Raw genomic sequence first — 143464 nt, 5'->3', positions numbered from 1 at the left:
GTAAAGCCATTAGGAGCCTTCTCCTCCCTTTCATCATTTGCAGGCGAGGCGGCCTCACATCGCCTGCTGCAGACGAGACGGTGATCAGCAGCTCGAATTTGGGGCCACAGATAATGTATGTGGTTAATTTACAGCTCGGAGGTTTCTTAACCTTGTCCTGTGCCGGGTCTTGAAGTGAGGAGCGACGCGGCATTCAAAAACTCTGAGGTGTAATCAGCAATCAGAAAAAGGAAGCTGGATGTCAGGCTTTTATAAATGGTTTCCTCAGAGGAGTTTGATTTACTGTCCTGTGTGTGCAGGGGCTGCTTAAAGGGCTTAAAGGGCTGGACGTGCACAGAACTACACTCTACAATTAAACAAAAATAAGATAATTCAATTGTTGAGGCATTTACTAAAAACCATCAAAAGATAATAAGGTTCTTGAACTTTGACCGCAATATTTCCTCAGGACACGACAGCGGACTATTATGGGAAATTGCTGGTGTGATGTTTGAGAGCTGAAGTTCTTGTTAAGATTTATGATTAAAGAAGTGTTTGTTTCTATATTTAGCTGTCACTTTAAACTTTAAACTTTTAACTTTGCACGACACGTGCAAAGTTTCAATTCAATGTGAATCCTGGTGAAAATTGGTACCGATCCAGGTATTTTATCACAATTTGTGTCTCCAACTAGTCTGGAGTTAAACCCAGTGAGAAAGGCTATAAGCAGAAGTCACATTGCCAACAGTACAAGGATGCTTCAATACTGTTTATGCTCTGTCTGTCCATGCAGTGATTTAAAAAAAAAAAAAAAAAAAAGCTATTACTATTTTTCTTAACCTGCATTGTGCAAAAAGAATAGAGGAGATAAGTTGATTACAGTCATCAACAAAACAAACTATGACCCCAGGATTTGAATTCAGTCTGTTTTATTCCTGTAGAAAAACAAGTCCTGAAAGAAAAGGGACAATTTGTAGCATAACGGAGATTTGATGAAGTGAAATATTACATATGACCACATTTTGTTTTTTGATGTTATAAAAAACAGCTTATTTAGTGAAAGCAAATGGTGCTCCTGCCCAGAATAATACCATCTACAAGGTCATGACCTTCTGTGCAAGCTATCTTGTATCCAAGGTACCTCATACATTGCACTCATCGGGTCATTTTCATACATATTGTCTTTCAAAATGTGTTTTATCTTCATATATATACTGTTATCAGCCAGGCTGACATATCCCATGTTAATAATTAGATCTTGTTTTCTTTTTTTTTTTTGTTATTTAGTTTTTTTAGCAATAAACAAATTTCTGCAAGTCCAGAAACACATTTGTGGATAACTTATTGGTCTGTGGATGTCATAACGTATGCATTTATCCCGTCACCCTCCCTTAGGGACCTTCACCAAAGTGGTAAAGACTCACATTATTCATATTTATGGTAATGATCTAGGAGGGTTTAGCCCATGTGCTCGGGCCTCTCAGCGGGTGCCATGCAAACACAGACGATGATCCCTCAAGCAGCTGCCGAACCAGGACAGACCTGGGTTTCCCATCAAAAGGCCATGGCGGGGTTTCCATAACAAAACGGAGCAAACATAGTTTGATCGCCCCTGCTAGATGTGGTGTTGATGTGACTTAATTGAGGGATATGCTGATGAGTTTTTCCTCTGTAGCAGCACTGTGGGGCTAAAACATGCCCAGAGACTGTATATTATGCACAAGCAGGAGTTAAAGTTATCAAGCCCTGACCTCATTTCAATGTGGTCAAACATTCAACTTTTTAGGTTTCTGATTGTAAAATGTATTCATACATAGGTAGTTTTACACGTCAGAAGCATATTGACAAATAATTACTTGTTAACGTTTGTTCAATTTCTTTTGTTTCACATGGAAAAATTTATTTTTTTCTCCAAAATCTAATTTCAAGCCGCACTCTGCACTAAAATACTTACAAGAACTTAAAAGCACAATAAATGAACTTTTACAATGACGTTTTGAATTGTCTAACTACAAAGACAAACGTGAAAGATTTGTTTTTGATCCTCAAATCATATTTAGTAGATCTTGTTGTGTCTGACCTGAGACTTTTTCTTCATTTTAGTGTTTAATGTTTCAGTTTACAGTTATTTTAACAAGCGGTGTTATGATTAAAGAAAAAGACTCAATGTATACGGATAGCAAAGTCCTTCACTGGAATTAATATAAGTAAGAATGTATCCGTTTCTAGATTAGAGAAATAACTAGTGAAAATGAATTTCTTATCTTTATCTATATCATTCTTTATATCAGCTAAATCTGACATTTTGGATTTGAATAAACACAAGTTTAAACACAGATACTTTTGTAAACGAAGTTGAACAAAATTAATAGAACAAGAAAAAGGCTCACATAGACCGTGCACATCATCCTTCCCTCTGGAAAAGTCATACTGTGATACAAAAACCATAAGACAAGAGCCAAAAAGAATATTTATACAAAGGCAGTGAATCACCATTTGGTGTGGGTTTGCAGAGGGCAGACTCTCTTATTGTGCTTAAATCAAAAAGCATCCGCAGCAAAATATATATCCACTCGGTGACATTTTAACTATCTGACACGGAGCAAGCCAACTGCAAGCATCTCACCAGAGATGACCTCCGTCTGTACTCGTGGTCACACCTGAAAATGAAGCGAGCTGCATTTGCATTGGTTACGACGGATCGTTGTTGCTTGCCCACAGGAGCGAATCCTGTTTTCCAAAAGTGGACCGACTCAGCTTTTTGCGTATTTTTGATGGCCCTCTATGTGAGAGAGCGTATATCAGCCGTTTCACCTTTTTCTGCCTTGGCCCGGACAGCAGGCGCCGATGGAAATGCAGGGTGGGTACCACTGACCGTCGGTGCCATAGCACTCTGGCCTCTCTCCTTCAGACAGGAAGGGTAAAAATCTCGGCTCACTAATCCGGACAAGCACCGTTTTAGTGTGTGTAACCTGAGTGCCAGGCGGCAAAAAACGAAGTATGAATGACAAACTCTTCACTGCTGTACGCGTCTATTAATCAAAAGCTCAGCAAAACCTTCACTTCACGCCGATTCATGCTGTTTTTTTTTTTTCTTCTTCTTTTTAAACCAAATACATAAAAACCTCTTGGAAGAAGTACTCCTAAGCAGAACTTTAGAGGAATCTGAGCAGTAATTTAAGAAAACTATCAAACAAGGGAAGGGGATTCGGCTCCTCTTGGCACTTTAGTGTAGCGCAATGGCTTCATGATGATTTTGGCAGGTTGTAGAGTTGTGCTAGTTTTTTAACTATGTTTTCTCTATAATCAGAATCTGGCAACCACAAACTCTCTCTCTCTCTCTCTCTCTCTCTCTCTCTCTCTCTCTCTCTCTCTCTCTCTCTCTCTCTCTCTCTCTCTCTCTCTCTCTCTCGGATATCCTCAGAAATATTTCTCCTAATGTCCATCAAAAGGCAGGCGAGTGAGACACAAATCAGACCAGGCACCACACCTTTCTTAGAATGAAACAATACAACTTGTGTACTTCTTCAAGACAGGACGTCACAGCAAATACGACCGTTTAAAACGGGCCAGCTGGTAAAAATGTGTATTTGTGAGCGATAATACAGCTTCTATACCCAATTTAGCCTACTTGCATTTACTCATTTATAAAAAAGGAATCAAATATATTCTCAATAAGGAAGCTGCTACTGTAGCTTTACTATGTTCAATGGAACATTTAGTTTTTACACTTCATCCACCATTTTTATTCACATTAAGCTTTAGTTTCTTTCCTCTGAATTCTAATTTTGGATAATGATTTGCTTTTAGTGTGGAGGTGAAATGACTGGAACACTATCAAACTGTATCAAGTGATTTTAATCTTTCTGATCCTTATCAAGTTGCTCCCTCTAGTGGAACAAGAAACGTTTGTTTAATCACAGTCGAGAGGTTTAATATTGTCAAATGAGTCCAGAATCAGTCATAAACGCCTAACTTTGATTGAGGAAATAAGCACAACAGAAGTTAAGCTTTCTTTCTAAGCACTTTAAAGAGAACATGAAAATTAAAAACTAATCCCTTCCAGTTGTTCTTTTTCATTCTCTATGAAACTGTGTTTGTACGTTTTAATATGTGTACATGACCAATGAAAGCCTGACTGGCGCATTCTACCATCTGAGGCCTATTAAGTCAATTTCAATGTTGCTGTTGCATCTGGGGAATCATTAATTAGCCAATCAATCGCCTGTTGCTGTGACAGGGCGCCTGGTCTGCAGGGTGCAATGGAAACCACAGCTGGTCGTATGTAAATGGGAATTAATTAACAAGATTACGTTTCAGCACCCGTATTTAGAGTGAAAACAGTCTCAGGAGCCCAAGGCAGGGCAGCGGAGGCTCCACTGGCCCACTGTGGTCACATCCCATCTCGGTCCGACAGAATAATTTCACCTCATTACCTCTGCCATGTATAAATAGAACTCTTTCCACCCACCAGTTCTTTAACAACATGTGCTCTTTAAACACCTACAATTAACCCCTTGTGACTATGGCCTTGTGTCTCCCCCCATGTAGCCTGGCACGCATACGCTCCAACCTCCAAGTCCCCGGAGAGTACGCCCCACTCTCGTTGAACCCCATTCAGGCTCAGTCCAGACTACTACACCTCTACCTTGGCTCAGGTTCATTAAACAGTCGTATATCTTGTGTTGTGTTTTCACTCCAGCAGGATTTATTGGATGACTGATAGAATTTACAATGTGTCTCGAACAGCATGAAACCTGTCGTGGCAATTCATACGCGCATCCAGCTCACTTGGTCCATATCTACGATGCCACATGACTCTCGGCCCACCCTCGCGCCGTCCGCACAGAAAGATAACACATGTCGCGTGTGAGATTTTAAGCGTGAGCTTGCTACTGTAGGTCATTAGACAGTTTGCCAGAGAGAAGGAGTAAAACCCACCTCCCGAGAGGCTTCTTGACCTTGGGGGGGTTTTTGTGGCAGGTATCCAACTGATGGACTGTAACATGCATGACATTATGGCTCTTCACATAGAAATATATAGTTTTTCCAAACACACACGAGCTCAGCAGCTTAAACCCGTGCAGTGTTGTAAAGATGGTCTCCACAGTGTGGACTGTGTGCTTTCTTTTTTTTTTTTTTTTTTTTTTTTTTTACCTGCAAACATTTCCTAGCATTGAAGCAAAATGAATGATCTGGACTGTAACTCGCCTCATATCATCCCATTCCCGTCTCAACAAATAAACAGAGTGTGAAAATGTCTAACACATCTGTGAACGTACATGTCAAACACCCAGGAATATGCATGCTTCAGTGTGACTGAGCTATTGCTCCTGGTCACAGACTGGGGACTGACTTGCTTCCTCCTTGTTGCTAATAATTCAGTCTGTTGCTACCTCAGAAAAGGTGAAGCTCACAATGGATTTCTCAGATATTCAGCATGAAACCGCAGCTTTCCTCACCCAGGAGCACCACCTATAATCACTGTGTCAGACTCTGGCTCTGCAGTGACCTCAGACAAGTTGTTCTTGGACAGGTACCACACCAGTGACGGGAGTCACCGTGCTAAAACTGGCAGTATAAAATACTTTTTTCTTCTTTTTTTTTTTTTTTCAGAAATGATGTGAAACAAAACTACAAAGTATTGCTTTCCCTTCCTATCAATTCCAACTGGTTATAATGACTGCTATGGTCACATTGGTCAATTTGTCGAGTTTCCTCTTCTTAAATGACATTGGTTTGCGAATGACAAGGTAACTATAAACCTTAATAATATGTGGTAAAGATCTAATATGACAGGGGTATTTGAGGCAAAAGCCTGACGAGTGTAGGCTGTGATTTCTTCGTTTCACCTGATTTAAGAAAAGACGATCTATAGCACGGTGTTTTTTCACTTCTTTGTCCTTCAGACAAAAAACTATTGAGACACTTAATCTCCTTCTATTAATATTATTTCTCTAATTCTATCCTTTGACCCTTTATGTCGTGGAAGAATCGTTCTTCTTTCGATTCCAGCTGATAATGACATTACCATGCTCCACATCTTTATTTGTTTGAACCTGCACTTTAGGTTAAATCAAGGGAAGAGCTGTTCAGTGAAATATTTTATACTGTCAAACTTGCTATAAATGAATGTCATTAAGTTTTTTTTTTTTTTTACCCCAGCCAGCTATGCTGAACTGTGATGATATATCTTTATTTACATTGCGTCTGTTCACTGATTCTACAATAAATCCCAACAAGCTGCAGTAGAGAGTGAGGTCAATCTGTTCATAACCTTTACTCGCACAATCCAAAGACGTGCTGCAAAGGTAAATTGAGCTCATTGCATGTGTCTTTCACTATCTTTCTATCTTTCTTTCTTGAGATGAACTGGTGATATGTCCCGAATATACCCTGTCATTTTCAAGCCGAGAGCCCAGATTGGGACCCTGCAGTCTTTGTCTAGATAAAGTGAGTAAAATTAATGTAAAGACATCATCAGCATCACCAACTACAAGGCTCATGCATCCTCTAGAACTCAAGTACTTCATTCAATAAATCACTCATAATTCTGTTGACCAGATTTGTTAAGGCATCATTCCAATAGCCACAACTACCTGTATGCTTTAAGAAACTCACAATGGAATAAATGAGATATTTAAATTAATAAAGTCTTGAATCATGGTGTGGTCTATGATATAATTAAAAAGAATAATAAATTACTAAAGGGAAATATAAATACTCAACCTACTGAAACCAGCACAGATAGATAAAAGAAAATACTGATGTGGTTCTTGAGCACTTCCTCCGTTTGCATATTTGCTGATGAAGCTGTGATCTAAGCTTTTGTTTGTCGGCCTGAACCGTTCTCAGGACAACTGAATCTTTGTACAGGTTTTCTTTTTGTGTGTGTGTGTTGACCTTTAAGTCACCAACTGCCTGACTTTCAACCAGAAAGCCAGTGTCCTGGCATTAGCATTTACACCTGTGTCTGTATTTGTACATTCAAATGTGAGCTACGTATTGTACCTGTCCGTTTATTTGATCTAAAGTGTACTGGTAAACTAAACTGTCTCTGGACTCGCAGCAGTGAATACTCTTGCAAGACGCTGTTGCACTTCTAGAAACAAACCTTGAAGTTTCACTTATCAGATTATAGATATTCTTGTTGATTGTTTATTTTGAAGTAAAACTTGACGCTCGAGGTGTTCTCACTGAAGGCTCATCAGGCTTTAACTTCTCATTCTCAACAAGGAACAGGTGCAAGAGTGATGCTTCTACTTTGATAATTCCAAATCCTTTTTCCCATAAAACAAATCCAACTTGAGCAATACACAACCTTTGACTACTGTGCTGTTGTTCTAAGCAGCTCTCCCATTGTATTTATGTATTACCACATACAGTCCATACGGAGCTTCTCTCATTGATTTACACATCATATGTTCATTATATCTGGTGATTTTAACATATGTGTGGAACGGCTCTCTGGCTCAGCTGTATGGATTTTACTCAACCTGTCTCACAAACGACACACTCTGGATCTGAATTGGTTGTGTCTGGACCATTATTGGGACTGTGGTGAAGAGGGAGCTGTTGACCAGTCAGATACTGACCCTTACCTATGGTCATGAACTTTGGGACATGACCACAAACACAAAAATCATGGAAACTAGTAGCCAAAATGATTTTTTTCTGCAGGGTGGCCAGCGTCACTCTTCTTGATAAAGTGATGAGCCCAGCCATCCGGGAGAGACTCAAAGTCAAACTGCTACTCCTTCACGTTGAGGTGGTTCAGGCATCTGATTAAGATGTCCCCTGGTCGCGTCCTTTAGAGGTTTATTAGTAACATCCAACTGGGAGGAATCTCCAAAATGAGCACAAGACTCACTGGAGAAAAGATTATCACTGGTTTGGTCTGGTAGCAGCTTGAGGAAGCTGCAGGTGACAGAACTGTCTGGACTTTATTGGTCAACATGATCCCAAACGGACGAATGGACTGACAGACGGCCGGATGGATGAAGTATAGTTTATTATGACCAGTCCAGGTTTTTAATCACAATTTCCTCTGCATGCGACTTTGTGATACAACCATTTATTTTGCTCAGTGTTAGTAGGCTTGGATTATTCTTTAGGTCAGACCTGGTGACACTTGCACATAGATTGGACATCAGTGCTAGAGCAGCATGTTCTATGTTCACACATAGCTGCCTATTGTCTCACATCACATATGATTTCTTAAATGTTTCTTTCATAGTTTTGCTTGCATTTCTCTTAGTGACTCAAAGTCTCTGGTTTAAAACTGGAGCGAGATGAAAAGTTACTAGTATACCGAGCAGGAAACCTCATGTGAAGAAGTAAGCTCATGCATATCATGCCATTTTCTTTAAATTAGAGACTTGAATAGAAACGAAAGTTCATTGTGACTATTGTATGAGGTAATACTTTGGCTATGGTTTGTCAAATGCAAGACTTTCAAAAAAAAACATTGTTTTTCTTTTTGGTTTCCAGAGTCTCATATCCTGCCCGCCTGTTGGTTTTCATGTCAGACTTTGGAGAGATGATATTAGCTCAGTGCCTCCACTCAGAAAGATGTGGTTGATTTAAAACGTTTAAAAGAAGCATGTAACCGTTGCAGCTTTTGGCCGTGCCTTGGTTAAATAAAAGGATATGGTTTCTGCAGTGGTGACAGTCTCACGTTATGTGTACTTTAAATGTGTCATTGTGATAGTTTACCTGAACTGATGGAAATTAATGGCGATGTGTCACTGTATCCAAGAGCATTTGAGTTTATATATTTTGACTCCTGATTATGGCCCACGTAATCACAACGTTTTTTAAGTTCTCTCCCGGCCCTACCACGCGTTCATGTTGACTTTGTGGTTTTCCTAAATTGGACTCTGGCTCCAGGTGGCTGAGTTTCCATAGCAACCTTTAGCCTTATCTGCTAGTAAGTCTAACAATAACGTCTTTCACTTTGCGAGCCTTTTCTTAGCTTTTTCCAGAAAGAACAACTTTCAGTGAAAAGGCCTTTTATGTGGATATGAACCGTGTTTTAAAGTAGGTAAACAATAATGTTTCATTTGTTACATATAGCTGACAACTTAAATGAACATAGTGTTTGAGTTAAAAATCATAAAATCTTCTATAAATGTCTGAGTATATTAGTTATTTTGGGTCTTTATTGCATTTGTGAAGTTTTATTACTGAGGGCATGCAGAGCAAAAAGTGATGTTGGTGTGCATTTAACAAAGAATTACATAAATGAAGCCTGTTTATTTAAGTGAATACTGCTGAACTGCAGAATAAATATGCAAAACAGGAAGTTAATTGTTCAGTTTTGCTCAATATGACACATTTATGAAAAATCCTTTTCAAATCTTTAGAAACTTTCTTTTTTAGTATTTATCAGCGTTTCATTAAAATCTGTTCACTGAAAAAGACATTTAAGTTCTATTTTGGAATGAAACAGCCTGGTACAAGTTAGTTATACATCCACCAAACACAGAGAAACAGACAAGCACACACAAATTCACGAGCGTTTGGACTCTGAGATGAAACCCAAGAAAACACTGAACATGTAAAATCAGCACAGAAAACCACCAGCCCGGACTCAAACTCAAATCTTAGCAACTGTTTTTTTCTTAAATAACAACTAGTGGCCCTCTACTAAACCCTCTGTCTCAGATTCTGTAAGAAACTCAGAAAACACATAGGACGAGGAAATGTGGGGTCTATTCATCATACTCTTAATAATAGAAATATCTCCCAAAGCACAATTTTGAATAAACGATTACACGCTGTTTTCACTCTTTACACAAATCTGATGAGAAATTTTTGATCATTGTGAGTGCTGCAAAAACGTCATTCTGAGGTGCATTCTCACGGAATCCTTTATTATGCACCTCGGTGACAACAGCAACCACGGAGATGTCCAGCTTATTACCGCTGAAATAATATTCAATGTGTGTCAGCTCAGCAGTGTGAAAACAAATTAAGACTGTGATTAATGAAGACCTTGAACAACTCCTGGACTGACCATGGTGATGGGACTCCCAGTAAAGACTGCCTCATGCTCTCGGAGCTGACATTAACCCTTTTACCATCAATAGTGATGCTCCCCTGGCTCTCATCAATCTGGTGTTGACAACTGTACGATTTATTCTCCCTATCAGCACTTTATAGGCTCCCCTTTCCAGTGTGCCTGTTTGCCGTAAAGTCCCACATGTTATTCTTTTCTTTTTTTTTTCCTTTAAAAAAAGGGTCCTTTCACTTCTTTTGAAACGCTCGCGGGAAGTGTTGATTTCTTTTTACACTCGGTTTGAGGATGTTATTGATACAAGGTGTACCCTCCAGATCATTTTACTTTGTTGTAAACTGACAGGGCATCCTTACCTCAACACGGGAACATGCTAACACATAAATAATCAGTATCCACACAAAAACATCCTCCAGCAGGATCCACGTGTACCAACATGCGGCCTTTATTCCATTTATTTTTCTGGTGGTGATGACCCTTCAGCGCTTTACCTAAATGCAACCAAATGGAGTGCGTATCAGGATCAACTAAAAGAAATCTTTGTCTGCCCTCCACTTCCCCGCCCCTACGGCCCTCCCCCGCTGATACTGTACAATACGGGCAAGCGGCGGGAGAGAACTGGTTGGCATGAGCGCTGTGCTCTGCGCTGACAGCGTTGCAGGAGTTGATAGACATTGCATGTCAGCACTCACAGTGCCCTCAGAGAGCAATGCCGGTGGCCTCTACAAGAATGTCTTTCTGCAAATCACTCACTGGGCAAATATACAAAAAGTGTCTCCGGCCTGGCAAGCAGGTTGTCCGTCAGTGCTTCGGGTCCCCAGGTGCCAGTCTGGATAATTACCGAGCGTAAAAGGTCCATTTGATTTCAAAGTGACATCCTCTTTTTCTTTTTCTTTTTTTTCTGCAGATCCCTCATCACACTAGCATCCATATAGAGAGGGAACCAAGTTGAATTCCGAGCAGTCTGGGGTAAACAGCTGCCGCACACCTGCTGTTTGCATGAAGTCTCTAAAATAAAATTCCTACATTGAGTAACTGGGGTTAATCAATAACCATACGTTCTCAAACATGCAGTCAAAACTGCAAAAAGCACAAATTGCAATAAATTTCAAGACTGTTTTACTGTTAGTGAGTGAGTGGGAAATCCAATGAGCTGGAGTGTGAAGCTTTAGGGGGTGAAGTATATTGCTTACAATACAAGGTAATTACTCACATTCATCACTCTGGTTATTAATGGAAAGCTTTCCCCTCCTCAAGGCAAGCTGTAAAATAATATAAACATTTACCCATAACCCAGCTACTTTATTAGTATAAAACAGTGTATTTGCACAACCTGCAGCGCTTTTCCAGGCATGCATTATGCTGTAATCTGTCCATTTTACAGTAATAGGTTTTACGTGTAATAAAGAAACACCAAATGGTACATTTTGCTGCATGGGAAAACCCATAAATCACAGTGTGTCTTGTGTGAGTGACAAATTACTGATGTCATCAACACGGCACGCCAAAGGCAGAATCTCAGTGCTGGCTGGTGCACAACGACTGGTACTAAAGAACACGAGGAAAAGTGAGCACTCATCCACAAGTTAAGTTTCTTATTAAGTTACATTATACCTGAAAAATATAGTGCCGCAAGAGTATCAAAACGTACCGTTTTGCAGTATTAATGACAGAAGTGTAAGAACTGAGAGCAATGCACAGACGTGCTCTGACACGTTGTTATTAATAGCCTGTAAAAACTTGCAAATGCACCAGAAGAAGCAGAGATCTTGGCCAGTGGAATATTAAAATGAGCGATCCCACTTGGGTGGCTGGTTACAAATGACAAAGAACCACAAGAGAGTTTTCCACTCAGCACTCTACCTGCATAAGTGCGACTACTGTACAGGCCAGAAATTATGCGGACAAAAGTAAACATTTCGAAGCAGTATTTGCTTAACAGCACACCTCATTCACCAATAATTTTTTTTTATTTTTATTTTTTCAGGAAAATTAAGAAAAGATTTGAACTGGGGGGTAGCTGCACCGGACAAAAAGCTCAAGGACACAGAGTCAAGAGGAGACACTGATAATTATGTGCGTTAACATAAACCTGTCTTTTTCTCAGATTTATTTGGGAAAGTGTGTGTTCTGAGCAGCATCCTACATCATTTATACGGGTGTGACATCTTCATTTTTGTGATTCATGCTCACCTTCAGTCCTGCTCTGCCACAACATTAAGACATGTTTATTTGGACATATGCCATAAATCCAGAGCTTTTGGGGAGGCCAGGGTGGGATTGGTTATGGGGCAGGAGGCTTGTCCTGCTCCAATGATAATTTGTGGTTTGGTGCATGTTCGAGTGCCTACAAAGAGGGTTCAGACTACCACTGGCTGGCTGCACCTATGGCCACATCCATTACAAATAAGCCAGGGATCCTTATTCTGGAGAAGGAAATATTTACATAATATAAAGTTATTTTCCTGGATGTAGTTTTGGGTGTGTTGAGAAACTGCCGTTAATTTTTCAAAAATAAAATTGTATATACACATTTTGAGGAAGAGGGAAATTCGCGTTGCGGGAGGTGCATGGCAGTAAGTAAAAGAATCGGAAAACCAAACAAACACACAAATGACAGTTTGTTGAAATTATAACTGTATGCAAGAAAGAAAAAGAAAAAAAACCTACACAGGCAATCATAATTTCAACAGACTAAACAAGAAACTTGTACTAAAATAATCTGCCACAAGACTTTATTTTGACGGTGATTATGTGGGGACCACTGAATCATGTTTCTCAATAAATCCCGTCGGTGAATTATTCCCATTTAATGGGGAAACCCATACATCCTAATCCTCCTTTGTGCTCTGTGCCTCTTAACCTCTGCTCTCCTCCCACACTTTGGATAAAGTCACTTTCCTACCAACACTCCCTCATCCACTTGCAATGTTTATAAACCTCCCTATGTCGAAAAGGGCAGCTAATTTAGAGCTATGCTCATGTCATCTGGTGAACCTCATGCCCTGGGACCCCGATCGGAACTGCTATGGGTCAGAGGTTACTGTCTGGCCCCTGGCTTATCAAAGCTGTGTTTATTTAAAGTCTATGCACAGCAATGGGCGACAACAAACAGAAGGACCACAGGCAATGGAGCAATTTGCAGGCAAATCCTCTTGAAGAGTACAGATCAGGCATTTGTGTTTCAGAGTGTACTGCCAGTGAAATGCCAGTACTGTTTCTCTCAGCTTTGCTCTGGATTACTGTAAGGGGAATGACTCTGGGCATCTCGTGACATAACAAAGAAGCTGCAGACTGACTGGCCCTGGGTGCTGTTTGTAACTTTCTATAATCTGTCTGGATTGGTTCCTTCTAGTTTCTCTAAGATGTCTGACTTTGATCTGATCTATAGAATCTCTTCTGATGCATTTAATCCCGGACCCTAGAATAACATGTTTGTTTTCCATTGACCAGAGTTGATTGTAGTTTACAAAAGCCCACGTACTGTGTGACAACTCAGTAGAGTACTGGTTTGCACTCTTGCTTCATAGTGAGAATATCCCCTGTGCAAGTCCAGGTTGGGCTTCTGGACTTTTCTTCGTTTGAGTCCCAAAACATGCATTTAATGATAATTGGTGACCCCAAAATTCCCATAGGTGTCAATGTGACTGTGTGTGAGGGTTTGTCGCTCTGTGTTTACCTGTCCAAGATATATTCTGCCTTCACCCATAGTCAGCTGGTTTGGCTCCAGCGCCCCATTACCCTAAGTTGGATAAAGCAGATGAATCAATGGTTTGTGATTTGTGTCAATGAAATCCAGAATCTCAGACTCGTTGGTCTCATTTAGGATATTGCTTTTAAAGTTTTGGGTAGACCTCTTCTGAGGGATGTCAGAAATTTCAGTCTGAGTTCAGCAGAAACTTTGTGTGGGGTCATGGGGATGACTTTTCTCAAAATAATATCGAATTAAATTTTTCATTTTTGGCTAGAACGTTGAGAGGGGGTTCATCTTCCTACATTCAGAAAATCCATGATTTCGGATACAGCCACACATCCACCTGGTAGCAGAGGAGAATACTAAATCACTGTATATGATCATTAGAAATATACTTCCCTATAATTGGTCAAACTATTTTATCAATATTATTATGCTGAAGTTTCACTATGACCTCACAGGGCTGCGGTGTGATTTTGGAACTATCACGTGCAACCCGAGAAAAAGGTGAGGTGGTAGCCATGCTTGACCCAGCTTTGTTTTCCTTCCAGTCTGCACTGTACGTATACACACATGGTGTCAGGGATGGCTCGAGCCGAGTTTATTTACTCTCATCGCTGGATCTCTGCGAGCTGTGTGTGGCCCCCGTCCTCCTGCGCTGTAAAGACCTTGCAAGAGGAAACGTAACGTTTTACAGTATTCTCTACTGGTGACAGATCCAGCACACATGGCCGGTGGACCTCAGACACAATGAGAGGGATGGATTTCATTCTTCAGATGTCAGTGCATGCCTGAGATGAGAAAGGTCACCAGATGTCTTAGATATATGTGAAACCGTGGATTTCTTATACCTTACGGACTTCTAACCTAAAGTTCCTTATCAAAAATGAAATGATATAATTATACAAAAAGCATATTCCGATTTATTTTAACAATGAGAATATTCATGCAAAGCTCTTACTGGGCATGTTCCCCAACGGCCACGTACATTTGTACGCCTTATCTTTGCTTTTGTCAAAGCTAACTATTGTACCCCCCAAAAAACTTACATCTAAGCACTTATTTATTGTAATCAGTTAAATGAATTGAATAATGTTGAGCAGAATTGGGTTAAAAGTTCAAGCTCAGCCCTCAGCGGTGCTATAACTTATGTGTCTATAATTTACAATAAAATCGTGCCCAGTTCAGTCCTGATGGGATACACTTCCTGGTCTGCGTTGGTTGTTTAGCGGCGCAATCAGGTTTTTACGACGCAACAGCGGGACCTGGCTCTGTCTCATTATCAAGCTGTGTAGGGACAGTGGGGCTCGAGGGGAGTGAGAGAGTGTGGGATTCAGATAAAACCCCTTTTGTGTACACACACGGAGGTGAGGAGCGAGCCGGGTGGGATAGAAAGTGGATCACTGGAGTGGTTCCACGGGTCCGGAGGTCTTCCTCAGGGGAGCATGCTCGACCTCTCATGGACTCGCATGCAACTGCACATACGGGCAATTATTAGGAGAAGTCCGAGCTGCTGTTAAATAACAAAATTAAGTATTTGACATGGTATTATGTATTATGACCTGCTATTTAATTGCCATTCGTCAAAATTGAACACAAGTTCTAAAAAACGTTTACAGTGAAATTATAAAAAGACTTGCATTTTAAATTTATTTTAAACTCCACCAAATGGAAAATTGTTGAATCTATAAGAATAACTTCACAAAAGACTGCATTTATGTTCCCTGCTAATAACTGCAGTATAGTATATATATTCACCTATTCCTATTCAAGACAGCATATGGGCACATGTGGTCTGAATTATGTTACGTGATGTGAAAACACTGTGGCACAGGAAATCAATGAGATATGAAGCATTGCCATGTCTACTTTTAAGTCCCATCATTCATTCAGCAAAAAAAAAAAAAACAGCAGAATGTAATTTTTGATCCATAATTTTTTGCATGGGACAATAACTGTTACACGCTAATCATGATAGTTGATTTAATCGTCTGAATTGAGAAATATGGCACACAGAGGTGTGATTGAGTGCAGGAACCTTCATCGTGGAGCAACATGCAGCAGCGTTCAGTAACTGATCTGACCCCACAGGAGAGATCACTCGCAGTGGCTTGCCTTACCTTTGTCTGTGGGGTTTGGTCCATGACGCCCAGCATGATAGTGGCGCTCCACACAGGCCTGCCACCCTCACCCTGCCTTTCAGCACCTTCTGGCCCACAGAAAGAGGCTCTTTGTTCAACCTTGTGCTTGTGACGTCCACTCAAGTCCACGCTTCCATTAGCAACAGCCGACAAAATAACCAGGGATGTGATGGAGCCTAATACCCGCTGCATATGTAGTATTTACTTAAGAAGACATTTTGTTTTATTTTTTTAAGCCTCCCATACCATATAGACACAAAACTGCTTTCATAACTGGATGAAGGTGCACTTACACGTTGTTACTGGACTGATTGATTGATTGATTGATTGATTGATTGATTGATTGATTGATTGATTGATTGATTGATTGATTGATTGATTGATTGATTGATTGATTGATTGATTGATTGATTGATTGATTGATTGATTGATTGATTTTCCTTTTACAGAAATTGTTAGACGACTTCTAAGTTTTTGACATAAATATGTAGAGTTGAAGTAGTTTTCCGTTTTGACTGAGAACGGAGTGTCCTAATTGCATTTTCACTTCAAAAAATACTTTTCTGTACATATTTCTGATACCACACTTATTACTGAATGAGCAGCCAAGCAATTGCAGAAATTGCTTTGAAAACAGGCTTCGGGGGGGCTACATGTTCTCCTTTGTGCATACGGGTGTTCACTGAGTAGTCCTCCCACAGTTCAAAAACATTCAACTAAGACACTTACTTGTAGTCATCGCTTTTTGTAAAATCATTAGAACTGCTGGTTTTCCTGAAATACATCAAACATCTTTAACCAGTTTATCGAATTGTAATTATTGTCACTTTGCTATGATTTCTGTACTTGAATAATTTATTTGGTAGGTGATGGTAGATTTGTTAGGTTTTTTTTAATTAAATAAGCAGAAGTTTGGGTTTATATTTTTGGTCCAACCACAGTACAATCTTGCACTCAGACAGGATTTTATATGAGCCAGCCAACATTGCAACACACATTCAAGTGATTCAAAGGTGTTTTATTGCACATGAAACACAATCCTGTGCAAACAAAATGAAAAGTATACTGAAATTTGCCAACGCTTCGACAAGTACTGAATTAGTGACACCCTCTGTTTGATTTTACCTGTGGTATTTTTCCACTGGGCAGGCTTTATATTCCACGGTCATGTTCACAAATAAAGCATGGCCGGCTTTCGCTTATTTTACTTGGATTGGGTGACACAGATTCTCTTATCACGGCTGTCTTTTAATCACATTGTCCCAGTATAGATTCCTACAGTATTCAAATTGAATCCAGGCTCCTGATTCAAACATGTCTCTGAGGCAGACTAACCTGCTGAGCCAAGTCTGCAAGTATATGGAAATAAAACAATATTCAAACATCACTTTTAAAATAAACATTTGCACTTGGTTGACATAGCTGGCAAATGCTCTCTATGCTGTCTCTATTTAAGGAAATCTAATACACATGTCTCTTCATATTTTCGTGGATTATAATGCTGGCCATGTGACATCAAGTCATTGTGTTATAAGAAATGATAAACTATGAACCTGCTGGTTTTTATTCAGAATCAAAAACAATCGAAAAAACTGTCTTTTTAACCCCCGATCTTCTGCCCTCACAGCTACAGAGCAACCTCACAACACTTCATGCTTTTGGCCGCTGATGTTCAGTTAGATTCGATTGTGAAAACAAATCTGGAAAAAAACATAGGAATTTAATGATGGTGCAGAAAATAACATTATATTATGCGTTCTGAAAACTTCCTTATTGCTGGAAGAGGGTCAGTGACACAGAGCCAGAAGCACTTGCTAAATGTAGCAGTCAAACATTAAAAAACATCTCATTTCTCAACAGACGCTTTCACTCATTAAAATCAAATGTACAGGCAGAACGAGGGAAAAGGATCAGAGACAGTAAAGAACAAGTTCACATCAGACAGCAAATCTTCACTTGTGAACTACTGTGAGGAAACTGCTTCAGCATCATCCTATCAGACGAGCAGGATTAGCTGCGGTTGATGTCACTAAAATTAGACAAATTATGGAGCCAAACGTGTATTTAGTTATTCATGATTTTAATTTACAGAAAACCAGTCGACATTAAAGTTATTAAGCATGATACATATTTAATTCCAAAGTTTTGCAGTCATAGTTTAGTGCTTTGTATTGAACGGCGTTTGTGATATTTGAGCCAACCTAATATTAGAGCTGCATCTCAATATAAGGAGCACATATACTGTAGTTATAGCAAGTCAAACTTCTGTGTGTTTCTGGTTAAACATGAACTGTGTTATTCAAGTCTGAACATTCCACTCATGTAGAATTCTGGTTTATTTTCAAGAATGTAGTTAAGGAAGAAAGAAAGAAGTTAAAGAAAAGGGGTGCGCTTGTTTATTGGAGGTGACCAACTGTCAGATGGTGAAACTAAGCCTTGGTTGACATGCCTTTTTTTTTTTAAAAACCTCCAACCACTGTGGCGTCTCCAACATACTTGGTTATAAATCTCGCAGGTAGAGAGTTGCCGTGCATGCATTAATTATTCAGGGCCCACCGCACACCTTTCCACAGGCCTGCACCAAAAAAACTGGGAGAGTGGTCAGTTTTTCCAGTCTGACCTAATTAAGAGCGATGAATATGAAACACGTGTCCTGTGCTCACAAAGGGCCGTGGCAACCAAATGCATCACCAAGATCAACACATATTTTTAACAAGCAACAGCCATGTCATTGTCTGAACACGGGAGGACATTTAGAAGGTGAAAGGACAGTCAGCCACTCAACTGAAGAAGACATGCTGATCCAAAGAAATTGGTTCACGTGAGTCCAGAGTTTTCGTATCAGTCCAATTCATAACGTTGATGTAAGATGTTCAGTTGAAAAGAAGATCAATTGATAAATAAATGAATCAATTGATAGATTAAAAAACTGAATGAATGAACTGAACATTTTCAACAAATGTTAGGAATTTTAGTCAGAAAACACTTAATCTGGTTCATTAAATTATGAAACAATCAGGTTTTTTTTTTTTTTTTTAAGTCTGCATGTAATCCAAGTGTGTTATATGCAAAACCTAGAACTTAAATAAAAATGTTAATCATCTCCCTGAATTATGTCCCTCACTTTCTCCAATAAGATGAAAGTTTCTTACATGAAGTCACTTACTTCAATTAACGTAAGAATATTCAAAACAGACATAACAGAGCATTATGCGTGAGCTACCCATCTGAAAACCAACTGTAGATGTCTCGTAATGAAGCTTTTATACATTTACTGCACGGACTAATGCTTAAAACTCACCCTTCTATATGTTGCTGTAATCAGAATTTAGCAGTTTAAAAGATTCAAACGATTCAAAGAATCAATGGTATAATTGTATTGTAGCCAAAAGTTTCATTTCTGCATGAGCTTCAATATATTTGGTGGTCCTTTTAACCATAAAAGGTCTAGTCACAATAATTCTGCAGGGTAATACCTTGGATAAACTGTTCGAAATTTACTAAAATAATCGAGTGGTAGCGGTAAATTCCTGCCTCTCCACATGCAATTAGGAACAGAGGTGCTCAGTGAGGGTTTGGGTAGCATCTGCCAGCAGACCCATCAGTACCTGGAAACCAGACTGCTCTCTGTCACCGAGAAGAAGAAAAAAAAGTGTGGAGGAATGACTTGTAGGAATATGTGGCAAGACCTTTCTGCCTCACTTCTTCTTGAATTCGTTAGCCAGCAACACCTTGATGAACGTCTATAAATTGCTGGTCTCAACCTCTCTGGTCCAGGTACTGTATAACGTTGTGTGTAAGTGTAAGAAATATCACATTTAAAAAAAATAAATACATTTTTAAAGATGAGTTATGTTGGATGTGCCATGCTTGTGTTTCCTGAATAAAGTTTCTGTAAAGACGGATGAATCGCGCTGGAGCCGCGCGGTGAATTAAGCAGTATAGTGATGAATGAGGCTCCTAGCGGGATAGTGGCAGGGAGGACAGCTGCAGTGTTATCTCACAGCACCGTGACCCACTACACTTCTGAAGGCCTGCTCACCTGGGAGCGTCCGCCCCATTAGAACCTTCATCAATCACACCTACATTACCTAACACAAGCAATATAGCTCAAACTGGCTTGGCAGCAGTAATTAGCTGCCCGTTCCCAAATTACAATAAGAAACAATAACCTGCATTAGATATGATGCTATGAGAAAAACACACATTCACTGACATTTAGTTTGTGCTAAAGCAAAGAGACTTATGTTCCGCTTATATGTGCAATAAGCAAACATTGTCGGAAATAGAAAATAAACACCTGCTTGTGCTACAAATATAGATCTTTAATAGAAATCATAACTCAAATGGGACTTCTCATAACTCAAATTAGAGAAATGTGGATTCTATACAAAGCTCATTAAACCTTTACAAACCTACTTGTCTCTGCCATAACTGGCCCCGAGGGACTTGCTATGCCATTTCATGGAGTCATATTATCCCTGCAATGGCCGGACGCTTTCAAAATCCACAGCAATCAATGCAGAGTTAATGAACCCAGTCTTAGGGCTCCTGTAGCCCACTGGAAGCACACGTCGAGAGGCCCCAGTACCTCAGCGATCCATTTAAGGGTGACATATTCCTAATGGAAAAGCCCATAGGTAGCCAGACCACAGTTTACAAGGGGTCAGAACAATTGGGCAAAAAGCACACCTAATCTTTCAGGGGTCCACGTGCGCTGTAACCCTGTCAGCACACAAGGGAGAGCGAGACCCCCAGAGGGTCAGTCTTGGGGCAGCGCCCATGCCAGAGCCTCTCACCTTTGCTCATAAATCCTTACGATCTGAACTCTCACTGAATGTTGTGAGAAGGTCAGGTGTTTGGTGATCCCTCTGCAAAGGTCAGCAGTGTCCTGTGGGCCTGTGATACTGGGAGAAAAAGCACTTTACACTTCACCTGCACGCTACTGGTTCTATTTGAAACTCTAACATTGCTCCTGAATACAATGATAAGGTGACCATTATGACGCTTTTCATCTTTTCAACCAGTGGTGAATAACATCTATTTATCTATTTATTTATTTATTTATTTATTTATTTATTTATTTATTTATTTATTTATTTATTTGTTTATTTATTTATTTATTTATTTTAAAGCTAAATCTATTAATGCATTTGCTTACGTTCTATTGTTTTACTGTTATGAGAAAGAAATAGGGGAAAAAATTATCAAGTAGTGAACTGAGGCCTAGTTTGACCACATCCACCATTTTAAGTGAAAACTGAGAAGGTGATGAGAACATAAATCCACCAAGGATGAGAGAAGGACAGTAAACAGAAGACAAGCATGAAAAATCCACTTTAAAAAATGATATAGAGATTCAAAATTAAAACAGGACAAAGACAAAAAAAGAAATGGATTTCGTCTTGAAGAATAGAGATCAAATTTTGATGTTTTAAACGGGATGAAGTTAAGTTGAGGTGTCTGTGGCTCAGTTGTTTTAGCGGGTTGTTTGCTGGTTCCACCCTCCTCTATTTGCTCTATCCATGTGTATGTTCAAGAAAACACAAGTGCATTTCTAGTTATTATTCTAAATCAAAATATATAATTTGCCTCCCTGTATCTTAAAAGATTACACTATGTAGAGCCAAAAGATTAAACACAGCATCTACTTTTTTAAATTAAAAGTCATGTTGAACAGGAACGTCGAAAATGATTCGAGCGCAGCACTGCATGCACATGAAATGTCTTTTGTTTTCACTCTTCTGTTTGTGTTTCTGTCTGAAAATGGTCCCAGTCTTACAAAAAAAAACTGCAGCAGCAATGTTTCCAGCTCCCATTTGGACTGCCCATGGTTAAAACCCAAACACAAAAGTGCCTGCATGTTATTCTTGTTTTTAAATACAACCTTTCACCAAATGGCCAAAGTACTCCGGTAAGGCTTCCAGCACACTGCGGTACATTGTGGTACATTGTGGTACAGAAATATGGACTGTGAGCAAGGTGTGCTAATGTATCTGGCCCCTGTTTCTCCTAAGAGGTGGAGTGTGCCTGTCTGCCGTGGGCAGATCCAGCTCTGAGGCTGTGGGAGAATAGAGGAGTAAGTTGCTATTTGGCTCCGCCAGAACAAGACTTGTGCTACAGCTTGTGGGTGATGTGGATGTGGGCACTGCAAGCTGGCATGGCAAATGCAAATTCATTATGACAAGCACGCACATGTCCGCACAGGCCACGCCACACACAGACAGACGCTCACACACTCGCACAGCACCTCTGGTGGATCCATTCCCAGAGTGTCTTGGATCGGGCCCAGCTGCATGTACTGTGCAGACTATATGCAGGTTGGCCGTTTGGTTTGGCATTGCCAGCAGACTGGAAACAAGTCATGTGACTTCTGGAAAACGTGGTTCCCACCAGCTTTGTGTCGGCATGCCAAACATGAGCGATAGCATGCGGTACACGCAGTCTGTGTTCATTACAAGCCCCTTCTGACAACTCAAGGTAGGTCATCTCAGATATCTACATACCGTAGACAGGCACAGTAATATGTCACTAAATGTTTTTGGACAGTGTGGCTTCTTCCCACCATGCAAGAATAACTGATGCCTCGGAACTAATGATTGGTGTGATTGTGTCTGTCTGTGATTTATTGGCAACCTGTTGTGGATCAGCCTGATGACTCTGGTCTGAATGAAGCAGGTTTAGAAACGGGCGCACAGCAGCACTGACTGTACAACAAAATGCGACAAACCATTTGAACCCAGAATAATTTTACGAGTACAATCTAAAATAGTACAGAAACGTCAGTACCTGATTTCTTGAAGCACTTTTGAGGTCGACCACCTTCTGTAAGATGAATCCCACATTGATTTTAAATTCTATCTCACTGTGAGAAAAACATTTTTTTCAAAGTTTTATATGTTTATTCTTTGATTTTATGGGCATAGTCTGTTTATTTATATTGAGTTTTAGATACAACTGATCTAAATTCGGTGGAATATATTCAAGTGAAAACATCTTGTGGGACGATAAAAGCCACTGGCGTGTCATGTGAATCTATGTTTCAACAGAAGAGTCAACACAGCCAAAGCCACTTATTAGATTTGACACTGATGACACTGAAAAATGAATAAACAAATATTTCCTAATTTGTTGTTGTAACATTTTGTGCATTTGACATAGTCAAACATCCACAAATACCCTGATTTTATATATATAAAAAAAATAAAATAGAAGTCTGAAAGTATGCATTTCATAAAGTCGAGCCAAAATAATCAACACGCGACATCACATTTGTTGTTGTTCATCACATTTCAGTTTCCTTGTCTGTTGCTGTTGCGTATCTGAACTTTTTTTTCCATACTAAAGCTACAATTTGTGCTCGTGTGGGTTTATAGAGGTCAGAGAACCACAAAGAAACATGAGTCTGAAGTGCTTTGGTGACCTGGCCAGGTGGCAGTTCACCTGAGCTGGTAAACATGTCCACAGAAACACAGCTCTGTTGCCTTTGGAGGGATTTAAACCAGCAGACTTGCTGGGGCCTGAAGTGACACTGGCAGTTTGAGAGAAACAGTAAAAGCAACATACATCCAGGGAAATAATGATTCTATGGGTAATATGGTAAGTTTGTTTGTGTGTGTTAGTGTTTGCACGTGTGAATCAGAGTCACAATTTGGCGCAGGAGCGCACACATTTCCATGGCTGCATACGTGCTTGTTCTCTGTTCTTTCAGTGTGAATTGAGCGAGCAAATAAAGAACTTCATGTTCTCTGAAGTATGTTTTTTAAGTCTAATAAGAGGGCGTGTCAGTGAGAGGGAATGTCATGCTTACTTCACAAACACAATACCGCCTCACCCGTTTGGAAGTGAGCTCAGAGCGCGGCAAACCTATAGGTGACTCCCGTGATTCCATGTGACACCTGGAGCTAAAATCAAGACTCCGCAGCTAAACGGGCAAAGAGGCATGCGCATACAAGCATGCATGAAAACACAGGAGTGTATGTAAATGATATGAGCGTTACCCACATGCTTGGCCTGACACCTTCTGGGTGACACCTCGCTGTTTGCGGGTCAGGGCCGCAGCGTTACAGAGCCGTGGTACCACAGCCACAGAGGACAAAGACAGCCTTCATGTGGTGTTCACTCAGCCCTGGAGACTACTTCTGGTTTTGTGTGTCTGGAAATGAGAATGTGAGGTGGCAGTAAGACGCCATCGACCCAAAGTCGTGCACAGGAGTTCTTCACACACTTGACATTTACTGGAGCCACACATTCCCACCCAAGTGTACGCCGCATATATACATTTCCTATCTTCTCCCCTTCGAGAGGGAAATAATTGTAAACCAAAAAAGATACAGTGCCAGTCCTCCAGCGTGTAAATACTGATTTTCCCTCAGTGGGATGTGGTTTCACTTTTCGGTAAACTCTGAAATGACAAAGACAAGGCCATCGCCAAGGTAACGCTTAATTTAAACAGTTTCAATTTGTGCAATACAAAACCTTTCCCCATCTTGAACACCACTAAGAAGGAAATATTAGTTCCTTAATAAAACACAAGTTTGCCAGCAGGGTGAACCTAGAGGCCCTGCAAAAACAGATGTTGTCTTGTCATGTTAGGAATAGGGTGCGTGAGCCTAGGATCTATTTCATTGTGTTTACATAAAGAGAGTATTTCTCCCCGTCTGTCCGCTGTCTCTCACCTCGGTTTGTGTTGAAACTGAGCTGCATTCCGCACACACTGTCTTCTTAATTTACCAGCCTGATTTGAGGCCTGCTCTTGAGATGACAATATTAATTAAGGCCTAATTAAAGTTGTGCAAACAAAGGCTCATATTCTTATTTTCTCAGCAAGAAAATACTCGCATTAATTGAAGGCGTGGGACGTGAGGCACACAGGAGTTGAAGCCGCGTGTTACTGGGACACTTCTCAGCGCCTTTCGCTTACAATGAGCGAACCATCTACAACACGAAGCACATTCCAACACATATGTAGGTTTGTGTGTTTTGGAGTCAGCCCTTTAGCTATTGATGAAGCACAGCCAGTCCATCGGAGTAGTAAAGGAAACAAAAGATGAATAACACGATTGACTGACAAGACACATTCTCCAATTAAGCAAGCGTAGAATGGATTTATTTTGATCAAATGTTATTGTGTTTAATCTATATTGATATGTGAATGTGTAACTGTCAAACATGATTAACTCATCATGATTGGCTGAATTGAAATAGACAGTTTATCTGTCCATTCAGGAAAATCTCTAGAATTTAAAAATGACTGTGGGTCTTGATTGTTATTGGCCAAAGTACTAACTGGGTCACAGGTTCGAGCTCCAATGTGGTCCTGTGATTTCCCCAAATTTGACCACACAAGCTCCACAAGGAATCAAAGATGCTGCTGCCCTTGGTTGAATTTTCAGACTGAAAGGCCATCTCTGAATAGTTGATCTACCAAGCAGCTTTAGGCCACATCCACACGAGCCAAAACAATCTTTTTCAAAAAAACGTTCCGTCCACACGTCACTATGAACACGTATTATATAATGGTGATAATTGTAAATGGATGAGAGTGCTGAATAACCCATTATTTAAGATTTGCAACATTTTAACATCAGAATTTATTGTTCTCTCTGTAAAAACAGTCAATAATATTCGCAAAAGAATGATGCAGGAAAACAACAAGATAACACTGAAGTCAAAGACCCAAATCAAACGGTTTTAAGTCATCTGTTTTTGGGGACACTGAGGCAGAGAAATGCCTCGACTTGGCCGAAGGGGTTTTTGCTTTCTGCAGCTATCTTACAGGTCTTCCTTTGAAGTGATTCCACATGAGCAAGTTCGGGGCCTCTCGCCACTCTTCCGCTTCTCTTTTCCTCTTGTTTTGATCTCAGCCCAGATGAGACATCTCTCTTTCTCTCTCTGGAAGTGATAGAGGAAGAGGTGGGCGGAGACTGGCTCCACGGTGTTGAAATGCAGTCTGAGCGAGTGCAGGGTTAACCTCTGGAGAACACCAAGCGTACTAAATAAAGAAAGGTGCAGGTTTCTGGCTGTCCACCCACACACCGTGGTACAAGCTGTACAAATGATGGTCAACAGGTTCAAGTGATAAGAGACCCGACGGATCCCGCTGCCTTTATTGGTAAAATTGGTCGAACGTTATCAGTAGACACAGAGCCAGAGCCAGACACTACTTCACATTATTACATTATTTCGCAACATTATTGTCCTAAATCAAGAGATATCGATTAGATGTAGAGTACTCGTGCATATTGGCAGCGCCACATTGATGTATACTCCTGCCAAGGGAAAAAAGTGGCCACACAAAGCATAAACTTTTGTCATGGAATGATAATCACAGCGCAACAAAATCATGAATGAATGAATTAATTAATCAATCAATGAAAAGTTTGTTTTAGACATGTGAGAATATCAACAACAACACAGAAAAAATAACAGACAACAAATAAAAACACAACAAATCGGACATATAGATCAGAGCAAACCAAAGCAGAACAAAATAAGTAATAAAATAAATAAATACTGACCCATCATGTCCCTCTTCCAAACAGTTCCCCAATCTCACTCCACATATTGAAAGACAAAATGATTTTAGTGTTGTGGGCAATCTACCGTGTTTCGACTTTAAATCCCCTCCCCAGTTATAACTCCCAGCTCTGTTAAAAACATAAGGTTTGAATATTTGTAGGACGTTGGTTGTTTATTGCTTTATACATCATTTGTGTTGTTTGAAATTGTACCTGGTCAGTGAATTGAATTTTTTTGTATCCCCACAAGCAACGTCCAAGCACAATGATGAATACTGTCCCAGCTTCACAACTGCTTTCCTGCCCATTAAATAACCTTTAATCCGGTGTAATACCACGCCCCTGATCCCATACTCTTCTAACTTAGTGATCAGATTGATAAATGCTCCTACTGCAAACCTTTTTTGATCGAGCATTTGTAATTTCCTCAATTGATTCTGTCAATGCCAGTGAAGTTGAACTGTTTGACCTGAATCCATATTGACTGTCAGAAATTATTTTATGTCCATCTAAGAATTTATCTGATCCATAAATGAATAATTTTTTCTAATATTTTGGAGAACTGTGGACGCATAAAAACAGGCCTTTAATTGGTGAGCAATCTTCCCACAAAAAACATCAAGTTGCACCACATGCTTGTTCCCAAAACAAAAAGTAAGTGGAAAAGTGAGGCTTTTGAACAGAAGTGAAAGCAGTGAGTGTGATGGGCAAGAGGGTATGATGGGCGGGGTTTGGCAGCTCTGTAGCCCTGTGGGTTTGGAGGTCCCATGTGTTTATGCTTTAGACAGACACTGTGTTGGCCCCCGGGCTAAGCCCCAAGGGGACCCCCCCCCCCCCTCCTGGCAGCAGCACTTACTCCTGCCTTCTTCATAATAAATAAGCAGCTGTGGAGCTGGGCCTGCATCCTGCATATTCTCACTCAATCTACTGTAAATGAGAGGCGCAACGGCCCCAACCCCAGCGCTTCACATACATGCAACCCGCCACACTAACTGTGTTACACGAGACTTGCATCACGGTCGTCATATTGTGTGAATCATATTATCAAGAGAGTTAATTTACCCTTTCTTCGTAGTACGGCTTTCACTGGTAGTTATTTGGGTATTGTTGGGGGGGGTTTTTGGTGGAAAGAAATTTTAAACCTCAGGTCACTTAAACTTGCACAAACATGCAACAAAAAGCCCTCATATCGTCATTCCCCTGGACCCCATCAGGGAAAGCTGGCTAGAGGGTACTTTAATGCTTCAGAGAAGTATCAAAACTTTTACCTCAGCAGAGGAGCCACAGTCACGGTGCTGAGTCTGGCCTTTTCCTGACAGGCATAAACACACAGATATAAGTCAGCTCCTCACAGTCGGGGGCTCATTTTCAGGCAAGGCCCACAGTTGGATGGAACCACAAAGCGGTCATATAATGCACGTAGAGCGTAAAAAGCCAGCCAAATGAGCCCTGGAAGGCACCTTGGGTATGATTTCTTTCAGCAAAAGCTTAAAAAGCTCATTCAAGTCTGGACTCTGGTGATCAGACTGTCTTTTGGCCTAACCTAGTTTTATAAGAGGTCTTGATGACAGACCTTTAACTGCTCACACAGGGCCCTGTGTGGCCACACTCCGACCTATGTAATCAACACATTACTGCACTGTGATTAAAAACAACGAGATACAACTGTCATCTTGTCCGTGTGGGGGAAATTTCACGTATAGATTTGAAGAGAAATTGTCCCCAGCAATATAGTTGGTTAGTGTCAACATGAGTTTTGCCACCAAACTTGTGTCTTTCTACTGTTTCTGTGGCTGCCCACTCTCCTGTTTGTGGCACTTTTTGCAGATGATGCTGTCCTTTTGTTCTCCAGCGTGCACACTTGTTGAACTCTAAAACACTAAAACATTTAAAGACAGTGATGTCAGTCAAGCGTTTTTTTAGTAACGCGTTACTTTCATGTTCTTCAGTAACGTAGCAATCTGTGTGTAAACTTGTTACCATTTCCAAACCAGTAATCAGATTAAAGTTACTTCTCCAAGTCACTGTGCGTTACTATTGTAGCGTCTCGCAGGACGTTGGAACGGAAGACGCGTTTCTTGTCTGTAAAGCCGCTTTATTACTGAAGAGAACCGGGCTGCTCCTTCACTGCCCTCCAAATCAGTGACACTATTTCAAGGTAACTGTGGCAACACTGGTCGTAATCCAGTACAAACATCCAAACTCCATTTCATTTGGGAATCGTTTTTCACAGCGCTTTTGAGAGGCGACTAAAAAGCGAGCTGATTGGATAGAATCGGCCAATCAGAACGACCCCGAGCAAGTCTGCGATTGGGTGGACTTTTGGTGCATTTGTAGCGCCGTGAAAAGTCAAGCGAGCACGAAGGCAGAGTTGAGCGCGAACAGAGTGTGGATGTTGAGCAAGAGCAAGAAAAGACATAGTGAGAGCGGAGATCTGCGGGAGAGTAAATAACAAAAACCCAGGGAAAAACACTGAAGTTTTTCTTGGAAGAAGTTTTTTTTTTTTTTTGTGCTCAAAATGTCACGCTGCTCGCTCAGGATTGTGGCACAAAAATAATTCCCTTTATTAATGAGAGAAAAAGTCTTCTTACAAAGGCCGAATTAGAGTTAACAGTGAGTCTAACAAACATGTCCCTGGTATGCAGGAGGAAACTGGAACATGAAACATGCAGCTCCTTATCGGAAGGTTTGACTTTGAAACATTTTTGTTGTGACGTGACGGTACCAAACTATGAACTGTGAGCTACTGATAATGTATATCAAGGAAATAATTGCTTTGCCTCTGTGTTTTGTATGCAGCTCTTAGGTTGCTATCGGGATTTCCAGAAAACCTTATCATTCGTTAAAGAGTTGGACCATGGTGCAATTGCTACAATTGCGAAATACAACAAACATTCTTTTTGCCCTTTAAGTCAATAATTTGATAAATCAATCAAATTTGACAATGAAAACAAAATATAGAAGACCAGATGATAAAGGGAACTCATAGTGCCGTTGGTTTGTATATTGTTTGTATTGTTTTATTTGCATGGCATGCAATTTTACTGTAAATGGTTCTCAAAAAATTAATTACTTATGTATCGATCACAATCAGAAAACACCTCAAATTAATAAGATCTTTTTTGTTGTTTTTTTACAAATACCAAAAACACCAATAACTTTGAATGCATGTTTTGTTGGTCTGTGGAAGGAAACCCGATGTTCCCAGAGAAAGCACACACATACACACACAGAGAAAACATGAAAAACTCCACAATAGAAAGTGCCCCGAGTCCAGGCTCGAACCGCTGTGTGAACAATTATATCACCTCACACACTTAATGGGAAACAACACGACACATACCCAGAAATTGAAATCAAAGTGTGTCGATTATACTGCATGTCTGATCAGCAGTTTCAAGAACTTAGTTAAGATCACAGCCGCCAACAGAGGTTCCAACATTTATTGAATCCTGGATACCACCGATTTTTAAAGCAGATCGGTGAATGTTTGAAAAATAGTCTAATAACAGAATTTAACAAGGTTAATATACTTTTTCTTGCCATTCTAAATCATTCAAATTTGATCATTTGAGAGCCAATTACTTCCTAGTTCTAGTCCGGCATAGAGACGCTGCAACACAACATCTGGTGTTTAATACGGCAGGGATATGGATAATTGCATGTGTTTTTGTTCCTGCGTGTGTCTGTGTTTGCATGAATGCTTGTGGCCTGTGAGTATTTACATGTGTACACTGGAGGAAGCGAGGGCCAAGGAATGCGATACGCCATCCCACTCAGGAAGAGAGTCCGAGTCACACCAGATAACGCCCCTGGAGTCGGGGAGTGGATGTTTGCTTAAGGCTGGATGCATTATGCATGTCCTCTAACTGTAAAAGTACACACGTGTCAAAAGGCTCCCATCATCTTCACTCCACTCAGCATATCTGCTACCAGGGTACACGGGACTCTCGGGGAGACCTGCGCTCAATACTGGAGAGGAAATCAGCCGTGACACTAATGAGGCCCCACAAAAATGCTCCGAGATGCAGTTAAATTCTCCTCATTCATGATCGTCAAAAGGGTTTTTATTTCAGATTGAGTTCATCTGTCACATAATATATTCAGGGAACAAGCTATTTGAAATACAGGGTGTACTGTTCATCCAATATTAGTCCTTGTATATTTCATATTGCATGCAATAATTCCATATAAGTTCAATTAAACCGAAAGACTCGCTGCTTGTGTACCAGATTGTTTTAACGAGCCCAGCTCTCTTTGTATTGACCCATGCAAAATGTTATCTTAGGAATTCTGTTCGTGTGCTCGTCACCGGCTTTCCTTCATGCAGGTTTTGCCGAGACTCAAAGACAGCTGCGCAGCCAAAGGCCTCTACTGCCGGCCCTCGCCTTTGACCTGCACAAAGCAGGAAGAAGCTGAGCTTTGACCCACAGGAGGCCATTCCCAGACCGAGGGCTCCGGGAACATGTGTGGTTTTGATATCCGCTGTGCTGCCGAACAGGAAACGGAGGTGCGTGGCACGGGGAGTCATCTGTTGATCATCTGGGGGCATTGTTTGTCGAAAGAACAGCACCTGTACCCCACAGGAACCCGCTTTTACACTGTGTGAAAGAAAAACTTTGGGCTGTCTCTTTTGGCAGAAGAGCATTTAAACATGTTGATCCTCGGGGAGCAGCGAAATACACACATTTTTGTTATCGCGCTCAAGTAGATTTTTTTTTTCTCAAGTATTTCTACTTTTTGCTTTCACTTCCCGCATTTGAAAACAAAGTGCTGTATTTTCTTGCTATTTGTTTCATTCTCAAAACCTTTACAGATCAATATTCTGTATAGGAAATATTTATTTAAATGAATTAATAGATTTACATTAAAGCCTATACACATATAAGCTTTACATTTATTATATTACATTTTACAGACAACGCTTAAACCTGCTTTGTTAATATGAAATCATTTTTTAATACTTTTCTTATTACTCAACATTCACGACCTCATTGTGACAAAAAGTGTTTTGCAAACCGTAGTTACGTCCACGTTCATGATTACGGTCAAAGATACATTTCTCTGTCGATTTTTTTTCATGCTTGAATACAATTTGAGAACAGTACTTACTGTTGCTTCAATAAATGAGTTAAATCAGTATTTTTAATTGAATAGGTCGTGTTTACACTTCTCACTAGAGAATGTCAGTAATTTTGCCTGCTCTGTACATAATACCACCTTTATATACTGAAAGAGAAGTGAACTAACAGAAAAGTCTCGAAAATCATTGTATCTGTCCATTTGTTAATTGCTACGAGTCTTAAATCACACAGCAAATGATGGATTCGCCGCAGACCCCTTTGAATATTTAGATTTTCATACGTTAGTTGTGGAGCGGCGTCTTGGTGTGAGGTTGCCTCTATTTTAGTAACAGGCGGGGAGGCTCGGGGGCTGCAGCAGACAGTGTGGCGCTGCAAGTCCCGAGCAATGTTAGCCCCTGCATTGCTGGCTGAAGCGGTTTTACACCTGAATGTGAGAAGGCCTGGGGACGTAGGCCTTGTAAGTCAAAGGACCCCCTACAGCGCCCGTACCAGCCTCCACGATGCCTGTCAAAACATAGATTTCTTTTGGAGAAGTAGCCTGAAATGAGCCGCGGCTCTGACAGTGATAAATGGCCTCGTTCGTTTGAATATGAATTTTCTCCCACAGAAATTACAAACCAGGGTGACTTTATTTGTTTAGCGGGAGCTCATGATAAATTCAAATCCAACACCTGATGATTTGGCACATACCGTAAGTAATCTTGGTGATCCTTTGGGGGATAAAAGTAAATAAAAGTAACTGTGTGATTTTATAAGTACTCTTTTTTTTTTTTGTTTTGCTTTCGTTTGCTTCATGTGACAACAAAACAGGGTCTGTCAGCCAGAACAGAAGCATGCAACAGTTATGTCACATGATCTGTTGCACCGGTGGGCTGTGAACAGCAGCTTTATTGATTTTCAGAAGCCATTGGATATCGTCACATTTAGAGCAGCGCGCCGTATCTGTTTTGAAGGCGGCGCGTGCCAAAGTAAACAAACCGAGCGAGAGGGGTGTGCTCCAGTTTGCAGGGGGTGAGATCATGTTCGGGATGGTGACACATGCAGATCTTGTCAGGATCGAGAGCGGCATGTTGGGCTGATGACAAGGCGGAGGAGGTCAGGAAAACGGATCTTTTCTTTTAGGGAGGCCCGGTGAACTGCGGCTTCCAGTTTGGGGACAAAGCCACAGTGTATGTTAAGATGCTGTATCACCTTTTACCGTCCCGTGTCAAGCCACATCACCTCCCGCTCCACTCCATCCCACCCCACCTCCACTCGCACTTTGATTGCTTGCCAAAGCCAACAGCAATCTACAGCCAGCCGCGGCACGTGTTCCCATGGCGACAGGCGCACAGCACCGGCCTTGATGATTTGAATCTGCAGGGGAAGACAAAGAGGCCAATTCAAAGTGGGCCGCAAGGTTTGGATGCAGCCTGCGCTTGCTGCTGGACACTGGGCCTGAATACACAAAAAGTGCGAGACTTATCGCATCCAATCAACCAAATGATATTAACACATCCTGTCACTCGGAGGAGGCTTACTGAACAAAGAGGCCACTTGTCGGAGCTGGATCGGTTTGATAGGGGTGAAATGTAGAAGGATACAACTTCAGCAAGTGTAATTAATTCTGTGTACTGTTGAGAGAGTCACGCTGCGTCTGGTCAGCGTGTGGCCGTACAGACAGCAAGCACTTGTGCAGGGCACCGAGCCTAATCTATTTCTTAACGTTTGATTGTTATTTTCCGTTGAAAGAAATTCACCCATGTTTTAAAGTTAAATGAAATATCACTTGTGAGCCATAAAAGTAGGCAAAATCCAAGGTATGATACTGGAAACAAGTAGAAGAGTAACTCCTGAAAAGAAATAAAGAGAAAAAAAATAATTGTCAAAAGTTTGGGTGAGAATGATTTAGAAACTACGATCGTCAAACAAAATTGCACTTTATCATGTACTACTTATCATTCCTACAATGAATAGGCTCCCAACGTTTTCTACTTATTTTCAGTGCTGTGTATTAAATGGTAAAACTCATAGGAAGTTGTTGCATTTACATTCTCTATTATTCCTCATAATGAACAGCAGTACCGTCACTTTGAAGATATGTGGGTGTTATTTTCTTCTTCGGTGATAAGATTAAAAGTGTAAAGAAGTTAAATCAACATGAAAGATGTTTAAATCCTTTTTGAAGCATCGCTCAAAACAATGTTTCCCTAACTTCTATTATGAGTTATTTGGGCCTGTTAAAGCTCTCAAAACTCAATATTCGTCATTTCGAAGAAGAAAAAAAAAATAGGCTGCAGAGGCCAAAAGCAGACAGTGATGGCTGAGGTGCTCCTGTGACATCAACCTTCTTTTGCAATTAAGCACAACTCGAAGCACTTTCTATTAATGCCTGGGGGGGAAACGGCTGAGGTATGTGATCTGTAACTCAGACAATTTGTGCCAAATAAAACCAGAATAAATCAGAGCCATATTTCAGTGGTGCCTTGCAGAGATGTAAATCTGGGGCCCTGAAAAGCACTGCAGCCTCGCCCTGGGACTGGATGTAGTGTGTTATTGTTGATTAAAATGGATTATGGGTGAGATTACAGTCTGTCTCCTCCCAAAGTCCACTCTAAACTGGCTGCACCAGCAGCCCGGGTCACTCCTGAGGAGAAATAGAGTTATTGAGAGAGACTCTTTCAAACGGGCTCCCCAGTCTGTCTGGCTGGACGGGCTTTCAGCGACACAGTGGCCTGTTTTCATTCTCTGGTACCACCGAGGAAAGAGCGTTTGATTGAGAGAGGGGTTGGGGAAACAGTGATAGGGTGAGCTTGTGGGAGGCAATGAAGTAGAATGTACTAGAGTGGTATACTTCAAGCATTGCCTGTCAGCATCAACCTATGAACTGAGCATCCCACCAGTCCTGTCTGCCGGGTGGGCGGAGCAGACCTCTCAGACCTGGAAGATCTGCTGCACAAACACTAAAGATGACAAGTGGTTCATAGCCACACTGGTGGTGTCGCTAAATTAAAGATCTGTGTTAAATTTTAAAACGGTTCACAATGAGGAGCATGAAAAATACTTTTTTTTTTCTTTTTTTTTTTGTTAATGCTGTCACGGGTTGTTTTAAATGTAAAAGAGCAACAAGACTGCCGGCAAAATCGTAATGTCAATGTTTGGGGGGAATTTGAAAAGAAAATGTTATCAAGCTTCACTTTTCCAGAGTTGGATTACTCTTTGAAGAGCCATCAATCTTAGCCTGGAGGCGGGTTTAACATATTAAACTCTGATCAGTTATATCACAAGACTTATCTTGTTTGCCTAAAGTTCAACTACATTCTTGCTTTTGCTTGCTCTGACGTTAAACTGCACTTGCAACAATTCTCTAAATGTGACTTAATGGATTGGTACCTCTACTGAACATTAAAAAAAACACAATATTTCATATAAAAGTATGTGTAGGGCTGCAAGCATCTATCACCCACCTGATCACCTCGTGATGCATGACTGTAATATAATACTAACTGAATATGAGATTTGTTGCTTGTAATTCTCATTAAAGGTAGCAAGGTCAAATTAAGATTAAGTCATGAAAACGAGACGCTCTGCAATTGACTTGATTGCCCCTGGCTGAGCTCGAAAAATCTTGACGAGGTGTCTGAAGTGTAACGACCAGAGTGGTTGTGTTGTCACAAGGCCGTATTTATTTCTGTTTTTAATTAAGGAAAATGATTCCCATCTGTTAAGAGGTTATTGTTGTGCTCGTTATAAAAGGCTTCAGGAGAACAGTTGATTAATTGAGCATGTCTTCGGTGCTGAAGCTGACCAACCAATTATCATAATCCAGGGCTGTTTATTTTCTCTCCACTGCCAGTCATGACACTCCGGCGGGAGCCAGTGCTGGTTTAGCCGAGCGCCGCCTGCGACGGGAGATGCCCAGTCGCCAGCGAGACTGAGCGAACAGGCAGGACAAGGTCTGTTCAGTCTGTCAGTCATCTAAAATGCTGTAATGACTGAAAGCTGATCTGTCTGGGTTGGCTGAACTTGCTGTACGCCGCCGACATGGGATGAAGAAAACACTGACACATTCAGATCAACTCGGTTCGGAGCTGATTTACTGTATCAGCTCTGATTTGTGTTTCTTAGTTCACCTTCATTATTCTGAGACCACACAGTGAGTTTTATTTAAAACCATTCTAGTTTCCGGGTCCTGCTTCTTTCTCCTCTTTTTCTTTGAGAGAACACAGGAGGCTACATTGCCCATGTAAAGATGGTCATGCATTCTTTATTCATGAGTGAATTACAGCTGGCTCCGGTGAGCCTAAATAATACCATCTTGCACGAACATCCCGGTTTCAACAAAGCTCTTTCTTCGCCATCATTTTGTAAGTTTCTATGTTTGAGTGCCACATTCACTGTTTCCCCTGCCAAACAAGTGAGCTTAGAGACTAATGTAGCCGTGGCGCGTCGACGGACGACTGGTGCATAAATCAATTTGCCCTCAATTGTTTTATTTTCCATCAAAACGAAACGTTTACTGTGTGTCTTCTATTTACATTTTTGGCACGAGGGAGTAAATGTCACAGTTAATAAGAGGTTATCGGGAGGGGAAAAAGTAATTAAACTCCTTCCCCTTAGAATGAGTCCTTTTACAGTACATGCTGGCGGATATTTCTCCCTTTTCCTCTGTCTAGACACGCAGGGCAGGACCGCAGCTCACATACTGGACAAAAGAGCCATACAGGTCTCAGGAGAACTGCCCGCGGTTCTCCAGGCGAAAAGGAACTGGAAGAAGCGTCATGTTTGCCGCTGGTTCGTCAGTCTCGAGTAATGTGGGAGAAGAGAGGTCCCAGCTAAAAGGGGTTTGTGCAACGGCAGCCACGCACTCATTTGTCTTCAATGCGCAGCGGTAAAGTTGCATCACTTTAGGCAGGCCCTGATGAGGTGGCAGTTTCGCAGCTACTGTTCAAGAAGCCAACAGCGTTCAGTTTAATTGTGGCCAAGAAGGAAATTCTGCTTCCTTTTCCTGCTTTAAATGTTGAGAATTGGCCTTTTCCAGAAGCCTTCCCCTTCCTGACCTTTGCTTCCACCTGTTATTGTCACGATCTGCTTCATGTCACTCACCTTGTAACAGTGACAACTCCACTCTGCTGGGCGTTAATTGCTACGCAGTCAAAATCCTTCAGCTGCGTGCATTTGCTTTAAAATACTACCTGTGCTGTTAACAGATGTAATTAGTTTTATTTTATTATTTATTTATTTTTTGCCTCACAGGGTTGCACCAATGTCCTGAACACCTCTTTTCTATTTAACGGAAAAAAAAAAAAAATTGCCAATTTAGCTTAGCAGAAATAATTACTATTGCTTGTAAAAGAAAATTCTCAAGAGGAAAGAAACAATATATTACTTGTTTTGTCTCGCTCTGGGACAGGTTGGTGGAGAATGAGAAAATTGTGAATGCAGCCATTGTGCAAATACTATAGAAAGCAGCTCCATTTGATCAAAATGTCAGAATGTATTATTCTAACAAAAGTCTAAGACACACCAATGATTTGGAGGCTGGTATAGCTTGGCTTTTTTTTTGTTGTTGTTGTTTCATATTATAACTTTTAGTAATCACATTTATTTTCCTGCAGTCTGAGCAGGATTTTTTTTTTTTTTTAATTCAGATGATTGTGGCTTCTCAAAGCGACCTATGAGACTAACCCAGTAAAATTTAGTTTGAAAATAGAATCTGCAATTTTAAATTCATAGAAATCTTTTTTGAATTCACCTTTTGTTGTTTGTCATCCAGCCCACAAATCGTCAATATATTTGCAATACTTTGCCAATTCTCTGATCACAGATATCTCAGAAAGACACAGCGCACCCCAAAATTGACAGAAGTGAGCCTGCCAGCGTTCTCCCAGGGCAAATAAAACCTCTTTTACAGGCAGATCTTCAAATATCATTAAGGGACTAATTAAAATATTAAATATTAATATAGCTTCACACATACTCTCCAACCTGTGCACTTTTGACTCTCTAAATGAAGTTTTTACTGATGTGCCATACACAATCTTTCTGAGATAGAAGGTTAAAAATTAAAATATCTGTTAAAGTGCAGCTGTCATTAGCTCATGAATTCAAAAAAACTCTGCGCTCTCGTATTGTTTTTCTTATCTTGAGAATGCCTTGCCGGGGCCGCAGCAGCCACCGCCGCTGCTGTCTGTGGAGAACATTAGAGTGAAATACATCTCCCTAACTGACGCTTGCACTTCACATGACCATAAAACCTCTCTTGGTGATTGTCATCTTTACAGCCGACATATGTTGCTGTAAACATGATCATTCATGTGGCTGAATAAATCAGGGCCTAAATGTTTGAGGTATGCTTCGTGTAAATCATCAGAAGCAGAACACAGTATTTATGGGTACTGGATAAAGTTGAACTGTGGGTAAACAAAGGCAAGATTAAATGGGATTAGCTCTTAACTTGGAAAAGAAAACTTTGTTACAGGATCTGTGAAAATGTTGAACTTGCGTTTCTTAAGTGTTTGTGCGTGGCGCTCTACTTGTTAAGGCAAGCCCCGTGGCGACAATGAATGGAGCTTTTCTTCCATGACAGAATGAATCAGAAGCATAATTTGGTGAAAGTTGCTGACAGAAAATCAGTAAGGAAAATATTTGAATGTCCATACTCTCCTGCAAACACATCACATGTTAAAAATACAGGCGGCTCCGCACATGCATGCGAGAGAGACGGGAGTCTGGTTGCGTGGCCACCCTCTGGGCTCACTCCATCAACCCCATACACTCTGTAAACATCACAGACTCTGTCAGTGGCAAAGACACTAGTTAATGTCTAAAACTACCGGCTAAACTTAGTCTGCCACATCAACTTACAGTCCCACAATCCCCCAGTGAGCAGTACTACAGTCACCACTTCAACTGGTGTCAATACAAGTATAGAGTTTTGAATGATCAGCTATTGACTGACGGTTAGAACCGTTTCAACACAGGACAAAGTTACTGGATTAAAACTGCAGTAAACTGTGGGTGGGGGTAGGCTGTGGGGGGGTCTTGATTGGGGTGGATGGATCGATTGAGTGTTGATAGATGGTGGAGGTTGGTATTTGACACTAACAAATCTGTCCGTCAAATATTACTGCAAATACTGTAATAACAAAGTCACAAAACAAATACGTTTTCACTCAATGGTGCCGACATTTTAAGCTTCTAGTCTATAATACATACATAATCTGTTAGTTTTTTTAAACCTCAATGAATTAAACTAAAATCCTCTTCATATAATTTTCTTTACATGCATATATTAGATATTTAGCCCAAAATCATAGTTGAGGTTAAGAAAAAACCCCACAGAAAAGGGTTTGTAATTCGCGGCATTGAATGTGAATGGCTGGTGTAATAATGCCAAGAAGGGCGTTTCATTTTGAAGATTATAAATGACACCTTTGTGTTTCACACCAAGATCTTTGGAAGTTTTTTTGGTTTCCTGTGCTGAAAGGAGCAGAATGAAATGACTGAAGCCAGATACACAAACATTTGCATTTGCACAAGTCTGTTTTTTACTGATGCAGTGGGACTGTATACAGTAAGGCTGCCATGCTCCATAAATGTAAATCAACGTGGCTTTTCTGAGAAGGAAATATACGATCCGGTCGTAGCCCGGGCCTCTGAGGATTAGCCTCGTGCTCGCAGCACAGTTCAAGATGATGCAACAGCTCTGCCGGCTACTCAGGGCCGAGCTGAGATAAAGGTCAGACATTATCAGAAATGCAATTTTTTCATCATTTCAAGTGAAACCGTTTAATACCTACAGCAAACAGCATTTAAGGGCCAAACCTTCAGTAGCTCATTGGTTGCTCGGCCTCATGGGAGATCCCGTAAAAGACTATATCACAACCATCTTTAATGCTCAAAATGCTCTCAGGAAAAAGAAAAGTGTTCGCAGTGGACCTACCACTGAATGAAATGAACCAGAAACCCATGTGTGCTTGTGTGTGCATACACCCCCACAGACATGCTTGAACATATTTACTTGCATGTTTGGTAAATAAATATAATCTCAATATTGACATCTGCCAGAAATCCCTAAATTAGAGCAGAAGAATAGCCTGCATGTGCTACATATGTTGAGCTCCTTCCATTCTGGGTTTAAAGTCCTAATGGCCTGAGTTGAAGTCGCTCAAGTATTTGAAATTGAAGATCAGATCTAGTATAGCTGGTGACACACTTACTGGCAAGGTAGGACCCCTTGCGTTTGAGAGAACAATGTTTAACAACTCTGAATGTGTAACCACTGTAACTTTTGACAAATGGAGTGCAAACTTTCGCGATAGACATCGCAAGGATAATGAACAAATTTGCCGATCTGTGGACGAAATAGTCAGTTGGGCTATTAAGAAAACAGGGTACATTTATGTGCTATTAGGGCCATTTATGTTCAAAGAGATGGAAACAACAAGCTGATTGGGCTGACATAACGCCGCCCTCGTTTCAATCTGCAGTAAGAGGCAGTCTGTGTGTTCGGCCAAACTGAGAGGAAAATTCTCCTGCTTCAGATTAGATAATAACATTGAAATCTGATAATTTCCATCTTACTCACGGCTTATTAGATCTGCTGAATTTAACACTGAATAATGGTCATTTAGTTTTGACCAAGAGTTTGGGGTGCATTCAAAGGTTATACACTTATTTTTTTTCCCAATACATAGACTGTGTTTTTCAAGCTTGTTGAAGTTTTTAATAAATGAAAATGCTATATATATATTTTTTTTTTTAAATGTACGAAATGGTTAGTAGCATGATACAGTTACATAAAATTTGAAATCCAAGCTGTGTAAAATAGTTGTGTCGCCACTGAATGTGTGTTAATTTGTGACCTATGTGTGTTTCTGTGTTCATACAAATTCCTGAGGGATAATCCCATAATTAGTGCAGATAGCACAGGAAGTTTATTCAGGTGGGCTTTTTAAACAGGACTGTCGACTTTCTCTACAGTATGAGAGACAGCAAACACAAAAGCCTCAAAATCAGACACTGTTTAGGTACTTTCCACTGACAAAAAAAAACTGTGAGACTGTGCACAAAATCCTATCAGCAAAAACTTTCTTTTTTTTTTTCTATTGTAAACTGACTGGAAGGGCCAAGACAAACAACCGTCTCATGAACGCACCTTTTTTTTTTTTTTTTTCTTAGTACAATACTTTGAGATCTATTAAGTTATTTTTCCCTGCAAAGAAACAAATCTGCTACATCGGAAATGCCGCCGGGGATGGTCGCAGAAGAAAGGAAAACTTAAAAAGTAAAAACAAAATATGTCTGGCGTGAACTCATCAACACAACTGCTGAATATGAAATGTACTGTCCGAATTTAGAAAAAAAATAAATACAAAAAACATCTGGTTTGAACTCAATCTGCAACAGAAATCAAGGCAGCACTTTGAACACCCAAAACAAACTCCCGGGTCAGGAGACAGGAAGCAGATGGCCTTCCTTCAACCTCCATGTGGGAACATATACACTCCATAAGCTCATTAACACCTACGATACAGTAGCCACGCCGCATCATGTGCATAAAACCGCCGCTGCATCTTGAAATCGCTCGTCGCTGTTGTCTTCCACCTTGAATACAAACGCAGTCACAGCGAGGCTGGATGAAGCCATTTAGCTGTAAACCCATGGTGTAAAAAAGCCCGTTGAAACCATGTGGTTTTAAACTGCCTCCTGTGCACCATGTTTTTGGAATCACTTCCAGCTGCTCCGCGGCCACTAATGGCAGCTTGGGCCTACGTTGCCGTTTTAACACGGGCCAAGTATCAGCCCCTCCTGCCTTCGCCGAGCTATGGAGGTTTTCAACTACTGTTGAACAAATGATTTCAGACCATATATATATATATATATATGAAAAAAAGACGTCCCACTGAGTGTCCTGATGGTGAACTGGAGTAACTCGTTGAGCAGGCCAGCAGTCATTTTATTAATTCATTTTTCTTCTTTTCAAAGTGTGCACCTTGTGTGCTTTTATAGAAAATCTACTAAGATGTGCAGCAGAAGCCTTTTATAGCACTTTTGGAAATAATCTTGAAATGCACTTTAATGCTGAAATGAGTTAATGGGTACAGTAATGATTGTGTGATTTGAGGTATCTTGAATTTTAAAGTCAGCAGAGGCATTTGGATCAGGCTACAGCAGGATGGACAAGGGAAAAAAGGAATTCTTAAACAAACCAAACTAGCAAATGCACTATATTAATAGTTTCATTTAAACGTTCCAATAATGGTACTGGTAATAGAATAAGAGAAAAATGGAATGTCATAATATTTGAACATGTTACTTTAATTCTGTTGTATTATTACTGTGTGTGTGTGAGTCGATGGCACAGCAGTAAGCAGAGTTACATCAGAACAGCTCAATCAAATCCAGGCCAAGATGTTTGAGTTTAGATTCCGAGTGTTTTCCATGATCCTCCCCCTGTGGAACCACCCATGATAGACTAGTGAGCCCGGATCTAATCAAGACCCCCACAGCTCTGACTTGGATAAACGGGACAGAATATGGATGAAAGTTTCCTTGATTCCATTTTTAATCTTCAATACTTGGTTTCTTAAACCACTGAGTCAGCCGATCAGCTGAACCCGATCGGCTTCAGTGGTTCAAAAACAAGAACAACGACTATGTCAATCATCACATAATGTAACTTTATTTAATTTGTCTCATTTTAAAAACATAAAAATATATATCCTTAAAGTGATATCAAGAACATAAATAGTCTATTCATGCACCTCCTGTTCAAATTACTCTCAGGTCTGATTTTTACTTCCTTTATAACACATTGCCCTGCGATAGCTCCAAACATTAAAAGATGTCAGTTCGAACCAGTTGCACCATGCAAGCTCTGCACTTGCATTACACCCTGACACAGAACTGTTCTCCAACTAAAGCGTTTTCATCTCTCACGTGTCTCATTTATTAACTGATAATGAAACTTTTATGGCCTTCGCTGTGTGAAGCATGTGCCTGTGCTCATTACAGACTGACACAGTTGTTGTTTTTCCTACTTGACATCCACCTATGCACACCGATTCTTTAGTTGGTTCCAGATATTTGTATTATCACTACCTGATCTCTCTGTTTATTAAATACACCACTCTCTTCAAAAGACTAGTCACATTTAATGATCAGGCAACATCAGTTCACTTCATAAGTTTTTTTTCGCCTCGTCTTTGCTATTCCCACGTGACGTCATGTTTTCGCCTCTCTCTCTGTCTCTCGCTGTAAAGACTGCTCATGTTGTTCATATGACTGCTTTTTGTTTGCTGCCGTCATGTTTATGTCACTCTCAGTTGTAACTGTATTATTTGTCTGGGTATTTACGACATTGATAGGAATGTTGAGATGGTTACTGTGTGTTTTTCTGTGTCCCTCCCTTTTCAACACATTTGCATAGTTTTGCATACAGCATTGCTGAACGTCAGTCAGTAACCAAATAAGCCATTCAAAACAATTCCATGTAAAAAAAAAAAAACCAAAAGAACATCTCCTTCTATATTTGTATGAAATGTAAAAGGAAACAATAAAGTCTCCTTGTTAAACTCTCTATGTAGCGTTTCTCTTGTCTTCTACCCGTGACACCGCCAGATATCTGTGACACTATTGTGTCAGTAACAGAGGATGGGTCAATCTGGATAAAAAGAATTTCCCCCAAGGGAATTGATAAAGTGTTAGTTAGTTTAGTAAAAAGTGAAAGGAGCTTACACCATCAGCATACTGTACATTATACAGTCAGAAGTTGAAACACTTTTTAACTTTGTCTACTAACAAACAGTCCATGATCAAATGTCCCACTGGAATTGGTTTCCCTTGCAATCTTTTGCATTTGAGTGTAAGTTAGTGGGGCAGGAGACTGCTCTGCTCTCCAGTCTGAAGCTGAGGAGAAGGTGGAAGGTGGAGGCTATGGCTGCTTGGATGGAGCAAGATTGCCATCACAAGATCAGCGGAAGTACTGCAGAGTAGAAGCCAACGTTTCTTTTTTTTCTGTAGTGAGCGTTTTGGGAATTTCATGGAAAATTGAGACCTTGTTTTGAAGAAGGAAAACAGCAGATAACACTTTTGGAACATCTAAACTGAGAACGCAACAAAGCACGAGCAAAACAGCAGATAGTTCTGTAAAAGCTTCGTCAGACTGTGGAAGCTGCCTCTGGTACTAATTGTATCAAAGATAAAATACAAATATTATAGTACATAAAAAGTAGCCAGTATCTCAAAACCTGCTGTTAGAGGCTTCAGATGCTGTTCCTGGGATCTGCTGCAGCCACTTTCCTAGTCTCAGGGTCACCACCCCGACTGCTCCTGCTACTACAGGAACCACATCAGCTTTAATTCTCCACATCTGTTCCAGCTGTTCCTTCAACCCTCAACACATCTCAACCTTTCCGTGTTCTCTCGTTCTGATGTTGCTGTCAGCTGGTTCTGCCACATCTGTCACTGTTTCCCTCCGTCACTGTGATGCACTGGCAACCCGTCCAGGGTATTTACTGCTTCTTATCAATAATAGAATTGTGTTTCCAAATCAATTAAGTAAAGGGTGAGTTGTCACTTGACACTATGTAAACTTGCTGACTTATATATATATATATATATATATACGTACAGAGGACTGTAGGTTATTTGTCTTGATATTCTGTCGTGGGTATTAGTGAATGGTAAACTTAATGCATATGAATTCCATGAAGTCAAACAAAATGCTGATTAGCGTTTGGTGCAACAATATCTACTGTTATGTAATCCTGTCTAATGGTTAATGGGCCCAGCTGCTTGGAGTCATTAATTTAGCCATTAGTTCCTTTTTGGCATGAAACCTGCAACACCGGCTGTGTGATCAGCCGAGCCAAGTGTCTCATGGTCCTAGAATACTAATGCTCAGCTGTGAAGACGAACCTCCTGCCCTTATAAACTCCTTCTCTCTCTCTCTCTCTCTCTCTCTCTCTCTCTCTCTCTCTCTCTCTCTCTCTCTCTCTCTCTCTATCTATCTCTCTGTGAAAAGGTAGAACCTCATCCTTATCAGCCACAGTGCAAAAATATTACTGACTCTGAGAAGAAATCGAGCAGGCAGACACTGCCCCCATCAGGCCAGTGAACTCTACAACGTGTGCTCAGAAGGAAAGGTGGATCTGATTTACTTGATACTGAGTGCTTTAAAAACACTCATTTTAGTCAGTGCACTCATTAATAACATCTGATTGCATGTGACCTTCCTGTTATCACCAGCTAAGAACCATGTAATTCAAGATACCTTGTAATTAGAGAGTACTGGTTGTGTAAGCTTTATGTATACAGTTTGGAAATCCATCCTGTGGTCTGTAACAAGGTAGAGTAAACAGGCTATTCTTCAAAGCCAGGAGCACTTCTGGAGAATATTTATAAGTGGTCTGATTCAGGCATTTCATACATTTCGTTTCAAACTCAACCGTCTTGATTTGCCTGGAAATATTGCTGCAGTCGACAAAAGAAAAATATACATGCTTCATTTTGGAAATGAGACACAGAACATGAACAGGCTGCCAGTGAGCAGCAGCAATAACTGAGCGACTGACTCTGGCAGGAAATGACACGCATGTCGTTCCTGGGCATCACACGGTGGTGCTGACTTGCCCAAAAAGTACTTTGCCAATAACAACAGTATAACACACAGATCTCTCTATGAGTCTGCACTTTAGGGGGAAAAAAAGGAGGACCTGGCAGCTATTCCCTTCCCCTCATTATTTCCATTTACTTCCCCTACTAGAAATACTCTGATGCCATCCCTAATAGCCAAGACAACCAACAAATCACAGGCTGATCCTGAATAACGGCAGCAGATTGTAATACTGGTTAACCAGAGAGGAGATGGATGATCTGAGGATATGCCATTGCGCCCCAAATTGAGGAAATAAGTTCTGTATGTAATTAATGTATGTACTGTTAGACTGGCCAAATTATATATTGCTCTCGATATATAGACATCGACTTTTCACACACACACACACACCCAAAAACACCATCCTTAGATTGTCCTTCACAATGTCCAAATGTAGAAGAAAGGTGTTGCTGAGAAGGCTTTGCCAAACTCACAAAATTACGATAGCAGTTCCCCTCAGTTACATCGTTATAATGACATTTGTAGTTCATGTATTATTATATTTTTAGATCCCAGATATAGCTTGCTTGTTCTTAAGTAAATAAGATGGCAGCCACTGTTAAAGACGTACAGAAGTACGTAGCAACGTTCCTCCCGTATTTAGCTGGTGCCACACAGGATCAAAAGTTCATTTATTTACACAGTAAAATACCTCTCTTTGCTATGTCTAAATCATGATTAATGCCGAGTTTTACCTCAGGAATATGCAAATGTAATTTTGTAGAGACGTTTAACAACAACAGCAGATTTCCTCGTATCGATGGACGTGCTTGATCACCTTCAAGGCATTCTGCTCTGCTGTGCCCTGATCTACTGAAACCACGAATACACACGTCTCTGACATTACCTGGTTTGGGTGGTTACTGCAGACAAGGCTGCGGCAAAGAAAAAGCCCAGTTGATTTATTTAAACTATGACCGGTCCTCACATGTGACACCAGTGTGTATTCTAGGCGGTGTCACGTTTCACTATAGCGCCACATGCACTCATCGCGAGGACAAATATACAGCGCAGTGATTCTGCGTTACACCGGAGCTCTTAATGGATACCTTGCTTATTTTGCCCCTCTGCTGAGAGAACTTGAATTGTCTCGGGTTCGTAAAGGAGCCCACATCAGCAAGGCCTGGCAGTGGGCTCAAGGTCACTCGGCTTTGTCTGCTGCCACTGTACTCCACTCAAGAATCCATATCTGTGGGACTATAATTGAGGACAAATATTATCTAATGCAATCGGAGAGGGTTTTGTGTGTTTGTGCTGGGGCCAAGAAGGGAGGCGCTGTGAAACTGAACACCAGCTCGAGCCTCCGCCACAGGAGAGACGAGTTGGGAGCTGAGGAACTATCTCACTTCTTGGACTACCGCAGATACTGGGAATACTGAATCAGAAACACTGAGATATATATATATATATATATATATAAAAAGAAAAAACACTGCAACAACATACACTAGTCAGTTATTGTACTTTTTCCATTTCAGGTGAAATAAGCCGTGGCATTTTGATATTCAGTCTTTTCTTGGATTCTCTCATCACCTGGTGGATAGAAATAAAATAACCCACAATCCCACTTCTCTACTCTTGTACAGGACAACTGTCAGCGCCTCTATACGTTGGGAAATGCTTTCCTAGCCCTTGCTTTCTAGAAAAAGCCAGAAAAAATAAGAGAGAAGCGTGTGAGGGAACACAAGCAGCGATGCAGGGAACAAAGAAGAGAGAGAGAAGAGAACAGTGCTTTGCTGTATTATATAACAGTCTCTGTGGTATGCCAGGAAGCAACAGTTTTCTCTCTTTCAGAAGAGTTTTGTGTTGTAAAAGGTTCATGGGTTTCTCATCTTTAATGTAAACGGATACTGTGGGGTTTTTTTTCTTTTATGCAACACAATCCAAACTCTCCCAAGACCAAAAACTACTCACCGTTAAATTTCAGTAAATTGTACATCATAACAACTCTGTAACATTTATGACTAAACCCTTGACTTGTACTTGATGGCAAGCATTTTGTCTTTTAAAGAAGAAGCTGTCCATCACTGCCTTTTAGGGACAAAATCATGCACATACGGTCAGATCCTGGACTGGAATCCAAAATGTTCCGCTCAATCCTATACAGTCAGATATTGACATGCCCATTTCCCAAGGAAAGAAAAGCACACGGCTTAAAACACCACCTCTACTCTATTACTCGTAGTGATGAATGGCAAAATGAAGTGCTGGGAATCTCGAGAGCTTCAACTGAGACTTCCACAATGAGAAGCAGAACCACTGCACCCTTTCTCACAATCTCATAAGCTTCTGCAACAAAGTTGATCTGTTGGATCAGACCACACAGGCCAGCCGTCACTCCTCCCGTCGTCATCTCATTTCTTTTCCTTCCTTTGACCACTTTTGATAGACACAGAAGTCTTCCGACTGGTAAAACCCCACGAAAGGTGTCGTTTTGGAGACGCGCTGATCCAGTCATTAAGTCATTACAAAGCTGGCTCTCATCAAACTCAAGTGAAATATTTCAGTTTTTATCACATCAACTCTGAAGACCAAACGTTCACTTGATGCCTCGTACATCCCATCCACCAAAAGTTGCCTTGGTGAAAGAGAATCCATGCTGTTCACATCACACCGCAGCCTTTTTTTTAATAAACAGGTTCATATTTCCAGATTAGGGACACAGGCGGTTTACCGCAGGGTTTGACAAAGAAAGGCAGACAATCACACAGACTCATCCATGTTACCAATTTAGAGACACTGATTAGGACACGTTGCAGCATCGTGAGAGGAGGAGAAACTCATGGAAACACATAGACCTGCACATGGCGAATAAGCAAACTAAACAAAAGAAAAGCTTCGGGCTGAGAGTTTCTCCACATTGTGAGTGTTGACCGCTATGTCGCGATGCAGCACAGTAGTTGTTCATTTCCTAAATAAAAACCCACTCGTGTCAGTAATTCACACAAACCAATCAAAAAAAAATCAAAAGAATATTAGGTAGTAGAAAGATAGAAACAGCATGTTCGAAATAAGCAAGCAAAAAGTTACAAGTCGTAAATCTGCTTTGGCATTCTGTTAAAAAAAAGAAATGTTAAAACGCTGTGCTTCCCATAATCCCATGAGGTATGTTCCCACTTAACTTGGAATTGTATTTTCTCTTCACATATTGAATAGAACAACATGGCAGCAGCGCTCTTAATTTCTTCCTTGTGTCCGAAGGACAACCTAAGTGTTGAGTGCAGGGAGAAGTGCACACAATTAGCTAATATAATTCACAGATGTGCTCACTGACATTTCTTTTTTTTCCCCTCCCCTCTGTTCTTCATCTCAGCAAGGCCTTACAAGCTGGGCAACCTGAGAGTGTGGACTTGGCCTCGGCTCTGACCCCAAAATGACCTACTGGCACATACATTTCCTATGACGTAGTAATTAAAATACACTAATTTGATAATAATGCAATAACAGCGGCACCCTGGAGGGATAATTTAAAGAAAACACTTCCCCAGACCACCTCTAAAGCATAATGCCTCATAGAATATACAGTAGCCTGTTGGTGTGCTTTCCGGGGTCTCCAGGGAGTTTCAAGGTACTGATTTCATACCACATTCATTAAAATCTTGGTTCCCTTTAGGCTGCGAGCGTCTGCCTGGCGTCAGGGCTTGAGAACGATATTGGATCTGCGAAGGTGTAAACTTGATGACTATCTGAGGTTGTTTTGCAAAGCTTTAGGTTTGAAGCCCCTCCACAGATCAAGGCACAGCGGTGACCTAAACCCAGAAGTGATATTTTAACTGGATCGTGAAGTTCATAGGGCATCTCAGAAAGGCATGCAAAGAATTAAGTCGAAGAGAAGAGCGGATTTAAATAGTGAACATAACCAAAAAGAAAGAGAGTTGTATATTTAACCCACGTTAAAATCAGGTGCGTATTCAAACACCAGGAAAGAATGCACTCCGCTATAGACAGCTACTCTTTGCATTTAACAGAACTCATGTTTACTCGAGGAAACCTGAACCAACTAGAAACATATTAGCCCATTACCACTTTGTGATTCACAACATTTCTGAGTGCTGGCATAATACCCAGTCTTTTTTCTCCCCTTTTATATTTTGGCATTAATTCTTAAGTAACTAATGAAATAAATATGTATAATGTGAGTTAAGTGCAATTTCAGGTAACACGTAAAAAAAAACTGCTTAAAATATAATTTGAAGAAAGCATTTGGCTTTCGTTTGCAGCATTTAGTTAAGTAAGTTACTGTATGATCATTTTTGGGGGGGAAACAACCAAATACAAACCATACTCCTTCCATTTGAAAGGTTTTTGAGTTTTGAAAACACTTTGCCATTACTTCAGGTGTCTTTCAAGCCTCTGCAAGCAGTCACTTTACTTTTTTTTTTTAATAATGTATACTGTTCATGTCTCAAAAGGACTTTTATCACTGCAATCTCTGAGTAGCCATGGTTGCAATTGTCCACAATAATAAGTAAATAAATATAATAGGGGGTGCAGCCTCGACATTGTCTTTCTTTTGTTAATAAGAAGGAAAATTTCTGAAGAGCTGATCCCACATGTCCGCCAACCATCAAGTTCAAACCACGATGGACAGCAATTTTGCCCCCAATCCGTCCTCATCAAGCAACAAGGACAGAAAAACAAACAGGGAGAGAGGAAAATAATTTGGTCACTTTGTGTTCTTCTCTTTGTATCTCTGCCATGACGGCTTTGAAGCTTACAGAAGTGGAAGCGAAACCGATTGAGCTTGCTCACTGGAGCTTGCTCAGCGAGCGAGAGTTGCCCAAATCAAACCTGTGACCCATGTGTGGGTGTGTTGATTGACCTCCCGTCCAGTATGTGCACTTTCTGAGTCTGCTAACGAGCGAGGACACAGCCAGACGAGGCAGGACGTCAGCTTCGCCCGCCGCTGCTGGAAGTTTGGGCTGTCAACTCGTAATGAATTTCACGTCTGCAACGATGGCATTTATCTGTTGCACTTGTGTTTTCAATACCCTGCTTCACGTGTTGGTGGGACTTACAGAAAGCCAAAGCTGTGGGTTGTTGTTTTTTTTGAGCGTAGACTGTAAGACAATGTGTAACGAGTCCCAGGTCACTTAGTATGAATGTCACATTTAAACATTTTAATTTGAACTCTACTTTGGAAGGTATTCTTTTCACTGTCTTGTCCTTATTTCCAGGTCGTACCTGCCTGAGCAGACACACCGAGCTGCCACCAACAGAGGGTCAGAACGCCGTTCAACCTTTGGCAGGCAAGACATTTCCTGAACACTGCATCATACGCAGCCATTGCTGCATTTCTGGCAGTGATGTAGAGGGTAAATAAGAAGTAATTAACTTGTGACCCCCACAGTCTAAAGGCTGTTGAAAATCTACTGTGCAACGCCCAATTTACAACTGCACACCAGCAATGGCAATTATGAGGCTCCAAGTAAGGACTTAATGTCGATCGACTCGACTGTGCCCACAGCTGTTCCAAAGACATCTGTTTAATGATGTCAGTAAGTGATTCTCTCATTGACTTCTCTGTTAGGCCCAATATGGAGATTCCACTCAGCTGTACGGGGAACAGAAATGTCAGACAGATATACCCACATACATTCAATTCTCTAAGTGATAAGTTCGGACATTTACAACATACATTGCAACTTTCTCAGAGTAAACAAAACCAGAAATTAAGCAGTGAAAAGATTTGCGCTTTACTGAAGACAGTATTTATAATCAGAGACACGGACAAAATATTCAATTCAAAAGTCCAATTAACAGAACTGAAACACTTGTTCTTCAGTCAGGATAATAGTAACTGGAAAAAAAAGATGGAATGAAAGACAGCTAATTTATGGAAGTAAAAGGCAACAATGTTTACACATGATTGTAGAACAGTAAACAAAACAGACAAAAAAACATTCCTGATTGAATGAAGGCAAGTAAAGTCATGGATTGACGCATTTTGTTAAAGACATACACAACATTTTGTACCTGAGTGAATTTTGATTTCTTCTTTCAAATTCACATTATGAAGAACAAAAGTAAAGTGCAAGCAAGACATCTTCAACTGAGCAGAAACTTTGTGCATGTTGATTTAGAAATACAAAATAACAGAAAATAAGACCTGAAACACCACGGAAAACAAAGGTTGTTTTTTTTTCTTTTCTTGCATTGATACGATTGAATGCTATTCAATAAAAAGGCACGTCTCTTCTGCACGAACATATGGAACTATGGATTGTCAATAACGTCGCTTCAGGATGTAAACTTCACTTTTGCCGAGACGTTTTAAACCAGCAAAAACAAAACGACCGATTGGTTCTTCATTGTCTATGACCACGCTGGTGCTTGAACTCGACTATGAACTTCCAGGCTTCCACGTAATGTGCCAGGCTGATCTCCTCCGGGAAATGCTCTTCCACTTCGGGGGGAATGTCCATGTCTTTGCGTTCCATGTAAGACACCACAGTGTCTTTCAAGCTTTAGGAGATAAACCCAAAAAAGTTTAATAAAAAAAATGGTAATAAACACAATTTCTCAAATTTACAATTATGTAGTTAGAATACATGTCGTACTTTAGTCATATGTTTTGGAGACCATAATTACGTGTGTTTTCAGGCCATTTCTAGGCCAAACTAATAAATCAAATTTTCACAAAACAACATTTTGACAGAACTCCCGCCTCCCAAAGTAGTGAGCCACACGAGCAGACATTAGGTTTTCTACAGGACAAGAAATGCACTTGGTTTCTGAGATCTAAAATAAAACATGTGATACTACTTTCCCAATACCAACTTTAATACGTTACCACTGGGGATAAGGGATTCAAAGAAAAACCTTTACTTTGCCGCATTAAGTCAGTGTTTCTAGATTTCCGTTGTCTCACGTTCTCACATAGAAAAACACTCTTTTTTACCTCCAGTCGGGCCTGTAGGTCTCAGGTGCATCAGGTGTTTTGAGGACGAGCACCAGGAATTCGTGCATCTCGAGCAGGAAAGCGTCAGCGCTGTTCTTTGAGAAAAAGCCAGTCAGCAGCCTGCACTCATCCTCGCCGAGAGGCTGCTTGTACTTCTCCGAAACTGGAAACGGATCCTGACAAAGACAGAAACATCTTGAATAAACATCAGAACCCTCAAATATTTGTGTGAATCCCAATCAATACTGTCTGTATTGATTGGGTCACTGCGCCATGCCTCACCCTTTTGAGCTGCAGCATGTTTTCTGATTTGAGCGAGGCCAGCAGCTGCCACAGAGCCACACAATGCTTCAGACAACACACACTCAGCACCTGCGGGGCAAGAATCAAACCCAAAAAAAAAGTTAGGCTTTATTTCATTTCCAGAACATGAAATGATTAAATCTTTGTAGATTTAAAGTTTAATTTGAACACAATAGCACATGCTGAAGTCAGATGACGCAAAAGTAGCACTGACGACTTTTGGAACCAGAGACAACATTCTATTTGTTCAGAGGAAACGAGCAAACTGGCAGCAAGATAATATAACCAGTATTTCAGACGGCCCAACCTTGAGGATATGCTGAGCCATCTGGTTTCCCATCTGCAGAACCTCCTCCAGGTAGCATGACAGCTGCATGTGCGGCTCTCCCCCCGTCATTGCAAGGAAGCCGAGGGCCACTTCCAGGGTGTACAAGGCCTCACACACGTCACTGTAGGAGTGCAGCTCTCCGGACACAGCGACCAGTATGAGAGTCTGCAGTGGTTCCTGTCGGTGTGAGGAGGGATGCCGTGAGCAACAGGAACCCGCGTGATAAGAAAACGCTTGTTTTATGCATCAAAACTTACCTGTCTGATTTTTGTTTTTACATCCTTCAGGATGATCTCGTAGTTGCGATCATGTCTGTTCACCAGCGTTGGAATGCCCTGTGGTATAAAGACAAAAACATGAGGGAAACTAAAGTCTTCACATTTCTCTCCAAATGTTTGGGCAAACCAATCAGGTCTGCTTTTTTTCATTATTGTGCTCACGTTGAGAGTGATGAGAGGTTTTCCCTGCAGGAAGCGGGAAATGATCTGCTGCTGGATTTTGGGCAGGTTGTACTCGTGAACGGTTTCCTGACCCCTCTCGATGCTGTACTGGGTGTTGGCCAGAATCAGTGGCATCACGTCTCGTTCCATCTCGTAGTGAATCACATGCAGGTCAGTCAGATCTGCAGGGCTCACTTTGTAGCTGGGAGAGGCATAAACACAAACGCACAATCGTTCCTGTATCAGAGGATGTATATCTTCTGGGATTTGTGACATTTGAATTTCATGTTTGAATACTTTTCATCAACTTGCAAAACCATTCTGCATTTGTGCGAGAGGTTCACACACTGTGCTCATGCATTTGAAAGCAGCAATAATGAGGCAAGAGCTCCCCCACCTGGTCTCTTCTCCAGTGTTCTTGTCGACACAGTAGATCAGGTCGTTGTGCAGGGCGATCAGATAGCTGACGAGGGCTGTGGAACAGAGGCCCGGGCCTTGTCTTCGCGGTAACAGCACCCTGAAGTCACTGTTGACGTCCAGGTCCTTCTGGCAGAACTCAGCTGGGATCTTAATCTCACCTGAAAAGCATTTTAATCCAGGGTTAGATGAAGGAGTTTCACAACTTAAGTGCAGCAGACTAGGAGAATGTATGAGTGGATGGTGTGTGTATTTACCGTTGGTTTCCAGAGAAACTCTGAGCTGGTTCCAGGTTGTCAGGAAGATTCGGATGTATTTCTCATACCAGGCTTTCAGCGAAACTGGCGAACACAAAGACACCCGTTTTAAAGATGCTGATGTCAAACAGGGACAAGCAGCACACTGGATCAACTGACGACGGCATATTAAGGCCTAATAAGTGGCTGTCATGTGTGGAACAGATTTTCCTCTTTTGAGAATTCTCAATTATTACTTCCTTCCAGGTTGAAACAACTCACTGCTTGGCAGGCAGACCTCCAAGTTGCCAGTTATTTTACAATAACACTTCCCAGCAACAGTTAGTTAGAAGTTGTGTGTGTGTGTGTGTGTGTGTGTGTGTGTGTGTGTGTGTGTGTGTGTGTGTGTGTGTGTGTGTGTGTGTGTGTGTGTGTGTGTGTGTGTGTGTGTGTGTGTGTGTGTGTGTGTGTGTGTGTGTGTGTGTCATGCCATTGAAAAGGCTGAGAAGAGCCGATTGGTACAATACCTGTTTTTTGACTGCGAAGAAAGTCAGCGATGGAGTTACATTTCAGCTCAGCGATGTTCTGAAACTTCTTGACCAGATCCCTCTGGAGTGTGAGGATATCAGGAAGGTGCTTCACCAGGCGTACCTCAGCTTCCTAAAAATAAATATGTAACATCGCTTGGTTAATGTTCATGAATTGTTTAAAGCATGACAGATAATTATTTCAAAGCTGTCTGTTTCACAAGGAACAATTAATAATGCCATACATTTTTTTTTAGGCTTACAAAAGTAGATTTAACATTTTATGTCAGAAATGTTCCTTTTGAAAAACCACATGACTTTCTGTATAAAGAGACCTGAATATTTCAGCATCTTTAAAGGTGGATTCACACATTCACCTGCTGTTTTCTTACCTTATGCAGAAACCTCCAGAGTACAGGCAGCGTGTCTTTGCCATCATTCTGCTCCACTATGTGGGTGAGGCTCAGCAGGGACACTTTCTCTCTGCAGTTCCACACGACAGACCCGTGGATCATGGACTTTTTGGGGAGCGAGGCCAAGACGAGATGAGGATCGCCAAACATGAGCTTCATAACTGGATTGGCAGAGATGCGGGAGTCTGCCCGGATAAATGCATTCACTTCCTTCAGCCGACTGTCCAATTTCTGTGGGAGAAAAGACGACAGAAGAAAACCACATGTCATGCATCGATCCAATGAAAGTGACTTTTTAAACTATCCATTTTCTTCTATGGTGCTTTATCCCACATATGGTCACAGCAGGAGCCAAATATGCACACGAGACAGCTAACTGTAACTGGACTCAAATCATGGCCATATCACCTTAACCCACAATCTTCTTCATTTGCACCAACTGCACAAATGAATGTGCCACCGTGCAGCCCCTATATCATAGTAAGCTGTTATTTGTTCATTTTTTACAACATAAAAAAAGCCTTTTCTTTTACCTTTAGGTGTGGTGCGACGATGGCACTGCTCATTTCTACCTCCCATCCATTTCTAGCTTCTTTTGTGGAGAGGACGTCATCATAAGGAACCGGCACTGGAGAAGGAAAACCAAGTTTGTGTTTGACAGAGGAAGAAAAGCAACCTATGTAGAACTCAAAAAATGCGAACTAGAATGATTTGAGCAAAGTTATGAAGAATGCTTGTACGTCTCTTGACGTACGCTGAGGATACAAAAAGCTCCTCCTAACCCTACATTCATTGTTAGAAGGAATCACTTAACATAAGTCCATTACAAATGATTGAACATGGGCTGCATTCCAAAATGATATAATTATCTAGGTTGAACTGAAGCAAACATAAAATGTTGAGGGGTTAGAATGTGGCTCAGGAGCAGAAAAGTACAATATTAAGTAAGATAAAGACTTTTGCTTTGGAAAACTTCCCTTTCATCAAGAATGGACACGGCACAGCAAAATTACTTCAACATACAGCTGCATTAAAAATGTTTTCTTACCTTTTGGCTGCTGTTGGGGTTCCAATAGGCTCTTGATGAGCAGGTGAACACCACTGATCGTGTCATCCGTTCCTTTACCCAGAGATCTGATGAGGTGTTTCATGTCCTTGCTCAAGTGTGCAAGCAGGAACGCTCCAGTGTCCCTGACTGGAGGCTTGATGATTGCAGCGATAGACTGGAATCATAGAAAGAGAAGATGACTGACGCCATCCCCTCTTTTAACTGACTCTATGGTATCCTGGTGCAAACAATCAAATCAAACTACCTGTGGGTCAGCGCAGGCCCCAAGCAGCATTGCCATGTGAGTGATCATGCGAATAACGGTGAAAGGGACAGGTGAAAGGCCCTTTGTGTCCAGCATGTCTGGATTGTCTCTGCGGTTAGGGTCACCGAGGATGTGGCCAGTCTGAGTGCGGTCACCTCTGTCAGAAAACATTGGGCAAAAAGGTGGAAACTGAAACTATAGACTAATTGAAATGTTATCTTTTGTCTTGATTTTTTTCAAACAACTTACTGCAAGTGAATAGGTTGAAATCCGTACAAAGGCAAGTGGTTGTTTCCACCAATCTGAACTCCACAATCTAAGCAATAGCTTGTTTCCATAGGCTGGCCACACTAGCAAAAAGTATTAAGAAAGCAAATACGTGTAAACTATAGGAAGAACACATAAAATTCTTCACAAACTCGTATAAATATGCATAAATAAGAAGTAACAGAACATACCTCGCCAATGGTGCATGGGTGGCCATTTGGACAATCTGTGGTAACAATAAATAAATATTTCATATGTAACTGTATGACTTGCTTCATAAAATATTGGAATAATATGGTCTAGATGCATGAGTTTAACTTCTTCATTACTTACTGTACCAGCGCAATGATCCCAAAGCTTGGTGAGCTACTGCCAACATGTCATCTGGCATGGTGGGCAAGAAAGCTACCTATACCAGACAGAAAAGTTTAATCTCACTTTGACTGACTGCCCAGTTGTCATCACTGAAAGCAGCTGGAATACATACCTGCATGTTGGCAGGTGTCCTTGCAAGCTGCTGCAGAGGAGCTAAGATCCCCATGTTTCCACAGACCAACACAGCAGCCAAGTGGATAGTCAAGTCCACCGACACACAGTGAGCGCTGGAAGCTCCGGGAGGAATAACCAGAGGCCCGAGTTGGTTGGTCACCAGATACCGGGCGAAGGTTTTCGCTCCATTGCTGTCAAGTATTTTTGATGTCTCGATGTAAGTCACCAGGGCAGTCACTTGCTGTCGGTACAAGCATAAATTAAAATATATGTTATTGGCATACTGAAGACTGATTGAAGTTACTGTGAGCTCACTCAGTCCATGTGCAGTGCTGTTTCCAGTCATTGATTGGCTGGTGGCTTATACATTGGCTTTGACCACTCCACCCTGACAGCACTTGCTTCAATCTTCTACAGTCAATGCACAACTGCAGCATTACGTAGCCACAATGCTGATTTGTTTCAGTTACGGAAAGAGGCTCCCACCGTTGTTCGAGTTGATGTGATTCTTGAGACTAAAGTTTCATCTTGTTTGTTGGTGGGCTATGTCTGTTTAGGCTGATGTGTTCCTTCGATAGGTAAGGAAAACTAGAGAGTCCGCTTACCTTTGTAAAATTCATTCATTTGTTCGCCCTGTCATTAGGAATCACCATAAATAACCTTTACTGATTACCTCTGATTATTATGTTGAAGCTTTTGTCAAACTCGGGTTGAGTGTGTGAAGGTGCCAACATTGTTTTATTAAACATCATCACAATCAATACCATGACTTTTTTTGGTTAAGTTTTATTACAGAAGCTGTTCCTGTATAATAAATAGCTAATGTCAGATCCAGTAATAATGGATGATAAATAATAAAACTTCAGTCACTGTCAAAAGTACATAGACAGTGCATCAGAAATATTTTGAGAAAGCTCATCAGTTTAAAAGCACAAGTGATTACAAGAATACAAGACACAATTACTTTACTTGATAACAGAATATAATATTTGTTAAAGGACAATGAATGTTAATTCACTCGGTAGCTCAGTGGGACATTCGTAAATCACCTACCTCAGGTTTAGGATGGAAGCTCGTATTAGTGTCCCTGTAGAGAGTAGTGACTTCTCTGTAAAGTGCCAACAAGAGGTAAACTGTTTTCCACTGGGGCAGGCATGTGCAATCCTGCGTAAGAAACAATGATCATGAAAATTGATATACAATTAAAGTCCAGAGCTGATGAAGCATTACAATAAACAAAGGAGTTTTACTTCACAAGACTTGTCCAGTTCAGCCATTTTGCCTTCCATAACTCCCTTCGCAACAGCATCTCTGATCGTTTTGTAATCTTCCCCACAAACAAGATACTGGTCTACAGGGACCGCCTCTTCATTCTGGGTGAGGTGAAAAAAGATCCAAAAAATGTATTTACCTTAAGCATTACATTCATAATTCATAATCCTGTCATCAATGCTGAAAACTAAACTGTTGACCACTGAACCTTTTGCAGAGTCTCTTCAGGGAAGAGCCAATGCATCTCCTCCACTTTGAGGAGTTTTAGGACAAACTCCACTCCACGTTGACTGGCAATCTTCCGTATCAAATAGACCCGATACCAGTCGTTTCCACTCCGCCTGCACAAGTTCACCACACTGCTCAGGAAGGCTGTGGTTCCTCTTTGACTTTCTTCCTTGGAACCTGGTTTAAAAATTAAAAAATATTATTCAGTGAATCCAATTGGAGCAAAAAAACTAACTAAAAATGCAGTTTAGCTTTAAAAGAAGAAGAAAATGCAAACCTGGAGCTCTCATTTCTTCCTCAAAGAGACTTGCAGACAAATCTAGGTCCATCCGCACTCTGGCCAACTGCTGAAAGAACTCTACAGTTGCTGCTTCTGGAGACTGTGACTGCAGGTACTCGGTCAGAAAACGACTTTCTTCCTGCAAACATGTGTGCTGATCTGCAGCGGTTCTGAACTGCAGTCTGTCAAACATGGAGTCCTACAGAAGTTTAAAGGTGAAAGAAAAAGGTTTAAAAAATGTCCCATTGCTTTGTAACACTGTTAATTGACAAATGCAGCCTCTGAATGCATGTTTACCTCCAGACAGTTAATGTACAAGCAGTAGAGCTCAATTTTGTCGGTCTCCTCCAAGATGTTGCTCTGCTCAACTCCCATTAGATGCTGCTGCAGGTAGTCTTTGACGTCATCAAAACTTTTAAAAAAATTTATAAATGCAATTAAACCAAATAAGACACAGGATGGAAGGGAATAGAGTCATTCATAAGTACATCTTCACTTAAACCGCGATTCCACCGCGGAGTACGGGGCGGAGCGCGAGGCGGAGCGCGAGGCTACTCTGCCGCGCGGTCCCACCTCAGAAAGTACGGTTAAAACGTAGGTGGGGTTGTTAAGGACGCGGGGTTGTGAAGGATCCGGGGATATGTTGGGCGAAGAATGCGGAAGCGGCCCGCGGCTTATCCCCGGCCGCAACGCTGCCGCTGCCGCCGCCGTCCGAGTCGCTCTCTGTGACACGGCACAAACTCTCTCATTGTAAACAGCAGCGACCAGCTCCTGCTTAATCTCCTCCTCCTGTTACTGAGAGGAGCGTCTGCACCTTTGTATAAGACCACGATGTTGTGTCGCACGCCGACGTTTCAATAAACCCAGTGAACAAAACAACCAGTGAGCGCAAAGTGGCGTATGTAAACAACAAGAGGGTTTACAGCCGATGAAATATTTAAATTGCGGGCAAGTCGAAAGTAGCGATCGTTGCTGCCAATCAGCAGACGGCTACCTTGTTGCGCCTCCAACATACAGACAAGTTCTTCGGTGCTAGATAGCTCAACGGAGGGGTGACGGAAAATCGTAGCCGATGGTGGCGGGTTTTTTTTCCGTACCATCCACAATTCTTTCGGTGGGACCACGAGAAAACCTGTCCCGCCCCGCCCGGGCACAAAAAGCGAGGTGGGACTTGCGGCTTTATACTACATTGTGTCACCTCAGCACCTTACCTATACTTCAGAAGGAGTTTGAGCACCACTGATCGGATGACAGGATTTTTATCCACAGAGTCATCAAAGGGAGAGAGCACCTTTGTCGAAACTTGTCGATTTGCTAAAAAAGAAAAGAAAAAATAAACTAGAATAGCACCAACATCACAACAATCCCCGGGCTCAAAGACATGAATGAGGGAGAGAAGACAGTAATACCTCTGAGGATGAAAACAGGACTGGGTTCTACCATCAGAAAGGACAGCAGATGTTGAATGACGGCTGAACAGGGTGGAGAGTTGTCTTTGAAGCACACAGTGGATACCAGGTCGATGAAGAAAGCATTGCACTGCTTCCTGAACTGAGCGTGCAGGTTGATTGATTTCCTAAGCAAAGAAAGAGTTGCAAGTCAAACAGATGATTTCTTTACGATAACAAAAAAGACAAGTCAGTTAATTTTGCTGAAAAACATGTACAGTTACCAACCTAATGTCGTCTGTAGGAACCAAAGGGAAATCCTCATCGACTGGCTGCATGCATAAAGGACAGTACATCTGACCAGGTCCCAACCACGTTTTGACACAGTCCAGACAGAAGATGTGTCCACAAAGCAGGCAGAGTGGATCTTTAGGGTCTCCCATACAGACTGGGCACAGTGGGAGACCGAACCTGAACAAATTAAAGATGACGTAAAACACAATTCGAAATTCTGTGGTCCTGTCGGGATTTTGTAGATTCCAGGTGCTTAAGCATTCACTATGTAAACCTGGCTATGTAAAACTGGGAACAATGACGGCGCGAGTCGATTCCAGGTGACGAGGCTGATCCTGGACAGACAGACAATCAAATGCACCCACATCCATACCAATTTATATCATTATAAAATTAACCAACATTAAGCACTTCCTTTAGACTGTGGAGGAGACGAGAGCACCATTAGAAAAGCCACACAGGGAGAATATGTGAAAGTTATGCTAAATCCTATAAAGTCGAAGACATTTTAAGACAAGTAACCTTATAAGGCAAAAGGAATGCATGAGACGCTTAAACATAAATTGAAAATTAATTTAGTTGAATTTTTTACCTGAAGATGCACTGAATGGCTCCTTCTTTGCAGTTTTTGAGCAAATCAATCACTGCCTCAAATGACTGCTGAGTTTTCAGATCTGAATTTTCTTCCAGTATCTTGATAGAAGAGAAAAACGAATACATTTCTTTTTATTAGAGAATCTTTTCCAGTTATTGCAATGGCGGGTTTATGGTAATTAGTTGTAGTCTGACAATTCAGGTGTTTACAGGAACCAAGACCAACCTGTTCAAGTCCTCGTGTGCTCTGCAAAACCGAAGGTGCCAGTTTCCTTTCCAACGCCTCGATTCCCAGCAACATGTGCTCCACAAAGAGTGAGAGACAATAAATCCGATTCCACCCTGCTCTGTGATTAAAACACACAACAAACAATCATTTGTCCCGGTTACACTTACAAACATAAAAAATTTCAGTCTTCAAGATTGACCAAGGAAAACTTGACCTACTGGACTCTGCTTGCAAGCGTCTTGCTCCTCGCTCCGTAATGTCTCATGCTGTCCTCAGAGCAAACCAACTCAATAGGGACTTGAAGCTTTTTCACATCCCTCAGCCAGGCTTGTCTTTGAATATCAATGTCCAAAAATTTGGGCTCCAGATATTCCACACATGCAAAGGCAGCATACACATCGTGTACCTTAGAAAGACCCAAAAGAGCAACATGAATAGCAAAAGACCAAGGTGAACTGACTGCATTAGTGACACCAGGTGGTTTTATATGGGTATTGCAGTACAGTTCTTTTCATATTATGGGCTGAGGCATTGTAAATCTCTTCAAATGACAACCCATAGCTTGTTTTGAAGGTCAATATCCATATTAAACTCAAAAGCCCTAAATGAAACATAAAGAAAGTAAATTATAAATAATTTAGTCTTACAAGTTCCACCCCGTCTCTGTCATGACGATTGTTCAGGTCTTTGGTCACGTTGGGCTCAATACAGATCATTCTGGAGAGGTTCTGCAGGCGGATCTTAAACTGGTGATATGCAGCATGGACCCATGGAAGCGATACCACTGCTTCATCCTGCTGCGATCTCATTTCATTGACGCAGCAATTCAGGGCGTTACAAAGGAGCTAGAAAAGCAGGTGGTGGGCATTATTATGTGCATATAGACAGACAGATGCAGCTTCAACACAAAGGTCTTCTGTGTTATTAAAAACCAACCTGCAGATCTTCCTGACAAGAGACGTTCATTGTCATGCAGATGAAGTCCTGAAGGTACCGGTGGAAAAACTCGATCTGCATCTCTCGATCTGCCGCTGCGATGTATCGACCCAGTGGCGTCTTCCCAAAGAAATCATCAAACTGTTGTTGTGTGTGCCCTAAAGAGACGTACAAGGTCAAAAACCAATTAAAAAAAAAAAAGAAAGAAAGAGTACAACATTAGTAAAACAGCAAGTATATGAAGGGGAATACTTGAAACACAATTACCTTCACGTTGTAGCGCGTGCACCCAGAGTTCCTCCAAGTAATCCTTGATCCTCCAACTGAAGGGCATGCTGCAGCCCATGTTCCTATCTTGAGCAATGTAGTTTTGTACAAGGATTGTTCTTGTGTCAGAGCTGCCATGGATTGTAAAATAAAACAAACAAACAAAAAAAAACAATAATTTCATGAAAATGGCATTTATAATCATCAATGAGGTATATAGGCACCACTACTTACTTGCGATCCACTGTCAGGTGTGACATTTCCAGTAGTTTATCATTGGCAAATATGTCCAACCAGAGCCTTTTAACACTTTCACCACTATTTCCATCAAGCAGAAGATTCATATTTTGGTCTCGGTCAATGACTGAAACAAGATGTGCCAGGAGAGGAGAAACAGCAGCCTGAACGCGCTTCCATAAGGTGTGCCTGTTATGAACATAAATAGAAAATGTTAACCTCTGCAACAACATTATATACACTGGATAAATTCGAATATTGCAATGAAAGTGAGGGACTCACCTGAATGTGCCTCCTTCTTGCAATGCATCAATGTTGGAGGCCTCTTTCAGGACCCAGTTGCTCTTGACAGATGAGAAGGTGTTGCCATCTTGAGTCACCAACAATGAATGAAGACGGCTCTTAACGGTTTCCAGAAATTTACCTAAAAACAAGAAAAAAAAACAATGAGCACTGTGACATGTAATGAAGCATAACCATCATTATAAAAAACTTTTTTTTTTTTTTAAATTGGCCAATTTGGAAAATTGGAATGAAGCAGGGAGTAATGGCTAGCAAATAGCAAAGAAAGTTGGAAAAGGAGAAGCAAAATGCCAGAAATGCAAGTACTTTTCAACCAAAGAGACAAACTGGCACACAGGTCAGTCATATGGCCGAGTATGAAACGAGAATTTTAAGGAGGCATGATTCACCAAAGAGAAATATGGCTGGAAATTGTTAAATAATTTCAGGGGAAAAATCAAGTTTAGTCAATGTAATTAGTACCTTTTATTTCATCATTGTCACTCAGGAGAGTCAGAAGGATTTCAACCCTTTGAGTACTGCGGCTGCCACTTTCCACATTGTCCCTCAACATGCTGACGGCACTCTGCACACAGCTTCGCAGCAGTGCAGTCGTGTCCACAACACTGTCACAGTCCTACCGAGGGAGGACAAACCAGTTAATAATTGTTTCAGAAGAAAACTAGAACAAGATTGCATCATTGGTGTTCTAAGTGTGACCACAATTAAAAATATCTGAATTATACTCACATTTTCTTCCGATGTTGTTTCATCCAGCTCTTCCTCAGTGTACATGTCATCAACCTCCATGGCTGTAAAAAGTTTCATAATGCAATACAATGAACGATATTACTGTTAAATATGCAAAGCATAATTTCACATAAATTACTTAGTCATTTAAGTTACCTTCCTGCTGCATCATCTTTGTTTCAAACATCTGACTGATTGTCATGTTTTGCAAGGTTTTGATGTCAGAAACAATGTCTTTTGACCGTCTCAAATCATCAATGTGAACTGATCTCCAAGGACCTGAAAAATATATTATCATGTCTCAAATCTGTGCTTTTATGATTCAGTATGAAAAAAATAGATAAGTACAAGTTGTAGTTTACCGCCATGAAAGCCAATGTAAGAAGTCCCGCCTTCCATCCGTGGCAGTCTGGTGATGAAGTAGACAAACACATTGCATCCGGTCCTTTCCTGAGTTATCTTGTTGATTTCATTAAGTGAGGAATACCTGAAAATGAACAACAAATTGAATATAGTCAATAAGCAATGGGGCGCAAGCTACAGAAAAACCAAGATAGGAAATACTCAACGTACTTTGCAGATGCAATGAGATTGGCACTATGAGAGGCGTCATCGTAATCGCACTGAATGATGAGGGTCCTGTTGCAGGAATCGGGACTCTTGCTTCCATTTTCAGCAGTGAGAAAGTTTCTGCAAACAAAACAAGTAATTTCCATGTCATGCCGATATCTTTTTTCTTTCATTTTTACATATAGACCATCAGAAATCAGACGGTGTAAAATAATGCCAGGATTTCAACAAACCTGATCTTCTTCAAAAATGAGTGCTCTGTGTCAAACTGCTGGAGTGAAAGAAGCTCAACACTGTGCAAAATCTGCTTCAGTGGTTCCAAGTCAAAAGCAGTCAACAGTCTGGAGAATGTTGTCACCTATTGTGTGAAAATAAAAAGAAATTCAAATAAGGCTCTTTAAAATGGAGGATGTAAAAGATTGTGGCATGACAGCTTAAACGTTACCTCTGTGAAGGCGGAGCGACAATTGGATTCCTCTCTTGTGTGAGCAAGTATGTAGTCGGCCAAACAGTTGTTATTCTGCTCTTCAAAGTAGATCCTGGCAAGCTCCTCGCTCTCCACCTTCGGAAGGCCAGTGCAGTCCAATCGCACCACCGAGTCCGGTGTAGCACACTTGAGGAGTATGAGTTTAGCCTCATCGAGCACTCTCCTCTCAGCATCTGTCGGGTCCAAACCACCCTTCCGCCTCTCTATCACTTCAAGAACCACGGAAGCACACGCATCGGAGTGATAGCCGATGAAGACGTCTGGGGGATGGTACTTGTTTGTTTGATCCACTGCTGCATGCTGACTGCTCGGCGACACAAAGAAGTTGACCCATTTCCCCAGTTCTTCCACCAGCCTCTTCTGTTCTTGTCTGAGGACTGTGTGAATGTCCAGATAGTGTTTCTCCAGCCTGTTGATTAGAGGTATTGGGAACTGTTTGTAGACCACCTCTCTTTCTTCAATGACAATCAGCCGGAAATCTTGGTGCACCCGACATTTAACACGATGGGTTCCCAATCCAAGGTCCACATATTTTTGCCCTCCCAAGCAGACATAGTATTGGTTGAGGGCATCGTACAGACTTTCATAGAGGTTCTGCAAGTTTAACAAAACAACAGTCTGACCTGTCTCCATGCATATCTTCACTCTGTTGATGTTGCGACAGATTTGGGTGTACTCTTGGTCTTTTGGGAAGCTGGATCCAAAGATTATTTCTGGTTGACCACTTTCTGAAAAGAAGGTCTGCTGCAGGATTTGTAGGGCTGCATAGTTTTTTGTTAGCACCAGCAGGTACCGACATTCCTCGTCTTGTCCAGTTGCCTGAATGTTTTCTCTCACAAACTCGATGGCGGTGATGTTCTCAAGGTTTGGCGCAATCTGTAGCTTCTTCGTGAAGACTGTCACTGCATCTACATCATCCTTGCCACTGAAGTTTCTCAAAACAGCCTTTGCTGTCTCTTCTGCTGTGGGTCTCCTTTGAGAAGACTTGGCCACTGCAAAGATCATCTTAATCAAGCTGTAATAGTCACGAAGGCCAAAAAACCCTTTCTTTTGCTGTCGGCAGATATGCAAGTAGGCTCTTGCAAAAGGTTGGAAGAAATCACTGACTTTCTCCAAAACCATTGCATCAGATGAACAAATGCCTTTAGCACTTTCAATGAGTTCTTTCTGATCAGGGTCACCTCTCGAGACAAAAATGCCTCTGTTCATCTTTGCAGGGTCCAGTGCCCAGTTGGAAATACCAATGAAACCAACCTTTTTGTGTGGCAGGGGCTCATCGTCTATACATCCCTCTTCTAGCAATGGATGAAGAGTTTTCAGTGGCATTTTTGGTGAGTCTTCCGCCAGGCCAATCTCATCCAGAACCACAACTGAGATGTATTCATCAAGGTTTTTCCCCTCTTGAAAGCGTCCACATTGCTTGAATGTATTGATGATGCCTTCTGGTGTTGAATGTGGACTGCATTGAAAGGACACCAAATGGATCTGTTTAAGCCTTTTGTAAAGGTCAGAATGAGCAGCTTGGCCTTGCATCGCATCTGCCACCAGAGTTTTGGACAAAGATTTTGAACTTCCAGGTTTTCCAACCAAGAAGAGGGGGATTCTCAACTCAATGCAGAGTACCATCATGAAGACATTCTCTTTGAGAGCATTGTTTCTTGCAATGGTATCACCCATTGGGACACCATTCAAAAGCAAATCCTGCATGAGTGAGATTTCTTGCATTACACCTGGTGGTGCATTACACCTGGTGGTGTATGCTTTTAGGCTATTGCTGAGTTTTTGTCTGTATTTGTCCTTATCTTCGAGGCAGGCATGGTAACACACTCCTGTCGCCATGACTAGAGACCAGACAACAGGTTCTCTGTCCTCCGACCTTCTGTGATGTCTTTCTTTCTTTTCTGCTTTTTGAATGCGTTCCAGTTCCTCAAGTTCAGCAAAAAACATGGCATGATTGTCATAGAACCAAACAAAGGCCTGCATGCAACGTTCCACATCTCTTAGGCTGACAAAGCTGCATTCATCTTTTCTTGTCCGCATATACCTCTGTGAGGTTGAGAGCACATCAGTGATCATGGGGATGTGACAACTATCGATTTCCTTCCTTTCAACGACTCTTTGCACAATCTGCTGAATGTATATTTTCTCTGTTTGATCGTTTAACTGTCCAAAGTCCCACACCAGGGGGATCATGCTTGGTGGCAATGCTTGAACTCTGTATACCAACTGGCGAAGAGGGATGGACCCAAGCTTTTCATCTGTCTCATCAGCTCGAACTCTGTACCCAAGGCCTGCAGATTCTAACCTTTGGATCATGTCATCTGTGTGCTTTCGGTAAGGATTGCAAGCAGCAATAATCTGCAATCCAGAATCTGCTGTCAAGCTTTCCCCCTTCACTGTGTTGTCACAAAGAACCTCCTTAATGCTGCTGATGGCCTCAGTGGTGTTGGCCTCATCAAAGAAGAGAACAGTGTCAAAACTATAGTCATTTTTGTTGATGGAAGCAATGTTTTCTGCTTCTCTGACTTTGGAAAAGATGTTCTCGGAAGTCGTTCCTCCATGCACCTTGACCAATTTCATGTTCTCGGTGGCCACTCCCCTTCTTCGTAATGCGCAGAGAAATTTGATGAGCCTTGTCTTACCACACCCTGTCTCTCCCATGATAATGACAGGGATGCCACACCTGAAACGCATGTGGATTGCCAATATCTTCAAGATGTTGTCAGTTGTAAGTTCATAGGTTTCGTCAGGGTCTAGAGGCCACTGGATCCCAAGAACATTGCAAATTCGCTCGATTTTCTCTCCCCGAGGAAGACTGTCAAAGTTGATGTTGAACGGGACTCTCTGTAGCTTCAGGCCTTCATACAACACCGTTGTCATGACATTGTTTTTGATGACCCTTCCAGATGTGGGATCAATGGCATCAACAGAGCCCTGCTCATTGAGCTGAAGATGAAAACCAATGAAGGTCATAGACACATGGTCATCATTAAAGAAGATGTATGGGTGTGGTTCTGTTTCCCATCTTTTTCTGATGAGGAAAGGAGCCAAGTCTTCATCCCGAACACCAGTCAGATCTGATTGCAGCCTGCCAGGACTTTGGTCACAAATGTGGAGAGATGGAGTAGCAAAGTCCTTTGCCATCAGGATCATGAAATCTACCACAAAAGTTTTGAATCCACTCAGGGTGTCTCCGGTGAAAGTGGCATCACAGAAAACAGATGTCTCGCAGTCTCTCAGCTGCAGGTTAAGGAACCATGCAAAATTTCTCAGCTCTGCCCAGGATGGGTCCATGATGCCGCATTTCATTAGAAGCATCTGGAGACATTCCACGTGTGACCCCTCAACACGCTCATAGGAAAATGCATCTAAATCTATGTGGTTGTGGAAGCGTGCGAGATACTGATACGGTCGTTGAAAGGCTTCACTCCTGAATTCTTCTTCATCCATCAAAGGGTCATCATTGCTCACAACGTTAGGGTCATCTTGCTTCCTCATCTCAAGCATGAGCACATCTTTGGGTGGTCGGCAGACAATTTTTGGGAACACATCAGTGAATGTGCTGGGAAAAATTTGAGCCTATGAATGAAATTGAGGATTAGTAACATTTCAAAATCATGCAACAGTAGCCTGGAGATTGCGCTTAGTTCTATCAAAAATGTGTACCTGGCTTGATGTACTTTGGGTTGACTTGGCAGAGGGCTCAAGTATCTCAATGACATACAACTGCTTGTCATTGCACTTCCATATCTTTCCCTCAGAGTTCATCAAATAGCGTAAAATCAACAATTTGAAAAGGAACTCCGGAAGACCTTTTTGCACCTTTGATAAAGCAAACATACGAACATCCCATTAACACAGTGTGTTCCATCAAGATATCTGATTAGAATGAGTATTAATTTGAAATACAATATTACCGATGACATGACATCAAAGTGAAACATTGTAAGCTCTTCCCGTTTAGGGTTATCCAACAGTGACTGAACAATGGTGTGCTCATCAACAGACGGTTCAATCAGGCGAATACATTTCTTTGCCGATGGCTTTTTGGCTGTAGACTTCAGTTTTTCATATAGCCTCTGGATGTACAGCGATTTACCTGAAACCAAAACAGGTCATTATAGCAGGCATCAACAAAAGTGAGTGCAAATCACAACACCAGTGAGAATGATCAATGTGAAATAAAGTATATATACACACCAACACCGGCCCTTTTGGATGAGATGATTCCAACGCAGAGTCTGTCTTTAAATACAGCTGCAGCACTGCACTGATCTTTTGGAATGGCATAATGTTTGTGAAGGTACATCCGGATCCTTGCCAATGACTCCTGGGGAACCATGTGCAGTCTGTACTGGCTGAACGCTGATGGAAGGTATGCATGTTCTCTTTCTGAGCTGCAAATGACAACAAGTTGGTAGTCATCCCTACTCTTCCTTTTCATTTCCTGGAAGAAGCTCTCAACTTTGGAGCTGACATCGTAAGTGAGTAGATCCCCGTATAGAAGGGAGTATATTTTTCGGCCTCTGTAGCCTTCGCTGAGGCAGCGCCTGAGGAACAGCTCGACCTCTTCGTATGGAGTTGAGGAGTTGCACAGAAGAACCTCGTCATGGCTGGGAAGTGTTACATCTTCATTGTTCATATAAATTGAGAGGCAAGATGTCAAGACTTCATCATGTGGACAAACAATGAGGTTTGGGCTCCCAGTGGCCAAACCTTTGGGTAGCTGCCTCTTAATGAAGTTGTCTTCCAAATGATCTTCTTTACTCTCTTCGTCTTCATTCTTGTCACTTTTGTTTGCAAGTATTTCCAACAGCCTTCCAAGACTTTTGATGTCAAGAATGTGTGGAAGAAAATCCTTCATGTCTTTCATGTAGGCATTCCATATCTGATCAAATGCTGGCAAACCATTCGTTTGCTCCACAAGACTTGGCAGGCAACTCAACTGGCTGCTGAAATCTTGGTCCTCTGTGCCACTTGGCAAAATAACAAAGGTCTGAAATTCAAGGTCTTCATTTTTTTCTTGTGGTTTGGTAATGATCTCATATTGAAGTGTATGCCAGACATGCCTCAAATCTGTGGTAGAACAGTTTGGCTTGATGAAAGACAGCATCATGAGAACCTGATCCTCGATACTGGTCACATTTTGCTGAGTGAGCTTGCTGCATAGGTAGACAATCTGTTCTGCGGTGTAATAGTTCAGATAGTAATTTTGGGATCTCTGTTTGTGGACAAAGTCCATCCAGTATTTCAGACATTTCTCCATTTTTCTGCAAAGTTCAGGAAGCTGTTCCTCTATGCTCCCCTCTACAATGACAGAGGGAATGTTGTCCAAGTTGAAGTCCATCATAATGCTGGGTTCCTGGCTATTTAAACAGCAATTGATTTGCACTTCCCAGTGTCTGAACAAAGGATTTCCAGCATTGTACAAGGCAATGAATGCCTCAGCAAGTCTTTGAACACTGGCAAAAACCTGAAATTACAAGATAAGAGTGTAGTCAATACTACTACTCATTACTGTGTCAGAGTTTTACATATAGTACAGATATATCATGTAAATTTACATAGCATGACAGATTTGTAGGACTTTTTTCTCAAGCTGGAAAGTAGATCCAGCTTGACTATATTGAACGTAGTCAATGAGCATTAATGTTTCAATATAAATTAATTCATGTATTTGATATATGTTATAGTTAAAGCTTTTCTGATCCATTAATTACTTTGTGGACTGATTTGCATTAACCCCTTGACTTATCAATACCTTTTGATCAATGACAAGATTAGTCATTTATTGAAGACTATCAATGAAAAGAGGATGCAACTCTCAGTGCTAACAAATTAGGATATTTTTGTGAATACTGCTTTGTTTTTTTTATTTAAAACGCAAAAAACCTGAAATGTTCATCCCTTATAAAAACATATACATTTTACTATACCTCAGCAAAGTGATCAACTTCATTCTGCCCTTGATCACCTTTGCCAGACATGAGCATAAGTTTGTTTTGCAACTCTCTCAGATCTTCGAGAGAATAGCAGCGCATCTGCTGACCCTCATCATGCTCCTCGGGAATCTGCAGCTTCAGGGCAGCGTCGAGACTCAGCTGGAGTGAAACATGGAAGAATATTCAACACCAATACTTTTGTAGAAGTTTTTTTTTTTGATGATATAGGAGGGATGTCCTCAGCTTTGTGGGGCTTACCTTGTCTACACCGTGTGCACTGATCAAGTAGAGCCCCTTGTGGTTGATGGTTGACGCCAACGAGAGAGATGACAGCTCCACTGACCCATGACTGTCCTTCACAGTCTTCAGCCATTCCAGATGACGTGCACTGTCCCGCTACAAATAGAGACACGTGTTTCTACTGTGCAGTGTTATAAGAAGGTACTGCCAATAACTTTCAATTGAATGCTTATAATGCAATTATTGTTTATCAGTTATGATGCTAATAAGAAGCATAAAACAGTAGAGGTCTGTAACAACAGTCTTTTCAACTAATAAGTCAGAAATGTCAATCTGTCTATCAAGTTATGAGTATTACCAGTTTCTTTGGGAGGTTGTTGTCATTTTCCAAAGCTCTCCAGAGCTTATTGAGCACTTCCTTGAAGGCATCAAAACCGGAGTCTGGTTTTAGCTCATAAAGCATTGAAGAATAGCCAAGGACTGCATCGTGGAAGCAAGCGACACGGTCCACATCCATGTCATTCTCTCCCGCAGAGATGGAGGCCAGGTCAACAAACACCTTCAACTCATTGATATCTTAAAAAAAAAAAAAAAGACAATAATAATGATTTATTAGAATTTCTAAAGCTATTGTTATCACTGCGCCACACAACATTTTTTATAAATTAATAACTGAAATTATGATAAGATGAAGTTCTGAACTGACCTTCAAGGGCATCTTTTACCCATTTTACAAAGTGTCCTTGATGTCCCAGCTCGCGCAGACACAGTCTACGTGGCTCAGTGATGCCATCCAGGACCTTCTTTGCCTGCATCAAGTCGTTGTCAATCCTTTGAAGCTGTTCTTTCTGAAAGGCCTCATTATTCTGAGGGGAAAAAAATGTTTTAAGTCAACTTATCCCAAATGACCTTTATCTCCTACATGCTCTGGCCTTTCCTTGATATATTATCAACGGTCATATTGAAAGACAATAACTAAGCGAGGGAGAGCTTTTCAGCATACAAACATATGAATTTTACCAAATATAAAAGGTGCTGACTTACTACTTCTGTTAGTGTCTCCAGAACTCTGAAGTCTCCTTGAAGACAAAGCGTCTCTTTGACCATCATGATAATCTGAGCTGAAGCCACCGCCAGATGAAGCTCATGATACTGCTCTATTTGCTGCACCCTGCTGTGGATCCACAGCTTGTCCTTTGAATTATCGACTTTGCACATAATGTCCATGTCCTCTGCGAGTTTTTCATAGTTGCCCTTGAAATCTGTGAAAAGTTGTCTGACTTCTTCAATCCTTATGGTTCCATTCCTCAAACGAACATAGATGTCTTTGTAATCCTTAAAGCAACTTGTGAAAATGTTGTCATGCATCATGTCTAGATTTGCCATAATATTTGCGACTTGAGGTTCCTCAAGGTCATCTTCCATTTCTTCTTCAGCCAGGAGTCTGGCTTGTTTGTCCCAACACTTTTTGAACACATAACTGTCTCTGAAGTTGTGCAGGACGTCTGCCATGTCTCTGATTTCATCCTCGAGACCGAAGTAAGTAACAACACCAGCCAGTTGGGGGGGCAGTTGATCGTACGTATGAACTTCCATGAAGCGATTCAATGGTGTGAACTCAATGATGACTTGCTGTTTGCCCTCGATGTCAGCAACATCAACTATCAAGGGGAATAAAGTAATGATTAAATATTATATGATTATATTTTCAAAACTAAATCGAATGAAACCTGGACATGGCCAGCTCAGCTCACCTGTCATATGTTCCTCAAGTTTATGGCTCATAGTGAGGAGGGCATCCACCAGCTCCTTTTCATGGTAGACAGCATCCACTTCTTTTTGTCTGCACTCCAGAAGCCTCTTCATCTTGTCATTGTCTCTGTATTTTCCATTCTCAGAAAGACAGTCTGTTGATATTAGAGCACACAGACGCAAATAAATATCCTAATACCATGCATTTTTATGCTGATGTCTTAAGTGAAAAATCTGTTGACATTACCAATCTTTATCAGCGCTAAGAACACGTCTTTTCTGTCCAAAATGATATTCAGCAGGCTGATTTTGATGTTTCCTTGGACCAGTTGATCAGTTATCGCTGTGAATGATGATATGGCGATGGCGATTCGGTCTCTGGCATCTTGACTGAGTTTCTCAATCAGTTCCTCCTCTGCGCCTAAATCGATGGAATTTGGATGTAAATGTTGAATAAAAACCCATAACAGTGAATAAAATGCTTGACTAATTGTACGGTGAAACATAACTAGAATCAAAGGTTTCTGTCTGAGCATGATGAGTAATTTCTCTCTCTTTTTTTTTTTTTATAAGATACCATGTAGCTTGAAAACGTCTTTGGCAGCTGTCCAGGAGAGTAGGTGCTGAAGAACCACTTCTTCATCCTCTTTGTAATTCCCTTGGCTGTCCTGTGGCCAGGATTTTTGGATAATTGCTGAGACAAGTTTTCCAAACTTCCAATTTACCTTCAGTCTCTCAAAAAGTTTTCCCTCAGACTTGGTCTGCAAACAAAAAGCATAAGTTCATCATCATCATTAGACCTGACTTGTGCTTTTTGTTTCATCTCTATAACAAACATGAAACTTATCAAATGCACATTTAGCAGATTTCATTTGCAGTTTCTGATTTAAAGCTATGGGATATTGCTGGTGTATGAATGTAACCATGATTGACTAAAAATAAAAACACCTAAATATTGAATACTATCAATTTAACACATGGAGTCAATGTAAACTACTCATACCTGACACAAACGTGTAACAGCTTCAAGAGCACACCTCTCAACACTCGCAGCAACATATGGATGTTTATCTGTCAGCCCCTCTATATTTAGGCAATAGAATTCAATTTGATCCAGACACGTTTCCTGAAAAGATGGCATATGGACTAATTACATAAGTTGTATTTTTAGCAAACACAATTCCATACTGAAATCTACAAGTCATCTATCACCTACCTGTTTGTATTTGCCCTCGAAATCCATTGTGAATGTCTGCCTCCACTGTGTTGTGAGATCGTTATCTTTGAAACTGATTGAGATTATGTTGTTCCACATCTGTAAAATGATAAAGACCATAGTTTTCAGTGTTCACTACTCATGAGTATCTGTATTTTGTATACATTATACAAAAAAATAAAAACAATTGCAATAAAAACAAAGTGCTCACTTCAATCTCCTTTGTAGCCTCTAGTTTGTAAAAAGATGTGAGTGCCTTGTTGAGTAACTGTTTGAATGACAAACTCATCCAGTCTCTCATTACTCTCATTGCCTGAGAGATCACCAAGTCTCTGACATGTTGCTGTTCTCCGTCTTGTCCTTGGCTGTCCTAGATGGGATTTATTTACAGGTTTTAAGATATGCAAGAATTAATCATTACACCAGTTGCTTCGCAAAACGAATTTATCTCACTTACCTGTGGCTTGTTACATTGAACAAAGTCAGTAACAGATGCAACCAGATGCATACATGCCACTGGGATATCAGGGTAGTTTTGGGTATAGGATGTCGGTATGACTCCTTTACACATCTTTTCCAACAGCTTCACTGCTGCTGAAAGGCAATCTCTCCTATAAGCCTCTGTAAAAAAACTATCACAAACCATAAAAATTGCTGATTAGAGCATGAGCTTTTAGGGAATAACACAACATCCAGTTTGTTAAGTATTGTTGCAACAATGCCTAGAATTTAATAAGTACCGTAATTTCCGGACTATAAGTCACTACTTTTTTTCACATGCTTTGAACCCTGCGGCTTATACAATGACGCAGCTAATTTATGGATTTTTACGGGTTAACACTCTTTATGCCGCCAGATTCTACTTCCGCATGCAGAGACATGCTGTTTTTGAGCGCCTCTGCTTCTCCAAAACTTGCCCTAAAAGTGATAATTCTGCTCTTTGTGACCTCGTCTTGTGCTGCCTTCCGTGGTGCGGAGCTCCAACAGGCGAGCTGTCGGCCGAGAGTGATGCGTTAGGGTGCATCACGTAACGCCACCCTACTGCACTCCGGAGCTGACAAATCTTCCACCTCAGAATCACAATCAGCAAATAGCCAATATAATACTTTATCAACAGAGAAATTCCTGCCGTTACAATGTGGACACCTGCGGCTTATAGTCAAGTGCGGCCTCTATATGTACTTTTTGTTTTCCATTTAAAATTTTGCCGGTGCGGCTTATATTCAGGTGTGTTATATAGTCTTGAAAATACGGTAATGATTTGCATTATAAATACATGAATATGGTACAAGTATACATGTATATGCACGTCTTTCCTATCGGCACTCTTTATGTCTAAACCATCAATTGAACTCCGGTTGAATTAAAAGTTAATCACCTGTATTTTTCTTCAACAAGGTTTTCCTGGATGTGTGAGAGTAGGTCAGAAACGTCCTGAAAAGCGGAAAATCAATACCATTATTTTTTTATACGGGCACTATAACATCCTTGATTGCTTGTTTAGATTACAAATAAATAAATAAATAAATAAATCAATAAATGGCAAGTAATCTAAACCACTGTTTTTTAGTAAGTGCTAATATAAGATATGTTTAATGTATAGAAAGTATTGTCTCGTGTCCACCTACCTGATGATTGATACCGGTAATATCTGCCGGAGCCTCTTTGATGAAAATGTGAAGTATGTCCAGAAGCTCAGCATTGATGTTTGAGCTACACTCCCTCAGATCATCAAGTGACATGAAGTACAGGCAGGATCGCACTGACAGAGAATCCACCTCCCTCAGGTGACTGTTGTTTTTCATCACATTCATCAGTGCTCTGGAAACAAAACAGAAATTATAAAATTTTAAAGAGCACATTGACATATTGTATGGGGGTTTTGCTTTTGTAATCAATAATGATAAACAGTATGTTTTCAAAAATGTGGTCAAATGTACCTTTTGTCTTGACTGTTCATGTAACGCAAGGGACCAATGTCAAGGCCTTGCAGACCTGCCCAGGGTATGAAAGTCTTGAAGTTTCCAGGTGGTGGTCTTTCAAAGGGCTTTATGTTGCCTCTGAGCAGGTGGAGAAGTGGTAGTACCACGAGCCACTTGGGCATTTTTTCCTTTTTCATAGTGTTTATCACATCCACCAAGCTCTTTGTCAAACTGCAAAGAATTAGAGCATTTCAAAGTAAACACATTTGATATTAAGAGAATCACAATGGATGTTTCCAGGGCAGGAATAATTAAAAGATTCACTGCCTACCCCTTGATAAGAGAAACTTCTTTGGAAAATTCTTCCCAGAACAGCAGGAAGCGCTCCTTCTCTAGCTTGGGTAAGCAGAGCATAGCACAGAGCTGATAACGCTCAGTGTAGTTGAGTGTGATGTGATACGCTCTGACTACATGGAGCATGATCACTGCTGCTCTCAAGTTGTCCTGAATGTAGTCACTCTTCACGTCTTTGTCTTTGTCTTTGTCTTTGAGCTGAGGAATGACTCTTGTCAGCATGAAGTCTTTCAGCATCTTCTTTACCTGAGATAACACAGTGACAAAGAGAAATTGGTGAATTTGTCCTTATTTCACAGCAATTCTGGGGAGAATCAATGATAACTTACTTCAGCTTCACCATAGTCGAGAGTGGTCCACTTCTTTTGTTTCTCTTCAAACACAAATGGGTCTTTATAAACCTGAAAAAACTGATTCAGCTGACAAATGAAACTTTTCAGGTTGGTCTCATTCCAGCAACGAAGAATATCAAAAATTGTGTCCAGCATTATCCGTCCTGCAATCTCTCTGCCTTGAATCAAGCTGCTCCTTTGTTCTGACCATAATTTAGCCCAAACACGTTTAGCCATGTTTTTTGATTCCGGCGCACAGATGATATCGTCATACTGATGCCAGTCCCCTTTTAGAAAAAGACAATTACAAGAAACAGCAATAAGTAGGCAAAGTGATCCGTTTGTGATGTATTTACAGCTTGATGAAATGAAGGTCATAGTTACCGTTGTCATTGATGAGGTGGGTTTTCACAAACAAACACCTGTTGGTGGGGATGGAGGAATGTGTGGAATCCTGCTTGTATATGTGCTCATAATCATAATCTTTCTTTTTGTGTCTATAGACAACATATTTGTATGGTATCGCCACGAAAACAGCATTTTGTTTGGTTGTGGTCAAACAGCCTCCAACAAGAAACCCATGTTCTCCAAGGTCCCTGCAATAAAATGGAATACAAATGTAAATGTTTGTACCGCAAAGTCAGTGAAGCAGCAGTGGACATACGCAACATTCCTCACCTCGTCATAAAGCTATGGACTGGTTTTAAAGACACCAAACATTAATTAGTTCATTTATGAATGAAACCTTTTGTTTGGCATTAGGTTTCTAAACATCTTAGCTCGTACAATCTGCACATTCGTTTAACCCTTTTTCTTTTTTCTTTTTTTTAATGACTCTTTAGATATTCCCACCTAATATTCTTTAAAGAATATTTACCTTTCAATAAACAGCTCAACTGCATTCTCATCCCAATTCCCAATGCAGGAACCCGCCCTGACGAAGATGCGATCTACTTCTGGGTCAAATTTGAAATCCTTGGAGAGAACTGCGTGAAAGTAAATATTGAGTCTTGAGTCAGCCGCAATGTTAGTGTTTCTGGCCAGCCTGAAAAGCAAAAACAAACACGAAAGTCCAGTGTTAAATGCAATACACAAGACAAAAACTCGCCACGACAGCGTGGAAGAATCATCACTCACTTTTTTGGGGGGGGTTCTGTTTTGGGGCTGGATTCTTTCTTCTCTGTACCGCCGTCTTTCTGTCCACGGTCATCATCTGATGTCTGCGTCGAGTCCTTCTCACTTCCAGACCGCTGCACCCCCGAGTCCTCGGGGTTAGGGTCAGCCACCTCGGGGTCCACACTGGAGCCTGTGCTGTCAGTCTATAGCATCAAATAGTCAATCCACATTACAAGACTGCCCTGAGCCTTCTGTTAAACAGTATAAATTACTTCCTCATAGAAACTGATCAGCTTCACCTTTGATGATGTTTGAGGACCAAAAACCATCTTCTGTCCAGCTCCGGCAGTCTGCGGCGGTTTCTTCTCCTGCTGACTCTTTCCTTTAGTTTTACTTTCCTCTGTCTTTTCTGTAGTTGGTTCCACGTTGGCATTCTGGTCCTGTTTTGGCTGGTTTGCATTGGCGGCGTTCTTCTTGTTCTTTGGGTTTTTCTGGCTAGGTTTCGGATCTTCGGGCTTCGTGGTCTTCGTCTCGTTACCTGTTCCTGACAGAGAAGCTGTGTTCTTGTTTTCCTTTGTGGCGACACGTTGATTCTCAGGGTCTGCTGGAGCCGTTTTGGGGGTCAGATCTGGGTCCGTTTTCTTTTTACTGTTGCCTTTAGGCTTGCCCGCAGCTTCCTCAGGCTGCCCCGCTGCACTTGCCTCTGCTGTTTCAGTGGTCACTTCATTCTGAACCACGTGTGAATTTCCAGGAGGTTCAGCAGAGTTTTTCGCTGTTGAACCACTCGGCTGACTTTCCACTGAGTCTGACGTTTCATTCACTGGACTGTCTGAACTGTCACTGTCCGAGTTTCTCCTGCCCTCTGACTTTTCTGGTTGGTTGTCTGCCACTGAAGTGTGAGACTGGTCCAATGGCATGTCGCCGCCTTTCTTTTTTTTGCTCCTCTTCTTTTTCTTCTGTAAACACAAGATGTGAAGACGGTTATACAAACTATTGCTGTATATTGTTTTGGATTCCTGAACCTCTCACTAAAGACCTTGGAGATTAACTCCATGAGTTACTGCATCACAAATAAAGTTGATGGATCTTAAACCCACTTTGTCAACACCCGTTTCCAGTTATGAAGTTCCAGCCTGTAACAACCTCCCTTAACTTGGGCCTTTCTATTTGCACAATCTCACAGTCTGGGTTTTCCTTCTGTACATATTTTTATTCTTTGATAAACCGGCAATCATTTCACCTGTACCCTTCTGTGCCTTGAGCCACTGTGGCCACAATTACAGATGGACATTTGCAAGTTCTTCTCTGTGCCGGTACCCCTCTTATTATAATCCCATCATAAACACATTCTGATCTAAAAACATGCGTTTGAGGTTAATCATTGACTATAATTTGCCTGCAGGGATGTGTACATGTGATTATCTGTTTGCTGTGATGGACTGGCGACCTGTGGCTCACATGTTTTATTATCGGAATTTGTATTCTATTTATTTTAGCAGTTTACCTTCATGTTTAATCATCATATCTTTTTTTTATTATCTTTTTTCAAATCCTTTTATGCGTTACTTTGGTTTTTCCTCACTGCAGATATAAGAACATCTGTTGGCTCTTTGTTGCCAAATCATGCTATTCTTTTCAATGTGCAATATAGACTTTGTTTTAAATTATATTTGTATGAAAATCTAATTAAATTAATAGCTGATTGACATTTATGCATTGAATATTTGTATCAAAGATGTAATTCAGTAAAAAGAGTTATTACATGCAAAACCACACAAATTAAAAGAAGCACAACAGTTTGATCTTTACTCACCTTCTTCTTTTGGTGACTGAGGCTCTCATCATTTGTCCGTTTCTGAGAGTTATTGGACCTATGTTGGCCGTCTTCCTGAGATCCTGACTGATCCTCAGTTTTACTCTCAATGTCTGCAACCAAAGATTTCGGCTGGTCCCCTGCTTCTGAACAGAAATTTAAAAAGTCTAAAAACTCTGTTCAAAGACATGTGAAAAGCACAGCAACTCAAACCAAAAAAACTGAGATCAATGTTTTCAGTGACATCATCAGTAGTGCGCTCTACGGCTGCAGAGATATTTTACCTTTTAGGTAAATCACAGGCAAAATGATATCAAAGATTTAAAGGAGACACTTTGCATTAAATATATAAAGAATTGTATTATTTCTTTTGACAATAGTTCCAGAATTAAATCACCCTCAACTTGTATCATTTAACTCATGGTATCAAGATAGAATTCAGTCTGTTCATACAGCTATACTGCCATCTACTGGAGCTCTAGTGGAAGAAAAACACTGATTCACATGTAAGTAGCATACAAATCCTTTTTGGGGAAGGGAAAGAGTACTGAAAACCTCTATTCAACTACAACTACATCGCTTAAATCATCCTCACAAGTATTGTTTGTAAAATACTCAAGTAAAAACTCACATTCACAGTATTAGTTACTTTGACCTGCATTTAACTGCAGCGTCAACAGCAGACAATCGGCTCAATTTCCCCGTAACAAATATCTACTTGCAAAATCAGAGACCAACAATAACATTGATAAAAGTCAAACTAGAATAAAAAAGTTGGGTTAGGGTTAGCATGCTGATCTAATGTTTGAATATTCCTTCATGTCGTAAATGTTGTCGGAAACTTAAGAATTCAAAAGTAGATGTGGTAAAATGTAAATAGGTACGAGTAAAATTATGTGGTTGAGAAAAAAACTGTCAGCAAAACTGTCAGCTGGCCTGCTTATAAGTACGAAAGTAAACTACAGACAACAATCCCAAAAAGAATGGACATTCTGTACTGAGCAGACGAATCAGAGTGCACGGACCGGTTTTAACCGTTAACACCCATCAAGATTACACATTATTATATATGTCAATAGATAATTGGCCTTAATGTAATACTGATAACATGTAATACTTATTTATGGAGAAGGGGTGGTAGTTAATAAGTTATACTTCTTCCCATTCCTTCTTGCACATGCAAAATGATTCTATTTTACTACTGTTACTCACTAATACTTTGCAGAATTGCCTTTGTCTATAACAGTAGATATTTAAATGCTCTGTAATGGTTGTGAAGCATGTTGTTTCTATAAGCAACAGTCACTTTGGTGAACCAATCCACAAACTAACTACAACACATGTCTGCTCTTCTTTACTTACCCTCTGTGTTTGCAGGTTGGACAGAAAGTCTCTGGCCGCATTCACTGCAGAATTTGGCTGTTTTTTCCAATAGTTGATGGCCACAAGCTGGGCACTTCATCTTCACTGGTCCCCTCTCTAAACAGCAGGGGGGGGGGGGGGGGGGGGGGCTGTTTTACCACACAAGTAATGTAACAAACTTCTTTCACTTTCATTTCAGTCATAAAATGAGCTCTGCAATCATTCACCCGAAACTATTCTATTCCCTGTGCTGGAATTTGAGCAGCCTTAAATAACAACTGCTTAGTATTTTATGTGACCAGGGTGGAAACTATTTTTAGGTAGACATGAGGATGTTGCAGCCAATAATAAAATGTTCTCACTTCAGCTTCAATTACAGAAATAAAAAGGTGAGCTCTACTAGTAAAATACCATAATTCTAATGCTCATATAAAGCTGTAAACAAACTAAGCGGATAATGTAATAGTTTTATGATCCACACAGAGCAAGACGATTTTTGCTGAGGGCTTTTACATTGAAACAAAAATATGTCTATTACTTTCACCCTGTAATAATAATGACAACAAGCAGTGATATTTCAGTAAAGTTACTACAAAATGAGAATTCTCAACTCTGGAACTCTATGGACAAATTAGTTAAAAAGCTTTCCTCGTTGGCCCTTTTCAAAGCTACATGATTTAATCATCTCCTGTCCAAACAGTGTTCCACTGGTTCTAGTTAAATATGTTGTGTGGGTTAGGTGACTGTTTCTATTAACTCCATTGTTAAGTTTCCTCTGATTTCTGTTCACTAAACCTTTTTCATTCTTATTTTCATCAAGGCGTTGTTTATTGATTGTTTATTAAGGATGTTATATAAGCTCCTTGGGCTTCTTTTCCGTTCATGCACAGTCAGGTTATATTTCTTCTAATTCTGTATTATATTTTTATTTTGTGATCACTAGACAAATGAACGCATATTATCTTTTTTTAATTAATTATATGCAAATCTTTACTTGATTTTATTAACTACTAATCAATGAATTACCATTGAATTAGTTTTAATGTACTAGCTGTCTGGCGCTCATATTATCCTTTTTATTTTTCACAGATGCCTGGAGGGATTATACTAATCAAACAGACACCAGAGCCAAAACAAATTCAGACTTCAAGAAGTGGAATAAAAACCAAATCTGTTCTGAATTTAAAAGTGTAGGACATATTTTGAGCGCTTATATAAATTGCATTTCCCACCAACACGACCACTCACGCTGCGATTTAACGGCATCCCGTCACTTGGGGGGTTTTCGATTGTAGTTTATTTTTATTTTAAAAAAGAGAGTGATTCCTCTTCTTTAATTAACACATCTTTGGCTTCCTAGTTCAACCAATCACACGTCTGCTTTGATGGAAAAAATAAACATGGTTTAGTCACTTCCGGTTTCGACCCGCGATAGATAATAAAATATCCCAATAACCTCACCGTTTCTGACATGAATGTCAAAATGACCGCATTAATGTATCCGCTGCATTATAACCTCGGAGTCTGGTTAACGCTCAGTTCTGTTAAACAAACACGAGCGGTTGTTGCTAACCAGCTAACCGTGAGCAGGCTGCGCGAGCTGCGCAGCTTCCAGCCTCAGCTGCTCCGGGAGATGATAAGGAGCGAAAACAGGCGAGCGTCCGCGCTTGAGTGAAGGTTCCCCGGTGCTCAGCACTCACCTGAGCCGGCCCTCAGCTGCTGCCCCACACGTTCATCCCTGCTGGTCCTGTGACGCTCCGGCGGACACTCAGACTGCAGAGTCAGAGGACCTGCTCTCTGCTCTTCTCACGTTTCCGTCTCACAAAGTTTCGTTTTGCCAGAAATGGGCGTCAGCTGATAAAGTTTACTTTCGCTATGACTGAAATTGGTGTTTTTTTCAGAGCTTTGGACAATTTGCCATCATGATATGATTACCTCAGTAAAATTGGAATGTTTTTATTCTAGATTTCTGTCTGTCATCTGTACAAAGGAATATAAAAGTCATAATTATAAAACATTATTATAATAGAATTAAAGTGGAATAGAATTTCAAGGAGCATTCGTTCACTGTAAAAATATTAAAAACAAGACCAATGATTAGTCGAACGTTGAAGAGTAACAAAGAACTGAAGTCCTCTAAAGAAACAAGACATTTGGTTTCTATTCGGAGTGTGTTGATAGTGATAGGCTGTATGGTGGGGCCAAATGATTATAATAGCAGGCGGTGGTTAGTGACCTCACCTCACCAGAGACTGCTGCAGGTTCAAATGCTGGAGGGCCTTTCTGTGTAAAGTTTACATGTTCTTCCCATGTGTGGTGAGTTTTCTCTCAGTGTAAAAACTTGCATGCGAGGCTCATTGATTACCCTAACTTTCCCTTTTTAATGTGAATGTGTGTGAGATTGTCCGTCTCTGTTTTTGCCCTCAAACGGCTTAGCGAGGATTGGCTCCAGAGCCCCGTGACCCTGCACAGGATAAAGGGAGTATTTGAAGATGGATAGATAGATTGATGATAGTTTTAATAAAACAAAGCTGAAATAGTTTAGTCACTGGTCGTGAGGCAGCCAAACAAACTGAACTCAAACAAGGAAACTATGAGGCAACTGAACAAATCAGGACACCACCTTGCAGGTATCCAATAACTGTTCCAATAAACATTCACAGTTGAGTGCGAGTGTGTGTGGTGCGGCTTCATCTGTTTACTTTCACTTTCCAATCTAAAGAAGAGGTTGGAAAATCCCACCATGAGGGGAGGATATGTGAACTTAGGAAGCGAAGAAACATTTATTCATTCAAGGGAAAAGAAAGCTAAGAGAAAACCCCAGCAGCATTGCAAGGTCAGAATTACATCACTGGCACGCTAAAGTAACCTGTTTTACTGGTTAATGGTTAGGAATGGCAGAAATGCAGAGCCATTTAAAACCAGGATGATAAAGAACATATTTTTTTATTTGTTATAAGCTACTTGTTAAGCTTTGCTCTTGCTGGCCTGTGAATTCTCAGTAAAGGGCAATATGCTGTGTATGTGAAGGGTTATTGTTTTATTCCACACCCTACAGGGTGACCTTTAGTTTCTAATGGGCTGTTCCTCTCCACAACTCTCACATGACACTTACTCATGAGAGCTTGTATTTTTATTTCAGTTATAGAGGCTCAAGAGGGGAAAAAAAACAAAAAAAAAACATGTTCTGCGTTCAAATGTCCAACAGGGGGCGTGATAGCCCAGCCTGTTGTGTGTGGGATTTTTTTTTAACCCTCAACTCATTTGTCATGTGACTGCTGAGGTGGTCAGGAAAAAGTCACCTAAGCTAACTTGTGGTAACACTAATCAGGGGTGTCTCTGAAACCCCATTTTGACTTTTTCTGTTTCATTTGGTACAGGTACGTTACCATGGCAACCTTGGAAACTAGGAAAACTGTGGTGCACCCTGTCAGTCAGATTCATTCACCTGCAAGCATTTTCTCTTGTACTAAAGAAGAAATCCTGTACAGATTAAGATGTGACACGGGTTTTGAGAGATTACAAAAACAATACCAGTACAATACACTTCTTTAAAGGTGGTAGCCCACACTAGCTGCCATCACTTCTATTCACAGGGTTTTCTAACTTAAACGCACTTGCTTAACTGTATGTATGTATCTAACAGGCTTCCTTTTTAATGTCAAAATACTTTATATATTTTCCTCAGCCTTACAATATAGTAAATTGTGCCTCATATAGTCTCATAGGTTTTTGTTTCAATAGATTTGGATTTTTAGAGGCAATTGAACTTCCTGCAACTCTCTAAATCTTGTATAAACTAAGTAGAACACTTTAAACATCCCAACCACCGTTGAAACCAAAACAAAGTGCATGCGAGTCAAAACAAAACAACTTAATGGCATAAAAAAAAAAAAAACTTCACTGAAACTGAACACCTTCTGAATGTTTAATAGAAAATAGATATTAAAAAAGTGTAAGTGCTATTTAATTCAATTTACGGAGTACAGCGCACAGCCTTACTTTTATTCATGACTTTTCATGGTCCTCGTGCACAGATCAGTAAGCAGCATAAACCTTGTTCCTAAAATACCATTGTGGATTTTCTTGAATTCATTCATCATTAACACAGTTGAATCACCAGCCGTCTTCGGGTAGATTGTTCCACCAGGGGAAGAATATATTTAGTCATCGGCAGCTCATTTATTCTGATTCGGCATGATGATTCAGTAAATGCTTCATGGAGGGATTTTTTTTTTTTTTCTTTTAACAGAAATGTCAGACAAATCTTGTTGCTATTTTTAGTTTCTAAATTCAGAAAAGACCCCCAAAGAACCCCATTGTATATATCTCCTGTCAGATAGATAGATAGATAGATAGATAGATAGATAGAGTCCACCTGCTGCACCCTGCAGGTGATACAGTTGATGACCATTTTTAATGCTGCATAAGTTATTGTTGACCACAAAGTGACACCCTCTGTAATAGTAACAGGCACTGAAGACTGCCTCTCAGTCTTAAGGTCAATATCTGCATCGATGACATCTCCCTCAATCACTACTGTCCAATACAGGACTTTCTAAGTCAGATGCCGTCAAAAACACTTGCTGTTGTATGACAGCGACATGATTTATGAGTTAACCTCTCAAGTCTATAGAGCAGACAATAAACACAGATGGATTCTTTTTGTAGACTCTAATGCAGAAGTGTGACGCCATACGTGTGAGATATAACAGTGCTGTAGTTGTAAAAGAGCTTTCCATCATGCACTAATGATAAGCACCACTTGTGTTACTGTTGGCTGATGTTCATGCACTAAAGGACAATGATAATGCATAATTTGTGAGAGGACACGGCCTGAGTATATTTAAAGTCTCTTTGCTTGAAAATCTATTCAATCTGATCATTTCTTCTTTTTTTTTTAAGTAAGACTCTGGAGTGTCCACTCTTTTATTGTCCATAACAGGCATCTGCTTTAAGGATGCAGAATGTGAATTGGGTTCAGTTCTTTATGATTAGCCTTGAGCACAGTTATTGACTTCTAATGCTGGACTGCTTCATATGCTTCAAATCCATCCTATTCATAGTTGACCTGAAACTCCACATACTATCAGTGTGCTGCTGCAGGGTGTAGAGCCTCCCACAGGGTAGACTGGTTAACTGGTGTGTTTTAATGATAGTTTATCATAAATATCATGCTCCAAAGTCTTCAAGTTAATATTTTTACAAAAAGTGGAGATTAAACACTTCCATGTTTTCAGCCTGTAACGTGTTTCTGCCAGCCATCACAACAGACACTGAATGAGGTTCTCATTATTTCTCTTGGCCACAGTCGATCAAGCACAAATCTACAGTCAGTTTCTGTTCAGCAGCCATTTTTAACCAGGTCACAAGTCGTAATTACACAGATACCCTCCTTGAAACACCCAGGATTCGACACACTTGAGGTCGAGGCGAGCTTCATTTGGGGAGATTGTTGGGTTAGTATCTGTACTCTACTTCGGTTTGGAGTATTTCTTTTAATTTCTTGCCTTTGATGTTTGAACAACTACTAAAACAAAGTTTGTGGGAACACCCTAGATACTTGTGTTGGCTCTCATTCTAAAAAGTCATGATACTCACTTTCAACATCAATACATGCGGTTCCTGAGCTGGTTTTTGAGTTTGCGTTCAGGGAGCATGTCTCATTTAAAGAGCTGCCTTCCGGTTTCACCACAACACGGTTTTGAAACGGCAATGCTCAAATCTAGAAGGGCAAAGTGCAGCGATAACGTCTCAATCTCTGCACTTGAAAGTGTCGAGGAGGTTTTAAGCTTCTTTCAAGCCCTGAGAAATGATTGATAATTATTAAGCTCCGCTTGATTTATCAGAACTTATATGGTCCCACATCTTGTACTTTCATCCTGTCTGGGTAAGAAAAAGCACAAAAATAACAACAGATCTGCAACAAATGCACATATTTGGCACATTTTAAATGATAAATGTTTTCTTCAAAAGTGGCACAGCTGTTAGATTTACCAGCCAGAAACAAGAGCATCAGGCCTCATTTTACAGTTCCGTTTTCCACTTCAGCTGAGTAATCTTGAAACCTCTAACTAGGCAATCTTGTAATAGAAAACATCGAGCTTGCGCCTTTTCTCTTCCGCCTGTCGTTTGCACCACTGTGCATAGTGAAGCTTTGATTGTCCTGAATTTAGGTCATGCACGCCACAGACTTGGTGCAGAGGTGATATTAGTACATGATAAGTATATAAAGCCAATCCCAAATGGGGGAAGGAGGGGGCATTGTGGTAAAATAATGTTTCCTTTTTTCCTACAGATAACATTGATCAGGTGTTGCTGCACCTTGTTGAGGAACAATGGCTTTTTATTTTGTCTTTACTTTTGATAAGGTGGCTGCTGTGCTGAAAAATACGTATTTTTCCTTGAAGGTTACAGAGAAAAATGCACATTTGAAGAGCCAGTGTTTAAAGTGAAGACTAAGGTTAAACCATTACAGCTCTGTTGCCGTTAGTTTTCTTTATAAACCACTGTACTCCCCCACAACATTGGCGATCATAAATTACATGTTACACCACACTTTTGCCAGTAACTGATTACTATTATAGAATCAATAATGCCGTTACAATTACTTAAATTCCCTAGGGCTTGTTCTCTTGCGATATATGAAAACATCGGTGGAGCTGCTGCCTTGTTGGTAATGCAGTTGGCAGGTATGTTATCACGATAACTTGGTTACTCTTCATAATAAACCTCCAGTATGATTGTAGTCCTCCTGAAAACAAGTCCAAATGTAAGTAACATCAATGCTATTGTTACTGAAAAATATATATATACATAAGCCAACTTACACGAAAGCTGCCTGAGTTTTTTTTGTTTTGTTTGATTTTTGCTTATTTCTATCTTATCCCAGCTGTTCTCATTGTCAGTGGGTCATCATTTTTTTTCAATTTCAAGAACAGGTGTTATGCTGAATTCTGCATGATGGCCAGAAAATGTCTCCTCCTTGTGGGAGAGTGCAAAGTTAAACACTGGTAGCTGAAAATACTTTATTAATGACCAATGAACTCAAACAGACCAAAATGACATGTCATCTGACTTCCAACTAACTTAGAATTTAATGAGTGAGTCTGTCAGGAAAATCCCTAGTAAAACCTTGATAGACAAAGTCCAGAGAAATCAGAGCAAGAGCAATTGAAAATATTCAAAAAGCATTTCATAATAAAGCTTGAAGAAAAGGAACAAGCCAGATAGAACCTGATCTGTGAACTTGCTCCGGAGTTGTTCTGAAGGCGTTTTCTGTGTAAATAAGTGAGAAGAAGCGATTAAATCTGTGTGCAGGCCCAGGACAGTCGTAAATGGACTCTCTGTTCAGGCAAAGATAAAACAGTCGTAAAATTCTAAATCCTCCCAAAATTCCTCTGGTTCTGCCTTATCAGAGGAAATCCAGGAGAAAGTCTTTGCCGCACAGTGCAGAAGAAAAAAACCCCTTATCTTTAATAAGTAACAAACTCACGTAAATAGATTTTTCTAACAGACTCAATGAATCAGTTAGTTGAGGTGTCAGATAAAGTGTCACAGCAACAGTATCTTCACACATTCTAATTTTAAAAACACCTAAAAGGAAACGTAACTTCTTACTGTTAATCTCATTATCTGAACGCTACTCCACTACTTTGTAAAGTAGTTACTGTAATCAAGAACTAATATTTAGTCCTTTCCCTGACTGTGATATTTAAGGTAAAAACTTCACAGGAAAGGTTCTATGACTTTTTGAAATACATGACAGCGAGCATGATCGTCGCCATGTTTGAAAAATGATTCATTTCGGCATATAGACACACAATCATGACACATTGTGGCTCTAATGTTGTGGATCAGCTGGTATGCATCCGTGGTGAATATAAGAAAAAGTGAATGCTCATATGCAGATCTTCACAAAATTAGAGAGGATCAAGATATGAATTGTTTTTTTTTTAATGAAATTGTCTAAATGAAATATGGATGAATGACAACATAGAACAGCAGGATTTTTATCTGCCCACTGAGTTGTACGTCATGTCTTCATGATGAAAGTCGGCTTGCTGCTCCCTAGAGGTGATAAGACACTAAGTGAGCTGCCTGCAAAAATAATAAGTATTAAAATGTTGCACATCACTTCAAAACATCTCACATGTTGGCTCTTCTTTTGTTGGGAAAGACAACAGTTGTATAGCAAACTTCGTCTGCCCCCCACTCAGGTAGATGTCCGTCTTGCAGTTGGATGGTTTCACTCGTGAGCCAGTTGACATAGTCGCTATTCTGAATACCGTCGTAAAGAAATGACACAACGAGCACTGAAGTCCACCTTTAAATTTTTGATTTCGATAAACATTTTAACAGACACGCATGTGGTTATTATTATGCACACAACAGACTTACCGGCGCGTCCTCATCGCAGTCTGTGTTTGTTGGCCTCATTCTCTTTTTGCAAATTCTGAAACACAGAACCAGAGTTACCTCAGGATCACTGCTGTTCAGCTGCAACACATGAGACAAAATCACCAAACACACCAACAAACAATCAACAGACTCAAAGAGCTTAACGCTGGCCTGCCCAAAGCAATATATTGGTGAATACAAATCTAACCTAAAAGAATAGCAAATGACTAAGTAATCAGTTCATTAATGTTTATATATCTACTGTATTTAAATGCACACCGTATGGATTAAGCATAGATTTGTACTTCCATGCTGTGGATGGAAATGTCCCCTACAAGAGGATTACCTTCTTAATTGGACCTCATTTACATGGAGGTGCTTTTACATGTCAATACTTCCTGTCACACTCCAGCGAATTAACACAGTTGGAATTGTCCGTCTATTTTCTCCAATTGTGCTGTTTGTAGTGAACTGTACACACAAAATTGGGAAGTTATGAATTAAATGCTGCGATGCAAGAGTGATTTTTGCAGTTGCATGCACTTTTCGAAGGAACTCTAAAGAAAGCCTGTGTGTGTGGACCCAAGCTCAATGAAATCCTACTTTCTTTTCCCGTAGACCAACACAGACTCGACCCTCTTGGGATAAACCCTCCGAACCTTTACCCCGAATGTTTGTAAATGTTTCCCGCAGGGAGAATATCGCCCGCTTGAGATTGGGGGTCTTGTTAAGTATAAATTGACTGTGTGTGTGAATGTGGGATTGTCTCTGCGCTGTGATGCCGTGATGGACTGGTGACCTGTCCAAGATGTATCCTACCTTGCCCCACAGTCAGACAGAATCATAGTTTGATCCATCTAACCTGGATAAATTAGTATCTGAGACGGGCTTACCTAATCACCAGAATAATAGTGATCACAATCAGAAATGCACCAACAGTAGCGACAACAAGTGCATCTCTGGAAAATGTTTCATGATAATCTGTAAAACAAAGAGCGTTTCTGTGGTGAGCTTGGGCAACACAACCATGTCCAACTTCGGAAAGTGAGATCCATAAATAATTGTATATCCCTCATTGTATGAATAAAAACCACCACTCACTTCCCGTGTTAAGTACAACAGTAGAGGAGTTCTGACTTCCATATTTGTTGGCGGCACTGCAAAAATACTCTCCACCGTCAGCAGGGGAGAACATCAGCTGATGTCCAACAGACGGGATCTCTTCACCCCCCGTTTTAAACCAGGTGTAATTCTCCACTGGGGGGTTTGCATTGGTGCTGCAGATCAGGGTGAAGTTGCCCCCTGCGCCTGCTGGAGGTCTGACTATCAATGATGTATTCTTGGGACCATCTGAAAATGTCAATATGCTTTGTTACAGAAATAATGTGAAGCCCAGGAGGAAGACTGTAAATCTGGAACGGCTTCATATCAATCTACATTTTAAGCATCTATCTCCAACTTTGAATGTTGGCTTATACTGTCAGCTGGCTGCTTTTCCTTTTAAATGAATGAAGCTGCAAGTCAATGTTCTTTATATGCATAATATGTTGTGTCGACAACAAGACACAATGAGACAAGATATCTTTTCATCACACAAATACATGTTAACTATTTTTTTATCTAATATTTGTCAATATCTAGTGTGCTCCTTACATTCAACATCAATGTGCACAGCTCCTGATATTGTTCCTGGGTATGTTTTTAGGGAACATGCGTAGTTTCCAGAGACAGTGGGAGACATATTTCTCAAATAAAGGAATGGCCCTTCATAGATAGATTGGCCATTTTTAAACCATGTGAAGGCAGAAGAAGCGTTTATGTCATCACAGCTATTCACGCAGGTCAGATTCACTGAGTCGCCTTCCTTTATCACTTCACTTCGACTGGATTTTGTCATGGAAATAGTCAAATCTAAAACAGAAAGAGCAATAATGCATAATGAAAGAGTATAAAATCAAACATTGGGAGTAAAAAACATGATTGGAAGAGATAAAAAAAAAATGTACGTACCAGCAACATTTAAACTTGGGGCAACACCAACAGGAAGTCTTTTTGCTTTGTTGAACATCACCATGTATTTTCCTGCATGATTGTGCCCCACTTGATGTATTTTTAAAGAACAATTGTGCAGTTTGTCTCCAATGTACTGGAATCCCCTATTGACTTTTCTTGATTTACCCCAAGAGATTACTTGCCACTTACCAGGAGATTTTACATGACCCCACAAAATACGTTGAACTATTTGGTTGTCAGGACTGTAAAACAAACATGGAATAGAAACGGTGGAGCCTTTCACTGCACAGACCAGCTGGTGCTGATATTCCACTTTCCAGTTGCTGCTGATAACACCTGAAAGAAACAAATACATCCATGTCCTCTTGTAAGACTGTATAACGTATTAAAACATTGAACATTTACCTGACAGAAACAGCAGCATCAGGGTCCAGGTCTGGAGTTTAACCCTCATCTTGAAAATGTTGACAGTTTAATCAGGTCATCAAGTTTGCTTTGAAATGCTCGCGAGATGCTCTGTGAGCACTTTACAACCAGCATCGTGTGTGAAAAGACACGGTCTTTACACCACCCTGCTCTTTGATAGCACAGGTTTCCTGCAAAATAAAAAAAAAAAAAAAAAAAAAAAAAGGAAACGCTCAGTGTCTGCCCCTGAAATGAGGTCACCTAGCCCACGTATTTTGCACTTTGTGGCTCTCCTCATATGAATGCGAGATGAAATTCTTTCACATATACACCCATTACAGTCTGAAGCCACTTTGTTGTGGTTGAGGGGAGTTAAAGCAGAGGCGGCACACAAAGACTGCTTGCTTGACATGATTGAGACAATGTAAAGATTAGGGGGGGGGGATTATGATAACAAATAAAGAGGTTAGATTTATTTTTTTAAAGGCTCCTTATGAGAACTGAATAGACGGTGAGTGCAATAATGCTAAATTAAAAGGATTAAATCGGCTTTGGCTATGACAGATGCAGATTATATACAGTATAGACACTTTCCCGATCCAACCAGCACCACACGTGATTGTACGTTCTTCTTCCTGTATCTGGCAAAATAAACTATTTAGCGTGTATTTCATTTTATTTTCCTGACTGAACATCCTTTGCTTTAAATTCTAAAAGTTGTCTAAGTGCATGCAAAGAAAATCATGTAAATTGTTTTTAAGTCCTAAAACTTTTAAAGCATTTGATAAATATTTGAAATTTTCTTCAGCCTTATAGCTGACTCGCCCTTATTTCTTCTAAAGTGTGGCTTGTAAAATGTCCCATGGAAATACGAATATGTTAGACTTTCAAGCTCTATGGCTTCAAAATTAACCGCATCCGATCTTTGAAGTTCACACACTGTTAAAAAAGCAGTCAAAAATCCAGATATGTGCATTATGTCATAAAAATGATTACAGCCACTTCAAACCGACATTTTAAATGCATATTGTTCATGCTGCTACACAAACAAATGTTTTTATTTAGTGTGGACCTGATCCTCTACTACAATTTCACAATCGACCTAATTGTAACATTAATAATAGAAGAAACAAAAATTCTTAAATCTTGTGAATGTTCAAACTGCCCAAAGAGGATGACCAATGATTTTTTTTAAAAAATCCAACAGCCCTCTTTTCAGGGCCTTAGAGGGACAGTGAACATGTTATGAAGTTCTTTTTCTACACCTTGATCCCACATATATCCAAAATAAACATTTCATGTTCAGGACGAATGTTGAGGAAAGCAATAATTGAGTAGCATTTAAACTTGAAGTATGTAAATCTTTGAACACATTGGATAAGTCTTGTATATAGCCTGATAATCATCAGCACTAAAATGCTTACAATTTCAATGTGGTAACTTCTCAGTCATACAAAGGAAAATGTTTTGCGTCACAACAGATATTATATTTAAAAAGGACTATTTTACACTTTTTTATCTATTTAAGATGTCCAACAATAACAAACGCTCTCTTTCAAATAAAAAGGACATAACATGAAGGGAATAAGTGCAATAATTGTAGCTGCAATGTCTGTAGATCATGAAGCAATTAGAGATGTAGAAAAAACAACCAGATTTAAAACAAAAATAAAGAAAATGTGTTATGTTTTTATCTTTTTTTACCTAAAGTTTAATCTAATCATGATCCGGTGGGAACTCAAGAGTTTATTCAAACCCGATCAATTGTTTTCACTTTACTTAAAGTTGACTTGGATTGTTGGAGCTCAGCGTCAGGAAAAGGTTGCAGGCTCAGGCTCACACTGACGCACAGCGTCTCACTGACCGTCTCTGCGGGAAAGTTTGTATTGACGACATTGACGAAACAGGGAGGCTGCAGCCGGAGCCGCTATAAGAGGAGTGTGGATGGAGGGATTCAGGCAGTGAGCCAGGACCCTTCACCACAGCAGAGCCGCGCAGAACCGAGCCCCCAGCCGACATGGAGATACCCTCTAAACTCACATTGCCCCTCGTGGTGATCTCCGTGCTGGTCGCATGCAGTCCGACGGAGGCGTGGTACAAGCAGGTGGCCAGTCCGAGCTACTACTCGGTGGGCAGAGCGTCCGGGCTGCTGTCCGGGATCCGGAGGTCACCCTATGCGAGGAGAGAGGAGACAGACAGCGGAGAGACGTCCAGCAACAGCGTGTTTTCTGATCTCACCTCACACAATTCCATCTTGAAGACGATGGTAAGCCGTCTCTGGGAGTTCGGTGAGCGTTGCGTCTTTACGCACGGGCGCGCGCGAACATCCACCGCGTGGATTTACCAAACAAGAACTTTTGATTTTCTCTGTGTTTGACGCGGTAAATGAGAAAATAAGTACACCATAGATTCTAAAATTGACCGAGTTGATAAGTTGGGGTACTGAGTTTCTTGGTGCGCTTTCAGGTTCGTCTTCCATTCCACTCTTTTCATCACAGTGCTAGATTATTTATGGCTTTAGCTTCAGGATGGATTTATAGATGGAATGATGTGGATCATAAAGTGTTAACTTCTACATACGTTTATTTTTTTTTCTATTTTAAGTTGGAAACATTCATATTGTCAAATAATGAAAGTTAAAGTCTACAAAAGCAAGAAACCCCGTTCTACCTATTGCATTACTTTGTCTGGGCATCAAATGTTTTTCTACTTATATGCAGTAGTTGTGATCCGTTAGGAAGTAATGCGTTTTATGAATTCAAGTAATTTAGTCTTCAAATAAAGACTAATAAGAATAAAGGTTTTAAGTGAAAGGTAGACCAGTTCATAAATAAATATTCTGTTCAAATATCTGTTGTACTCGCATATTAAATTCCTACAATTAGCAATGTTTTTTTCCCCTTTTCAAATAGCCTGTCTGTATCAAAGACGTCACACCAGACCTGCAGAGCTGCGAACTTCTTCAGGAAAATAAAGGATCATTTAAGTGCAAAGCGGATGTCTTGATCTCCCTGGAGTCCTCAGCCTGTGCAGCAAACTGAGCAGCTCAGCTCGGTCACAAAGCCAAATCCTTCAAGGAGTGACATTTCACAAAATGTACTTTAACCCTCACACAGGCAATGCACCAGATGGAAGACGCAATTTTTTTCATGTCCCATTTCATCAGACTTATGGTAAACCTGTGATGAAACTATGTAAAAGTAATGTATGATTGTAAATATTTTTTTGTGTCTTCATTAAATTCATATCTTCACTCTGGGACTGACAAAGGTTTTTATTTTTATCACATTATCTAGAACTAAATCTGCACCAGAGATGAAGAAAACCTACTTCATTTTTATGTCGTTTCATATACGATGGTTTTTACTTTCAGGTTTGATCTATGGGGAAAATAGAAAGGGAGGGGGAAGATTATGCCAATCAGCAAGTATTTTATTTAAAATAAAACTGAATTTAAAAGTGCGATAAAATGTTTTAAACAAAATCATTAACAAACAGAAAACGGTAGACAAAAAAAATTAAAATCTTGGTTGTCAGGAGATTTTTCCTACAGCAGCTGGACAGCTGCCAAATTCTCCTTGATAATCTGATCGATGATCATGTGGAAGACCCCCTGCATGCTGGCAGTGTCCGTGGCGGTGGTGAAGTGGTGGTACACGGGCTTGTTGGAGTCGCCTCGACCGGCCGAGAACATGGCAGTGATGTGGAGGGCTGCAGCCGGTACGTCACCATTGGCCCCTCGATGCAAATAAAGTAGGAAAAGGTTGAACTTAGGTGCATCTGCAACGTGTGCAAGGACATATTGTTCTAAACTACAGTGGATCCCCCACCATTCATTAAATATTAAAGCATAGCACTGGTATATATTATCCCTCAATCCCCAAAGCAGAGAAAACACTGGCTTTACCCGTCATTTCCTACTAGTACACCTGAAATATGAACGACTTGGACTTAGTCAATACAGTGACAAACCTGATGGTCCAATACACAAATGATGCAGTGGTTCATTCATCAAGGTAAACTGTTTAAAGAATATATCCAAAGATGCACAGTCTTACTTTCTCCCCCCAATAATCACTGCAGAGTATAATGCTGATACAGCTGCACAAGAAGAGTAAAGACTGTATTCTCTCAAACTGTCAAAGAGCATGGCTGTACATGAAGCTAGATTTAATTATTTTTTTATAAACATTTTCAAATGATCTAAAGGTCCCAAATTCACAAAAACATCTGGATATATACTATTGAATAAGATGCTTTGGTGGTTCTGGTCTCATACAAAAATATTCAGCCATGAAATGAAATATGTGGAGGAAAAAGGTTTTTCATACCTTTATAGTTTGGAAAGTACAATCGCAAGTGTCTTCCCGAACGCAAGATCTTCTTCTGGAAAAGATCCATTTTGTTCATGAACAAAATCTGTAGAAGGAAACCAATCATGGAAAAAGTATATGTAAACATCTTCTTTCGTTCATTTGGTGCTCATGTGAAGATGAGCTGGTAATTTAATCCTGTACAACAGCAGTGTGGCAAGATTGATAAAAGAATCTTCTTCACAAGACCAACATCAAAACCATATTGTACGATGGCGACAGCCAGGATTAAACTGTTTCTAACTCCCACTGTGTCTAAATGCTGAAAGCACCTTTCTAATGACGATATACATCTCAACTCTCAAAGGAAATTGTGCAATTTCAGTGTGCATCTACAAAGAATCACGGCTTTTACATCTCTCCAAGGAAAAACGCCTGTGACAAGCATCATACATGATTGTGGTTCAGCCGATAAATACACTCGCTTTAGAAACCAAAATGTGAAAGTCAAGTTGACCCCTATAGGGCAGAGCCTGGAGCTCAACACCACCAAGATGGGGTTTGATTTCTAGAGAGAGAGCAAGAGCGAGGGCGAGGACCACACTGCACTGACCATTAATAGGGTATGTGTGGAGAGCGGTCAGCTTCGTATTTCTCTGGACCTACAATTTCAAGGACCTCAGTAGGACCACCAACACATCAGCATGTCCAGCACAGACTCCACTTTCTACAGGTGTTGAGAAGGAGAGTCGACTGACTTCATCACCGTGTGGTTTGGTGCCTGTTGAGCTGCAGAGGGAGTCCAGAACTGCACAAAAGATCATCAGCTGCCCTCTACCTTCCTCCCTCGGAGATCGGAACAGTTTTTACCCGTAGGCCATTAGAACTTCTGCACTACAATTAGACAAGTTCAGTTCTAAAAAAAATATTGGCAAAGAAATGAAATAGTTGTAGCATATTTATCAAGTTTTAATTCAAAGATATTCTATCGTGTGTATTTTCCATTTATATGTCAGTTATATATGAACCACACAAATTTTTCTACTCCACTTCTTTAGCTGAATATATTTTCATCGACGACTATTTTTAGCTCATATTATATTATTAACAAACCATTTCGCATCTTTCAGAGGACGAGGATTCATTTTCTTCATGCGTCTTGTATGTTGACAATAAGGGCTGAATTGATTCAAGAGAAAATAGTCCTAAATACCTTGAGTTAGTTACGTGCAAAACCAACATATACATGATTTCAGTCAGTAGAATTGATAAATACTCATTAAGACAGACATCAAAATAATTACATTGCCTGTCAAGTAGTGCCTGAAAAGAAACCAGCTGCTCTCCAGCCCAACTAAGCCGTCAGAGACCCTTTAAGTACAATATGACAAGAACTTCAAGAAACTTACCAGTGAGGTTTTCTCAAAGACTGGGTTGGTACAGATTGACGAAAAAAGCTCAAGACTTTCCTGCAACCGGTTCTAATGAAGGAAAAAGGTGCATTACATGTTCTCTAAGAATATAATGAAACCCAGCTTATGTCTCCCAACATACCACTGAAGGATCTTCCTGCAGCGTCAGATCGTAGCTGCTGAGGGCCACAACAAACAATACAGACTGGATGCAATCAAAGCAGCTCAGCCACTTTCGCCTCTCACTCCGCTGGCCGCCGACGTCAAACAAACTGGCAAGACCAAAACAAAAAGTTCAGGATTAATCAAGAAATTGAAGACAGGAAAACAAAAACGGGTCCATCACAATGTCCAATATACACACTCTCAACATCCTTCACTCACTAAGAGTAACCAATTATTATTATTATTCTAAATAATGAATCTTACTAGGAGACTCAAACAGGCCAGCCACAGTGTCTTCTCTGGCCTTGCAATGTCCAAAAATTACACAGAAACCAATTTTTGCTGCAGGTAGTGTCATTCAAAATGGCCTAATGGAGACATTTTTATTACATGTCTTACTAAATTTAAAGTTTTTTCCAGGTTTTGTAAAATGCACTGTATTAAATATTCATCCATATGCATTTCCTAGCTCAACCCCCCCCCCCCCCCCCCCCAAAAAAAAATCAGAGTCTGGGTTATTTACACACTATTATGGTGTCATTTTACGGCTCCGGCGCTCTCCAACTTGAATATAAATAGCAACACAATGGAAAAACCGTACATCTACTTCAGATATTGTGGAAATCTATTTCAGTGTGCGATATGGGAGGAGGTGAAGCTGCGGGTCTTGGTGACACAGGTAATGAGTTCCCATTTGGGCCGGAGAGTTTCCAGGTGCATGATTGCAGCACTCATGTCAGAGGCAATGAAGCGTTTATCCCCTGGGTCAAGAGTCGGTGCTAACAAGCTGGGAGACAATAAGCGTTAACCACAGCATTTGACAGCAGCAGTTCATATAGTGGAGAAAAGAAAATCGTGGCTCAAGAGGCTTTATGGATTCTGGGGAAAAAAAACAACAACAACCAATTCAACTCACAATGTACAAAAGAGATTAAGGGTTAAACAGCGTGCGGCCCAGGAGACGTGTGGCTTAAATTAAAAGTTGTGGCCGTGAAAAGAAGCAGGCAGTCTGTGCTATAAAAGGTGTGATTGGTCAGGCAGTCACAGGAAATGTTGATTTTCATATTCAAACATTTTCTTTTGCATCGGGAAATTTAGTACCGAGCTAAAAAGTGCAGACGAACATGAGAAATGGTATGAAAGTATTAGTTTAGGCTGAAACGTGAGAGAGTTGGCAGCCCTGATTAAAGACTATTGAAAACAGTACATCACATGGGTCGCAACACTTCGGCACAAATAATTTAAATCATATCAGATATTAACAGAATATGGGCATTTAAATCGACTTATTCGGAGGTTTGATAATATATCCAGGACTTCTTCTATAACCGTTGTTTCACATTGTTGGAGATGTTGCAGTGCTTCCCTCAGCTACAGTATATGCAACATTCATGAAGTCCTGATCTGTGTGGATTTGGTTTCTTATGACGCTCTGTGAATACAGTCCGAGCACAGGGACAGCCGGCAGGGAGCAGCGTGAATGACCAGCGACTCTGAAAACTATGCATCAAAGTGGAAAGGGAAGTGGGATTTCGGTGAGTCACCATCATGGCTTCTCCACATTTTGAGCTAATATTCCTGGAACAGAAAGGAAGAGTGACGCCATCAATATTTCATGTCTGATTCACGCCCGGGAAGCTGCGTCCCGACTTCAGAAGTGTTCGGTTTTCGCTAGAGACTCCTCCAGAGCAGTAGAGCTCGGTCTCAAGAGCCTCAAGATACTGATCTCCAACACAGGAGCATAGTAAAGTTATTTATTCATTCAGTCATTGTTTATTGATGCTGAATTGTGATTCCAAGTTTCATAACCACCTCAGTCAGAATGAATTTCTTGTAAAAGTGTTCCGAGCAGACCATCCATCATGACTTAGATTTAGCGGGTGACATTTTTTAATATAAATTCTGGCTCCAATATTAAAAGACAAAAACAGATCGAGGTCAACATTTGTGCTTAAACTACAAATGGCTTCACGTTAAACTGTGCATATTCAGTTTTAAAATGTACTTTTATGCATTTTGTCTAAGGAATAATTATGAACATTCGATCTTTCCACCTCAGCTCAGCTGTCTAAATGTGTAAGATTAAAAGCTTCACTGCACAATGAAAGTAAAGCAACGTGAGATATTGCTTTAATAACCGTGCATACAGAAGACTTTAATTGTCAAGAAAGATAAAGCAGGATATTAGGATTTCAAAAGAAATCTCAGTGGCCCAGTGTGAAATGTTAAAGGATCCAATTTTATGAATTCTGAATGAAGCATGGTTTTGGCACAGCGGTGCGTTTGAACGGTGAAGCTGTGCTTTGCTTGACGACTCTTACCGAAACATCATCCTGTTAACTTGGAACTGCGTCTCGATGATTCCACAGGTCCTCACGCGGACTCGCAGAACATCCAGCTCAGTGGGAACGTAGTGAGGTCTGATGATTCGACTCATGTTCTCAAAGAAACTAGAGCAAGAAGAAACACGACACCTTGTTAACTTATACATTTCCTGAAGTTGGAGACATAATGAAAAAAAAAATGCTTTTGCACTACTCATTCCTTAAACCGGTATTAAAGTGTTTCAGCTTGTAAATACAACAACAAAATGCTTTGGTCACATATCGTCAATTACGAGTTTTCCTAAATCAATCATTTCTGTAGTCTGTGTGATCAAGAGAATTAATTTAAGTACATTTAATTATGTTCCATGGAACTGCTAAGTTCCAAACAGTAAGATTAACAGAAAATCCACAAGATCATGTTGAACTGAAAAAATAAATATAAATCATTTCAACGCTCAGCACAGTTTTCCACCAGCAGCTTCTGCTGCAGGGCTGAAACACGACTCACACAGTCCAAGGACCGCTCGCTTTCCAAGGTGGTTTTACACAGTCGATCCGTGAAGGTGAAAATGTTTGCAGAGTCAGCTATTACAAAGTGTGACATGCCCCGAGGCCAGTTCAGGCTTTGGATACTGTGTCGGTTTGACTAAATCCTGGTGAAGCTTGTGAGCAAAATATGTTGGAAACGTTTCAAGAGGCAATTGTAAGAAGAAAAAAAAAAGAAAAGAAAGAAATAAAGTCTGGAATAAAAAAAAAATTATTCCAAATAAACATCCTGGTGATGAATTGAATGCGTTCGTAAAAATGTATTTTACCTATAAATATTTCCACCGAGCAACATTCAGCATTCACATCATGCCAAAGTTCATGCCCCCCCCAAAAAAAAAAGAAGTAATTTTACACATTCGGGAGCCTTCAGGTTCTGAAGTGTGTCACGACACAGAACAATCCCACATTACATCGATGCGGAGTGAGAACACTGAAAGAGAGCTGGACAGGTTTCACATCGTCCTCCTGCACCAAAGTTCATGGAGTTCCAGTAATGAAGCTGTCACGTCTCCATCCGTCCAAGTCTGGGCTCCTCCAGGAAATTTTACCTTAATAGACTTCCTTCGTTTTACATTGAAGATAAGAACATATATTCAGCTTGATTATTCCAACATAGAAAACCTAACTAACTAACTCATGTTGTACAATACTACTAACAGGTTGAAATGTTAAAATCGAAATATTATTAAAGAATCTACTTTGATGGGGCCCGTGTTATATTACTGCTGCTATTGATTGGTGTCCAGTCTGTGAGTAATGCAGCATGTATGAATGTGTTGTAATTGTGTGTAGAGCTCAGCGAAAATAATTTAAACTTCAGTTGCCTGAATCTGGAGGACAAAGCATTATTCCCCACTTAACACAGCTGCCACTTCTGCCTCAGCAACATACACTTCAGCCGATGACGAAATACAAATTATCTGAGAGGAGTTGTTGGGATTTCATGATATTTAACTGGCTATTGTCTATTCAATGAACTTTTGAAAGGCTGAAGGACAGCAATTGGTGAAACACGCTCTGTCCACAGGTAAACTAAAAGTCCACATATGTATTTTGTTACCCGTTCACAGAGAAGTGTGCCAATTCAAAGCTGCTGCTGCTGCTATACGGGAAATGGCAGTTTGGTTTCTCAGCAGACAAGAAGACTCCACCATGTTTGTGTTGTGAGCTTCACCTGAACTGCAAAATATTGACAAAACATTTATTTTTTCCATTAATGTGGTCCCAATTAAGACTCCCACTCCACAAATGTCATGGAAATCACTTCCTGAGGACGAGTTATTCTCAGCGCTCCATATTGACACAATGCGACGGCACGCTGCTTACCGAGCAATTTCCGATGACATTTCCAGTCATAATTGGGGTTGTAGGACGTAAACTGCTTGGGAGGTTAATCTACTCACTAGAGAGCAGAGTCGTTCAGATCAAACTCGTAACCCCGGGCTGCGGCTGCTCGCACCCCTTTGTCAGCCCACAGTGCGCCGAAGGCGTGAGCCACAAAGGGAAGCAGCTCCTGGTCTTCCCCCACACACTGGCCGCAGGACAGGATGGAGCTGGCGTGAAACTAAACGGGAAGACATTTTTTTTTTTTCAAAAGCACTTTATGCATATTTGTAGAACCTCTGGATGAAAATAAAGTTCTATTCATCCGCGTTTGCTCTATAATGGAAAGTCAGATGGGAGAAGCTTGTAGCCTCTGTGACCCTGAACCGATGAAGCATTTTTAAAGACTGCGCATACAACTTGATCAGCTCTCAAAAGATCGATCATGTCTGTAATGAAGATGTGATCCAATCCCAATACGGCCGAGCTCAGTGGTTCCCAAAGCTCAGGAGAGTTTGAATGTAAAAATCAGTACCAGGTAGAAACAGTTTGGAAACTAGTGGTGTCACTTATCAAATGTAAATACGTTCTCCATTATTCTTTTAATTGGAGTCTGCATGTTCTTCCTGTACCTGCGTGACGTTTGTCCGAGGAGCCTGCTCTTTACATTTGTGTTTAAAGTACAAACTGAGGCCAGTCTGCCATTTACTGATGAATCCTGACATCTAGTGTGATCCAGAGGTATTGCAATAAAAAGGTAGATCTTACCTTATTTTTCATGTTGGCTAGGTTGATCCTGAGCTTCCCCATACCTCGTAGAACAGTCTTCATAGAAGTTAAAATGTTATCTAGAACTGCAGGCTGTGAACCAAAAACAAAACTAAAAAAAAGTCTACATTTACTGCTTGAATACCAGAGGGGAGAGAAATTAATAGTCACACCACCTTGAAACTAATGAGCTCCTGTTTGGAGAAGCCATGACTGTGGATTATCTTAATCTGCTTGATCAATGTGCTCTTTCCGCTCTCTGCAACACCTGAAGCACAAACCAGCAGAGTTTCAGAGGACGAGTCACTCGGTGAAATGAGGCTCGATGGTGGAAACTTACCAAGCATGAGGATTTTGATCACATTCTGCTCAGCCCTGGCCTGTTCACTGAGGTCTTGCTCTATTTTGATGTTCTGCAGTTTGGCCTTTTTGCTCTCCTCGGTGACATCCTTACGAAGGCACATTCCCATGCAGACCTGAGAGGAGCGAATTTCAGTCTGAACGATTAAACTGATAAGAGCAAAACTTTGCTTTGCATCAATAACTTGTTCCTTTATGAGAAGGAAAATCAAGGGACTGCGATTCTAAGGATGTGCGCCGAATAAATGTTTTTAGATCCCACAATTCAGTTCTAAAAGCAAAAACGTACAATTGGAGCCAAACAATAAAATGTAATTCTACCTGCAGTGAGGCTGGCAGCGCCCTGAAACAACAGAACATGGCTGTAGCGGAGCTTAATCCCAGCTGAAACTGAGAACCACACGATGAAACTCTCCTTTTTGGGTGTTTTTTTTTTGTTTTGTTTTGGGGTTTTTTTTGCTCTTTTTTGTTTTGTTTTAACTGGCTGAAGTGCCAATTTTCTTAATGAGGGGCACGTGTGTCTGAAAATTAACGCTGCTGATACGTCACCCAGCACGTGAGAGACGCACGAATGGAACGTTGACGTGAACGTGATAGAAAAGGACACGCGCTCATTAATTATCCCGCATAAGTAAATACAAAACACACAAAATGTAGATTTAACATGAATATCGATGATTATCGATAAATTACTTAAAATATTATGTAGAGTATTAATAGGTTAAATTGCCAAAAGTTTAAACTTTCAAAATAGAGGCGCAGTTGACTCCTGAGTCATGAAATCTTGATCGTTTAGATTCCCTTCTGATAATACCATAGGACTTCATAACATCATAACTGATGCATTTAAATATATTTTCTATAAACGTCTTGCCATTTCAGGTCGCTATATGGATGCAGCTTCCATGGTGGCACATTGCTGTAAATAAACTGAAAATTAATGTTACACTGCCAACTGGGATAACTTAGTGTTGTTGTTTTGCAATAGAGTCGCTTCTTAGGATTCTGCTGAGTAGTTTGCTAACTGTACTGAATCTGCTGTTGTTGGAGAGAGACAAAGACATGTCCAACCTTATTGTGATGGTGACACAGGAAAATGAAAAAATCATATGCAAAAATAGAATGAATGAATTGTTCAGTTTCTATCTTTTATAAATCACATGTAGCACAGGCCCGGGTTTCTTAAATAAACAGAAGAATGACACACAGCTTTTGAGAATAAACGTCTTGTTATTATTATTATCAGCAATAATACACTGTAGTCCCATCAGTTTTTACAGTACATGTTGACTGGGAGCTGTCAATGACATATAGATTATAACCTACACTGGGTACATTCTAAACCTGACATACAAACATATTATTATGATTTCCAAACAATATGAAACACTCTATACATTAGTTAATGAAGAGGAAGTGAGTAAAATATACATCTACAAAAAATATATTATTTAATTCATTTGATAAAGAGACAGAGGTTAAATTAGTCAGGACTTGAATGACTGGAAGTCTGGTTTATGATCAGAACAACAACACTGAGCACCGGTCACAGTTCTCTGAAAGCGAGGGGTTAAAACTGTGGTTCTCCCTACATTAGCATAAATCGAAGGAGCGTTGCTTTAAAAAAAGAAATCAAACAAACTATTGCACTCAAAAGGCCAGACCTTCAGGTCTCGACCGTGTGCGTTTTTCAGTTAAAAAAACAACACTATCATTTAAACAGAACAGTTCCGACCCCCTGTGAGCGGTCAGTGCAGTCCGGAGCAGGATCTGGTATGTACATGAGGTCCTGAAAGAAACTTCTCACTTCAAAACCAAGTCCGAGCAGAGAAGTGGGGAAAAGTCTCCACTGATTCTTTAGTGGTTTCACAATCCTCCAATAGCATCCGATCACGTTATAATACATACTTACAGGTGGTATGTACAAAGATTAGTTTTGGGGCGAAGCCCATTGCTGGGCGAAAAGCAGCAACAACCCCATAGAAATGAAAACAAATCACTTCCTTGTTAGATCATTAAAGGCCTGATAAACATCCCGTGCCCCAAATTTCATATCCCCAAGGCCTGTGATAAAATTCAAGGCAGAAAAAATAAACATACTTGAGTAATTAAAAATATCCGAAGACATAAAATAGACATTTGAAGATTCAGTGATATCTTCTTCATTCCAACCTGTTAAATATATTTTTTTATACATCTGAGCATTTAGTTGCATATGTGGAATATATTAATACATCACCTCCCACCCTCCACGCACGCACGCACGCACGCACGCATGCACGCACGCACACACACACATAAATAGTATACCTGATGATCCCACAGCACACTGCCTGGTTCTGCAACAGGCTGCGGTTAAGACTACCGGTATTAGCCAGGACCATGTTTAGAGGGTGTGCTAACTCTTACAAAAGGGATAATTTAGTATGTTTATACTAATTGAGCTTGTCTGTTTTGATCATTTATGGTGCCTACAGCACAGCTTGGGCTCTTTCTTTAGTCTTCTCCTCCTCTTGTCGCTTCATTGCCTGGATCACCGCAATCTCTTTGGCCTCTTTCTTCTGGTTCCGCGCTTCAAATAGCAGCCTAAATTAATAAAAGCGCATTCAATTAGAGACCGGCCCGGGGATTAGCTGCAGATATTACGCATTACAACAGTTAAGCTCAACGAAATTGTTGTCTTAAAGCAGATTAGGTATATTTGTAACCTGTTTTTGATTATCCTTTGCACAATTGCATCAGTTGTGAGGCTGTTCCCACTGTCCACAGTGCGCAGGATTCCTTTCCTCCTTGGCTCCTGAGTTCGAGGAAAACAATGTCAATGAAATAATCACTGCAGACTCAATAATGAGTTTCCTGGAGATGGCTTACTGCATAGGGGTCAGATCCATCTTTGTCAGGATATATTTCTGTCTTTCCATGGCAAACAAGGTCCACCTGTGGACACGACACAATACGCCGCATTAATAATGATTCAATGTCGCTCACTGTGTCCCGAGAAGTGATTTGACTTGCTGTACTTACTTTAAAATGATCCAGCAAATCTTTTGTGACCGCAAAGGGAGCGCCAATCACCACCTCTGACACATACTGTAAAAATGCACAATTATTTTATAGAATTTTGATGTATACACACACACACACACACACACACACACACACAAATAAACAATCAAATCATAAGAAGCAGAACGCACTCGACAAGCCAGGACGCTGAGCGTCCTCTCGTGGACGTTCATGATTGGGTAGTTTTTCCCTTTATAGCGATTCACCTCCTGGAAAACATAAACATCACAGGTCAACACTTAACTTAGAGAACAAGCAAAAGTAATGTTGCATTTTTTTATATTTATTTATTTTTTGTGGTAAAAGGAGCAAAACAAAAGACTCACCTGGTCAAAATGCAGCCCCACTATAATATATGGCTTTTCTGCAAGCTTATGCACTGCTTCCAGGAAGTCCACATGACCAATATCTGACAAGGGGAACTAATCAGGAATAACAGCCAAACTTTTTGGAATATCAGTTCCCAGAACTTTAAGATACAAACATTACACATCGCTGTGAGATACATGTTAAACTTTTCAGACATTTCAAATGTCATTAGCAAACCAAATAGTGTTCTGGTTGGATGGTTTTCTCTAATTACATAAATGCAAACAAGTTAAAATACAGTATATGGTTATTAAGATGTTATCTTAAATCATTTTGGCAATATTTAAAAATGCATCCATTGAAAATGGAGACAAGAGGAGGTGGGAGGGTTAGATTACTTGAACAATGCATTATATAAATAGTGAGGTTGTTAGAAGCAGGCTGGTGACACATCACAGAGAGAAGAAATTGCCCTCTTTACGCTTGATTTATGAAGACTTATCATTTTAAATACATTTTTTGGAACAAAATGTTGTAACGCCTTGGTCAAGTGATGAGAAATAGAATGAGGTTTATAATTCGACTGCTTATACAACACCTCGTGTCATTTCTGTAACTTAGTACGTCAGCACAGTGGTGTAGTGGCCCATTGTCTTGCATCATACTAAAACAATGCCTTTCTGTGTGTTTGCATGTTCGCAATGCATGTTTTTGGACTGTGGGAGGAAAGCAAAGTGCCCACATGCACAAGGAGGACTTGCAAACTGATTTCCATCCTATTACTGTCACATAGCAAAAGGATACGGAAGAGGTCGAAGGCTCCTGCCACATAAATGATGGTGTCTCCGGGTTGAGGCTCTTGGCCTGAAGCGAACTGGATGATCTTCTGAGAAGTCTGCAGGAACTGTGACACTCCTGTCCAGGGACTGTGGCCCTTCTGACCATGTGAGCCCCACAATCACAAAACAGGCCAAATGAGTACAAAGTGGTGGCGCAGCTAAACAGAGACATGTACTTCTGCACGAGACAATCATACACGAGGCTGCAGAGCTGCATCATTGCCACCCAGTGGTGTGAGCGGTGAAGTCAGCTCTGGTCAGTAGCTGCACTCCACCACACTCCTGAGAGAATTTATTCATCTCTTGCCAAATTCACAGCATCACTCTTCAAGCTTGAAATGTTGAAAAGAGAAGAGACCCCTTTAGAAACCCAGCATGCTGGCTCTCATTTACTTTCCCCATCCAGGAAGAGAAGTGGCGTTCAGTGTTTACTGGCAAACGATACGACTTGATTACAAAGTGGCACCACAGTAGATTTAATGACGGTTGACATCTGCACTAAAAAACTACTTTAGCTGCTTGAAGAACAAAAGTGTCAACGCAGAGAGCCAACAAGTTTGATAAATTTAAACAAAAACAAAAAAACTGACTTTACTCCAAAATGTAGCTGTAACATGATAATTATATACTCACTAGGTTATAAACACAAGTAGAGAATATAGATTCAAGCAGATTAGGAATTTACCTTCCCAAAGTTATCTGTGTGCTGCTGATAGTCTGAACTGTCCTAAAAAGAAAAAGAGGGGAACCATTAGGTCGTGACAGTGTGAGCAGGGTTTATAGAGTTATTTGTGGTGTACACACAATGTTACTGTGATGTGCTTTGGTCATCAGCAGCATCCTGCCAACAAGGTCTGTGGTTGAAACTCCCTGGGTCCTCTTACACTCCCTGTCAAAACACAATAAAGTGCATAACTTTATGGCCATCCGCCCAGAGTGTGAGCGTCATAGTGCCACCCTGTGACCATTTCAGAAGAACAGCGAACCTGTAGCGTCCCGACTTCTTCACCTCTTCGTATGTGTCTTTGCCATCCACAGTCAGCGTTATATCATCTGAAACAACAGCGAGCAGATCATATATCTCCACCAGAATCAATGCGTTATGACTGTGAGTCCATTTGTGGGTCTGAATAACGTGTTCATGATATACGGTTACCTCCATGCACGCAGAAGTCACAGTTGTACTTGTCGAGGGTCTGGAGGGTGGTGACGTAAGGAGCCCCCTCGACCACCTCGTCCACCCATTTGATGGCCCGCACCATCTTGTATCTTTCTTCCTGAGTGAAGACTGGCGGACCCTTGTGCTTCGCTATCTCACCTTCAGAACAGAGAAAACATGGACAGAGATGTCGAGAACACTGAGCTGCAAGGCTCATTTTGTGTGAAATCAAAATAAAGCTGATATGGGTTAAAGCAGTCAGGACTTATTATCATACTATCAGAAGGCCCTGATGTTGCACAAGAGGGGGACGCCCAGTTGAGTCACCAAACCACCGCCACATCGCAGCATTCCTTACGATGTGAGTGCTGCGCTCAGGTAGTTACTATTTAACCTTATCAAGTGCATGAGCCATGCTGGATCAGCACATAAATGACAGGTCTTGCATGATGAGAAGTAAAATCAGGGAACAAAATGTCAGCAACGGATGACCTAAACATCAGATTAGTCAAACAGAAATTTTTTATTGAAAATGTAAGCGTGTGCGGGGCAGTGCTGGAGTCATTAGGGTCATGGTTAAGCCTTACTGTCTGTGTGTACGCCGACAATGAGGTAATCTCCCATGGCCTTGGCCTGTCGCAGCTGGTTGGAGTGGCCGTAATGGACCATGTCATAGCTGTGGAAAAAAAAAAAAGTTTCAAGTAAGAATATATTTGTAACTTTCACAAAAGGGAAAACGTGACTCTTTATTACTTTAATATACAGAGAAAGGAACCAGAACCACCTGGTTAGGAGATTTAAAAGAAAATCCAGGATTATGGTATGACAAACAATCACAGTGTGCATTTATCCACATCTATCCATCCTCTCTACCACTTCATCCAGTTCAGGTGAGCATCAGCAGATCCTCAGACAATTTGTACTCAGCTTTTACATTACTTAGGTCGTAATCAATTACTAATAAAAAATCAATAAAAACACTGTTGTTATAGATTATTAAAGCAAGGCGCTTTTCTCTGGGGCATGGATTTAAGTACCTGATTAGATTAGGTCTCTAAGCTCAAACCATTCAAACAAACTATAAACTACACAAGAATTATACTCTCGTCATTTGTTTTGTCAACATATGTAAATATAAAGCAGGAATTTTGCTAAAAGAATAAAAGAATTCTTGGCTACATAAATGCAGGTTGAAAGGTTTGACAATCAACTCAGAGTGTGGGCGTACTCAGTAGCAGCTAAAAGTATGCAAGTTGAACTTAAGTATAGGTCAAAGTATCTATTTACAAACTGAAATACTCAAATAGCATTAGTAATTTTAGTACTTCAACCCCATTCAGGTGAATACCTTGACAGTTGATTAAAGTATCAACATTTAAAAAAGAAAAAAAAAGAAAAAAAAAAAGAAAGAAATCAAGGATAACTTGTGTTTTTCCCTCCCTCCTCGCTCCTCCGGGGTAATGGTACCATCTGTAGATAATTAGATTAGCACAGATTGCAGACCGAGATTGTAACACAGTAATCTCGCATAGTAATAGAGAACAGATGGGCATTAGCCTTCCATCACTATTACTACTGCCAACAGCTGACATCAGTTGGATTTTTTATTTTTTTCTTCTTCTTCCTTTCTCCTCTCCCTTTGAACACAATAAACAGAAAAAGAACGCGCGCTCTGACTGATGGTACGTGTCTGCAGGTACGAGTGTTTTTAACAAGCGGATCAGAGTGAATGCCTTCATTCCTCAAGTGAAAGTTGCCACTAAAGCCGTCATCCATCCAGACCAGACACAGCCCGCTCAGAGTGAGAAAACCCGAGAATAAATTGCCACTCGTGTTGTTTCTGATACATTTTAGATTTACACGTTAGCACTCTGAGGAGTAACGTGGAGTGTGGAGCGGCACTATGTTTAGCATCCTACAAAAAAAAAAAAAAAAAAAAATAGAAAAAGAAAAAGAAGGAAAAATCAATAAAGAAACAAGCACCCGCACAAGTGAACCGTGCTCAGGGCAACAACACAGCCTGGATCCCACGTTGTTTTCCGCCTCGGGCTATGCTAATGAAAGAGAAGAGCCTGCACCTGAGCTGGGGTGTCACTACACACATCTCAGCTACAAAAAAAAGGCTTCAGCACCGAAATATAACTCTACACACAAAGTGCGACTGGAATTCATATTCAGATCAGCGCTCACGCTGCACCCGACCCCCAGTGAGCAGAGGGTTGTTATCACGGAGCCCGTCACCAGGACGTTTTGGAGGGGGGGGGGGGGGGGGGGGGGGGGTCGGTGCGTGTCAGTCAGTTGTAATGGGATCCACGTGTGCCAGCTCCCGGGATGTTGCACAGGCCAGGAGAAATGTGCTGAGGAGGAGCATTTGGAAGTGAATGAAAAGAAATGAAAACTCAGAGACCCAGACAGAGTTACATAAGACCGGGAGGCTGCTTCTTCTTTTTTTTTTTCTTCAGTGCTATATACTTGCAGGAAGACCAACCTGGGACCGCATTCCTGTTGTATTTTTTAGCAGGGGGATGGCTCATGACCGGATCCCTGCAAAGGTGATCAAATATTAATTGGAGTGGCCTGTTAGTAGACACCCAAACAACACCAAACCTTCTCGAGAGGCAGACGTCTGTTTGAGACCAGAGTAGATGTGTGAGTGAAATATCTTCAAAAAACTGGGGGGGGGTTTCAGTTTAAAAGTTCAAATCTTAGAAATATGTTAATCCAGGGCTGTCAGGGACCAGATCCAGCCTGGTTTCACCTCAAACCCCCAACCAGTAAAACAGTTCCACACTAACCCTTAAATGTAAAGTTTGAAGTTTTTCTTTGTTGCGACAGAGTATCTGTGATGAAAACATCTTTACTTGTATTAAAACCCCCAAATTACTACAATCTCAATATGAAGCCAATGATAGAGCTATCCTCTGGTTTATAAAACAGTAAAATGTCAAAAACAAACACTGTGGCATTATGGATTTATTTTATAAACTCACCCTGACAGCATGGGTTTTTGAGACTAATACTAGTTTACTTGCAATGACCTGAGGAGGCTGCGCTGTGTTTTGTCTGCTACTCTTAAGAAACTGATGTTTTCTTTGAAATTCTTGACAATTTGCTTGGTGGTTTTTGGAGGGCCAGATTGGAGCCTGTTGTAGGCCTGTTTTGGCCAATGACCCTTATGGTTGACACCCCTGTGTTAAAAAAAATCCTTGACAGATACTGGGGAGAGGAAATTTAAATGTATTTAACCTCATCAGGTGAATATCCATCTGTACCACTTGGTCCTGTGCGGGGTCGTGGGGCCTCTGGAGCCAATCACAGCTCACTAAACCCTGGACAGGTCGCTACTGTGGAATGTTCAATCTGTAAATAATTTAGGAATGTAATACGATTATAAATTTTGAGTTGCAAAAATTGGGATAAGTGTGGTATGTTCATTATAAATATATGTAAGAACAAATGTAAATAGTTTGGACTCAGGCAAACAAAAAGTGAAAATCGGCAAGTAATATATAACATCCCTTTCAAATCAATGCCTTGTTGAACATATCAGTTTTGTTTTAGCATACATAACAGATTTAACCTTTGCTTTGAAATGAAATCCTTTCTAAAAATATCTACAAAGAAGCGCAATGACAACATTGTCATGAATGTGTCAGAATGGTTAACAGTGCAACAGACCCCTGTATCAACAGAAAAAAAAAAATTTGTCAGCTGACGGCTGTTTTCTTTCAAATCAAGTCCCCAAGGACTGAATGGATGCACCATTACTTCACTAAGCTTTTTAAATGACGTGTTTACAGGCCGGAAAATCTGTACACACTGCCTCAGCTGATAAAGGAAGTGGACTTTACACTCCTCCGTGATGATGCTCCTCAGGCAGGTGATCTTTACCCCCCCATCACCTCTTCTCACTGCAACGAATAGGACGAGGAGAAAATAGAAGACGGGGCAGAGTCACAAACGTCCCACCGGCCGAAGTGACCACACTCACTCCTTGGAATTTTCCTCTCATACTGCTGACAAAGCAGGATGCCAGCAAGAGCGTGGCGAAGTCCAGGGAACAATGTGCTCAGTGACGAGCCGCAGGGAGCTACGGTGGCCTGAGCAGGTGTGGGCTGGAGGGGGTTAGACGGGTTAATGGCATGAGCTCTGTTGACATTGGTTCTCTTTGCATGCTCACCCCACCGGTTAATATTCTGGCATCCCAAATATTCTGCAACTTGCCATCAAACCACAGATACGCAGCCACACATAAATGGCAGGAATTCTACCAGAGAAAGGCTCTGTAATCCCGGCCTTCATACACAGAAAGTCAAAACATCTGTTTTGCCAATGCAGCATGGAAGCACCAAGGCTGGTAGGATATATTACTGACCAATATGTTCATTATCCTCCCAAATACCTGGATAATGTATCCACAAGAATGATGGATAATTGCATTATTTGCAATCATGTCAGGCTGGCACATTTATTTGGTGTAGTTTAATCAAAGCAGCACATGACTTCCAAAAGCACAAGATCTTTTTTTTTTTTGTCACTTGAAAACATAAAAAGTGAAAAGTAGGACTTTTCTTCAGGTTTAATTAATATCTTGACCGCTGAAAGTATCAGTGCATAACTTGTCAAAACCTCTCAGAAAACCCCCCAAACTTCTACATCCATAACGCTGCTTTCAAAGATTTGAAACACATGTTTCAACGTGCCAGAACACATGTTCATCCTACAAACTCCGATAACAACTTATGTTAACTGTTGTAGAGCCGTGGACTCTTACCTGAGCATTTTACTGATGTACTTCTACGTCTTACTTAATCTATTTGATCCGTTGTCTCATGTGTCTGCCGTATTGCCAGTTGATGAACATACAAGTGTTAATTTTTCATAGTAAACCTAAGGGTTCAGACCTGTACTACATTAAAGACAGTGCAAAGTGCAACACGAGGACTGGTAATATGATGATATGAGTACTATGATTGTTATTTTGTTTCATTACCAGACGCTGAAAGAGGAGCTTCTGTCAAGGTATCGTTATCAGATCATTAAGTCCAGGACAATATTATAAGTACGGCTGAAATAATCTTCATCTACTATCTTGTTTAGGAAAGACTAACGGAGGCTTTGCAGCTCAGTAAAACTAAGGTCCTACGCAGAATGTAGCCCATATTTGTTGTGTTATTTACATCCACGGTTGCTCTGTGACATGTCAGAAGCCTTCCTCTGTAAAGTTTGCTTTGTTGGGATTGTGAGGTCAGAGTGGGTCACTGGTGCACAATCGTGGAGCGTCTTAGTAATACTGGTTTGGTTATGAGAATGTCTGGCTTTAAATAAAGGTTTAAAACAAGCTGTGCCGTTTTCAGTTTTGCACATTGGATGAATTGTTTTACAGTGAAGCCACACAAAGGCAACAGTAATAGCTCCCACTCCAACATAGCAGCGTGGAATACTAAGAACTAGTGGTTTTATACACACAATGGTAACTTTACATCCTGCAGCAAGTGAAGCAAACACATGCATTTTGAGTCCAAATCTCTCCTAATGTTGCCATTTTTCAACTAGACAGAAGCCCTGAGTTGTATCTACCTCGGCCCTGGTCTGTTACTATGTAATGTCTTGTGTATTTGAAGAAGTAACTGAAACTGAAAGGATGTCCATATGATGCTTTCCTGTAAATGGCTCAAGTCTTACCTGGCGGCTGGTTATGAATCATGGAATTAAATCCTCCCTCACGGTGGGACACATGAAACAGAATATTCAATTAAAAGTTTTCCATGTACTGACGCCCCTGGAGGATGAAGCAGCAGCCCTGTGAGCGCACAGTAACCTGCAGCAGGCCTGTCTCGGTGCCAGGTTGGGAGGCTGATCCGCTCATTCAAACGTGCTCAGCGCGAACATTGAGGAAAACGTCTCGATCACAAAATAACTCACCAGCCATCGCACCACACCCGGATTCTCCGTCTCCTCTTTTCGGGGCTGCACGCTGCAGCGCCCGGGGTCGTCCCTGCGTCTTTCCCGGCTGCTGTGCTCACTTGGTGGTGGTGGTGATGCCCGTTCTTGATCATTTTCTTTTTCTATTTGGAATTCTCGATTGTGGGTGCAAACCTCCAGACACGGATCTAATGCCTACACATGAGCTGCTCACCGGCCCCAGATCAGTGTTGCGTGCCGTCCCGGCGCAGGGCAGCGGGTTTGTGAGTCGGCAGCAGCAGCAAAAGCAGCAGCAGCAGCAGTGGTGGTGCGATGCGCCAACGCCTCCTCTACCGGCGACGCAGCGACGCACGACGCGCGGTGCGTCAAGTCGCGCAAGGACAGTAGACGCACGCTGAAGGAAAAGCGCACGAGTCATAAAACTCCCTCTGTCTCACGGATGAGTGTTGGGTTTATTCTGAAGGATCCAGCCCGGGATGTGTTTTATCGTCAGAGGCAGCTTGATGGAGGTCTCCTCGTACGTCCAAGTGCCGGTTTACGCAGTGGACATGTTACATAATAACAGCGTTTTCTACCGTCATGTGACAATATCTGGAATCCCACACAAATTGCCAGATAACTTTCTGATGACAAGACAACATGTGATCCACTCTGGTCGATACCTTGGGTTAGTTTCCCTGCAGGTTATCCCGGAGAGAAAACAAACCTCTGTCTCATTATAGTAATTCAGCTTAGATGTAGAAGGGGGGGGGGGAGACCCGCAGTCATCAACTGTGCTATTCTGGAGGTAAATCAAACATTCACATCATTTTTTTTACAATTAGATTTTCTGATAAAGATGAATCAACACACATTTAAAGATATTTATACTTTTAATAGTGCATGTCATTTGACTGATAAGTAATTAACCATAAATATTTGTAACATTTGAATTATTTGGCAATAAATATCACAGGTAAGGTGCTTGAGTCATCACTTTATATCTTCTAAAGCTCATTTACTGATCAACTGAACTGTCCCGTGATGCATCTCAACTTACTAGATGCCTCCTAATACAGTGAAAATGTAACACAACGATGCTCTAAAACACAGAATTAATATCTATGTCATACAAAGTATGGCTTCGACTGTACACAATCTCACACCGTGGGTCGGGGGTCAAACACAGCAAAGTGTTTTTTTAAACCTCTCAAAGATTACTGCGATGGACAATCTCATTGGAAAGCTTGATTTTGCACTGTAGAATAAGAAAATGATGTGTGAATTTAAGCGGAACCCTAAAAACCCCCACAACTATCCATCTTCAGAACTTAGTTTTTTTTCTAATTAAATCATTTAGTTTAATCCCCCGATTTCTTACCTGTTTTAGCTGTTGAAAGAAAAGCAATGCGCAGGAAATCCGTCGAAGAACACACGGTGTCATCTTGTGGAAAAACCCTGGTAAATCAGCATCCATACAACAAAGAGCCAGCAGAGGGAACCCAAACCCACGTCTCACTGAGCAGGTGCACTCTCCACAACAGGCACTTGCATTGCACACCCAGGTATATGTGGGTCTGTCCTTTTAGTCTCTTTACAGAGAGGGATGTGCATCTAATTATTTATTTATTTTTCTTTAATTATTGCTATTAAATCTCACTGCTTGGATAAGCTCATACCCGTTCGCCCGTAATTGTTTAGAAGGATAGGACTTTGTGTTCTTTTCTCACATCCACCATCACAAAACCTCCAAGCAATTAAAAATTGCTGATGTGAAGAGGAGAAATTGAGTGGAGTGCCCAGCGTAGTATCTCTGATAAACAGACATGCCCTGTGCCATGGTGGTATTTACAGCGTGGAACCCTGTGCCAAGCTTTCATTATGTGGTAAATGATGAGGTGGGTGGGGCAGGAGTAATTGTGCAGCGGGCCTGTAGTCTGAGAAGTGGGGCAGGCACCTGCTGCAGAAGTGGGTGAAGATGAAGAATGCTGTCCTAGATTGCCCACCGGCTCACCTTAACCCATCCCTCCAAATTAATCAACTCTTCAGAGGCCATCCGGTTGTCTGGGGCAGGCATCCAAGGAGGGAGAGGAGCCTGCTTTTGAGGCACAGGTCACACAGACCTGTAAAAGCCTCCTCTTTTGAAGAGGAGAGAACAATACCGTGCTCCGTGCGCGCGTGTGTGTGTGTGTGTGTGTGTGTGTGTGTGTGTGTGTGTGTGTGTGTGTGTGTGTGTGTGTGTGTGTGTGTGTGTGTGTGTGTGTGTGTGTGTGTGTGTGTGTGTGTGTGTGTGTGTGTGTGCGTGTAGGCACTGGGGTTTACACTTGCCCTGCAGGATGGAGTGGTAAGATGTAGCCTGTCTTCAGCCATCTGTCTCTTTGTTTCTGCATGTTCTCTCAGGAGATGTGTTTTGAATGTGCCGGGGTTGAATCGCTGCTGAGGAGGCTGATGTTTGATGAGGTGCGCTGAGACAGAGGGGGGTTTAGTCGCTCCGTTGGGAGCAGAGATGACTAACTCACTACTCCTCCTAATCTAGGACAAGCACACCTAGACATCCTTCATGACTCTAATGTTTTACTTGTGTCGGGCCAAAAATATGTCCGCCGAGGTTAGCCAAAGTGGGTCGCCCAACGGCTTTTTTTGGATCACAGAAAAAGAAATTGTGCCATCTAAATGATCGCTGTCTTCTAAAACCCACCCTGGATGGCGAAGAGCCTTCCCCGCCAGTTTATTTTTATAAGTATCAAACTGGGTCAATGACGCCACAGAAAATGACAAAACCCCATTTCAACAGTGTTTAAACGCCTCAAACGAGCGAGTCGTAGCACTTCAAATCCTTTTCCAAAACATTTTATTGGTCTTATAGAAAATAAAGTAAGCTGTATCAACAAACATACAATATATACATCAATAACTTAGACACCTCAGAGAATCACGTTTAAATCCACAGTTGTTACTGTATATATGAATACATAGTACTTATCTACAGATTGCAAAAAAGTACAATAATTTAATTTATAAATAGTTACAATTAACTATTGTCTGTTTTCATACAAATTACTGCAATATTTTATTACAACCCATACAGAAAAATAACAAAACAGATTAACTTTTTATTACTCACTTTAGTCAGATTTGTATAAGTTTGAAACACAGAACTACTCCGCGGAGTAAGAGGCAAAAACCTGCACAGTCAACCGTTCACAAAGCAGAATTTCATGAAAAAGAAAAAAAGAATAAAAAATAAAAGCCAATGTCTTGAGGGCTCGTAAATTCCACTGTCACACAAGTGCTGTTATTTATCCTCTCTAACATGTTGCTTATATTAAACAAAATGGAATCCAAAACAAATAAACAGGAAAAAAAGCCAGAACCAATTAAGAATGAAATCTGCAGAACAAATTACAGTGTTAAGATCAATTTCAAATACACCCTCCACGTACGATGACAACAGAAACACTGTGGATGATGTTACAGCAAACAACGAGCATCAATGACTGGTGTAGCAGCAGAGGAACCTCGGTCGTACGAACACGCGCGCACACAAATACACGCGCGCGAACACACACATACACACACACGCACACACACAGATGTACAAAAAAAAAATATTGCAAGTGGCCCTTGTAACAGAATCTAATGTAGCATCCACTTCACTTAGTGCAGAAACGTCTATAGCAGAGCAACCTCGTTCACTCAAAGTCCCATTTTATGGATTTGTAATTCAGTTAATTTAAGAGCTGAGAAACGGGAGTAAGGCTCAAGTGCAATTGTCCTGTGATTCCTTTAAATCATTGTCTTCAGTTTTAACATGTTAGCAATTATAAACAAGGGCCAGCTGCTCTCCCACTTGTGACGAGGGAAAAATAAAAGGACATTTTTTTATTGGATTTTTTTTTGGGATTTTTTACAAATTAAACCTACAAAACAGCAAGAATTCTTAAATAACAGACCATAGTAACTCTGACAATATTGATTATTCTTACATCTACTCTTTCACACCTTTTCCACTGAGTTGCATATTAAGGGTCACTTTTTCACAATGGTCATTAATACCTACCTTTAGCTACATACTATACACCTGTATGTGAGAGCGAGAGAGAGAGAGAGAGAGAGAGAGAGAGAGAGAGAGAGAGAGAGAGAGAGAGAGAGAGAGAGAGAGAGAGTCGCCATCTCCAGACGAGATTGAGAGATTGGTCAACAGTGCCACTCGAACACCTTAAAGACACTTGACACGAAAAAGATTCACTCCACAAGACTGCCACAGCAATAAGGACGCCAACATCAATACTGGGCTATGTCAAGAGTCAGATACATGGGGGGGGTCTTTTGTTTTGTTTTTTTTTCTATTCCCACAGTTAACCAGTCAATGCAGATAGCTAAGCGTGTTGACGAAGTGAGGATCGGTTTGCTTGCGCACGGACAGCACAGGCAGCACCCGGATCTCTGGCAGAGCGAAGATTAACACCTCGCCCCGACGCTGCGAGACGCTCTGGCCAGCGGGAGAGCGAGATCAAGACGAAGTGCATCCTGTTAATGTCATTACACAACTGCTTTCACCTTGAGGTGCCGAACCGCTTCAGTGTAAAATTCCTTTTAGATGACCGGGGGGGGGAGAGGAGGAGGGGGGGTGATGCAACACTTGGCACAGGAGGAGCGCTTGCTGGCAGCTGTCGTTGATTGTAATTCTACGTGGTCGTGCGGTGTCTTTCCGAGTGTGGATTGAAGCCCTTTATGACATGTGTATTAAATATATCTATTAAAAAAAACACAAAAAAAAAACCCAACAACAAATAAACGAAGAGAGAACAGAGCTGCCATCCTTGCCTGCTTGCTACTACCCATTCGAGAAATTGTTCTTTTTCTTTTTTAGTGACCTGTTTTGTCCTGAGCAAAACAAGCAGGAGCTTAGTGCATACGAACCCGAACCCGAACCCGAACCCTACCGCTTTTAATCTCAATCTGAAGACCAGTGGGTCAATTTACAAACCTGATGCTGGTTAACCTTCGAGATCACTGATGTGACCTTACCGTGACACATATGGAGAGGGAAAAAAAAACGAACTAAACTGCTCAGTCAATTAACATAGTTAGAGAAAAGACACACCTCCACGGGTACAACGTGTTATTCACTCTGCCCCCTAGTGGCTGGAAGGAGTAAGCTCATGAAATCGTCCCTTTTCTCTCCCGGTTACAGAGGGTGTACTCGGAGGGCATCCAGCACCAGGTGCAACCGTTCAACTCGGGTTCACTTTGAGCTTCAAAGGTCGTCAGAATTCAAGTTCGCTGATGTCGTTTCACCAAAATTCTGCCTCGCGTAGCTCGATGCGGTAAACTCGTAATGACGATATGATTTGTAACTAACACCAAGGAAGCGGAGGATATCACAGATGCCAATACGCACAAAGACAATTGACCTTGTTTACACCATCTAGTTTAGCTCTACAGATTTGTTTTAAATAGCACAGCATTGACATCTATACAGTGAACGACACTGCCAACTTGTCACTTACACGTCACGTCACGCGCTACCCCACAGTACGCGCCTAGTCACTAGAAAAAGCTATCAGACTTCAATAATAAGCCACTTTCGGTACAATTGCAAAAAAGATGTCACAGGATTTTTTTTGTTGTTTTTTTTTTTAGTTTTTTTTTCTTCTGTATTTCTATAAACAATGGAAGGTAATCTACCTAGTAAGAAAAACCAATAACTAAACATTAGACAAAGTTTTCTACACCTTAACAATTCAAACAGTAAAGCTTGTGTAAAGATTCTCTTTTGGAAATATCTGACGGCCCTGTCAACAATAATTACAAAAAAAAAAAAAAAAAAAAATGCAATATATATCTTTTAAACAAACAGACCCAAAAAATTCTTTATGAGCAAAAATTAGGTTTTCAAAATGTTTGCGGGGTGACATTGTCCCCCACAAACCACGAGGATATTACTGTAATAACATTCAGGTTTCAGATATTGTCGGAGTTTCTTGTCATACTGGAATGGCACTCAGCTCTGGAACCACAACATCAAGAACTGCTGATCGTTTTTAACGTTTCCGCTTCACCACAGCTATGCAAGACCTCTTTGTATTTTCAGTGCATACATATATTATTGCATCTACCAGTCATACTGATTATGACAAGTTCACCAAAGCCCGTCACAGATGCATAAACAGAAATGAATGCTGTGTGTAGGAGCATTTTGTTTTTTTGTTTTTTTCACATTGAGAGTTGTGACAAGCGACCAACAAAATCACAAATTGGACTAATTTAGTAGTTTTCTGTTCGTCAGATTGTTTTGAAGACATGTTTGTGTGACAACTATTCCGTCGATCCTAATTGAAGTCAGTGCATAATAACAAGCAAGATCGTCTATAGTCTGAGAATGTGTCGGCTCGCCATCAAGGAACATCTAGAATTGATTTCTTCACTGTGTGTGAATCACCCGTGAGACTTTACAATCGCAAAGATGGGAAAAGCTCAGTCTAAACAAAACAAATGCATATGCTACTTCTTCAAAATCCATTAGTGCAGTTTACTTTTGGAATTAATTGCTTCAGATTTACTAACTTTTCTTTTAATCCTAAAGTTCCCTTTTAGATTGTGTCATCTTTGCACAATATGTTACCAACTGCTGAGTCAAGCAGTGAAAGAGATTTTTAATATCTTATTAATATTATTATTGTTCGTGCCATGGGTAAAAGTGGAGCTCCTCTAAGCAGTCCTCTGCTGTGTTACGATGCACTGACTCCGTCAATCTTAGAACATCTTCCTCCGGCTCTTTCCACTACTACGACCTAGCTTCGGTTTTGGATTTGACGATGGTGATGACGCTGGTGGCAGCTACTTTACCGGGGATGAGGGGCCCGATGACAGACGCCATGGGCCCCCTTGCTGAGGTGACGGGGTTGCGGGCCACAGTCCTGGCAAAGCTCTGGAGGGCCTCGTACTTCGAGCGCAGAGCATCCAGCTCCACCTTCATGCTGGCATTCTCCGTGGCCAGCTTGTCCACTTCCTGCTGCAGCTGAGCCTTTTGCTTCTCCAGCTCCTCTTTCTGGGTGACGCGCTTCACCCGGCAGCTGGCGGCGTAGCCCCGGTTCTTCAGGGTGCGCCGCCGCTGCTTCAGCTGGATGATTTCCTCCTTCGTCAGCCCGCGTAAATGCTGGTTCAGTTCCCGCACCGACATGGTCACCAGCTCGTCGTCTGTTAGGGTGGTGCCATTTTCCCCCGGCTCCCGCTTCACCTGCGTGCGGAGATTAGTCAGTGCTGATCTTCGATGAACATACCGTGGCAACAATGAGGATTTTACCTTCAAGGCCTTGTTTCCCTTGTTTGGAGTAGTCATGCCACGAGAGCAGCGTCCACCTGTACTGCTGGCTGGTCTGTGACGAAAGAGGGGAAGAAAAACACAACCTAGTGACATCATATATGAAACAATGGGACCATAAAAAGATCACAAACATCACATGTACTTTTATGCTACAGCATGACCAAGTCACTAAAACGCAAAGTGGGTCAAGGACTTCAGACTCCTTTCTTAATGATGCCGCGTGTTTGGAATGGGGAAACGCTACTCGTGTCGGGTTTTGGTTTGACTGGATCGAACTTTGTGAGATCCTGAATGTCGCACAAGTAAATACTGGCGGCAAACTAAGAGGTTTAACTGCTGATAATACAAAATGTCAGTGTGATCTGGCCTTATGTGCAAGTCTTTCTCTTGTTTTGATCTGTACCAGGACAACCCAACAAAGGTGAGAACACAGACAAAAGATGTTTTTCTTAATATATATATATATATCACGAACAAGAATGAACAAATAACTTGGCGGTTTGCATTACTGTCTGAACGAGGAGAAAAATAAGGTCAGCACATTGCGAGTGTCAGTGCTCCCAAGGCTGTGCTGTGCTGCGTGTTTTCTATGTCAGAAGACGAGCAAAATGTCACCGAGGGTGCCTCAAATGAGCTGAGGTCGCTGCATTTTATAATCCAAAGAATGAAAAAGGGGTTGTCGTACATTCATCACTTATACTGCTTTATTCATCTTCAAGTTGCAAGGGACTAGAGTTCGCCAGTCCATTGGGAAAATGGCTCACACACACACACACACACACACACACAAATTCACTGAGGGAGGAACCCAGAGTACCAAAAACAAACTCGTACGCACAAGGAGAACATACAAACTCTGCACAGAAACATAGAATCTAAATAAGCTAAAGCAACAAATAAAGATCTTTTTTATATATATATTTTTCCGAGCATCATTTTCCTGATCAATGTTCTTGTCCAGCGTGTTCGAACAGTTCCTGCAAGTCCATGCTGAGCATGTCCAGGTCAATCGGGTTTTATTTTTTTATATTGGGAAGTGCTTTTAAGAGTTCACACTTCAAATCCTGCCCTACATATAAACAGCAGTGTAGTGAGTCACAAGGAGGATGACATTTAATTGGCTGGCAGCAATTCCCACTGACTTCTTGGAAAAGAAAGCTGAAAAGAAGTCACTTCTGTCAAGCGCAGCCTCTCAGAGTGAAACCGTACTAAAGCCTTTTCTACTGTACATTCAGAGTCAGCTGAATTACAGCCACATGGCAACATGGGGCAGGCTTTCATCTGCTCTACAAGCTACCCAGTCTAGACGGTCACACCTGTCCAGATCTGGCCAGCGTCCAACCATAATCCCATAAATCAATGAGAAAGGGGATGTACTCTTAACTACTGCAGAGACTCGCAGTGACCATCAAGAGTAACAGGGCTGCACTGCAGTTTAATGTCTCGCTTCAGCACTGAGGGAAAACAGAGCGGAGCTGTGCCTGCACTAAGAAATCTAACCTAGTGGTGTTAAGATGGACAGAAGGTCGGGAGCCTTCCGCCATGTGAGCTCCATCACAAGATAAGTACCCACGCACACACAAACACACACACACACACACACACACTCGCGTACACACAGCGTGTGGCCCTGGGTGCTTTACACCACACACTGTAAATGCTGCGTCAGCGACACAGGCACCCACCACAGTCAGCCCAGCCAGCACATTGCCTGGGTAAGCTGATTTGGTCGGCAGTGTGTGTGTGCGTGTGTGTGTGTGTGTGTGTGTGTGTGTGTGTGTGTGTGTGTGTGTGTTTGCACGGAAGACATAAACAAAACGCACGCTGGCTCTTGTGAGGTTTTAAATATCAACACGGGAGACTTTCCCCAATAACGAGGGGAGTTATCAAAGAAGCGATGAAGGAAGGTGGAGGAAGAAAGAAAAGGGAAGCAGACGAGTTGCAGCTCTAGCAGTAAGCACTAAGGAGGCCGGCATATTTCCATGGCAACAAAAGGGTGCTACAGGTGGACTGGTCACCTGAGCCAAACGGGGAGAGACAGACGCTTGTTAAAAATGACCTGAATACGACACTATCACACAGGCTGGGGACATAACATGAGGTCAGACTGTGACTTGAATTCTTGATGTTTCACTTCAAAACGTCCTCATAAAACGGCAATGTTTCTGAGTGCGTCAGACGCCCGTATTAAAAAGCCTTTCTCGTTTTTTGTGGAGGACTTTTTAAATGTGATACTCTGCTTGCTGATGGGCTGGCTCTGAAAAGCTGTCTGATAGTAACACCTACCTTTCACTGGCCTTTGTAGTGACTCATTTCCAGTAAGCATTTGGACCACAGATGCAAAACATAATGGGATAATGGTCTGCCTGATGATGCACAGATAATGGACAAATAGACAGGAAAGTACTACACTAATAGCTACTGGGACGAGCACAAAAAAAGGCTGCATCTTCCAAATTTCATATTAAGCCTATCATTTCCCCCTCGGCAGCCCAGACCCAACATTGTTCAAAAAGCAGTTGGAATCTTGAAAATGTGGAGAGATGGCACATTGTCCAGGTTGAGGAGGCCTATTCTGTCACACAGCTGTGTAGGGTAACAAAGTAGGCATGGTTTGGCACGCAGGAAGCTTGCCATATGACACTGTGGAAAGACTGCGCCCAGGCTGCGAGCCTCCAGCTCACACTGCTGCCAACAGACGGCTACCAATGACAGGGCATGGCAGAACAACACAGACAAGGTCCAATGCACAGCTGCTCCCTTCCACTACCAGGCATGTCATACCTCACCCAGACAAAGAGCCACGCTCGCACAAACACAGAGAGAGGCAAAAAAACCTAAACACACCTATAATTTCCCATAAAGAATGACGGGGAAATTTCAGACTTGCTGCGATGATTTGATCGTAACACAATGCCCTTGCGCTTGATGAATTCGTACTAAAACCGTCACGATTGAGGAGAACTGATGCCGACGTCTTCCGTCTTCTAATGATTTCAGGTCTTGTGTGTGTGTGTGTGTGTGTGTGTGTGTGTGTGTGTGTGTGTGTGTGTGTGTGTGTGTGTGTGTGTGTGTGTGTGTGTGTGTGTGTGGTGTGTGTGTGTGTGTGTGTGTGTGTGGTGTGTGTCTAGCCAAAGGAGGCGCGGGGCTGTAGTTTGGAGCACAAGGGGCACTGGAGGTAGGGAGCAAGTGCAGGGACACAGACGTCTTTTGTGGATGCTTGCTGAATTTTTATGAATCGCCTGGAAGAACGCTGACAAATCAGAGCTGATTGCTTGTGGAGGAGAGACATCACACCCACAGGAAATAGAAAACGCTGAGTGTGGTCACCCAGAGAAAGGGAATGGTGAGAGACGGACGGAGAGAGAGAGAGCGAGAGAAAGAGAGAGGGAGCGAGAAGGTGAGATGAAAAGAAGGAGAGAGCGCAAGCAAACAGCCCTGTGTAAAATGCACGGTCGACACATTTAGAGGAGCTTGAGTAGAAACAGGTTGAGAGGGAGCGAAAAAAAAAATACTGATCTCAGCAAGGACCGAAACCAAGGTGTGAAGTTGAACTAACACAACGAGAGCGGCCCAGCCAACCTTCAAAAGCCGTCTTTGTTCATCTAAATCTATGGAGGGCCTCTCGTAAAGGTAGGGTCGACTCAGGTTGATACTCAAGAGGATAAAAAAAATAAAAAATAAAAAAAAAGTCCTCTGGTGAGTTAAACGCTGATGTGACATGATAGGTCCGGCCTTGAGCCTGTGGCACGCTTTAATGATCTCGTCCCCTCCACAGGATCTCTCCGGGGGGTGCGAGCCAAGGATGGACACCATTAGCTGGGGGATTTTATTTTGTTGAGGGGGAACCGAGGCTCCAGCTTGAACACGCTGCGTCCCCCTGATGAATATTTATCACTGTCATTTGCCGCCTAAGGTGGGGGTGGGAGACAGGGTGGGGGTGGGAGGCTGAATAAAGATGCTCAAGAGGTGATTCTTCAAGGATACATCCAAGGCTCTTCCATCAACGGCTGTCTCAAAATGGCGGTGGGGCTGGCGGGGGTGGGGAAAGAGTGGGTGGGGGGGGGGGGGTTTCTGGTATTGGAGGTGGTGTGTGTGGTGTATCAGGGCTGCAGGGAGGGCCGGCTCCACTTGACAGCAGTGTAACAAGATTATCAGGACCATAAGAGCAAACAAAAACCCCAGCAACCTGCCTTGGAATCCAGATTACGATAGCGGCTGCTCTCTGAATACTAAACACTGCTGGAAAGGACTGAACAGGGGGTACGGGGGGTGGGGGTGGGGGGTGGGGGGGTTGCTGAGACAGGACAGTGGATTGTCTGAACCACATGCACACGCATCCACGCCGAAGACGGATTACCAAAGCCACACAAGCGTATATGAATTTAACTTGTCATGATCAATTCTTTAAAAGAAGCGTCCAAGCACTTGGCGCTGGCAGCTTGCTAATGAAGTGAATAAAACTAGACAGTGGAGGTGCATGCTGATGAAAGGCTGTTTTCAGGAAAACACAGGCGGCAGCCAACAATGGTTCAGTCCTGTGAAACTAACAGCTGAATATCCTCTCGCACCAAACAATACATTTCAGCTCATTTTCACTTCCAGTGGGACACACAATGTGACACATTTTGCTCATATGCCCAGTTTACATGCCTTCGCTCTGCCACGTCCGGAGCTTCTTTTTTAACGAAGGCTTATTCAAGAGGAGACGCCGGAGCTGTGGCCCAAATATAAATGAGGCGAAGGTGACGGCTGTTTAGCAACATATTAAACTCCCAACACAAAGTAAATAATGGAAGAGACTGGTCGCAATATAAGACAATGGAATGGAGAATAGAAAACAAAGAAACGTCAGCTCATTGTCGTGATTTGTTTGTTGTCTTCTCCGTCAGGGCTGAGCTCCTTTGCCCCCCTGCAGTCAGCAGTTATCTTTAACATGCACGCTATAAACGGCCATCCTCGAACACTTAACGCCTAATTTGTGGCCCACTACATTCAGTCCCCTCCCTTCTAATCCGGAGTTGAAAAGATGGTGAAGATATTCCGATCTAATCATTTCCCCCCACCGTCAGCTGACTCAAGTCAATTATCAAACAAGCTGCGTGTGTCGGGCGCCATTTAGCTGCAAATTAAAAACCGGACTGCGCTGATAGCGCGAGGAGAGGATCCTGGGAGACAGCGGCGTAAACTTGTGGATGGAAATAAAATAAAAAAAAATGTTAAAAAAAAAACTGCAGGAGTGTCTGTGTAAGAGAGAAAGAAAGGATGGGACGGAGGGAGGGAAGCTATTAACTACTAAGTATTCAGAGCGTGAAATAAGAGTGACAAAAAGAGGGAGAGGGGAAATCATTCAGCAGCTTTCACAGGGAAATGTGATACGCTTGTAGTAGAGGGGGAAATACTAAGCCACAACTCTGGACCGGTGGAGGTTCTGGGCAACGCTGAAACAGCAGCGAAGCAAAAATCCATGCCAGTTTTTTTTTTTTTTTCCATTCTAGAGCGACTGAACCCTGGAAGGAAGAGTTAAACGGTTGCAGGCAAAAGTGCAACGTTACTCTGGTGCGTCCATCATCAGGACGCCGGAGGAAGCAACAGATCTCCACAAACCAGGAAGGAGAAGCTTTCAAATGGATTGAAATTCTTCCAAGAAGTTTAAAAAAAAAAAAAAATTATTGTTTTAAAAATTATTAATGAAGCACAAACATATTTTCACACTGATATTAAACATAATATCCTGATATTTCTTTCCACGCTTTATAAACAAACACAACCAGACTAAAATGACATGATCATCTTAATCAATCTTCAAACTCTGAATCACTTAAGTGTTTTCCTCAAACGGGAAAAAAATAAATTAAAAAAACTATTCTAAATATTTGGTCTGAACTCTCAGTATGCACAATAAACGATGGATTTAGATCGACTCAGCTTCAATCATAATCATTCATCCACACTTCTTAATTCGATTTAATGAGATGTGTTTGGGAATGTTTGAGCCCGGTTTGGCTGGAAGTTGGTTTGAAAAGACATTTTAGGAAAATTCCATCAAATCAAACATTTAACTGCAAAAGCTTTTCTTGAACAAATCAGTGCTGCAAGAACATTGTAATCCCCTGTAGTCATGTACATGTTATTACAGAAATATATTTAACTGATTGTTATTTGACCAACTAACTATATGGGAATACTGATTTGGTGAATATCTTTCAAGAAGGTTTTCACTTTTAATTCTGCAAATTAAGCCTAAAAAGTCACTTGCTATAATTCTCTGGTCCTTTTTCAAATAATACAATATGTATGCACATATTCTGATGCGGCTTGAGTTTAATAGTTTCAATAACATGCTTGAATTTAAAATAAACATTTATAAAAGATTAGAGTCAGATCATGGTTTATGAAGCAAAATGGTTTTAGGTAAAAAAAAAAAAAAAATCCTGATTGAAATATTTGATTACGCCTCTTTAATCACTGTGGGCATTCTTTTTTTCTTTTTTAAAGCAAATTTGTAATCAAGAAGGAAACAGGAGCTTGGAGAAAGCCAAAATCATTAAATGCAAACAAATATATTCCGAGTGGTTTTCCTGGATGAACAACTAGACACTCCCATATCAGAGCTGGGAGGTTGGACCACGCAGAAAAGCATGTGGCACATTAACGTCTGGATTTTGTCTCCAGTTCTTGTCTTACGGAGTGAAAACATGAATCATTACCCTGAAGGGGTTCTGTGTTTTCCGAAGTCACTGATAATGTGAGGCTTATTTAAAGAGACTCGGGCTGGACTGGTTTCCACGTTAAAGCAAGGTTTTCGATACGTAGAGCGTCTCTCTCTCTCTCTCTCTCTCTCTCTCCGAAGCTCGGCAGCTGCTGCTCCAAGTACGAGCAGGAGGACAGGAGACTTCATTGGCCGTCCACGGCATCTGCCTGGAGGACTTGATTAAACAGGAAGAGAATAGCTCGTGATACTTCAGCCCCGCACTGGCAGAGGAAGTGAGGGTTGCAGGCAACCCACACACTGGCAAAATATCTAGGCGCTTTACTACGCTGCCTGCCATACATATTAAATACATATTGCATTGACCTATCGGCACTACAACACAGCCTCGGAAACACACGGGCTAAACCGGGAGCTCGGTACATTTTCATGAATTTGAGGTGAAATAATAGAATACCGCCCACCTTTGATTATTACCACAGCACCAGCTCTGATTTAGGGTGAATTATCTTTAACTGAAACAACACTCTGTGATAAAAAAACCATCAAAGAAAAAAAAAAAAGAAGAAATAAATAACAGCTCAGCAGCATCGCAAATTAAAAAAAGAAAAAAGGAAAACAAAATCATTGTATTTTATTTTATTTTTTTCCTTTTGAATCAAATGAGGTCAGCGAGCAGAGCCATTACCTGAGAATAACAAAGGCGCTAATTTCTATTAATAACACTGCCGACGCTGCGCTCAAACCGGGGTGATTGATGATGTGTGGTCGACAGGATATTTGACGGGAGACTCACACTGTCCAAAAAGAAGAAGAATCAGACGAAAAGTGCTCCAGAGTGAATCGCGATTCATTTACTGCACAACTTGAACTCAAAATAGGACCTTGTGGCGCTTGAACGCCACGACACACCTTCAGGTTCCCTGACTTGAAAAGCTTCTGATACAAACGTGCATTTTGAAGACTCATGAGTGTGTGTGTGTGTGTGTGTGTGTGTGTGTGTGTGTGTGTGTGTGTGTGTGTGTGTGTGTGTGTGTGTGTGTGTGTGTGTGCACAGATGAGTTGAAATGTTCTTTCTTAGGGGAAGACACGGAGCCCCCTGCCAACTCTGTCGCACAGGAGCTTCGGCTAAATAAATAACAGAATATAAATAACTGAACGTCAAGTTCAGCAGGAGAGGCTGCTCAGGGACAGAGTGTATCCGCTCTATTTTTGTCACTTTGTGGTTGTAGTCTGTAGGCATTTCACTGTATTTTACACCATAAGGTTTCATTTAAAATGGCTTTATGTTGAGCTTGGAGTCCTATTTTTGGTGGTTATAGTTTGGTTTTGCCAAATCCAAACCATTCTCATCATGTAGAATCGGCGACAAAATGAAAGACCAACTGCAAAATTTCAATTTAAAGGTTGTTGTTCTGTATGCGGCGCCTGAATAAATGTGTTTCACACCCCTGCCATACATCATACACACATCAAAATAATTCAGGAACTTGAAGCTCATCTTATTACCAACATAAATACCTACAATGAACCTCAAATTAAACTCTCACGGGCCAAATGTTGAGAGTTTTTTTTCTCTTATTATGTCACTTCAAAATAAATCTGTGGCAAAATCTGTTTATTCTTTCTCTCCTTCCCAATTTGGGTTATCTAGGATGATGAAGATAAAAGAAAAAACGATCATCTTTGAAAACTTTTCAGAACAAAGCTCCACCATCTTTAACCTCCTTCGAAAACGTTATATACATCAAACAGCATCAAGGGGGAAAAAAAACTAAAAACGTCCAAAAAAATCAGACTCTGACTGACTCACAACTTTCATTTTTTACCCAAGAGTCTCACCCAAGAGGCTGAGCGACTAGTTATCAGTGTGAGCTTTCCACACGCAACAAGTACGGCACATGGATTAAACGAAAGGCGGCTCTTTGTCTACGCTCACCACTTTGTGTTCCACAGCGATGGCTCTGAACCTTGAGTGAAACAGAGGGTCGTAATGGCCACGCCAAGACAAACTTGTTCCAATCACAAATTCATCAAACACACTCGCTTCTCCATCTGGATGAAAGTGTTACTTTGAGAAGTGGAGCGGGCATATCGCAATGCTAAGCAATCATAATCCGCACTACACTTGCAAGAGGTTTCATCACCAGCATTCCCTCCCTATTGCAAAAAAAAAAAAAAAAAAAGCGGGGCAAAAAAATATATATTGATCTTTTTCTGCTCTCCTTCCAGGCATTCCCATTTCCCTGTGCAGCTTAAGCAGCACTTTTGTGGACAAATTCCACATTTGTGTTCCTTTCTGGAGGCTATTAATTGTCCTGAATAGGCATAACTAGTCCCAGGGCTCGGCAGCGCCGGCCACGCCGACGTGTCGGTGGCCAGACTGCACTCGGCGCTGTGCAAAGTCTTGCCTTGTGTTTCATCAACCTCGCATATCCTCTTCCACCCTCCACCGCCTGCCCATTCTGAGCAACGCCAATGGGGATGAGTTGTGCACTCAGTTCACCTCTGTGGCGTCCAGCCTTATTTTATCCTCGCCACCTCAGTGGAAGAGGCGATAAATCTAAAGAGGTGATCTCCACCGCCCCCCCTGCCTCCATCCGGCACAGCACCGCGGCCCCATCGGGCCCCTTTTTTCGGACAATCATCTGCTCTTGTTACCTGCAGAGAGGGGCCGAGACGGGCTTTACGCTTTATTGCGAAGCCAAGCTTCTGATGTGAGGCCGGCCTGTCTGCTAAACACACTTCAATGCCCCCCTCACTCGAGCACGGATGATGAAATAAGTTGGATATCGGAGCAAGAATGGGCAACTTCTATCTGTTTAGCCGTGCCTATATATGCTCAACAGTTTCCAAGGTGACTTTTCAAATTGCACTGAGACTCTCCATGGATAATTCATTACCTGTGCCCTCCATAAGTGTGCGCTTTAATAGGCGGCAAATTTCATCATGTCACACAAAGGGAAACAAGAACATCTGCCAAGGCAAAATAAGAGAAACGAAGTGTTACATTGCATTAAATAATGTCATGAGAGGGTTAGCTCTCTCCAGCATTTCGCATGGGCTTCAGTAAACACTGAGAAAATACAAATACATTGATTTTTTTTTTAGATGCTGCAAACCTTGCTGGTTTGATTTACATTCTCTAAATCACACGTGACCCAATTTGAACATGCACTGGTTGCAGGACCATATCATAACCACATAATAACATGTGCCGCATAATATGTGCTTATAATGCATATTTAAAATGGCTTTAAGCACTTGGTCCAGATGCACTGTTTGTTTGTTTGCTTGTTTGTGTGCATGATGACAGCGCTGCAATAAAAGAGCCACATCCTCAGGCTGAATGTCGATGTAGCCTATATATTGATGAATGCATGATGGTCATCACTTGATGCTCATGGCTTGGATGACTGACTGACTGACTGACTGACTTGCAGCTTCGCTTCGATCTCGCTCCTTAATCGCGGAGGTGATAAACATCGACCCTCATCCACCGTGCAGACCTTTGTCCGGTGCACGGTGCCATGTTTCGGGGTGGATTCGTCTAAATACATCATTGTGATGATTCAGCATGATTAAACACACACATACACACACACACACCGATACTTGTTAATTGGCTCTGATGCAAACAACTGGCGGTGATATTGCAAGCCAAGGACGGCGGCGGTTGACTTGACCGTTGTTATAAATCAAACAGTGATTAAATGAATTGTCACTTCAGGTGAAACGCAATTCAACACGGCGGGTTTTTCTTAGCAGGCATTTCTACGGAGAATCAACAGATATAATAAAAAAATAAAAAAAAAAAAGCTGAACGCACAGAGAGAAGGGAGCAGACATAGCGGAGATGTAACGATCACACGCGCCTTTGACAGAAATGTCATGAGAGAGATGAGGATGATGAGGATGATGATGATGATCGCCACCAACCTGATCTCTGCGCAGCGCTGGATCCGCTCGCTCCTTTTGCACAACGAGGTGATGAAGCAGCAGGTTTGAGGCGCATGAGTTGACAAAAAAAAAAAAAGAAAGAAAGAAAGAAAAAAAAAAAAAAAAGAACCCCACGGAAAAGGTGTCTCGACACGGGAGCCCCCGCGCTGCTCTGCTCTGCAGCCACAAAAGACGCGACCCTGCCCGGGTTACACGGCGTTTGACACTCCGCTGTCTCTCCGGCAGCCTCGCGAGCGAGCGACTCCCCGCCTACCAAACGACCGAGAGGAAATCCCCGCGCTCCGCCGTCCCACTATCGCGGCACCCGCCGAGCGACACCCCTCAGCCCCGGGGAAATCACCCCCCAGAAAGCTCCACACGTCCGGGCGGGAGAGCCTCCGGAGAAGAAGAGCGTCCCGACGCGTCTCACCCACCGCCCGGTGTGTCACAATAGAGGAGCTGCCATGTCACCGGAGCGCGACAACACTGCCCAGCCGTTCAGGGGACAAACGTGATAAATTAAATGAAATAAACACACCGCCTGCGGAAACGAGCCAGGGACAATATGGACGCTTTAGTTTATGAAAAATATTCAGGGGAAAAATAAACAAGAATAACTTGACGTTAGCAACAATGCTAACCTAATGAGCTAGCTGTGCCGAGGCTGTCAGCGACGCCGAAGTTCGCTTGTGAATCGATAGTAAAGGGGAAACTTAACTCTTAAATTCCGACTGACATCCTAACCTAAAAACACAATACAGGCCAGAAAAACAACCCCAAAAAGCAAAATATATACATATTTCTTTTACAATATGAAGAAATAATAATCTAATAAATTTCGCTTTCTATGGTTACAATAAACCACAAACAGATCAAAAGACACTGAAATGTGAAAGTGACTATTATTCATAATGGCACACAGTATTCATTCAAATACAATGTATGTACCTTTCTTCTGCTTGTCCTAACAAAATAAACACTAGACAAAACGAAACAGTAAACAATAAAACTACTACAGTGTTAAAGATACACATAAACTAGTTCTTGTTTCCAAAACCACAGTTTAACTAAAGACTTCACGTATTATTCCTACAAAATCAATAAAATATAGTTTCACAAAGCAGCTACACTAAACCAGGAAGAAACCAAAAACCTTCAACTTCAGACCTCTTAACCTGAACCCCATTCTCATACACACACACAAATTGCATTAAAAGACCTTTGCTATACTATTATTCTATTTGGATAAACGGACATACACGAAAACTGAACTTTGCACAAACCAGAAAAACCTACAGGCCTAAATGTTCAATGTGAATCAAATCTCCCTGCAAGGCGGTAATAATTACATAAATTCTGTTTTCAATGCCGAAAACGTGTAAAATGGGTATTTCAGTTTTGTAGCTACAAACCATGAGAAAAGACAAACAAACAAAAAAATATAATAACAGACCTGTTAACTTTGTATGGAATCATTATACAGACTATATGTTTATTAAAATGTATTAATGTAGAGGAACACGGTGTTCCCCCCCAAACATAGCAAACTTAACTGGAAACGTCAGTGAATGGAATTAAGAATATTATCAAGTAAGGTTTTAGTCTCACTTAAATGCAATTTACCACATGTTTACAACTTGTATCATTGCTATTACTACGAATAAATGTTGAACAAAGGGATGACTGCTATAATTTCATAATTCCGTTCTGATCTAATCCACTTCAAAAGCCTTAAAATTAAAAAAAAAACAGAACGTCAGATTAAAATTCCCCTTAACGTCCCTACGTCGAAGCGGAGACTGACTTCAGCGCCGCGGCCAGGCGAAGGCATGCACACTCAGCATAACAACACGGACTGTGTTCGGTCCGCGGACCCACCTGGCGGAAGAAAAACGACGCTCTCTTAAGTCGTGGCCGTCCCGGTGCTCTCGTTCGGCGCTCGTGCGTGTGTGGCGGGGCCGACCATGAGGGTCTCCGGCGGGGTTTCGGCGTCACTCCAGCCTCACTCGTGCTCTCCGTGTTGTTCCTTTCTCTCTGTACCCGAGCCAGACGTCATCGTGTTTGGTCACGTGCCTTCATTCATGAGAGATCAGCTTTCCTCACGAGCACAAAAACATTTCACCAAAAAACACACACACACACTCTCTCACACACACACACACACACACACCTGTCATCATCACACGGGAGACTGCTCAGTCAACACATCTGGATCACACTCACTCAACTTCACCAATACAACAGGACGTTTTGATCACGTTTATTCACCCACATTTAAACAAAAAAACATATAAACTCGTATCACTGCCGTCGTTGTGTTGTAAACTACTGCATTTCAAACATCATAACAATGTTCCACTGAGGTAAAACAACCCTGAGTTGTTATGGCTCAAGTTACAAAATGAACTTTTCCAGGAGATGTGGGACAAGAAAACAATAAACATATATTTAAATATATATATATATGGAGAGATGTGAGGGAGTGTGAGCAAAACAGCAAGGGGGAAAAGAAATGTGCGTGTTGCAGGATATTTCTTCCTTTCATTCTCTGTTGTGAATATGATAAAAAAGAGAAAGAAGGGCTTGTAAACATACAATAATGCTGTTGAGCATTGCATGACGCCATCATTTGCCATGAATACAAGCGCTTCAGTATAATTATATATAGATTATTATCTTTGTGCTTTGAGATTTAACCAATAAGAGTACTCTTTCTCTTGTCACTCATTTACATTAATTGATTGTTGTGTTCACCATTACACCAACAGCATTTCAGAAGCAGTTTTGTTGACTTTTTGGACATTTTCCTTGATCGTTGTACTTTCGTGTTTCGAACTTCTGCCCTGGTTTTCTCCCACAGTCCCAAAACATGCATGTGAGGTTAAGTGAAGACCCGAAATGAATGAATGATGGATGGACTTCTGCCATTTGGTCACAAGGTACTGGAGAGAAGCAACACAGTTCAACCCGCCCTCTCGCTTTGAAAAACCCTCACCTAAAGTGATATAAAGAGGACGGACATAAGGAAAGACTGTAACCAAAAACCCATTTTTATAATAACATACTTCTTTTTCGTTTTGTTTCGTTCCACGTAATGCTTCGGCCTCGCTGCGTCTGTGCATGTCAATAATAACACACCAGTAATAGATTACATGAGTAACGGTACAATTCACAGTGAAGCTTCTGGTATCCCTGGAAATTCAAAAAAAAAAAAAAAAAAAAAGAAGAAGAAGAAGAAGAAAACCGTTCAGTTCTTCTTGGTGTTGGGACCCCGGTTGAAGAGGCTGATCCCCTGAGATCGGACTCCGACAGAGTCTGCAGTCACTCCTGGCTGCTGCAGCACTTGGTCCAGGGTTGTCTTCTTTATGGCAGCAGGGGAAATCTTCTCCTGGTCGGCCAAAAACTGAAGTTCCCTTTTAAAGAAACGGCAGGATCACTCACACATTTACAGTACAGACTGCAGCATGCGGGCTTAATCACAGTGTAACACACTAGAGTAGTAAGAGCGTGGTCGAGAGCAGATCTTTGGGGAAGCTGCATTTGCAGATGGCTGAATGACACACCAAGTAGGTCACCATTCAACTATTTGCCGTGTGACATGACACCTAACTTGTTTGTCTCACACATTCCTTCGCAGCCTACCTGGTCCGAACACAAGAGGCCTCCACAGCGTTGATGAGGAGGCTGCGGAAGCCCCCGCTCTCCATAACGTGGAGGGCGTGGATGGTGGCGCCCCCTGGTGAGCACACGTTGTCCTTGAGCTGCCCGGGGTGCTGCTCCGAGTCCAACAACATCCGAGCCGCCCCCTGAAGGAAGAAAGACAAAGAAACACCTCCTGATGCACACAGTCCAGAGGCTGCAGGTCATAGCAGACAGTACTAAAGTTTATTTACTGTGACAATTAAACAGCTCAACACCATCCAGAGCTCGTACCATCAGCGCCTGAGCTCCGAGGCGCACAGCCAGTCTCCTCGGCAGGCCCATTTTCACCCCTCCGTCAGCCAGAGCATCGACGGCTGTGAACGCCTGCGAAGCCACAATCATCACAACTGCAACGATGGAAAAGCGGCGCAAACAGTCACAGGCGGTGCCGTGCGGCAACACGCACTCACATAAGCGGGGCCGCTGCCGCTCAGGCCCGTCACGGCGTCGATCAGGTCCTCCTCCACCTCTATGCAGTAGCCCACGCTGGCCATCAGCTGCTCCAGGAGCTTCCCGTCCTCCACCTGTGCGTGAGTGCCCGTGGCGTAGACGGTGGCGCCCTCGCGCACCACCACCGGGGTGTTGGTCATGCAACGCATCACCTTTGGTGCAGTGCGATACTGCTCCAGCTTCTGTAACCGGGGACCGTTTCAAAGTTTAAAAAAGCAGGTTGACATCTCCCCGTGTTTGTTGTGAATCACCAGCGAGGCGACTGAACACTGATTCATTTCCCATGACCGTTTTTGCGAGAGACATTTTCATGTTACAACATTTGTGGATTGACCCCCCCCCCCCCCCCCCCCCCCCCCCCCCCCCACAATCTTTTATGTTTATAAGCAGGTAAATTGTGGTGAGCAAGCTGTACACATGGAGATGCGAGTATTGCTTTTACTTATATACACGTGCAGTTTACTTCTTTCAGGGAGATTCCACCATATAGCTTCACATAGCAGCCACAAGCATTGCTGTCAAGTCCAAGCAGCTCACCAAAGTCATGTTACGGCATGTGACTGTGATGCCCGAGGAGCTAATCACATCAGGATACAAACATGCACAGTTAGATGTATAATCATACATTCTGTAAAAACATTGTGCCGCACTGCATTTTCAGTAATACACTAATACTTTTGGATAAGTTTGTTTAAAGCCTTTAAGAACGTGTGGAGCGCAGACCTTCTCTATGGAGCTGATGGTGACCCCCGCAGCACACGACACTATGAGATGACGGTCTTCAATATCTGGCCCGATCTCGTCCAGCACAAAAGGAATGATGTGAGGCTTCACACCCAGGAAGAGCACGTCGCTTCTGCTCACAGTCTCCTTGTTGCTCGTGGTCAAACTCACTCCCATTTTCTAAACGGAAAAAACCCCCACAAGGATTTGTTAAAACCAAAAGAATAGACGAGACGTCACAGTCACTCTACTGTAATGAGATTTTAAATAATTCTGTACATTATTTGTGTCACGTGTTAAGCATACAAATTGATTGGGTTCTTTTGGCCCATGAGTGTAATCGCTCCCAAACTTTTTTCTATGTCGACAAAGTCCTCAGACTCACTTCATCAAGCTCTGCCTTGCAAAATACTACAGTGGAGCTAAAAGCTGGTAAACACACCGGCTCCCACCAACACAGTTCACCAACAGGTCTGTTCTGGATTCTACAAAGTGTCTCATCAAGGTTTTTATTTTCCATGTGCAAATGTGATTTTGATAATCTCAAAGCATATTTATTGAAACAATAGTAAAATGCACGAGTTGAACCCGCACATCTGTCCACACACCCGCAGCTGCTGCGCTGAGGGGAGGTCTGTGTCTGGAGAACTGGCTGTAATTTTGTGGGTTGCAATCACACCTAAGAGATTTTTTTATTTATTTTTTTTTTTTTTTTAAAGAAAAAAACAGATCAGCACAAACATGAAGGTCACAAGTAAAGACTGCAGACTTGATAGTGTGACACCGGAAATAAACTCACCTGCAGCTGTGAAGCCCCTGACCAGAGCGTGGGCCAGCTGGCCTGCTCCTATGAAACCCACACTCATCCTACCTGTGGATGCAGGACGGACACGTTACTCCGAGCACACGTTACTCCGTAAGAAAGACGATCCGCTGAGTTGGACAACTGGAGAACATCGTGTCATTGTTCAGCGGGGGTGAACAAACTTACTTTATATTAAGGCAGCGGATGCTCATATTCACTTTAAAAGTTTTCAAACTAAAACCTGTGGAGGAGTAGAGAATAATCTCTCACGTAACCGAGTGAGAACTTCTACAAAAAAACATATTTACCTGGAGTAATTATTCCCCGTCAACGTGTCCCACCGGGATCCGTCTGCCCTGAACCAGCAGCGGAAACATTTGACTGGCAGGCGAGCAGGCCAATGAATTTGAGCAATTACAAGGCACGGAGCTGGTTTGACCAATCACAGGGATGGAAGATAATTTGTGGGCGGGGCCTGTGAAGCAGATTATCCAGTTGCGTCAGTTTGTGCCTGAGGGAAGAGAGACGCTGTGGCGGAAAACCGCTGCTTCACTGACACCTGCTGGCCAGAAGAGGTAACAGCATGGTGGAGACTGCCTCTCAAATCACAATCACGTCACACATATTTGTACTCTAAAATAGAGTACTCTAACAAATAGGTATACATAGCTTTCGGAATTTCTTTTCTTTAGGTATCACCCAGTTTCTTTCCATTTTGTTTTTTTTATTTGTGGGCAATAAAACATCTTATAATTGATACTTTTTTTTTTAACAATTTACTTTCCCAGCATGTCCACTACAGTGGACCACAACACTGTGTGAGTGTGAAAAGAGAGACAGAGACATTCAGAAGATATACAAATAAAAGCTCTACAGTGAAATAACAACATGGGACCAACATGATAAAATGAAGTGAGCTTACAGTCTAAAATATCCTGGTTATGGCGGAACATAGGAAAGTCCTGTTTACTGACGTGTTAAATTTGGATTTTCTATAGTTATTCTGATAAGAAAAATGGCACGTCAACACCTAATCCTGCTTTCCTTGTCACAACTAATATGTCAACGAATGAGACACAAACGATCAGAATGCGGTAATTCCATTGTAATAACCTGGTAATATACTATTCAAAACTCCAAGTCCATATTATATTACTGATGTATAAAATATTGGAATGAGGCTGCAGTATATGGAATTGTTATACACTGAAAATACAAATGTAGCTCATACTCTTGACACAAAGAAGGCTTTCAAATGTGTATTTCTTTCTTAATTCAGATGAAGTACAACAACATGCCCAATACTAACATGACGAGCGAAATAAACCACAAAATCTAATTAACTTAACTGGAACAGGAAAAAATATCACAGCCTAAATATGAACTTGGGATATCTTTCCTGTGAGGCAATGCGCTTAGCAATACAATACACGACGTTGTGGGACCTCATGGCTATTGATTTTATGAAACTAAACAAGAGGAACTATTTACATTAAGCTGAATGAATCAACATTGTTCAACTTAAAATGCACTGGGCTTTACACTAATTGAACTCCTCACTTTTTATTCTTGCGGGATTTCAGTTCACGTCTTATTTCTCTGTCAACTGACAGACAAATACATTCTTGATCATTGATTTCATTATATTCCAGCCCGAGACAACCGTATAAAGTGTTTATAGAAGTTAGATTATTTCTGTGCCATTTCCAAAGGAAAACCTGTGAAATATGAAAACCTTCATAAAGGTGAGATTAAAAAAAAAAAGAAAGAAAAACACACGAGTGGGCTTTTTGAAGAATGCATAGCTATGAATACATTAAACAAACACGTTATACAATTTGACATATAATGTTTGCCGAAGACCTACTTCATTCAAGAATACAGAAAAAAATAAGACATACACTTTGGTAATTTATTGAACTCAGAAAATATCACAAACATGGCAAAGGAAGGAATGTCACACTCATGTTTGTTCTGGACATGTAGTGTAACAGCAAAATAATCAACTTCATACGACCGTCAAACATGTTAAATAATTAATGTCAGTGATATGTCTCCCTTCCAGGAACAGACAAAGTGTACTTAAGATGAACACAAATGAGGATTATAATGCAGCAGAAGAGCTTGAAAACCAAAATCTATGTTCAGTTCAAACTGCAGACTTAACATTGAGGATTCATCTCTATGAGACATATGTACAACCTTTTTATTGTTTGAATACAATTAAATAAACTGTTCAGTAATGCTGAGTCAGACATAACACTGTTCTGATAACTCTGAATGCTATACACTGCTACAGTTTTGTTTTGTGTGAAACCACCAAAGAGACAGATGAATATATTTGAATGGGTATATTGAATAGAGAAGAGTTGATTTGAATGCCACTGCTGTGGGTCTCTGAGCAAAGCCAACTTGAGGAATTTGAAATGTCCTTCATCTATGGTGCCCTGATGCATGTGATCATGGAGAAACTGCAATAAACAGTAGATTGTCTTCATAGTGTTTTGGAAAACATGTTTTCCACCTGAACGTGTGTGAAGCTTCGTGTTTTAAGGACTTGTGGAACCAATAATAAGAAATCTGTACTGAACGCCTCACATACATACGAAATTATCAGTCAAATTCATAGAGTCTTTCACACGGACCTCAGTGTAGAGGACATAATAGATGAGGTCTCAGTCTTTTTTTGTCTCTGAGGCATCATGGAAAAGTCTTTTCATACGGCCGAACTTGAGACAAAGCGAATCCTCTGGGAGTAAACGAGATCAACAAAGTACAATATCAAGTTGACGTTGGTGAACACTGCCACCACCAGCTTGCTGTCCCATGGGCATTGTCCACGTGGACAGTCCTCCGGACGAGTCGTGGCGCCGTACTTCTTATCGAAGCTGAAGATGGGCCAGATCAGTGCCGTGCTGAGGTAGAGGACCACAGCAAAGAAGGTGTAGATCACCACGAAGCGATCGAATGGGAAGCGCAGGGCAGCGGTCCTGCCAGAGACCGTCAGGATGATCACTATCACGGTGACGGAGAAGCACAGGCTGTACACCACCACGCAGTACTGGGTGGCAATGTAGAGATTGTACTCACTATCGTTTGCCAGCGCGCCGAAAATGATGCAGGCCATAAAAGCCTGCACCACCTTGAGCAGCCCTGACACGGTGGCCATGTAGCCCACCACGGCTCCTGGCTTGGCCCTGGTCAGGAACACCTCGGCTCCGTAGGGGAAGCAGCAGACGCTGGAGCAGACGGTGACGGCAATTCGGTAGGATTGGATCTCACAGCTCTCGTCCGGGCACTCTGTTTGCAGGAAGTAAACGGGGTAGACCACGGAGGCGGTGATGTACATGAGCGTCGCCAGCATGGCGAAGGCCACGGTGAAGTTGTCCCAGGAAATCGGCATACAGGTGTGGAGCCGAGTGATGTCCAGGGTGAAGACAACCAGCGTGACGGCGAAGCAGAAGCACCACACGAACATGCAGAAGGTCCCATAGTTGGCACTGTAGCCTGCACTGTGGGACACCAGGGCCATGATGGTGCAGCCAAGAAGCAGCTGGCACATCCGGGCGATGCCTAAAGGCGACAGCACAGCTTCCTTGTTGAGGTAGTGTCCCCCATGAGAATCCATGGTGTGAGTCTTCCCCCAGAAGAAGCTGTCTTTCCTGGAGCCTCTTAACGTCCGGCGCTTTGTGCTTGGTGTCCTTGTGGCCCACAATTTTCTTTCACTCAGGCCTCACCCTTTTCTCGGTTCCTTTTTATAGATGACCCTTAATTACAAATGTCTGTGACTTTTTTTTTTCTGTGAGCCTCCTATGTAATTAGAGCACTGGGTCTGCTAACAGTTATAGCCAGTCATGTAAAAGCTTTTTACAATGTCTGTTATAATCTTGAAAAACAGCATCGACTTAAACAATACCTAGAATGGCCGACTTGTGGGTCCTCAACTGCACACCTCCACAAGGTCTGTGACTTACTTCTATGAATAACACTGGTATGGGTCCAATAGTTTTGTAGAGCAACAGCACGATCTTGATCTTCCCCAAAACAGCAGTGTATTTCCTTTAAAATCCTGGCTCTCCTTCACTCAGGTCGTCCAGTGTGTCAGGCCTTCAAAGTGTTGTCGGGTCCTCTCCAATAAGCTTCCCTTCAAACGTCAAACGCAGAGATCGGTCTTGAACAGGTGGATGACTGTGTTCTCCTGCCAGTCAACTCGTGTTTCTCATTGTAATTCCTTGGCTGCAGATCCTCAAACTCTCCAACTCCGTCAGCTCTGTCTCCTGCTCTTTGTCTGGCGTGTGTCTCCTGCTGCCTCTCAAACTCGGACTCCCACTCTTCCTTGCAGACGCACACTTGTCTCTCCTCTGTGTGTGTGTGTGTGTGTGTGTGTGTGTGTGTGTGTAAGCAGGATGGGGTGGCAGTTTAAATGAAAGTTTGTGTTGAGCCCAGAGCTCAGGCCTTGCCAGCTCTATAAATAGGGGGTCTATATTCCACAGAAGGGTGGGAGGCTACATGTGGCAAGGCAGCATGAGAGTCGTATTTCTGGGGAGCACCGGGAGAGGCTGAGTCAGAGCTCCCTCAGTAAAGAAACTGGCATTTACACATGGTGTAATGACAGGGAGGGAGCATAAGACTCCCATTAGAGACATAAATTACACACAGGTTGAAAGAGGGGATTACACACAAGTGATTGTAGATTTGAGCCGTGCATAAGAGAGAGGGAAGTGGAAATGGGTTTGACGATACTTAAAATAAATACTTTAACCTGTGATGTTGCCACGCTTGGATTTCTGTGTACAGAAGGGAAAGCAATTCATAAAAGCACCACCTGAAATAGTGGTTGACGTTTTGTAAAATGACACATTCATCTCACTACGTAACATTTATTCAAAGTCCATTTATTTTGCACATATATTACACTGTATGTCTATAACTAAATAAAAGTTTGTAAAAAAACAAACAAACAACCGAAACAACTCATGAATACTGCAGAAAACGGTTGCTGTTGATCTTTCAAGTGAAGTTACAGTCAGGAACACAATGCTTAAAGAAAACAGCCAAAACCTGGATGAAGCCAAACAGTCGTGAAACAAACAGCTGCGGGAGAAACTTTTGACACCGTGTTACTCAAACAATGAAATATAATTCTAAGAACCTAGTTTTCTTTCCCAAGCCCCCTTATTTATATTGCGAAATGTTATTCTTATGGTCTTGGTGGTGAATTGCGAAGTTTGAACATTAATATAAGTTACTCATAAGAGCACAAAACCCCACAGTTTGCTCTAAAATGAGTTTCCCTGTTGTAAAACCCAGAGGTAAATACCTGGCTTTAAAATGATATATTCTTTTTTAACAAGCTATATTAATGTGTTCATTAAGGTGTCCACTAGATGTCAGCATTGAGTAATTATGATAAAAGGGGAAATGGATGGTCACAATCCAGGAGTGTCTTACCAGCGCCACTGACTGCATCAGGTGCTGTTTGATTTTTGAAATTTCATGATTGATTTATTTGAAGTTGAATTGAATTGCTTCAGTTAATTTATTTGTTTGTTCAGGGATTTTACCATCAATTATGTTTTATTTCCAATTGATACTCAATTAATTTAGCCAATTTCGTTTGTCGAAAATCTTAAAAACAAACCTTTTACATAACAAGTTAAAGCATTTTTCACAATTTTACGTGAAAACAATCAGTTGCTCTTCTAATCCAGGCAAGACACCCAAGTAACCTGGTCTGTGTGTCTGCATCTATTTCCATAGTTGTAAAAGGTGCACAATATAGTGTACACAGTGGTCACATCTCATAATTCAAGCGTTTCTGAGATGATGTTTTTAAGAGAGTAATTAAGTTGAACAGCAAGTGCTCTTGAGAAAACATTACACGATTTGAACTTCAACCAAACATTATGAGTCTGA

At 41.3% G+C, this 143464-nt stretch overlaps 8 protein-coding genes across 14 annotated transcripts; 1 reads left to right on the top strand and 7 right to left on the bottom strand.

Annotated features, from left to right (window-relative positions):
* Positions 1 to 50550: 50550 nt before the first annotated feature.
* LOC308124653 (E3 ubiquitin-protein ligase rnf213-alpha-like) lies at positions 50551 to 82420 on the bottom strand. 3 transcript variants are annotated; one of them, XM_080487779.1, is made up of 67 exons: positions 82276 to 82420; positions 80576 to 80692; positions 79214 to 79359; positions 77700 to 78356; positions 77422 to 77603; positions 77162 to 77329; positions 76669 to 76880; positions 76282 to 76571; positions 75930 to 76198; positions 75617 to 75829; positions 75305 to 75497; positions 75055 to 75110; positions 74134 to 74308; positions 73888 to 74046; positions 73677 to 73775; positions 73464 to 73586; positions 73038 to 73221; positions 72708 to 72881; positions 72463 to 72615; positions 71753 to 72369; positions 71415 to 71574; positions 71067 to 71284; positions 70727 to 70864; positions 70463 to 70627; positions 68727 to 69999; positions 68444 to 68625; positions 68193 to 68348; positions 64485 to 68105; positions 64273 to 64397; positions 64043 to 64159; positions 63832 to 63956; positions 63626 to 63748; positions 63470 to 63531; positions 63203 to 63356; positions 62720 to 62861; positions 62435 to 62626; positions 62201 to 62331; positions 61934 to 62091; positions 61645 to 61842; positions 61216 to 61403; positions 60995 to 61115; positions 60767 to 60867; positions 60169 to 60351; positions 59902 to 60068; positions 59704 to 59806; positions 58790 to 58904; positions 58490 to 58691; positions 58193 to 58389; positions 57963 to 58085; positions 57766 to 57876; positions 56711 to 56953; positions 56557 to 56632; positions 56415 to 56449; positions 56206 to 56306; positions 55957 to 56113; positions 55692 to 55866; positions 55177 to 55271; positions 54623 to 54874; positions 54231 to 54363; positions 53725 to 53808; positions 53448 to 53628; positions 53051 to 53252; positions 52868 to 52945; positions 52590 to 52787; positions 52262 to 52351; positions 51980 to 52155; positions 50551 to 51543 (listed from the first exon to the last, which is right to left on the bottom strand). In XM_080487779.1, exons 2-67 carry the CDS (start codon positions 80673 to 80675, stop codon positions 51387 to 51389), a joined length of 15654 nt encoding a protein of 5217 aa, XP_080343905.1. In that variant the 5' UTR covers positions 80676 to 80692; positions 82276 to 82420; the 3' UTR covers positions 50551 to 51386. The 3 variants fall into 3 exon arrangements, with proteins under 3 accessions (XP_080343905.1, XP_080343906.1, XP_080343907.1); XM_080487780.1 differs by having other exon boundaries at positions 80576 to 80724; positions 82276 to 82403; XM_080487781.1 differs by having other exon boundaries at positions 79214 to 79356; positions 82276 to 82398.
* A 5170-nt stretch (positions 82421 to 87590) lies between these two features.
* On the bottom strand, positions 87591 to 91588 carry LOC308125233 (B-cell receptor CD22-like). 3 transcript variants are annotated; one of them, XM_080488852.1, is made up of 9 exons: positions 91394 to 91543; positions 91178 to 91324; positions 90986 to 91057; positions 90629 to 90886; positions 90077 to 90325; positions 89869 to 89956; positions 88976 to 89030; positions 88728 to 88855; positions 87591 to 88645 (listed from the first exon to the last, which is right to left on the bottom strand). In XM_080488852.1, the coding sequence occupies exons 1-9, from the start codon at positions 91440 to 91442 to the stop codon at positions 88588 to 88590; spliced, it is 1104 nt and encodes a 367-aa protein (XP_080344978.1). In that variant the 5' UTR covers positions 91443 to 91543; the 3' UTR covers positions 87591 to 88587. The 3 variants fall into 3 exon arrangements, 2 of the variants coding, with proteins under 2 accessions (XP_080344978.1, XP_080344977.1); XR_013936364.1 differs by having other exon boundaries at positions 87591 to 87853; positions 90986 to 91324; positions 91394 to 91575; XM_080488851.1 differs by having other exon boundaries at positions 90986 to 91324; positions 91394 to 91588.
* Positions 91589 to 93410: 1822 nt separating this feature from the next.
* On the top strand, positions 93411 to 94434 carry LOC308124321 (neuropeptide B-like; the record flags this gene model as incomplete). Its single annotated transcript, XM_080487240.1, has 2 exons — positions 93411 to 93659; positions 94306 to 94434. 2 exons carry the CDS (start codon positions 93411 to 93413, stop codon positions 94432 to 94434), a joined length of 378 nt encoding a protein of 125 aa, XP_080343366.1.
* A 506-nt stretch (positions 94435 to 94940) lies between these two features.
* On the bottom strand, positions 94941 to 102970 carry LOC308124320 (guanine nucleotide-binding protein G(o) subunit alpha-like; the record flags this gene model as incomplete). The annotated part of the gene is made up of 10 exons (XM_080487239.1): positions 94941 to 95131; positions 95725 to 95812; positions 97116 to 97187; positions 97261 to 97390; positions 99605 to 99733; positions 101563 to 101723; positions 102251 to 102343; positions 102427 to 102518; positions 102591 to 102726; positions 102932 to 102970. The coding sequence occupies 10 exons, from the start codon at positions 102968 to 102970 to the stop codon at positions 94941 to 94943; spliced, it is 1131 nt and encodes a 376-aa protein (XP_080343365.1).
* Positions 102971 to 103824: 854 nt separating this feature from the next.
* LOC308124851 (ethanolamine-phosphate cytidylyltransferase-like) lies at positions 103825 to 115353 on the bottom strand. 2 transcript variants are annotated; one of them, XM_080488204.1, is made up of 13 exons: positions 115269 to 115353; positions 108571 to 108659; positions 107981 to 108142; positions 107811 to 107877; positions 107629 to 107713; positions 107510 to 107551; positions 106790 to 106922; positions 106003 to 106085; positions 105808 to 105885; positions 105635 to 105700; positions 105482 to 105547; positions 105319 to 105407; positions 103825 to 105196 (listed from the first exon to the last, which is right to left on the bottom strand). In XM_080488204.1, the coding sequence occupies exons 2-13, from the start codon at positions 108650 to 108652 to the stop codon at positions 105082 to 105084; spliced, it is 1068 nt and encodes a 355-aa protein (XP_080344330.1). In that variant the 5' UTR covers positions 108653 to 108659; positions 115269 to 115353; the 3' UTR covers positions 103825 to 105081. The 2 variants fall into 2 exon arrangements, with proteins under 2 accessions (XP_080344330.1, XP_080344329.1); XM_080488203.1 differs by lacking the exon at positions 115269 to 115353 and adding an exon at positions 113909 to 114233.
* A 4192-nt stretch (positions 115354 to 119545) lies between these two features.
* Positions 119546 to 133925, bottom strand: LOC308124995 (transcription factor MafG). Its single transcript, XM_080488437.1, has 3 exons — positions 133747 to 133925; positions 121197 to 121269; positions 119546 to 121130 (listed from the first exon to the last, which is right to left on the bottom strand). The coding sequence occupies exons 2-3, from the start codon at positions 121230 to 121232 to the stop codon at positions 120678 to 120680; spliced, it is 489 nt and encodes a 162-aa protein (XP_080344563.1). The 5' UTR covers positions 121233 to 121269; positions 133747 to 133925; the 3' UTR covers positions 119546 to 120677.
* A 188-nt stretch (positions 133926 to 134113) lies between these two features.
* Positions 134114 to 137906, bottom strand: LOC308125194 (pyrroline-5-carboxylate reductase 1, mitochondrial-like). 2 transcript variants are annotated; one of them, XM_080488750.1, is made up of 8 exons: positions 137857 to 137906; positions 137543 to 137614; positions 137352 to 137422; positions 136744 to 136923; positions 135981 to 136202; positions 135802 to 135894; positions 135511 to 135674; positions 134114 to 135281 (listed from the first exon to the last, which is right to left on the bottom strand). In XM_080488750.1, the coding sequence occupies exons 2-8, from the start codon at positions 137607 to 137609 to the stop codon at positions 135116 to 135118; spliced, it is 963 nt and encodes a 320-aa protein (XP_080344876.1). In that variant the 5' UTR covers positions 137610 to 137614; positions 137857 to 137906; the 3' UTR covers positions 134114 to 135115. The 2 variants fall into 2 exon arrangements, with proteins under 2 accessions (XP_080344876.1, XP_080344877.1); XM_080488751.1 differs by having other exon boundaries at positions 137543 to 137689; positions 137857 to 137904.
* A 378-nt stretch (positions 137907 to 138284) lies between these two features.
* On the bottom strand, positions 138285 to 141915 carry LOC308124212 (myeloid-associated differentiation marker-like protein 2). Its single transcript, XM_080487112.1, has one exon. The coding sequence runs from the start codon at positions 141174 to 141176 to the stop codon at positions 140265 to 140267; it is 912 nt and encodes a 303-aa protein (XP_080343238.1). The 5' UTR covers positions 141177 to 141915; the 3' UTR covers positions 138285 to 140264.
* Positions 141916 to 143464: the final 1549 nt, after the last annotated feature.

This window comes from Lipophrys pholis (assembly GCF_963383615.2).
Source record: "Lipophrys pholis genome assembly, chromosome: 19".
Taxonomy (NCBI): domain Eukaryota; kingdom Metazoa; phylum Chordata; class Actinopteri; order Blenniiformes; family Blenniidae; genus Lipophrys; species Lipophrys pholis.
This window is presented reverse-complemented; position numbering and strand designations above follow the sequence as displayed.

Bases quoted from the DNA above. Each gene is read 5' to 3' on its own strand.
- LOC308124653 (XM_080487779.1), bottom strand. From the start codon at position 80,675: ATGAAGTGCCCAGCTTGTGGCCATCAACTATTGGAAAAAACAGCCAAA. The intron at 79,360-80,575 runs GTAAGTAAAGAA...ATTTCTGTTCAG, and splicing joins CCAACCTGCAAACACAGAGG to AAGCAGGGGACCAGCCGAAA. The intron at 56,633-56,710 runs GTATGTATTCCA...TGTCTGGTATAG, and splicing joins GGACACCTGCCAACATGCAG to GTAGCTTTCTTGCCCACCAT.
- LOC308124851 (XM_080488203.1), bottom strand. From the start codon at position 114,042: ATGATCAAGAACGGGCATCACCACCACCACCAAGTGAGCACAGCAGCC. The intron at 105,408-105,481 runs GTAAGCCATCTC...CCTCGAACTCAG, and splicing joins ATGGATCTGACCCCTATGCA to GAGCCAAGGAGGAAAGGAAT. The intron at 105,197-105,318 runs GTTACAAATATA...TTATTAATTTAG, and splicing joins CAAAGGATAATCAAAAACAG to GCTGCTATTTGAAGCGCGGA.
- LOC308125233 (XM_080488851.1), bottom strand. From the start codon at position 91,442: ATGAGGGTTAAACTCCAGACCTGGACCCTGATGCTGCTGTTTCTGTCA. The intron at 91,325-91,393 runs GTAAATGTTCAA...TGTTTCTTTCAG, and splicing joins GATGCTGCTGTTTCTGTCAG to GTGTTATCAGCAGCAACTGG. The intron at 89,957-90,076 runs GTGAGTGGTGGT...TTTGTTTTACAG, and splicing joins TGTTGTACTTAACACGGGAA to ATTATCATGAAACATTTTCC.
- LOC308125194 (XM_080488750.1), bottom strand. From the start codon at position 137,609: ATGAGTGTGGGTTTCATAGGAGCAGGCCAGCTGGCCCACGCTCTGGTC. The intron at 136,203-136,743 runs GTCTGCGCTCCA...CCCCGGTTACAG, and splicing joins CCATCAGCTCCATAGAGAAG to AAGCTGGAGCAGTATCGCAC. The intron at 135,895-135,980 runs GTGAGTGCGTGT...GTGGCTTCGCAG, and splicing joins GCGGCAGCGGCCCCGCTTAT to GCGTTCACAGCCGTCGATGC.
- LOC308124212 (XM_080487112.1), bottom strand. From the start codon at position 141,176: ATGGATTCTCATGGGGGACACTACCTCAACAAGGAAGCTGTGCTGTCG.
- LOC308124995 (XM_080488437.1), bottom strand. From the start codon at position 121,232: ATGACTACTCCAAACAAGGGAAACAAGGCCTTGAAG. The intron at 121,131-121,196 runs GTAAAATCCTCA...CTCCGCACGCAG, and splicing joins AGGGAAACAAGGCCTTGAAG to GTGAAGCGGGAGCCGGGGGA.